A 111035-nucleotide genomic window follows, 5' to 3' on the forward strand; every position below is an offset into this window, starting at 1 on the left:
TTTCACTTTTTCCCTTCAAACTAAATTTTTGAACAGGATGATTTATTGATAAACCGCAGGACTGTGGCGTACAGGGCAGCAGTGATCAGACATGCGGTAAGAGGCAAGGGGAGGTTGTGGCCCTGGCCCTCTTGCACCCCTCTCAAGTTGCGTCTGTCTCCAAAAGACGCTGCGAACTCCAGCCCGGCTGCGAGCTGAAGAAACGTCTCCTTTCTTTTCCCTCGGCTGAGCAGCGACCTTTCGGATGCTAAAATAAGGTCAGGGCTCTGTTAGGCAGTTAAAAGCCCGGGCTGAGCAGCAGGCCGGCAGTGCGAGCTGCCCCTGCAGCATCCTCGCTGCCCGGAGCGGAGGGAGCAGCGAGCACTTCGTCCAAACAGTTCTAGCTCCGCACTTAACGTGCCCGGCGGAGTCGTGTACCGGGGGGGGAGCGAAGGGAGGGAGGTGGGAGAGGAAGAAAAGCCGTGACACTGTGTTTCCTCCTCCTGTCTCTGAAGAGGAGGAGTGGGAGGGGAAGCTCCAAAGCCACTTCGGGCGCTGCGCCTCTACGTGCGGGAGGCTCTACCGAGCATCCTCCTCTCAGCTGGAAAGCCGGGTGCGCTGCCCGCTCTCCGGCGGCTGGTTCCCCCTTTCCCGACACTCCGGCTCCTGCCTCGGTAGCTCTTCAGGGCAGCATCTCCTCGGAGCAGAGGGCGGCCAGGTAAGCGGTACCCGGGGAGCAGAGCTGGGGCCGGGCTCCCCTCCGGCTGCCCGGGCTGCTGCCCAGCGCTGCGCGTCCCGGGCGGGCTGGACGGGCGATCCGCGCCGGGCCGGGAGGAGGCAGCTACGCTGGGGGAAGCGTCGCTGCATTTGCGATGGAACTTGTATTTAGGAGTGCAGTCATCAGGAGACCGGTGGATAATAGTGACTGATCTGTGCCGATGTGGCCATCAGGACCTGGCAGGCTGCCCCGGCTCCTCTCTGCTCAGCCCGGCACCAGGCAGGTCCCCGCTCACCGGCAAGTGCCTGGGATATTTGTGCTTTTAACTATGTCTTTATCGAACCCTGAGGGCTGGGCAAGCTCTGGCACTGGGAGTGTGGCTGAGGAGTAATACTCTGTAATAATAATAAAAATACTCTGTAAGTCTGTAGTACTTCAAGTATTTGTGTTATACTTAAATATATCTATGTACTAGTGTGTGTGTATGTAACTCATTTACTGCCATAGCTACTTGAGGGATAAGGGTGCCACTAGAAACTGGACAAGCTTGCTTTGTAGATATCACACTTATAATTTTTTTTTTTCCTTTAAAAAATATTTTTAATTTCAGCTACCTATTTCATAGCTCCTGAAATACTTCTATTTCCCAGATCAGTTGGTTTCTCTCCAGTGGCACTTTTACCTTTTTGAGTGGGATATCTTGAACATTTACTTTCTTTAAAAAAGCACTGTAACAATACCCAGTCTTTTCAGTGAGGCATGTGTTATTCCTTGACCCCATCAACTTCACTTTGACAAAAAAAAGCTGGAAATAATCACTTAAGAGATGCGACTTTCCCTGTTTCAACAAGTTGCTTTATTCTCTGCTCCAGTAATTTCCTCTAAGATCCGCCTTCATTGTCGTTATGTAGATGATGTGGTGATATGCGTGATGTTAAACCTGCAATCACTGGGGATTAATGCATGGGCATGACATCATCGACAGCCAATGAGGTGATGGTTTTGGACATGTACTGACCCAAACTGTCTTCCAAACTGATGTGGTGATCCTGCTGTGCTCCTAAAGAATATCCCAAGTTTGGACAAATGGGGTGGTTTCCTCGCAAGGTTTCATTGTTTCTCACTCTTGTGCCCTGCTCTGAGCTAGCCATGGTTTGTTACACAGCCACATGTGTGTGGTTAGTCTGGTTGATCAAAGGTTTCACTTCTTGGGAGGAGATTATTGAAAATGGACATATTAGTTCTCTGGTACAGAGAGAGATGATGTAACTGAGCTGGTTGCTGGCAGAATATAAACAGCCAAAGATTTCTCAGTGTGGCAGGAAAACTGCATCAACAAAGCATTTGAGCACACAGTGGATTTACCTGTAGCACATTGCCTCATCTGCCTTATCGCTTGGGGTAGAGCTGTTCCCGTGGAGGTGGGCACAGACTGTGTGCCAGGGGAGCGGGGAGGGAAACTGTGCAGGCAGGTGGCTGCTGCCGGAGCTGGCGAGGCAGGAAGCACGATATCCCCGCTGTGCTAACGGCTCCTGCTGCGCTCTCGCCTTCGCCCCAGCACCTCCGTGCCTCCGCGCTGCCAAGGTCTAGCAGGTTTGAAGCCCTTGGCCTCGGTCCATGTTACATTGCTGTAGGGTTACTCAAAAAACTCAGCTGTCTTGAGTAGCTTTTGCAGAATCACAGCAGATGTTGCCAAGCACGCTTTGGCTCCTGAAATGTGCATTTCTGAGTTCAGGCTGCCTCTTCTGTCTAATGTTTCCTTAACCTTCATCATTTTGCAGCAGGCTCAGTCAAGTCCCCTGCAGGTCAGTCCGGGGCTTCCCCATGGGCTGTGCAAGACCCTTTGTGTCACTATCACAAATATTTACACACAAATCACTTACATTACCTTAAATATTTTCTGTTTGCTAGAGTTCTTAGTGTTAAACATAAATATTGGGATTCAGAGTTAATCCCTGAAGTCTTTTAATGTATTTGTTTGTAATCTATATGTGCATATATACACACATTCCCTTAGCAGTGTGGGTGCACTGATAGCCATTTACATTGAGAGAACCACATAGAATATTAGCAGTACAACAGACGTGCCTCAGAGGTGTGTACGACTCTTCTGCCTTCAATGCCAATAAGACGTGACAGGATACATCTAATGAATTACCTTTAAATTAGAAAGCAGTAAACAAGCCATTATTGGATTAAAGGAATATTAAAATTAGAAGAACCTTACTGTCTTTTGATATCCAGTGGCAGATTTTTACTAGCTAGGAAATGACATGGGTTACTGCAGAGAGAGAGAGAGGGTCTCTAGAGAACTGTAATGATTTTCATCTGTGTGAAATAGATTTTTTAATGCTATTACTTAGTATCTTATGTTTAGATGATGCTGTAGCAGATTTCTTTTTTTTTTTTTTTCCCTTCTATTTTCACATTGATGTTTGCTATCATTTTTCTGAGTGATTTCAGTGCTTGTGGAAGGTACAGGTTTGATGTACTCAGCTAAAAGCTCCTAATTATTGAAGAAAAACACAGGAAAAATTGTACAAGAGGCTCAGTGATAGGTTTCAGCCCAATACTGAAGAGCTTTCTGTCTTGCCAGGATACAGAGACAGTCTGGGTCCATGCCACCTCTTCCATGGCCCCTTTCCTCTGCTGCCTAGAAGGCTGCTCCAGCTCTGGTAGTTCTGGAATATGATTTAAATTGCATAAAAAGATTGTCATTGACTTCACTGAGATTTATATAAATTCCTAAGAACTAGATTAAATCCACCAGCCGTACATCTCACCGTGCAGGCGTTACTTCGTGTTGCCTTCCAGATGTGAGACTCTGGATTAGATCTGAATTGGCAACTGATTGATGGTGCTTGTGTGGAGCAGCTCCTGATCTCCCCACACCAATCTTTAATTAATCTAAGACCAACACCTGCTGTCCTCTCTCAGGCAAGCTGCCCAGTTTAGGGCTGGGCTTTGAATTAAAAGGGCAGAATTTGGCCAGTATTCCTCAAGCGTTAGAAACAAAAAGTACATTTAAGAAGTGAACACTAAAATATTTGATGGAAAGCAGTTAATTCTTGGGTTCATCTACAGTAAAGTTTCTTATGAAATCTTGAAATTACTATGTTCTTGCCATGCCACTTATCTCTGTCGGCCAACGAAAAACTACACCCTTAATCTAGAACTAGTCTTGAATTTGCTAGTGCAAGAAGTTGTTTTGTTTGGAATATCAATTTTTAACAACATTCTAAGACAAATCTTTTATTCTTTTTAACTCACTATCAATATGAACAAGGAGCAACAACATACCTTGGAGTGCTAAGCCACATTCCAGCCTCATAAGGAAAGTTTTGAGGATAATCTTGTGTCCTGGATTTTGGAAGTATACTTGGAATAAAGAGCTCTCCTATAAATATACTTTTCATTCAAAGTATTGCATTTTCCTTGTCTCTCTCAGTTTATGGCCCTGATACTCCTTGCCCCCTCTCAAGGTCTAGTAGGAGAACTCCCTCAGCATCTCTTTTTCCCTTTGAAAAATTTGAAAACCATCATGCAAGCAGCTGTTTTGAAGCCAGTGCCAACCCTGCAGATCAGTAGATCACAGCACACTTTCACCTGAGGTTAGGCAGTGTGATGTGAGCTGCTTTGCACTGGCAAAGCATCCTGAATACTTGCAGGCTATGGGGATTTCTATTGGTCTGTGTAACTGAAGCCTCTTTGCTATTCTAAAAGAGGCTTATAGGGGGGAACAAAGGGCTGCGGATTTCACCAATTTTGCTATATTTTCTTTTTTTTTCCAGCAGTGGTTTTGGAAAGGCTGTGAGCTGAAAGGCTGATTTTCTTAGACTTGGTACAACTCTGCCAGAGTAAAGTTCAAATAAAAGAAAGTAGTATCAGGTATTTCAGTGACTCAAAAGGTGACCTGCTGTTTTTATTGCCCCTTCTGTTGTGTTTCAATTTCAGTTACACTTTACAGGGAACATCTGTGGAATAAAAACTGTGGAGGGGTCAGGCCTTTCTCCTCAGAGCATGTTTCCCACTGCACAGCATCAGCACAAGTTTTTCCCTCTGTCCTTTCAAATAATACTCGTTACTAGTCAGGCAAGATATAATAAGCAAAGATAAATACATTGAGTGGCAGCACTCCCAGGCTCAGTGTTACATGGTGCTGGAAGTCTGGTTAAAGAGCTCAGTCCCCAGCCCTCGATGCAGAGCTCTTGCCCTTTCTGCTCTCCAATAAGCCACTTGCAAGGCTCAGCCACGCGTTACATCCTTCTGAACCGGAGGACCTAGTGTAACTGCAGTCAGCCTGGCCTTCTTGGTTCTGGAAGCATCTAACCTCTTAACAGGAGAGAGCAGGACTCTGATGCTTTAGCTCTTAAAGCATTTGTAGGCTTTTTTTTCTAGCCTGTAAGAAACTGCTAACTGAAGCTGAAGCATTTGAGCAATGCCTTGGCATGGATAAACTGGTTAACATGAGTTCTTTTAGCTTTTTAAAACAAATTGCAAATCCGCGGTTCATATTTGCATATTCAGGTTATTAATTCTTGTGTTTGCATTTCCTAAACTGTGTGCCAAATTCCCATTTGATATAAGTTTCAGAGCATCTGTCTGAGTGTAAAGGGGAAAAGGAGAACTTTTTGTTGTAGGCAGCACTGAATAGTTGGTGATTTTTCTTTTCAATAAAATCAAGCAAGCTTCTTTTCTTCTGAGGCATTTTGTGCCACCTCAGATATTCAGTGAGAAACCTGGAGATTCTTAACTGATAGGGTTTCCAGTCTTCCTATGTGCATCTCTGGGACGTATATCTAAATTGCAAGTTCACAAAGCTTCCAGCATACATTCTATGCATGTGTAATTAAGGAGTGGCTAAACTTTGATGTCATTTGCTGTGTTATCTAGATTCCCTTTATGGAGACGATGGTATTTTATGTTGTCATCTGTGAGCAGGAACATCCCCAGATGAGTGAATCTGTTTGAAGGACGAGGCTGTGTCTTTTTTAGTCTAGAGAACATAGTTACCCACAGATTTCTTTGCCGCTTCTGTTGTTCAATGAGAATTATGTGTGTTTATGATAGTCTGATCAGCAAATAGAAGTGCATTGCAGATGTTGATATATTGTGAAGTACAGCAGTTTACATTAATAGGAAGGATTTATCTTGTCGCGGTATTGAATTTATGTTGCTAAACTGTGATATTTTCCTGTTTCAAAAATATTATATTGTACTGAGCTGATATCAGGGTGATAAAATAAATGCCTCTTTTTTAATTCAACCCACTGTAACGTGCTAATAATGTTGGAGACAGGAAGAGAAATGCCTCATTTCAGAAATGAATATAATGCATCCGTATTATTTCCTAGCAAAATTAATTTAACTTAGACTCCTACATGAAACTTCTTGTTTTGTTTGGGCTAGAAAACAGACGTGATTGAGGTCTTTAATGGAAGTATGCTTTTGGACACAAACTGTGGGGTTAATACACCTTGCTTAAATTAGACTTTTTGATCCCTATGATTCTGAAAAGGCAATAGAGAAGCTATAGTTGCTGGTGATGGTCCCTTTGCTGGACATTCAGATAGCCCACACTCCTCACTGGTTTTCTTCCAATGTCCTGGCAAATGCTCGGTAGATGGGGTTTCTAGGAAGGAAGGAAGAGGGGTGATCTCTTCCTCTTTGCTGTTACCTCCTCTTCTGGCCTCTGCCAGGGACTATGGCAATTCCACAAGTGTATCCAGGATATCCCGTTGCCTTGTTCCTAGAAAATGCACTACAGTGCAAAGGAAAGCGTTGTGATGCCGCACAATTCTGTTCCACTGCCACATGTGCGCTATGTACATCAGCTCCAGAGGGGAACCGGATGATTCTTCCCCCGCACTGCTCAGATCCCTGGATCATGCCTGGTTGAGCACACAGGGCAGGGGATTCTCATCATCCCCACTGGGACGGCTGAGCAGACAGAAGGTTGTTGTGGCTGCTCTGCTCTGAAACCCAGCGCTGGGGCTGCAGCGCTGCTCCCTCCAAAACAGGGATGCAGAAAGCAGGGATGTTAATGTCAGTCAGCTGGCATTGTTATTATGAGGCTAAACCTTTTCCTCTTGTATACATGCACTTGTTCCTCACTCCACGAATGTTTTACTGATTTTTACTGGAGCTGGCCCAGCATGGATACAGGTAGCTGTGAAAGACCGGTCCTGGTTGTTTGGTGGGCTCGTGTTGACTGTGTTGCTATTTGCACTGAGTGCTGTCAGTTTAATGACTGTGAAGCACCATGTTTAGGAGTCAAGTGCTATAAAATTTCCCCCCAAAAAAAGTCTACAGCAATCAGTGGACTTGCACATGAAACAGGCTATTGAATCTGAAAAAAGGATCAGTAACTTTGGAATATGGAAAGATTGTCACGTGTGCGTATTCCTGTTATATTACTCAGTTAAACAGTGTCTCTGAACCTTTGATACATTATTTGCAAGAATATAAGAGTATTTGTCATTAGCTTTTTTAGCTGAAAGATACTACTGGAGTAACGGTTTAACCATGGAAATATTTACCAGTTGCAGGGTTTATAGGCTTAACTGGGCCTGAAGGGAGAATAAAGCAAAATAATTATTTTAGTATTAAATTGTCCTCATATATCTGGTGTGCCGCTAAAATAGTTAATTCTGATTTTGTTTAATTATAGATCTGTTTCTGTTAAGGCACAATTAAAAGAACAAAATTTTGTTAGAAGTTTCTTTTAACAACCTGCAGTGATTCTCTTATTTTAAGGGAGTACTGGGTAAAAAGGATTCTCCCTCCTTTTCCGCATCAGATTGACACAGAGGGATGGATCTGAGGTGAAGAGAAGCAGCTTCTGGCAGAATTAGTGTAACCTTCCACCTGAGAAATGAACAGGTTCATTGGGTTCATTAAATGTTAGAAATTAATTGGTCTTGAGCTTATTCACATAATAGTATTTCCCCCTGGAACATTTCCTTCCTGTAGATGTTTCTAATGTATTTTTTGGTATATATTTAGTTTTAACAATAGAATAGACAGAGAAGCCCTAAACCTTTAAAAATACTTACTGTTTATAACTCCGAAAAAAGTGCAGCAACTGTAAATACAGTTATGTACTTTGCCAGTGTGCATCATTCACCTACGCCATGCTTCAGGTTACGCTTACTCTCTAGTTGCACTGCGTAGCAAGATGAGTTGTGTTGGTGAGTGAATGAATGAGTAGCTGCGTTTACCGAGCATCTTTGCAAATTGCTGTGAGAATGAGAAGGAAATCAGATATTTTCAACTTTCTTTATTTTTTTTTTTTTAATGTGTTACACATTGTTCTTCTTGAACAGAATTTTCAGCAATGAATAAACTATTGCGTTAAATCTTGTTTGGAAATGTAGTGGAAAGTGGCAGCTATTTGTAATTAGCATTATGGCTGAAAACTTGATATATCTTCTGCGTTTTCCTTGCTTAAGAGGAAAAATAAAAACTGAATAAAGACAAACTGGCCCTGTTTTAAATGTCTTTTTCTACAGAAGTAACGTCTTCTGTTATAGTTAATGAGCATTGTTCTCTTTTGTTTAAATTCTTTGTTGCAGAGGCTTAGAGCAAGAGGGCTTTAATAATAACAGGACCTTCTTCTCTGCAATGTCTGTCTGATAATAGTCTGTAAGATTTAAGGATAATACTGTAAAATAATTGGTTTTCAAGTGAATAATGGTGTATAACTAATTGGAGGGCAAATGGAAAATCTGCATCCTCCAAACAAATGCAGTGTGTCTCTTTAAATATCTTTCTGTTTTTCCACCCTCAAGACAAAAATAATATCAAATCTCATTCAGGTTGTACTTCAATATGACCAAATTGATAATTACATTATTATAGAGAAGGGCAGGATAGCTGGAGGATGTGTACAAGGTGCATTAGTCCCACAAATAGAAGCTGATTTACTTATTGATAGTAGAGACACGTTTTAGTCACTTTATGGAATTAACAATTGATCAGCTTGTTAGGTGCTAGTTCTTCATAAGCACAGCATGTTTATTCATTATTGTCATTACATGGTGCAAGCAGCTGAGGTCATGTTTAACAAGGCAAAATCTAAAAATGTTTAAACTTGCTTAAATATAACTTTTGCAACAGGCAGGTTTTGAGCAACGCACTTCTTCTCCGTTTTCAGAAATAAATATAACTTATACCTGCCTGATTAATTTTCATTCCATTTATGTTTTTTAGAACCATCAGATCTATTTGTTTTCCAAATGACAGCGGTTCAGCCTTGTAAAATTGTAATAGGATGGGCAACATAGAAGCATTACTTTCAAATTGCCTTGGTCACTGTGAATATACACCGATATGTAATAATGCAACGGATAAAATAAACACGCTGCTGGACGAGAATGGAAAGATGTTATTCCAATAAATATATTCATGATTGTTTGCTACTAAGCGTAAGTTATATTTTCTAAATCAGCATTGACTTAAGCTTGAGCAAACTCGATAGCAAAAATTCCCATAGAGGCTTCTCCTGCTACATATGACTAATATATTAAAGAAGATAAATAGTCATTTTTAAAATTTATTACACAGTAGGATTGAACACAAGAGGAAACCATTTTACAAATCTGAAAGTTAAGGTCACCCTGAGAAGAAAAGGACACTTAAGATGACTAGAAAAACTCTGCTTCCTCAGGAAACTGAGATTCAAAGTTTACTCTTTTCACAATGTCTTTTATAAAGCTTTAGAATCCCAAGTGTAAACCCAGACTCTGTTTTGATGTGCAAATATTTCAAAACTGCATAGTGGAAAGGCGTTTAGACACATATCTAACCAGTGTTACAGATTAGCTTCAGCCTCTTAATTCATTATGGACTACGAGGTTTTTTTGATAGTGGTTTTTATAATATAATTCAGTATTAGGGATGAACTTTCTAAAACATTTCATTGGAGTCTTTTAATAGTTTTCTCCCTTTTCCTTTTCTATTTATAAGCATTTTTTTTAAATCCAATTCTGTATATTTCAGTCATACTGAACACCATTAAGCTTTCTGTTCATAATTGAGACTTCTAGGAGTTTGAAAATCTGCTCAATAGCATTTTCTTGTGGCTTGTTAATAAAGTTAATGAATTATTTTTCTAGTAGGCTGTCTTATCTTAGCTAATACTGCTTACTTGTTTGAGCTGTAGCAAATCAGGACAACATTGATTTTCTTTAAGAGATGAATAATGAAAGATCTACATTCTTAAATATGTAGATAAAGATAAGTGACTTAATTAAAAAATTATCAGTGGAAGGTAGTAAGATGAATTAGCTGTTTTAATTTGTTGTATATGTCAATATACTGTAACATATCCTGGAGCATTACATAAAATACTTTTATTATATCCTCTTCTTTAGTTTTCAATGTGATTTCATAGTGTCTTCAGTTCCTTATTCTTTTGAAAATTGCTGACGTATTGGGAATTTTAAATTGCTGGAAATATCTGCCTCAACTTCAGCTTACACAGGACTTGACTCTGCAGATGTTTAATGGCCAGTGCAATGCAGCCCAATGAAAATAGTTCCACTCTGCTCAACAGTAATGTTTAGGGGCTTTGTGTTTGGTGGTGGAAGTCAGGTTACAAGCCTGATTGTTCTCCAGTGAGTAGCAAATTCTGCTCTCTGATCACATGTGCTATGAATATCAGAGCTGGCAAAATTCCGGGCTAGATTGCTGGCCATTTTTTGATCAGCTTTACAAATTATGCATGATGAAAAAGGGGCATCTCAAGGCCTCCATCTTCCAGCCAGTGTTGCTTTTGATACCATGTAGATCTTGTCAGGGTACACAGTATAGAGGAGGAGCTGCTCTATTAAAACATTGGTAGTTGATCTTATTAAAGGAGGAGACAAACAGCCTTCTGCTGAAGGACTGCTCTCTGTCACAAACTCTTTTGGGTTTTTGCGGTCTCACATAATGTAGCAAGCACCCACAGGAGTTGTACTGGTGTATTCCCTAGTGGGAATAATTATATGTAGAGTAATGTGCCTTGAATAAACTTCCACAATTCTCATGCTTAAATTCTAAGTGACTCTTAAGTCATTCTGGTTTTCAAGCTTCAAGATCCTATTTTTCAGAATATATTTTCTCAAAACTCAGTGCAGCCACAAATACATTATTTGACAAGCATGGCTGAGCTTCTCCTTCAGGTCCTTGGGTCACTGCCTTTCTGTTGCAAATGCATTGTCCAACATTTTTTTGAAGGTTAGTTATTCTTATATTTTCTAGACATCTCCATTAACTTTCTAGGGTAAGGTGACAGCTGATTCACAAAGATTTTCAGATTTTGCTTTCTCCTAATGCTGGATTCATGGCTGTCCTGTTTGAAGTAATTCAGTTGGATGATGAGGAAGAGGGGTATGTTGTAGGTCAGCTCTACTTACAACAGGAAGGGATTGGAGAAAAACTTTGTAAAATCTCTGGGTAAGGTATTGGTTGACAGATACGACATAAACTGAGAAGTCCATTAGGATGTGTCTGTAGAGCTTCCATGGGACAGTTTGACAATACAGCGTGTCATTTGGGCAGACAAATTTTGCTCTTTGAGATTCTACCCAGTAACACTCTGCTAAACTGCAAAGCATTGAGGATAGACTAGTGCTTCAGGCTTTACTTTGTTTTACCTTGTTTTATTCGTTTTGTCTTGCTTCAGCCTTTGATTAAACATAATAGTTGTGTCAATGCACTGAGTAGCAAATGCCTGCCATATTATGGGTTTTGCTGTGTTAGGAGTAATGGATAGGAGCCAGTGTTTCTCTTTCAGAGGGGAAGACTGCCAGAATCAAAGATGTAAATAAGAGCCAAGGAAAATTCATTGCAAACCTGGCAAGTCTGGTCTGTCTTTATTTTTACTACACGGCACTCAGCAGATCTTTCTTAGAGATGCTAAAAAAAACAAAAACAAAACCCCAAATCCTGTTCCTTATGCTGAACCTTACTCATTCACAGCAGAGGTATTGTTCCTGGTCTTCTGTGCCAGGGGAGCAACCTCTGGAAACATTTTTGCTCAACACTGTACAACAGAAAGACAGGATATGGCTGCAGTTCTGTGTTTTAGGACGTGCATCTCAGGGAACAGGTGGGCCAGTGGTCTGGGGTGAAGAAAAGCTTCAGAAGGTCCCAGATAACCTACAGCTCTGTCTAGACTACTGCACTGGAGCTTAAGACAGGCTTGAGAACCCTATTCAGAGAATTCTGCTAATTTAGTATTGACCCAAGCACTGATAAACAACGACAATGCTAAAATCCAGCCTGCTGCCCCCTCCATGCAACACTCATGCTTCTATCCCAGATGTTGACAAGTAGCACGTGGGTCTTGGCTCTTCATACAACAGCAGCCTGCTCTCCATCTACTTCTGCACTTCTGTGTCTCTGTTGGAAGAGGATCCAATGTCATGGACTGATCTGTTTAAACTTAAATCTTCCTGAGCGGAGAACAGTAAGTTCCAGAAAGTCATACTTTCTGGTTAGGATGACTCTCATAGGAACATTCCATTGTTAAATGAGAAATTTTTCATATTGTTGAAGATCAAGTTGAAAAAGCAATAGATGATTTTTGAAATACTGCTGTTCTTAGTTACTAAGTTGGATGGTGCTCTGGCAAGCAGAGAAATAATAAGTAACTCTTGTACAAATGAGTACTTAAATTAAAAAGGACAAAATCATGATTTAAGAAACCACAAATCCGTCAGCTTAGGAAAAGAGAAAGGACCAAGAGGGTAAAACAATGGCGATTGCATGTTCTCAGAAATGTTCTTTGAGTGCTTACCAAACAGTATCTGTGAGCAGAGAATGGAACTTTCTGACTATTGTCTATGAATTTAAGGGTGTGGAAAGATTTCATGCCTGCCTTAAAAAGAAGTCTTAGACTAAACTGGCAGCAAATAGCTATGTGAAAGCAAGTGGGGTTTGCCTGAAGTAGTGCAAGGCATAGCTCTGAATAAAAGTCTGTATCTTTCTTTTTGGATGCAATAGTACCATCTGGTCAGTGAAGCTTCAATTACCTGCAGCCTCTTTTGCTAATCTTGGTCAAAACTCTTGTTATTTGCAAGGAAGAGGTTTAACTTGGAGAGGGGAAAATTTAAATTCAAAGTGATTTGTGATTTTTCCACTATTTTTTAAAAAATTAGTGTTGCTGCTTTGCATTTAATTAGTGGCCAATATTAAACTAAAACACCTAACAAATTCCTGCTATGGTCCCTGAAATGCAGCAGATTTTTAATAACAGCAGTTTAGATTAAAAATTTAAAACAGTCCTGTGACTGTTCTTGCTAATGGCCTTCTTTCAGTTTGTGTGTCTGTCTTGCCTATTGCCTGGCTATGGAAATGCTTTGTGCAATAACCCCAGAATTTGAATCAATGATGTAAACACTCCATAGGCCTCTTAAGAAATGTACCTCACACTGCAGGAAAATCAGATGGGAACAGTTAAAGTGAGAGAATTTCACTTTTGTGTTCCAGTTCATCAATCTCTAAAGAGACACTAGTAGGTCAAATGGGTCTAACACTGATCAATTTACAAGAAGAATCCGTTTTGAAAGTGAATCACAATTCATCTCCAATGGGCAATTGAAAAGAATAAAATAAAAAGATAGAGCCACTGGGGTCCTGGTTGGGGAGTACTTTGTTAGCTCAGCCCCTCACACATTTTTCATTTAGTCGTCCCTTAGAATCCATAATCCAGTTTGATCTGTTTTTTTACAGTCTTTTTATATTGTAGTTCAGTTACCTCTTACTGGATCTGAGAACTTTTATTCGATTAATGCCTACCATGAAGAAGGACATCTCTACTTGGCTTTGAGGACAGGTTCCCTGCGGTGTAATAGCAACAAAGCGTGTCTGTCCGCCAGTCATCTTACCAAAGGCTGCTTTCCACCCACCTGCACCACAGGAGTGCACATGGGACATTGTTTGGTCACCACCCTGAAAGGTAAATATCTGTTGAACAGCGGTTCAACAGCAGCACAAGAGAACAACCGCACTTGTCTCAGGATCTAGCAAAGTGCTCGTGGTTTTGTTTCCCTGTAAAGCTAACAGCATTTGTGCTATGACCAGCATACCAGTAAAGGTGTATGTGGCAATAGAGTGGAAGTAAATGAGTCATGTTGAGGCTATATTTTCATGGGATTATTGGTGGGGAAAGCTACTGGTAAGTTGTATGTGAGCTGAAGAGACTGTTTAGTTACCTTGCCTATCTGAAAGGTAGTATCTGCTGAGACATTTCATACCTGTTGCTAATTCTAATTAATTAATACAGCCTGTAAAAGAGCTCATCATGGTCTACAGCTTCCTTACAAGGGGAGGAGGAGGGGTAGGTGCTGAACTCTTTAGCAAGCAATGACAGAACCCAAGGGAATGGCAGGAAGATGTGCAAGGGGAGGTTCAGGTTGGACATTAGGAAAAGGGATGGGAGGTGGACTCAATGATCCTTGTAGGTCCCTTCCAACTCAGGACATTCTATGATTCTATAATTGAAATGTGGAGCTTGTTCTCTTTATGGTGGTTAAGTCTGTGCACTATTTCCCTCAAGACAGTATCCACAGTTAATCTACTCAAAAATGGAAAAAATACATATTGTGGGGATCTGAGAGACAAGTGAATGTCAAGTATGTGAAAGTGAAATATGTGAACAGTCAGAGATCAGAGAAATGGAAACTTCCTGCAATCTGTTTCCATTAAAAAAAAAAAAAAAGTCCAACAGAAATAATCGAGTATTCACCCAAAGTGGTTGAAAATATTGGTTCTTACTCAGATGCTAATGTCCATAACATCATCCAAGCTCAAGAAGCACAACGCACAGAAAAAGAAATGGCAGGTATTTTCTTTAGCTCTGCCATCGTGAGCATGAGTGCAGATAAACTGTATTTTGGGGAGGTGAGGGGAAACAACTGCTTATGTGGGACTAAACCTGGAGGCTGGTGAAAGGTGGAGAAAATCTTCAGAGAGAGATTTGAAAAGGGGGGAGCAGGGCAGTGCTGGCTGTGACAAGGTGCGCTCAGGGAAGGCTTTGGGTGACTCTGCAGTAGGCTTTGTGGAAAACTATCAAGTATGGTTCTGTTTTTTATGTTTTGTTTCCCCACCTCTCTGTCAAAGACTATCTTATTGTTAAACTAAATGTGTCACAAAGTTAACTTTTTTCTACGAATCTTCAGGGTTTTTTCCACGAAGTCCCAGTTTCCTGGATAAAAATAATTGGAGAAGATTTCTCTTGTCTGTTTTCTAATTATTTTTAAGAGAGTTAATAGCTCTCCAGTGGTGATGAAAAGCTGATTAAACCTGATTGTTGTCTACCCTGAAAATAAACAAACAATAAACGATTACTTCAAACAGTTCTCACATCTTTAAGGCAATCATAATTGCCCTCAAGTGAGGCAGGGAATGTGGGGGCATCTTATACTTCATTTCCAACCTGGAGCATTTTAAAGCATAATCAAAATTATGCCACTTACCCTCCCCCTAGCTCCTCCCGTCAATCATGTACATGGTTACATTATCATGAAGTGTCTTGTGCACGAATGAAGAAGCAATATAAAACCAAAAATCCATCCTAGGCAGGTTGAGAACCACAAACCTAAAGTTCAGCCTTCTCTGAGTTTTGTGGAAAAGAAAAAAACCAAACCCAAACAAACTTAACACCCCCCCAAAAAACCCTAAACAAACAAGCAAACAAAAACACCCTCAACCAAATAAAGAAGAGGATTTCTAGCTTTAGCCATGAAGAGAACATGCTGTTACTTATTCAAAGTCTGGCTGTGTTCTCACTTCAGTCAGAGTAACCGACTGAGCCTCCTGTATGGAAATACGTTGTTACTTCAGCTGTGACAGGTACTGGAAGGAGCATCCTCTGACAGTTCAGGTGCTTGATGGGGACATACCATGCTAACAGCTTCTCTTACTGCTTCTGAAAAGCAGTCTCAGTTTGCTGTGGACGCTGCTGTCCTGTCTTGGTAATGCAGGACTATTCTCCTCAACACCTTTTCAGGTTTGCTCCTTTTCCATTACAACAGAAACCAGAGCTCTATCCAGCTTCCTCATGCCTGTGAAAGGATGAAAACAGCAGCCAGCAGCTCATTAACCTGCTCTAATTGATCACTACATAACTCAAGTGGGGTCTCTTTCCCTGCCCACCAGCCTTTCTCTTGATGCTCACACATGTGCTGCTGCCAAGCAGGTGAACTTCCCAGAGGAGGTAGGGAGAGATGCTGTGCAAATGAGAAACTGAGAAGGGATGAGGAAGGAGGCCTGAAGGATTGGGCTGGAAGACAAAAGGATGAAGGAAAGCCCTTCTGGAGGTGAGGAGCCGAAATGTAATTTATTTGACCTCTGAAATTTTCTTGTACCAGGGAATGCAGTAACTGGTACTGCTGGAAATGAAAATACCTGAGAGAGTGTGTTACCTTATGTATTCATATTGGAATTCAGAATTTTTCTGGTTACTATGAGAAAGACAAGGGCTTGCAGGAGAGAGGTAGAATCACTCTATGTATGTGTCTGTCAGGGTAAATAAACCAGATAGAGCATGTGCTTACACATCACAAATGATACATCTTTTTGAGATCAGTCCACATTTTAAATTTGCTTTTTCTTCTGGCAGTGTAATATTGATTCCAGGGGCGCAAGACCAGTGGCTCAGGAGATAATTAACAGATATATCTATCTCCTCATTTTTCTTCTTGACTCAGTAGTAGGCTGCTGTCAGGAATAAGAAAACCTTATACGACTCCTGGTACCTGAAGAGCACGATACAAGCAGCTACAGCCTCACGCAGGTCTCTCAAATGCTCTCAGTGAGAGCTAAACCTGTCTGTTCCATGCCCGTGCTGTGGTTGTGGTGACTCAGTGAGCTCCAAACAAGCAGATGCTTCTCCATGGTGCAATGTTGAGCAGAGATCAGGGTTCAGGACTCAAGACTAGTGTGGTCAGTGCTGGTATCAGAATGAAGTAATCCCCAGCCCAGGGATAACTGTGTGCTGTGTGCACTCTGTGTGATGGTCAGTCGTTCCACCCGGCATGATGTTGCCAATCTGTTAAAAAAAGAAAGGTAATACAACTGTGAGGCTGAATCTGTGTGTGCTTCTGTTGATCAAGATTGGGTCCTCCTTTAAAATGCAATCATTTACTGACCCAACTCCAAGTCTTCATGCCATGCAAATGTCTTGCTAGCTTATTAGCAGTATTTTGCTTCTGCCATTCAATTACAGAAAAAGAGGAATATTACACTTTTTTTTTTTTAATTTATTTTTTAGTAACGGTTCCTGAACTGATGAGTCAGGAACCTGGTTCTGGAATTTTTCTATTCAGTAGAGTAATAATTATTTTTTAAAATAACTTGAGGAGCAGGCTCTGATATACAACATTTTCTAACACTGAGTAAAAAGCTTGTCCCATAGAATGAAAGTTGAGTGCCAAAACAAGACCAAGAAGCTGAGTAATAGCTCCTTGGTCTGTGCCTCTCCCCTCCTGTGCAAGTTTTGTTCTTCAGTATTGCCACAAGAGATTCTGCATGCTAGGGGCAGAATTTTCAACCAATCCCAAGCTGACTGTGTTATCTTTGTACAGCAATGGGAATATCAAAAATGTTACCTTTCAATTTGCTCATAGTTATCCTTTTTTCTATCCCAACACCGACAGAGAGAACAGGGGTAGCATACAACAGTGTATTTTGTTACTGGCTTATGTAGTTGATAATACAGGTGCTAAAAATGTGAATTCAGCCCATAATTACACTTCCGGAAATTTAGTGCTGTAGTTATGAAATGCTTTTCCTTAGAATGTTTTAACAATTAGCTAATGAGTCCCAAGTGAAACAATTATGCCATATACCCGGACAGTTGGGATTCTTCATCAGGCAGTGTGCATCCACTGCTCATAAAGCATGTTTGTGTTCTAAAAGCACAACTAGCTGCTCTGTGCTTTCCTCTTGGAGCATTTCATGAATTGAAACAAAAGCAGAGACCAGATTACATTGCTGACACAGAAAAGTACAGACCCTGTTGCAGTCAGGGCTTGGTACAGCTTAGGGAAGCAGGAGTGGACATGCTGTAACTATTCACTGAGAATTAGACTTTTGGGGAATAATAAGGAAATAAAGTATTCTAGTGCAGCAGAATCAGAAAGAACTGTATTTGATTGCATAAGGATGCTCAGAACCACCAGAAAGATATCTAATTATAACACAAGCTGACCCTGTCTGCATGGAAAAAAAATCAATATGTGTAGGAGGTATTTTCAGTTTCTTTCTACCACAATTTTACTCCACTAATCTGATTTGATGACTGTCTGTGGTTGGGGTACTGAGGATGACACCGTGAACAGTGTCTATTTACCTTGCATTTATATTCCAGTGCTCTTTTTTTTATTTTTTTTTTTCCCCAAGGCATAAAGGAGGTGTAGTCTTGTGGTCTTGTTACAGACCCTGAGCAAACATGTAATCCAACCCTATGGATGGTGAAGGGAGCCTTGACCATCCCATAGGTGTTCAGCCTCCACCAAAGCAAACTCCATGAGTTTTTTAAACAGCTTGTATCACGAGTTTCCCACACTTACCTACAGAACGTTTCTCCTCATGCACTCACCAAATTATCTTTGCAGGACACTTAATTTATTTTTATGCTACTTGCAGTAGCTGCATGGAACTTCTTTAAATCATGCCCTTCCTTAAAGCAAACCTCTTCAAGGAGGCAGTTAGCGCATCTCCAATAAACTCTCTTTTCTCAACTAAACAAACACAGCTACTTCAACCTTTCTTTACTACTCACACTTGCTGAATCTCTTAATTTTCATGCTATTTTCTTGGAATTGTTTCTTGTTCTTAATTCAAACGGTCATCCATAGTCAGTGCTCATCTGCTTCTTGCATGTGAGCCATGGGCTGGCCACAAGGCAGCCGGAACAGCTCTGGGACCTCCCCATGCATTATCACAGTATGTTTGGGATTGGAAGGGACCTCAAAAGATCATCTAGTCCAATCCCCCTGCTGAGAGGTACAAACTGACACAAAGCCACATCCTCCATCCCTTCTCTCCCTCTCTTTCCCAGGCAATGTCTGCAAAATAACCTACCAGCTCACCTGGGTCTCTGGTGAGTGGGAAGAAAGGTGAGTGACTTGCTCTATATCTGTTGGGTCAGTTACATTTTCCTTTTATGGGAGAAATGAAATTCTTCCATCAATTCAGGGTATAGAAAACTGTGTCTTGTTGCTCGAGATAATCTGTGCAACAGCTCCATTGCTTTGCTACCTGGCAGGCAAATTTTGCAATAAAGGAAAAGGCATATTTGCCTTGCCTGAAACATCCAGTTGAAGAGATTTCCTTCAAAGACGTTTCTCTCCATGTTTTTTGGCGTGCTGCCTGCTTTACGTGAGTACTGCTCTGTGTCTGGGAGGTCAGTTGGGAGTGGAGTGGGGCACCGACTCTGCTCTGCCTCCCCTTTGAACAGGGTTGAAGCAATTCCTGCACTTCCTTGAACACAGCACCTGCAAGTCTGCCCATCTCGTCAGTAGGCCATACACCAGGGGGTGGGGAAGGTTTTGAGCTGTAGTGAGGGACTGAAAGAACCTGGATAATCACAATGAAAAATTCTCTCTGATAAATGTAGTTGAAAGAGTTGGAATGCTGGGCTATAATGAGGAGATATGCTGTGTCGGCTATCCAAGTTGGGAAGTCTGTGCAACCTTAAAAGGAAACCTTGATAGCAATACTTACCTCTTCAGGAGTTTACTTTGGCAGAAGAGCTCTTTGTAGGATAGTGATGGGGCTATTCTGACTCTACAGCTAGAGCAGTTCTAAGTGGTTCTGTTGGTAAGATGTTGACTCGGTTTGAGCTGAGAGAACAGGTTCTAACACGTTTTCCTAAAAGTTATTTTTCTGAATGAGATTCTGTTTAATTTAGATGTTCTTCTCATACACAGAGATTATACTTTTGAACCGCAAGTGATCAATTATTTGTGCCAGCATGACTCATATGCTTCATTTGCAAGACTACTTATTCTTGTCATATAAATACACTTAAAAACTGTGAGTTCTAGTGACCACAGGTCCCAGAATATATGCTGGACTTAGTGCATATGAAGTAGCTACTACTCCCTTGCCTGGAGGGGATCTGAACTAGCCCCTGTAGTTTGCATTGTAGCAGGTTCTGAGTGGATGCCCAACTTGTTCTGCTTCAGCAGAGAACGCAACAGCTTTGGTTTCAAACTCCTCCTTACTCTGTGTCAGCTTGAGATCTTCTGGCAGTCCTTTAGTTCTCACCTTCAGTCCCTTGCCTGCATCTGTTTTCTGATTCCATGTATTGCTGTTACTGCTTCTGTATGACCCAAGCTCCACTGGATTAAACTCAGAGGCCACAAACACGTAAAATGAGTCCAACTGAAAAAGGCTTTCCTACAGAGCGTCAACCGAACTCACTATTCTGACTCTGTCTGAAGAGTCTTTTCACTTCAGTTTGCCAGGTGGAGCTTGATGTGATTGGACCTTCAGTGATACCTGCAGGGAAGTAGACACAGCAGAAAAGTTGATGTTGGCTTTTGGAGTAAAGGTTAGAGGAACTGGGCCCAAGAAAAGCTTTTCTTCCTTGCGCTGTGAGATTAATCTTATGACAGTACATGAATAACTTAGAGTCCTTTCACAGTTTGCATAGTGCCTTCCAACCTGGTATAACTTACTCAGTGAGAGTAACAGCTGGCAGAACTGAGGCCTTTAAGTACCTGACGTGTCTCTGGGTGATGTACCAGCTGGAAAACCAAGCAGAGTATATCAGGAGAGAACGTGAGGTACAAGCCGGAAGGTTTGCTACCTCTGTTTGTGGTATTGTTAAAGGTCATCTCCGGTTACTATATGTTCTTAGTTTCACTTAAAAATATCTGATGCTGAGAACTTGGCAATGAGGCAGAGAAGAGCTGTGTGATGGGCTTAATAGTGCAAAGCCCTCCAAGGAGAGGTTTCCTCCGTATCACTCGTGCGAAAGTCAGGGACTTGATGACAGAGAGCAGAGGTCATTTTCATCTGCCAGCAAGAGACTTAACAAGATCAGATGTCCAGCAGCAGAAGCTGGACAAATTCGGCTTAGAAATCAGGTGCGGTGTTTAAAATGATGTTAATTAACTGCTGAAATAACTTAATTGTGCTGAATTTACTGCCATTTGAAGTCTTCAGATCAAGCTAAAGTTACCTGACCTGACGCAGAGATTTCTGGGTGAGTGCCAGGGGACTAAATTCGGAATCTAAACCGTGTTATTTCTCTCTGGCCAGGCCACTTCTGTGGGCATAGAGGGACCCTGAGGAGACGGGCCATGGCCCGTGAGGTGGTGGGGGAGCTGGTGAGGGTGAATGGAGGGATCCTGTGACAGCAACGTGTTAATATGATTAATGACAAAACTTAATTTGCACGGACAGTTCATTCTCGCACAAAGGAGCGCTTGCAAATTAGAGGCTTTGCGACAGGAGGGGGAGCGGGTGTCTCTGAGGACCAGGATGGCTCTGGTGGGGAACGATGAGCCGGGGCTCGACGGAGCAACCGGCGCACATTGTACGGATGAGATTTAATGAGATTTCCGCCGAATAACAAAAGTTGGAAGTGTTTAATAGCTGCCCGCTAAATTATGCATGCGGGCAGGGCCGGGGGCGGCTCCGCGGGGCGGGGGGGCGGCGGGCGCCGGCGGGCGCCGGCCGAGCCGCCGAAGCGGCTCACGGCCGCCAGGGGGCAGCAGCGCCACGCCGCACGGCCGGCGGGTCCCGTCGCTTTCAGGGAGGCGAGAGCGTCCCCGCCGCCCCCCGTCGCAGCCCCGGTGCGGTTCAGCACCGAAAAAACAGTTATTCCGCACCGACAAAACCATTTCCCCACTCGCGGCCCTAAATCTGCTGTGGGCTGCCAGGCCGGGCAGAGGAGTGTCACTTTTCAGGGGTCGGCCCTTCCTTATGGGCTGGGGGCAAACTGCTGCTGTGGGATAAATGTGCCTTCAAAATATGGCTAAATATATGTCTCATTTGGAGTCGTTTAGCCCTGAAATGGGTGGTTTGTGTTACTTAGCTGGTATGTGTAACAGGCAGAACTGCCCGAGCAGGTGTTTGCTTTTGCTCTTTTCCCTATTTTGTCTGTTTCCCCTCAAACTCGAATAGCAGGGCTTTTCAAATATACGTAGTGACCACACTAGATAGATTTTGTTTGCTGTTTGGGGATTTTGTTCGTTTGTCTGCTTTTGTTTGGGTTTTTAAATTTGTTTTGTAGTTGCTTGGTTTGGGGTTTTTTGTTGTTTTGTGTTTTTTGTTTGTTTTCTGAGGAAATTGTAGATGTTGCTCTGTTTTTTCTCAGTTCTTTATTCAGTGGGACATGAGAGTTTAACAGGGCTGAGGGTGAGGTTAAACTCTCAGGCTGGCAAATCGCCCTGTGAAGGATGTGGCATCTGTACGTGCTCCCTTCTAAACAATTGCACTGCAGAAGAGGAGTCTTTTGAGGGATGTGCTATCTTCATTTTAAGTGAGGAATTATTGAGAATGGAGAAATTAAGGTCTTTTAAATATTTAATGGACAGAGGTTTTCTAAATTATTTAATAGCTTATTATAAAAGATGTTATAAAATGGCTTAGTAATTTATTCTTTACAGAAAGTAGCCATAAGAAGTATTTTACAACATGTAAATATTGGTAGGAAAAGTACCTAATTAAAAATGCTATCTTATTCTGTCTGTCAAAGGAATTATATAGTGCTCATATAATTGTCAAATAACTTCAGACCTTTATTGTTTCTGTTCTTGAAATACTTCTCTGGCATAGGCAAATGCTATTTATACTAATTTTACTCAAGTCTACCAGCACAGAAACAGACTGTGCTGGGACTGAGGTGCAATTCCCTTCAGATACTAGAACACAGAGTCTTAGTTCAGGCTCATGGATGCCCTAGATACCGGCACAGGAGAATTTTGTGGCCTGGAGTGTGGTCTGGGGTGACTGACATGCAAAGCAGGTGTTCACGGTCAGCCCAGGTATAAATGCTGAGAGGGGGGCCTTTCCTTCCCTCTCCCTCCTTCCTTCTTTTCTTTACTGTAGCTTTTCTAGAGATGGAGGTGGGGGTTCAGTAGCCTCCTGCCTAGTGCTCATTGTATAAAAAAGACCCTTTCTTAATGAAATTGCTTTCCTTGGGTAACTTCCATTCAAATCCCTCTTGTGTAAATTAACCCTGCTGTGTTGAAGTCAAGGACTTCATCCACAAAATTCCGGTTGTTGCCAGATGTACTGGCACCCCTTGGGAGGTGATGCTGGATTGTATTTTGTTTGAAGCAGTGCACGGTTTGCTGTCAGGGAGGGCTGGTGCCCATTCCTGGGAGCAGCTGCCTTGGCAGGACATGCTGCCCCAGCAGAGCTCCTGGCCAGGGACTCAGGAGTGATTTGCTGCTTTGCAAACGAGCAGCTCTGCTTTGCAAAGTAACGTTGTACCCTGAGACGAGGCAGGGAGCGGCATTGAAACCACTGACTGCAAAATACACACAAAACGTGGTTTTGCCGTGAGAAGCCTAGAATTCCTTTTATTATACTGTTATTAACTAGGTGAGCCTCTTGTTTTTGTTCTGATCTGCCTCCTTTATTGACATAAAACCGCTGAATCTCAGATTTAAGATTGCACCATCGGAGTTAGCCTTATGCTCATCTCAAAAAACTCTATTTTCTTAAGAAATATTGCTGCCTGGAAGGCACCAGAAAGCCCCAAGATATGCTGTTGGCTGTACCATCTGCCCCCTTTCTTTATATCAATTTAATTAGGATGACTTAGAATAATGAATGCTTCCTTGTCTTTTACCTGTGTTTAACATATGTTTACAGAACAGGTTACACTGAAGTTAGTATTTATCTGTAGATGCATCTACACAGATTTTTTTTTTCCCTCTGTAATAAAAATTATGGAACAGATAAACACTAAAGCTCGAGTTAGTATATTGCAATATTGATTTCTGCAAGAACACTGTAAGAATATATTTATTGTCCTGTTATGAAATGGGTAAAAATGTATCACACAACCATTTCAGTCATTCAATACTACATTGAAAAGTCTGTTTGTTTGCTTTTTCTTAACAGGCCTTTAAAGGCACACTTTTTTTTTTTTTAATTTAATTTTATGTGTATTTGTGGAAGAAAGGATTAATACAGGACTGAGTGCTTTGTCTTAAGACATCTCTTTGCTCACATTTTGTTTTGATTAGAACTGCTGCGTTGTGATTTTGGCTCACTCTGAACCTCTTCAAGTTGAAAAGTGAATATTGAGTAAAATGTGATTAACTATAGATTGCTGGCCTGGTATATCTTTAATTCCAGCAATGACTCTGTTTTCTCATGGCATTCTGAACAGAAAGGAGCTGAGTGCATTGAGCCAGGGGCTTTCCTGTCCTAACCTTCTGAAAGGTGTCTGCCTATGTGCTTTTATGACCCCAGAGGTGCTTTGCCTCTAAATGTGACAGTGTAATTTCATGCTTATTAAAAGCAAATTTTTAATTGATCAAGGGAAGAGTGAAATGAAAAGAGTAGCGGGAGAAGATGAGAAAAGTTTATTGTGATCACTCCGTAGGTGAAGACCACATTATTATTGCTCTCACAAATTGCACTGTGTTGTGTTTTCAATAGGAGAAGGTCAAGCTAAGCCCAGGGATAGAAGTGAGAAAACAAATAAAAACGATAAAAACAAAGAGACTCAAATGCCTATGAAATGGGGGGTTTGAGGTCATTATTCTGCAGAACATGTGTCAGTATGGCTGCAAAAGTGTCTCCATACAGTGATTTCAAAGAGTAGCTTGTGGGTATAGGTGAGCTGGGTGTGAGATGTGATGTTGGAAGGAAGTAGAGACAAAAGTGCCAGAGGATGCTATAATGCATAGATCACACAGCGATGATCCTACGGATGTGACCCTTCAGAGCCTCCACTCCTGAGGCAGCCAGACTCCAAGGGCCTTGGCCAAATCTTTCTGAAGACAATGAAAGATTTTCCCCCTCTCCTTAATAATCTCTGGTTCAAAATGTTGGAGGTTTCAAGTACGCATCTGGAAATCTGTTTACATGGGTGTGGTGTCTTAGACCTTACAGCTTTCACAGCAGCTGGGTGACGAGAGGGCACGTGGTTATAAGGACACAGCAAACTGTGCATATTATGTTTGTAATTTCTAGTATAGTGAACTCTGCCTTTAGTTAATATAGTGATATTTCAGTGCTGCTTTATCAGTTTCTCTGTGTTCTTGGAAACAGGTGAAAAAAGCAATACAACTGCTGCCTTTTGCCTTTGACTGCACTGTAGATGGCACTGTGAAACAATGATTTTGGTAACAAAGGCCTGTTTTACAGCATCATTCCAGACGTTAATTGCAGTGTAATATGGCTTTCTTTCTAGGTCCCCAAAGTGAAGGAAAAATTCTGAAATGCAGAAAGGCTTATTTGCTGCCGCAAATGGGAATCTGGAATAACTATGAAAAACACACTGAAATAATTGTGTTTGACTGGAACAAAATTCTTGCAAAGTCCCCAAGGTAAGAGCACTTTTTATCTTTCGGATGACACTGAAGATTTGCTGTTCTGGTTAGCAACAATAGCCACTTGAATCCAAGAGAGAATGAAGGCTTGACATTTCTGAAAGCAGCAGCCCATGGACGCTGAGGGGCTCAGTATGCCTTGCTGCATCTGGCTGCTAAAATTCATTTTTTCCCTGCCTTTTTAAAGATCCCCTTGTATTTCTTTACATTAGTGGGCTTAAGACTTGTGTCCTGTCTTCCTGCAAGGCAGACTAAAGTCTGCAAATGTATCATTTGAATGGCACTGGGTGCTTTTAGCAGCCTTTCAGTGTTAATGTAATAAAGTTGATGTTTTGTAGTAATACACCTATTCCTGAATTTGAATATACTTACAAAAGGATGGGATTACCCTGTTAACCTGTTGAAACCTGGTTTCCCATTCCCTAGCATCAGGCCATGTCTTCGAAACAGTCAAACACATAATCTGGGAAAGGTTTTGAAATGGGGTCAGCACACAACCATTTCCACTGAGACCCAGCACTGCTTCTGCACTGCGAATGGTGGGAGCACCTGTGTTCTCGTACACGCTGAAACAGCAGCTGTTGAGCATGTGGTGCCTGATTTGGCACTAAATACCTGCCCCTGCCATCAGCTCACACCAGAAAAGTCATGCTCAAAATGTCTGATCTGTGGTAATTTCAAGGGTTCAATCCTGCTTTCAGTCACACCACAGGAAACCCGTAGGAAGGTCCCTGTCTTCATTATGATACTACAGAGTGACACCAGAGCTGGTGTCTTCACTGATACTTGGATCAGATTCCTGTGTTTGCATTTAGTGTGACAGAGTGATGGTATTGCAGGATGAGCGGATAATTACTTCCTATTCAGTGGTAACCTGTGCATGAGGTGTAAACGGTGTGTTTCTCATGGAGAGAGCAGAAAAACTAAGGTAAAATTCAGCTCTCTCCTCAAGAAAATGAGGTTCAGTTACTTGGGGAAGATTAGGGTCACTAAAATCTGAAATGGTAGGTTGATTTCAGAGCTCACAGGACAGTTTCTTTAGATTAATATTGGATCAAGAGCAATAATAACGTTTGTGCTGGTTTCACAGTGACTCAATCCCATTAGCCGCAGTTGCATTATGTGGTTCAGGTGGGTGCAAAAGGTGAATTAGGTCCATGCTTATTAGCTGAAGTGTAACTGCACTGAATTAGCCTGGAAGTGCTCCATAAGAGGATGCTTGTATGGTAGGCAAGGACCAGTGACATCTTTATCTTCTGTGCTTGATCCATGCTTGTGGAACAGTCCTGTATATGGCTGCAAAAGAGTCTCAGTGTGTTTCTTCCTGTACTGGTTCATTCGTATTCAGGGTGGTAACACGGTGGGCTCAAAACAGAGCGTCTTAATGCAAGGAAAGGTACCTTTTTGCAATATCAGTCCTTAAAATGTGGTTTCTTTACATGTATATCTTTTCTTGTATCTGTAGACATGGTAAGTTATTTTTAGCAATATTTTAGTAGATTTTTAGAGAAGTTTGTAGGCTGGAGTAAAGTCTACAAGGACAGCAGAGGGTGCTGGGCTTTTCACCAATTCTTTTTTTTCAAGTGTGTAGTGTTTGCTAAAGTACATACAACAGTCTTTTGGTCTCTTAAATTTTGATATTAATAAGTGCATTTGTGATATGTTTGGGCCTTATCAAGATGCCCATTCTTACACAATTGGATAACAAAATGGTGTTGTGACATGTGAAAGGGAAAATTATGCAAACACTTTTCAATGAGAAAACATGAGATAGCTTTTGGTTTCACTTTTAGATCATTACCCAATTTGAAACAAAAGTGCTTCATCTAGTTTTGACAGTAGAGCTAAGGCATGAGTTAGGTTGGTTTCTTGTTTTAAACTATCAGTATTTTCATCACTTGAATGTTGGATTAGCTGAATATTTTCAGGTATTTTTAAGACATACAGACAAACAAATTGTTTAGAAAATACTTGGAAGAATTGGAACTGGAATCTGCAGGGGAAAGAAGTTCCCAAAGGACTTCTTGCTGCATGTTTGTGATAGACTTGCCCAAATCCCAGCATGCTGATTAACTGCAGACTAACATCCCTGCTATGAAAGCGTTGTTTAGTTCAATTTATGCAAATCTATAAATTGCCTTTAATTATTTTATGTATTCCTGCTTACAACATTTGCTGAAAGTATGGAACATTGTATCTAAGGGTTCAACTGCATAATGGCCATTTATGTATTGCACGAGTAATAAATCATCGTAACCGAGTTTAAGAGAATGATTAGATTACCTTTCTATATGATGAATGGCATAACATAAGCTATTGAGGGATTTAATTGTAGATATTTGCAGCAAAATGACTGAGGATTTGTGGTCTTAGTTCTAACACTATCATGAATAAGACTAACAACATCCGCCTTCTTTACAACAACTGTTTTCCGAAATGCAGTTTCTAACACCCTGGCAGAGCAGCAAGTTCTTGCTTATTTGGCTGAGGTGCTGGTTTCATGAATGTCTAACCCTCAGCAAATTTACCAGTCTCTAGGAAATTTGGCAGGGGTTGTGTGCTTGGGATATCGAGACAATTCATCTGCATGACTACAGGGGAGTCGGCAGCTTTAACAAATATGTCCTTAGAAATATTAAGTAAAAATTATATTTTTCTGTCATGTTTCTATAATTTTGAGGCAGGTGCAGTTTAAAAATAGTAGCACAACTTATAAATATGTATATTTAAACTTGAGTGTGGATGGATGTGAAAAAAAAAAAAAAAACAAAACATAACCCCTCATGTCAGACTTATAGAAATGTATTGCACTCATGTGTTGTTATAAATATGTATTTGTAGGTAATAAGATGTGTGATAGCCTTTGCATTGCTTCTAATTATAAAACATGCTTCACAAAATATTGATCTCAACCAAACCACGAGTATGCTATTGTCAGTGTTGCCTTGTAATAAGCCGTATTAGTTATTCTTCAGCATCTTTTCAGCTTTTGATTCCCCGCATTATTTTTATGTTATTCCCTACTCGCATTGTTCTTTCACTCAACTGCTTCCTTTTCTGCCTCCAGGATGAGATTCTGTGCCAAATCAATGCTTCTGTCTGACTGGCTCTTTCTGGTCTATGTGTTAATGGTCTGCTGTAAATTGTTGTCCGCCTCTAGCCACCATCCCCGGGGGCACACAGGTAGGAGCTTTTAAACTCATTATGTGCTACTGAGACCAATTAATACTGCTTGCAGAATGATAGAGCCCACTTTTTAGCAATGGATAATTGATGAGGCTGTTGACAGCACGTTATAATCAGTTCAATGGGTTAAAAATACAACAACAAGAAGCAAAATGAGTTATTGTAAACTTTCACGGTTTTTCATTAGTAATTTATGTACTGAAGCTTACCAGATGGTTTTTGGAGTGACTTCATGACTGCTAGGGCTTTGGGATTTGTTTGTGTCCTTTTGTTTTATCCTTACTATGGAAGTTACATGCACCCCAATAAGGTCCAGAGCTTTTAATGGAGCAGCTGATGGCTTTTAGGCATATTTTGTGCTCCAGTGTCCCTGTCCTCACAATGCACCTTGGACAGTCAGGTCCCCCACCCCGGTGACTCCTCACATTTACCTTCCCTGGCTGGGGAGCAAAGGAGCAGGACCCTTGGTCAATTGGCAGGGTTCCCCAGCCGAGGAGGTGCCCAGACCTAGAGAAGCTTCTGGGCCAGCTTCTAATGGCCACAGACAGATCCAACCAGGCTGTAAGATAGGGCCCATGCTGAAGCCCCACTTGGAGTGTTCTGGGAGCAGCGAGACTGTGAACAGAGTCCTGCCTTTGCTGCTTAAAGAAGCTTACTGGGATTGAGAACCCTCACCTTCTGCTTAGTGAGTGATTATTTCTCCTGGATATATCCTTGAGTGAGCCCTTGCTCCTCCTGGGCAAGTGATTATTTCTGCTGGGTACCCCTGCAGTCAGAGAGACCTCTTTAGAATGAGTGTGTGCACGCTGTGCACCATCCTTCTTGTGTGGTTGTATGGTAATAATATCCCCAACTGGTACATGCAACCTGCAGTTTATTAAATGTTGCCAGAGTGCTGATTGATTTTTGGATCACACCACTGCTTGCATTGGCTTCTGTCATTTGTTTTTGGTCTGTTGGTTGTTTTCAATTCTGAATTACAGTTGATTTAAGCTTGTTATTTGCTTGGAGTTGTTTTGAGGTGCCTCCGTGACACTTAACCAAAGATATTCTGAAGAGTATCTTTATCTTCTGCTTAATTCAGTTGTTATCAAGAGACTTCACAATGGTATCATTAGCTTTGGTGGGCAATAGATCAAAGCCCTCAGATTTAGAGTAGTCAGTTCTTTCACTAAGTACCACAAATACTGAACTGTGGTTTAGTTCAGCTTGTGGTATGCTCCTTTTCCTAACCTGCATAGTGAGGCAAGCAAAAAGACAATTCATTTATGAGAATGTGCTGTTGTAGCAGAGTATATCTACCAGGCACAATGTAGTATCTTATTATAAATGAGAGAAATAGCTCAGAACAAGCTGGGTTGGCTTCATGAAGAGATTCTAGACTGGAACTTCAAAGCAACATGTCTGTACTAGGATCTTGCAGACACATCAGCTTGAATGTGGAAAAAATACAGATGTAGTAGTGTTCATGCAAAGATATCAGTGCGAGTCCTGAAACAGGATAGCTGTGTTAGCCCTGTGTCACCTTGTATCCCAGGAGAGAGAGAAGATAACAAAATACCACCTGCAACCTCTGCTTTTTAGCAAAGGTCAAAAGCCTGGCTGCAGGTCCATAGTGAGATGACTGTGTTCTCAATACCATAGTCAGCTTCATGCTGGCTTGGAGATTTCTGCAAGTGTTGCTGTTTGTGAGGTAGTCTCATTCTTAAATTAGGTGTAATGCCTTGAATCTGTATGTAATATTCTCAGCTCTGAGCCAGACTGTTGTGGGTCCAGGTCTAATGTTAGCATTCACTTCAGCTCAGTGCTAGGAAGTCAGGATGCATTTGTTAGAGGCTCCATCCTCCAGATGAGACAACCTATTGATCTCTTTTCTGGCTGCTTCTGGTGATTGTCTAGGTAGGAGCTGAAGGCTCCTCATGTGCTTGCCAAAATCTCTTCAGTTCTGGCAAGCAGGACTGACTGTGACCTGCATGTAGCTGCTGTGTCTGTGTACATGCTCACAGCACATCAGCAGTGTCTGTGTCTAAGAGCACACAAAACACCTCCTTGCCTTACCCCATCACCACCTCTGCATTCCCTGGTGCTATGCAACACTCACATGTGTTTACCATTAAATGCAGTCACAGGTTATAGAGAATAACTGACATGTCACAGTAAAAGCCCATAAAGTGATTCCAGTGAATAAAGAGAGTGTTAGAGGATGATCTGTATCACTGTTTTGCGGGTAGCTGTTATGGAAAGGAGTTGAATCACTTCACTGAGGAGGGGGGGTCTATGTACAATGACAAGTTAATTAGGACCTCTTGACCTTTCCTGTAAACAACTGCTGCTTAGAAGAGCTTTTCAGAGCTGGCTACACAGCAAAAGCTGGAGAACAACCTTCTGCAGCTTTTGTCATTCAGGGAAAAGTCTTGTAAAAAGAAATGTTATTTTTGTCTTTTAAAGATGCACTTTGCATGTGTACCTAAGGGAAATACCTGTAATAAGGCAGTAGTGATCCTGTGTTGTGGGCTTGTATGATGAACATTCATTATGTGTTATGTAAATGATGACAACATTTTAGAATGCTTGACTGCATACCTTTAATTGACACCAAGAGTTCTTTCCCCCATATCAAAGAGGTACTGTAAACTAAAATCAAGCTGCTTGACTGTTAAACAAATTTGTATACAGTGCTTTCTCTGGTAGGCTAAAGGTTCTGCTCTTCATGAATAGTTGGTCAGATTGTGGAGCTCTTTTTCAAACAGACACCCCTGAAGCTAGAGCCTTCATACACCTTTTTAGACTATGGTGCTATATTCTTTCCCAGAGATGAGTTTTTCTTGTGTGTATGCTGAAGTGAACTCCGTCCTACTTCATGATTCCATGTAGCGGATGAAACAGTCACCTCATGTTTGATTCTCCAGCTCCCTGTGTCCGACAAATGGCACCACAGAGCATTTTGAGGGCTTTGGGGCACTCCTCAAGGGGGCTACAATTCTCAGCCTCATTTTATCTTTGTTGTTTGATACATCATCTAGATTGACCTTCTAATGTACGATCAGATCTGTGATGAAATCTGATACACGAGCAAGACAATGCCTTGTTCATCAGGAAAGCAAATAATTTAGGGTTTTTAGTGTAGCCTGTTTTGTCGAAAGCAAATAATTAGCCTCATTTGTTTAATACAAATTAGCATGTTCTTGGATGGCACTTGAGATAAAATTTTTGCTGTCAATGGACAACTTAAGTATTTTTCAAAGTAAAAAGTCCTGAAGCACACTAGAGGGATGAATTCAAGCTTTGGGTTTGGCAAAAGTTTTGTCCTGTGTCCCTGAAGTCAGGCAGCTTTAACCTGACAAATAAGTACCGAGGTGGGAAATACATGCTCGATGTGCCTAGCCTGGGATGCTTCAGGAGAAGCTGTTTTTTAAGAACATGCTGCGTCTGCTTCTGAAAATCAGTGTGTTTCAACCTATGTACTTGATATTGCTAGTCACTTTTGAAAAAATACTTAGTTGTTAAAGCTAAGAAAGTTTATTAACAAAGAACAGACAATAGAATATAAGATGAAAAGTGGGGTTTGACTTTTTGTTGTTGTTGTTCCCAAAATACTGCTGTTTTTAAGGAGCCTAATCCAGGAAAAGACTATTATTGACTTTGGTCATGTTAGATAGTGCCTGAAAGAATGTCATTTGGCAGCTGTGTCTGCAGTATTCAGACAGGAACAGAGACTAGATCTTTAAGGACCCAATAACCATCCTGTTTCTGAAAAATGGGAGAGAATGCCATTGAGCATCCCCTTTGATAGAAAGGGCCTCTTCACTGTAATAATGTGTAAGACAGACTTCGTTCTTTCTTTTTGTTCTGCAAAACATTCACCACCCTCAAATAACTGTTAGTGAAGAAAGAGTCTGTTCAATCTGGCAAGCCAATCCTGCCATCGCTGTGAAGCAGTGTGGATCTTGAGCCCAGCTTTGGAGGCCACAGCCTGTTTTTCATTTGAATGCTGCAATTGCTTTGACTGGCAGTTAACCAGGCTAAAGGTAGAGGAGAAATGTTTCCTCTCGTTATCATTAGATCACTAAAGATGCTGCTCATACAGATTATTTCAGCAGGCTCACTGTACATCTGTATAGAGAAGACGCTTCAGAATACTCAAGTAACTTTGCTGCTCTGAATTACCTTTCTGAAGAGTTTCTTTTGCACTGACAATAGCTGAAGGAAGCGTAAGCACGAGTCTTACTACAGCTATTTAAAATTCGGCAGTATTTCAGGCTCCCAGAGTACCTAACTGATACTGATAAAATGATCAATTCCATGCTGTGCTGAATGAAGCAACATACATTTAGCACCAGAAAAGGTGTGTTTTCACCTCACTGCTATAAGTCAGGATCCACAAATGAAATGAAACATTGAAGAGATACTCCCTCAGGTCACCTCATGCGGGGGCTGGACTTTGTGGACAGAATCCTGTCCCCATTGGAGTCAGAGGAAAAACTCCTCCATTACACAGGCTCAAGGACTTCATCTACTGACGTGAAGGCTGTGTGTCTGAAAAATGCAGTTTTATATTAGAAATATGACTGATTTTGAGGAAAAAGGGAAAAACAAGGGGAGAAGCCCCTTTCTTTTTGGGTTGGAGCATCATTCTTCCCATCCGTTTTATGGGGTTGCCAGGGGCTCAGTTCCCTGTTCCACCAGAGGGCCCTGCAAGGCAACCAAAGGGGCTCCAGCACAAAGCCGCTTGCTTTTTAAATCATCACTGTGCATTTTACTAATTAGAATTGTGAGTCCTTTTGTATTTCGATGGGTCAGACATGGTTAGAGCACAATAAGCTTTAGCCCTTTGTTCTATTTAACTCCTTTTATGTCTTAATGTTTTATTCATTGTGTTATTTATGTGTTTTATTATCCAGCTTCTAAATATAGGGTAGCTACAATATACAGCCCTGGCTGTAATCTCTTCAAGTAATAAGGTAGGGAAAGTAATTGTGTTGAGCAATAAGCTTCCTTTAAGACAAAAAAGGAGCAGAGTTCACTGCATGAAGCTTGCTGGTATATTTATTTTTGAGAAGAAAAAAGAGGAAGAAGTACTTCTTATTCTTTCCCCACCGCCCTCCCTTTTTTTTTTCCCTTAAATAACAGTGGGAACCTTTGATGTATTATGACTGATTTTGAAAACTTCAGTTTGGCTGCAGAGCTATGTTACCAGTAAGGAGCAATTCAGCGTCAAGTTAACCTTTTTTAGGGTAAAGCATAGCTTCTGGTATCATTTTCCATGAGTGTGCACTTTAACTGCGTGGATTGTGAAAAGATTTGTGTATTCCAGAGTGTGTGTGTTGGGGCGGCAGGATTACAGACAAACAGATGAATGTGCAGGTTTTGCTTTTCATGTTACATTGTGCTTCAAGATTAGGGGGGGTGATCTTCTATAACAAAAAGGAGATGGAGTCATATTTGTGGAGTCTCAGGCAAATGTCCAAGTCCAGTAAATCAACCTGTATGGCAGGGCGCTGAAACCAAGTTTTTCCCCACAATGTCAAAGTGACTTTATTTTAAAGCCATTGGGGAAAGCCTGTGAAAATACTGTCTTTATTTTCTTCATTTTACATTAGCAGAATAATTTTTTATATAGCTGCCATCTGCAATAAATGATAATCTTTATAGTCCCTTGACTCAAATTTTAACCAGGAAAGCTTTCTTGGCTCTCTGTCTTTTTTTTAAATCTACTTCTCCAAAATTTAGAACTTCTATTACTAAAAAATTCTTACATTTCAAATGGGTAGGCTTGTGTTAATGTGAGGAGAAAGAAATGGTTGGATAAGTGAAAATCCACAAATAGGATGGAAAGCATCTTGTCCTCAGTGTTAGTTTGGGTGAAGTGATGCAACAAGAAGTGGAACATGCTCTACTCAGGAGGTCTGCTCTGGGTTTACATGGAGGTCAACATGCTGAGTTTTTGAGAGGATGGGTATTTGAGTGATGAAGGCAATAGATTGGAATGTAAAGGATCTGCATTGAATTCCTTGCTCCGAAATGATTAAAAGACTTGCCTAAGATGAAGTCCTGACCTGCTGAAGTGGGAGTTTGTGATTCTTCTGTGATTTAGTCTCCAGCCTGCTCCGGATATGTCATATGGTTTTTGGTCCCAGCAGAAAAGTTAGTCTTCATAGCTATGATTTTAGTAACGGTTGAGCCAGTCACTCTTACAGTATTCATCATTCAGTGTTTTGCAAATAGCTGCCATTTTGAGAGACGGAAATTGCTTTAGGGCCAGTTCTGCTATTGATCGACATGTCTGTACTTACTGCCTGGGCTGCATTGCCGCAGCCTTACGGTTACATTCATTGTAATAGCTGCACAGAGCCTCTCCCAAACTTAAAGTCCAACTTTTATGTAATTGTAAGGCCTTGTGCTGCTGGAGAGTTTCATCCCAAATGAGTGACTGCACAGATAGCCCATGTAAATAGATACCAGTTTCTGTTGATTTGGTGATTTAGACTTAGTGGCTGTGTTTGTCTGCTCTACCAGGTGAGGGTGATTCAGAAGCAGCCTAGGACATGCTGAGCCTCTGTGCTGGCTCTGTTTGCCCATGTATTTGGCTGTGGGTGGGTAAAAAATATTCACCCTGTATTTAAGAGCAGGAAACTCGTTGTCGCACTTGGCTGTAGCATTACAGATGTCCCACATGTGCTTAGTCCACTGCATGAAGAAATGTTCAGCTCTGCTTTCATACCAAGTGCAGTATTTCCCACTGCCAGAGCTGTCCCTCGATGTTAGTCTGAAAGTTTACAGTGTTGCTGTGCCTGGTCTCAAGGACGTGTTTGAGCAAGCATTTCTTCTTGGAAACCAGAAGTTGTTTAATTAATAATAGAAGAACCTGGAGATGGATTTTTTTCTTTTAACTGACATTTAAGTGTTTTGTTGGCTGAGCACCTCCAGATTGCTGCCGATAGGCCTTTGCTGCAGCTGTCTGTTTTCCTGTGTTTGGCAGCATTCTTATATTCCTTCAGTAGAGTGGACAATGGATTCTAAATCAGGAGATTAAAGATGTCTTGTAGAGTTCAGCAGGGTAATCTCTCCTCATCAGACTGGCGATGCTATCCATCAGCACAGGAGTAGAGACTATACCTGACATTCATTATTTTCCAGGGTGGCAATCTTTGACAATACCCTGCAAATGACAGAAGTTATGAGTGGAAAATTGTAGGATCAACGTTTCTATTGCTTAGCGGTTGGCCTTCTGTTTATTTATTTATTTTTCTTTCTACTTTGGTTTCCTTGTTGGGCAGCATCCATATGATTTGCAGTCCAGTGATGGCCACTATTCTTTTGATTTTATGTTGTTTAAAGAAATAACAACCAGATAAGCATGAGGCAGGATTTCTCTTGGCGTAATTTCTGCTTGTATCTTCCTGATAGCCGTTCATCTACTAGTTTTACACCTGTGTTTCATTCCTTAAAATAGCATCCTAAGATGCAGTGGCTATTTTGGAATAAACATTTCTGTTACTGTCTGTTTTGCACAAATTGTTGCAAATTAGCTTGGCGTGTTACACTTCTGGGGTGGAATGGCAGGATCTGCATGTAACAGGTCATGATTGTGTTAACAGCTGTTTGTGGGGTGCTGCATGTAGCTGATTTCAGTTTCATGTTGGCTGATGATGCCTGATAGCAAGTGAAATTGTAAGCGAATGTAAAGCAAAAAATGAAGTGTATTGAGGTAGTCTTTCTGATCCATCTTATTTTCAGATTGGGTGAAAAAGCTTGGAGTATCTCTTGTGCTCTGCATATCCTTTTTTCTATAGCTTCCTCCTTCCTTGGGAGATTTCCATCTACATGGCAGGAAATACAAGTTGATGGAAAGCAGGCTGACCTTCCTCCTTCATGCTGCCTTTGGATTGTCACTGGACAGGCTACAAAGATGAGAGGGTTCAAGGGCTATGTGGTGGCATTAACCTCCTTGGTTAGAGCACAAGGGTCCTTCAGCAACAAACAGTGCAAAAGGGGCAAGAAGAACAGCATCCAAGTCCCTCATTCATAGATGTGACCTTGGTAAGGTACCAGGTTGGATCTAGTGCTCTTCCTAATCCAATGCGCAGTACAATTGTGCAATAAAAGACAAAATTTCTTGAAAAAGAGTATGGGAATATCTGCTTTCCCTATAAATATATATCTATAGCTCTTTCATGTTATGCTACATGCCATACAATTTGAAAGTATCAAGGCTTTCTGACACATTTCCTCCTCCTTGTCCCAACGATGTCATTTGCAAAGTCTGGTGATAAAATAAAAAGTGTGCTGAGGCACTGGAAGTTATGGAAACAGATTCCTGCGTTTCATGAATAAGCAATAATTGTGCAAACACTGTGCACCCCTCCCCCCCATTTATTTTTTAAATGAGGCACAATAAATAACTGATCATCCAAAGGAGTGGTGCGTGTCCTTGTGATTCACCATTTTGAGCAGATGCCCTCTTCAGAGGAGATCAAAGAGGAAGATCTTAGGCAGTATATCATCACTGTTTGTTTCTATCCTAAGTACTCTTAGATTGTCTTTATAAAACATAATTTACTGAAAGTATGAAAATCAAGTCAGAGTATCATTTGAAGAGTGCAAATTATGTTAGTTGACATACTAGTGTCTGTCCCATATTGTAGATATGCTGATGATTGCTGTCTACTGCGTCCTTCCAGCAGGTGCTGTTACTCCTCTAACTGAAGACAAACAAACAAACAACAAAACCCAAACCAAAAACAAGCCAGACAAAACCAAAGCAACAAAAAACTCACCAAAAAACTAAATCAACTAAAATTCCTCATCTAAAAGAGTTTGAATGTAGAAAGAGGTCCCCACTGTTCTGTAGTTGCACCCTAATAATGCTATTGGGTCACTGAGCAATTAAAATGTAACTGATATTTTTATTTTCAGTGTTTCTAAATGCATCTTGCTTAAAAAGAGAAAAAAAGAAGCCAAGTTGCACTGGAAGTTGCCTTTTAGGATTGACACTTGTTTAACTGTGTGTCCAAACGAGTTGTCTTTGTTAGTATCCACTCATAATAGAGGTTAATAATTTACTTTAATTGAGTTATTTTTTCAGATTTTGTTCTACTTCTAAGGTTTCAAAATGAGGAAGGAACAACATAGCAGATTTTACTATCAGACCAATGTTCTTTTGTTGTTGTTTGAACTACATAGGAAAAAGCACTAATTTGACATTTCATTTGGAAACATTGTGGCAGGAATGCTATTTCCCCCCTGCCTCCACACAGTATTTTTACTGGAAATTTAAAAACTCCACAACTTTGTGTCGACATTCTTCAGAAATCGAGTAAAATTGCTGCCCTCAGCAAAATGCAGTTTACTGCAAGAGATGCCACAGTCCCCAAAAAAGGAGCCAAGATAATTAGTGTACAACTGACAAATAAGTCTGCTATGCTAATGTAAAGAAACATCCTTTTATCAGACCAGATCACATGGTAGTTTGTGCCAAGCTAGAGAGAAGAGAGTTTACTCTGAAAACATGTCCTCTTCCGGGGGAAAAAAAACCCTAGTTCAACAGTGACTGTGGAGAGCATTTTTCTGACCCTCTCCACTATCAAGGGATTTGGATTAACCTAATTCTGGATCACAACCAAGGGCTGAGTAGGTTTTCTTGATGGTGGGGTGTTTTTGTTTCTTTGTTTCTTTTTTTTGGATAAAATAATTTCCATTTTTCTTTCAGTTGTAGCAAGAACTGTGTCAGAACACCACTAAATAGAACTATGGCTGCAGAATGACCAGTTTACTGGGGGATAAAGGTGATCCAGCATTCTCTCTGTATTACCCTTCAAAGAGAAGGGTCTTTGCCTCAGGTGCTTCAGTCTAAAAAAACAACGAGGCTGGAGTAACTCTGCTCTGGCAGCCAGGGCCACTGAAATCAGAGCAATACAAGGTGTTTTTCAGTAGAACACAAAGTGCTTTACAAATGAAGTGTGATTATTCTCATTTAACAGATGGGGGGCTGAAATGCACATGTGTGCATGATGAATGCTTCCAGGTCTTGGGAACAAATTGACTCAGTTGCAGAACAGTGCCAGAAGTTATACATAGGTTTCCGTGCTTGGGACTTGGCGGCTGGGCTACTATTTATGCAAACAACACAGAGCAGTACTTAAATACCATCATTGCACTGTGCTGGCTGGCTGTAGTGAAGGTATACACCTATCAAAGCTCACAAGTGACCAGTAAGCTCCTTCCCAAACTTATTTCCAATATTTCCTAGTCCAGAGTCAATTAGCTGAGTTGGTTGAAGGCCATGCAAAGAATTTGCTTTTCTAAGTTATTATTAACATTTTGCATTGAATGCTAAATACTTTAATTTTACAGTTATTAAGTCTTGCTCACTATATATATGTATTTTTAATGGAGTACGACATGGGATTTCAGTCTCAGATCTGTTAGATAATAAACAGTATTAGCAAGGTCATCCCTTGACCAATGAAAAACTGCATGTTGTGAAATGATGAATTCGGTCAGGGGACAAGCAATGGGAAGATGTCTGTTTTGTGGCTGCCTCAGCAGATGGTTGTAATGACACAATAGATGCTGCTAATTGCCACTGCTCTCATATTAGCAGGTTCACTAAGAACTGGTTGGCCACTTGCCTGTGGAGATAGGGCAGAGAGGAAGTAGGGTCCTTCTGTCTCTGATGAGGTGACAATACAGTCATTGCATACTAACAGGATGATAGAAACCTTACAAATGTGATCATGTCCTAAGACAGAACCAAGCTGTGTAACATTCTGGTTCCCACAAAACAATCAAACATTTTTGGCGAGACACCATTCTTTCCCTGTAAAGTTGGAGCAACAGTTTAGTTGAAGAATGAGATTACAGGCTTCAATGAAAGCAAAGGTACTTTTGATCTATACTGGCGATAACATGCAGGGCAAGAAACATGAAAGAAAAATACTGATCACGGGAGTTATCTGGGTGCTGTGGTGTGTTTAGAAGCCTGTGTTTTAACAGACAAGTTAGAATAGCATATGAGTATGTATATCAGATCCTAATTCCATTTGGTGTTAATGGATTTCTTAAATACCCGTCTTACTATTTACTCTTTAGCTTTTTTTCTGTATCTGTTTGAAAATCAATAAGTAGTATTTTTTTAAAAGAAACCATTGATGTTATATAACATGCTGTAAATAATGCACTAAGCGAAGAATTGGTGAATATAAAAAGAAGACGGTGTGAAATGCACAAGGATAAACACTGTTTAACAGTGTGTATACAGAACAACATCCAATTGCCAAGTGCTTTCTGGGGCAGCGAGAGCTACTTGTTATTTTTTGCATAAATCTCATGACTTAAATTATCTGCTCTGTGAAAGAAAGATGTCAGGCTGATTGATAGAGTGACCAGGACATGACAGTTTTCAAGGAAGAAGAAAGGCAGAAATCACTTTCAGTGGAGACAGGATCTTGTGATGTCGTTGAGCACTTGATAAGCCAATTGAAATTTAAAAAATCACATTTAAATTATCAGATGATGAAATGAGAGGGAGATAAATAGGTCTGCACTAATGATTACATACTCTCTTGACTAGAATCAGAGATTAGATAATATATTGTACATTTTCAGTTAATTTGCTGTCCTGTATCCAAACAAGAGTTAAACTTTAAAACATTGTTAAGCAGTAACCTGTTAGCAATATGCTGAGGCTGAGATTATTCTTCATGTTATGTGCTATGCAAGTCTTGTCTATGTAATGTTTGCATGGGTGTGTGAATTACTAGGGTTTTAATGCTGCAATTAGTTTTTTTTAAAAAACTAAACAGGTTTCTTATGTTTTGGTATAGAGGCAAATCAAGGACATCTGTTTACTGAAAAAACATAACTATCTTATTGGGCCACAGTTCACCTACTTGCTCCCATACACCAAAAAGAAAGTGTCATCCCCTTGGTTGTCGACTGCTACATCACTACTGCTGTTCGGGAGAGCTCTGTGTAGTGTGATTTGACGTTGTGGATTAAATGATAATTTTATGTTTCTTGCAGTAATTTTACGGGAAGATATGAAATACATGCACATGAAAAAAGAGTTTGTGTCATGCTGAGGAAAGCTTGGTCTTTTCCTCTGTCCTAGTCCCAAGTCAGTCCACTTCCCTCTGCTTCCCTCCTGTTCTCCTTGATTTGCTGGAGGAGTTCTTGCCTATTGATGTCTTGTTGTAGAGTCCTATTAGCATCACAAATTTATCTTCTTCACAAATTGTCCTGTAGACTGTACCCTGACAATTTAAGTTGTCTTTAAATTGTTGTCACTGCCTCTGCTTTATCATCCACAAGTAATGATGTTGATAATGAAAATGTTATGCTATCATTTACCAATTCTGAGGCCTTCTGTTATCTATGAGGGGATGCTAAGTAGATAGCAGAGTATCGGAGTCTCATTTTGCCCTACACATCTATATTCTGAGCTCACAAGTACTGACATAAGGCAGACATGGGCTTTTAAAGTCAGATTTAACATGATATTTAGGTACCTGTTGCTGCAGATTAGCAACCAGTAGGATTTTTCAGATGTGTGTGTGTGCAAGGTAGTTGCTGAACTTCCATTTTAACTGCAATGAAACTTGTGAATTTAAAGACCTGAAATTTGTGATGGCACAAGCTGAGATCCTTCATGTTACAGAGCTCTGTGTAACCATCTCTCTGTCAGCTCCAGCATCTTATAACAGCTAAACAGCTGCAGGATCGAAGTGGATCAAATCCATAGAGTGATTTTTATAGGCAGCATCAGGAATGAGCTGGAGCAGCAGAAGTGCCTCTGTTGTCCTTGCACAGAAGGTGCAGTGTTACAATGGCTTCTCATTCAGTGCCTGTTTTATTTTACTTTCTCTGATTTTTTTTTTTTTTTGTCTTGGAAGACATTGACAGCAAGGTGCAGAATAAGCATCAGTGTGACAGTGACTCAGCCCTTGTTAGCCATAGATCTGTACTCCAGTGCTTTCTACTCAACCTCCCCACTGGATGGCAGCAGCAGAACACATCCTTGTATTTCTTTTTTATCGGAGTAAGTAGTGGGACGAAGTTAGAACGTACCCTCCCAGCTCCCATGTTACTTTCTCCCTACTTAATCTGTTATTTGGCTCTGTGTACCCAGGAGAGGCACAGCTTGGTCTTCAGTTTCCACTTCCCAGCGTCCAAGAATGTGTATTGCTGTATGTGATCTTCAAAGAGCTAGCAGCTGTGTACCTGGTGTGGGGCAGACTGCAGCAAAGACCAGGCAGAACTTTACCTGAACAGGGAACTGATACTGAGCATGAGCATTTTCCTTCCAATTTTTATTAGGCTATATCAACAGCAATTAAAACAGGCAGGTATTTACTGCCAGATAGCGTGGACAAATAATTTAATTTCCCACTGCTTAAAAAATGATCCTCATCTTAGCAGGCTTTGTAATTAGATTTGACCTTGAGCAATCCCACATTCCTCATGTTGCGTGAAGTAGTATCTGAATTTTTGAGTCTATTTAAAATGTAAATGATGTTACTTAAAATTTGTAACAACATCTTGTGTGCCTTTGTAACATAACCTAACACGTCTCCTAACTAAATGACATGATTTTATGCTGAGTGCTGGGACCTAGAATACTTTATATGTGTGCCAGCATTTAAATGGGATCCAGCGCACCTCCGAGGTGAACAGTCCCTTAGGATGAAAGTGTGGGTAGTTCACCTCAGTGTCAGTGACATATTTTTCAGCTATTTATGTGCTGAGTCTGTACAGTAGGGGAAGGGAGATTTGTACAGTTAATGTGTTTTCTGAACTATGAGAAAATCTCACAAAAATTAAAATTCTAATGATGGTGATGGTTTTGGGTATTTGGGTAGAGACTGAACTGCAGTCTGCAGAACCAGAGCTTTTTTATTTTTTTGACTTTGGTCTCTTGAAACTAAATACTGAGACTTTATATAGATATAATTTTAAACTCTTCTTGACTACTTAGTAGATACTGTAGCTGAAATGACAGTAAGATATATTTCTGAAAATATTATACCCACTTTCTTTGGAGGTGGTTCTAAGTTTAAGAGGAAATACTTGTATTTACCAGGGGGTAAATATGGTATCAAGTGGGTAAAATTAAGATAGTGCTGTTTGCAAGCAGGAATAAGAGATCAAAACATGGACCATTTCCCCAGAGCAACAGAGTCTATAAATGCTGTAGCAGTGACACTTGGTGCATGGGTTGTTAACAGTAATTCCACAGTCATTCCTTTTGAATATGTAGAAGAGACTTAATCCCAGCCATGGGTCCTAGTTATGGTGCTAGGCAAAAATGTGGCGATAATAAAGGAAGAAAAATTATTATGTGGTGTTAAATGCAAGCTTGGAGCTGGTACAGGCTTGACCCCTGCTATGGCTCTTAATCTTGGAATGAAACAAGATCTTGGCAATTTATTCACCTCCTTCTGAACTTGCAGATACAGTGAGACAGACCTGTTTGAAACTTACCAACACAAGCCATGTGCACTGCCTGAATGTATCATCTGATGCTGCACTGTGGAAATTGGGGCTGTTTGTCTTATGGGACTGTCCCAGATGTTGAATTTATCTGGTTGGCTTAAAAGCCTGAAAGAAAAAATGCTTTGAAGGAGGATTTTTTAGAAATAAAGAGATCTCTTTATTTGGGTTAATACCTTAGCAAAGGTGTTATTAGTCAAACTCTGCGACTGACCCTTTGGGAGTGGTGTTATGTATGACCCAGGTGACAGAGGATGGAAGATCCACAGCAAGGGCAGAGCATCTCTAACTGGCAGACATGAAATAATCCATACAAAATTAGAGAGTTTAAGGGGACTTAGGGAGTTTTAAGGGCACAGCATAGATGTGTACAGGGATTCCCCCCTGTACATTCATTAGGAAATTATACAGTGTAATCAAAGGGTGGTTTATGTAGTTGTAATAGTTGTGTAAAAAGGCTGCTCTTAAGTAGATCCCTGTGTTGGTGTCTTGTTTAAAGTATTGAGATTACCTACGGGTGTCAGGAACAACAATTTGCTTTTTGTCCTGAGCAAGTTGTTTCCTCCTTCTCTTTAGTCTGTTCCACTTCAGCTTGCTCTTGTGTATTGTGATACTTGTCAATCCAATAGTCCAGCATGTTCTGAATTAATTATAAAATGGAACTGGGACTGTTACAGAGAACAAGAGATGACTGAGTCTTTGTTTAGTGAGACTGTCTAATTCACAATTCCTTCAAAAATGAGAATCGTGTGTACATCTTACGTTTCAAATACCTTGTAACTCTGAAGGACTGAAAGTTCCTAAAGGAGCAAGGTATACATAATTTTACTGTCTCTCTAACTGTCAATGACTCCCCAATAATTCTTTGAAACTGCTGGGCCAAATCCGAGGATATGAAGATCTTAAATGTAGTAGGGTTTCTAAGAATCTAAAGAAAACCAACAATGAGGTACAATATTGTCTCCACTAAGAAAAAGCTACAGTGTGATTGTGAGGGTTATCTGTCCTGTGTGTCCTGGCAGCTTGCTGATTAATGCAGCCTGCACTGGAACCAGCACCTGCCTTGTAGTTAAGGGGCACAGAAGATGCCTGGGCACTGCGAAGTGGATGAGAATGGAAGCCATGGCAGCGGTGTGGGATGGGGACAGGAAACGGACATGTTGTCATGAATACAGCTCAGTGGAACATCACAATCAGTGAGGGGTTATTTCTTACAGTCACCTTTTAAATGGGATTTGTCCCATTTAATGTCAGAAAACTTTTCATTTGAGAAGACGGTGATGATTTGAATGCCGGTTTTCGTGGCATTGCCACTGTGAAATGAACCAGATGTAGGATTGTCTGTGGGGCCATTCTATGTGGCGTGGGCTGACAGAGGAGCAGGCATTGCACTAGCTTGAAAAATCTGGTAAATATGTGCATATGTGACAGCTGCTTATGACTGTGAGCTGCAGCTGCTGTGTCAGTGTGGACTGTGATCCCGACACTGGAGTCCATTCCTCCCAGCACAACCATTGCCGTTCATGTGAGTGTGCAACTCACTCTCGATTTCTGTTGCATTAGGTTTTGATTATTAGATTTTATCCATTTGAGTACTAGCAACAAATTCTGAGCAGGGAAGGTCATTGTTTGCCCCTGGGTCACTTTTTAGACACCTCCAAAAATCCCATTTGCAAAGGCTGACTCTTATTGTATGAGCAATGTTGCTCCTTGTTCTGAAATGACAAGGAATACCAGTAGTGGCTTGCCTGTTGCATCTCTTCAATCTTGTTTCTTGTTAATTGCCAAAGTTGTAAAATGTATTTAGCAGCATCCCATAAATAATTGCAATTTGAGAACGGAATAATGATGGAAACTGTTAAGTTAGCCAGATTGTATAACTGCAATACTATGTGTTACCTGGAAGGGCTTACTCCAAGTTGCTTGCAGGGTCACTGTTTTGAACCTCCTTGAAACCTGGAGGAAGCCTAATTTGTGAAATGTTATGGATTTCTTTATGTAATAGTTCTAAGAAGCCTTGCCCCCAGTGACCTAATTATGTCACCTGCATGCTGCACAACTTTGTACTCAAGCAAGACTGCCACAAGGCATGTGAGCTTTGTAGTGAAATATTTTTGTAAAATGGATTTCATCTTTTCTTCCTTCCCCCCCACCCAAGCAGAAGCTGCTGACTTCAACATTTTACCTGAGGTTGGAAGCTCCACTGACTTTTGGTTTGTGTTTTTGCTTTTGTTTTTTCCTTTCCAAAAGACCAAAGATGCAATGATAAAACTCATTTGTCTTTTTAATCTTTACCTTGTAATTAGAGCTAAGAGAGGCTGGAAAGAGATGCCAGGCAAGTAAGCTCTTTTTCTTTAAAATCTCTCCAGGCACATAACTGAGTCTTGGGAGAGCTTTAAAGAAAAGAAGTAATGAAAATCCTGCAGGAAAGGAAAGATAAGCCAACAAAACTCAGACTTAAGTGTGCTATTTTTGTTCAGGACTAGGGGTAAAAAAGACTCTGGTACCTCCCGGGTTCATTCTCGGATAAAACGTTTGAATCACTAATTATTTTTAAACAGATGAGCTTCACTCTTTGTTTCTGCCCCACTGATTTCCCCAGTACTGAGATTTTTAGGTAATTGAAGATGATGTTGATGTTATTTGGAGGTTTTGAAATCCTTTTACTTCAACTTTGTTTGAAAATCAGGTTGTTTTAACTCTGAGATCAGTAATTTTCACAAAGTTTTGTTTTTTTTCTGGAAGGCAAAGCACCAAAACGCAACTCCTAACTTATTTAAATGTTAGAAATCAATTAGCTGTAGAATTTAGGCATCTAGATCTCAGGAGATGTTTGAAAAAGCCACCGCTTTCAGTCAGGCAGAGCACCCAGAAACAAAGGACAGTTATCCTTGTTTATAACCATAAAGGAAGTGATGGTGGTGGTGAGAGAGACTGAATGGCAAAGGGCTGAGGCCCCAGTGATGGCCTCTTGAGAAGCTGAAATAACAATGTTTATATCATACCTTTGGGCAGGATTCTGCAGTTTTATGTCAGTAGATTTATAGTGATAGAGCAATGTAGAGCTGTGTTTGTGCATGGATCTGCTGATAGGATTGCTCTAGCACAGCAGGTTCTTTGTTTCTAGGAAACACATATGCAAAATCTCCATTCTTTGTTCCCGTCTGAATGCATCTAATGCCATCAACGCAGTGAACACCAACGTTCCTGTTGCCAGATGATCCTCAGAGAGTCCCATGGCTTCTGCTCTCAGTGGTTCTTTCCTTAGTCTTTAACAACATTTGTTGTATAAACACTAGTTTGTAGAATCAAAATGACTCTAAACATTGCTCTGAAATAGTCAGGTCTTGCAGAACTAAACCACATTTTTTGTTGGCACATTATGCTGCGCATAAGACTTCAGGTTTTGCATTCCATGTATGACAAGGAATGTAAGCCTTTTCTTGTGCTTGCATTCCTGAGGACCAATAAAAACAAACGGTTTTAAACAAGATTTCTCTTGATAAAACAGACACTCAGTTAAAAATGAAGCTCAAGCCCTTTTTTACTTATGCTTCTAGTCTTTTTGAGGAAGAGATAACCGGATGAATAGACTGGGCCTTAGCTAGTATTGCTTAAAACTGGATTATTTCCCACTCCTGTGGTGGGACCACGAATGGTTATCTTTCCCTCATTTCTCTCTTTTTGATTGGACGTGTGAGATTGCAAAAGTGGTTTTCTCCTCCTTTTGTTTAGAAACTATCCTTTTTAAAGTGGTCTGACTTTTTTTCCTTGTTTTCAGTGGTTTAGTGAAGGCTGTTTTCTCCACTTTCTTAGCTGGAGGAAAAGGCTGAAGATCAGTGCCACATGTCATCCATGGTCTGAAGAGTGAGAAGGACAAATAGCACCTAAGATTTGTGACCTTTACCATTTGTAAATGGCAAATGATGGGGATTTTTATATTTCTAAAACTAAATATTGGAAACCAGCAAAATAGCCCATCATCAAGGGTGTTGTCAAGTATGCACCTGACTTACATGGATCCGTTTTGCCATTGATGGCAACAAAGTCAGTGGGTCTGACTTTTTTATTACCTGTGCCTTTATGCAGTCACTGCCCTGGTATAAGCACTGTCATTTGGATGCTAGCAAGCAGCTGTAAACCTCTGTTCCTTATTGCTCCCCTGTAACTTTGTGCTATGATGCAGCTCAGCATGCAGATTTTTGAGTAAGGAGAGGCAATAGTTTTCAACATAAACAAGTCTGCTGGGTCACATTAACCTCCTTCAGTCTCTGTGTTAAATAATTAAAATAAACTAGGTAGTGTTTAACTATACTTATTTAGAGACTTACTGGAGGAGCTTATTAGTTCAATATCCTAACTCAGTGTCTTAAACCTTTCTGAGCTCCAGGATCCCTTATTAAATATTTAGTGCACAGTGCTGAAAAAGTCAAGATTTGCTTTGTTTTTTAGAGGTAATTGCTATTCTCAAAATTCTTTTAGCATTTAAAATACTGGCCATTTATGAATAGTACTTTTCTCAAGTTGTCATTCCTTACCACCAAGGGGTATTTTTCATTTGCACTGGTTTAATAGTACCCCAGGAATTAATACTTGCAGAAGGCTCTGCTGTGCATCCTTGCTGTATTATATAGAACCACCTCAAATACCTTTTTAAGTAATTTGTTTGACAGCAGCTCCTTCGGATAGAAAGAAGATGTATGTCAGCTGCTGACTGTAGCTTGGAGACGTCAATATTTCTACCCCTCTGTTTCCAAAACTGTCAAAATGAAATTAGTTAATTGGCAAGTATTTTTGTGTAGTTGCTGTGGGATAGTAATTATTGGTGACAAGGGCTGCTGGATGTGCACTAACACAGTACAGCAAAACTTAACATTTGAAAATATAAGGCATTATCCTGCACTCCTATTATGACTAATCATTTTGCCATAGTCTGACTTGTTATAAATTCAAACCTTCAAGTTCAAAGTCTTCTTGCCAGGAGAGAGAAGATTTTGCTTTGTATGCAGTGGAGTTTTATAAGACTTGCCATATAGCTGAGCAAAGGCAGCTTAGTGGATTACAATAGCATCAGTGGTATCTCTTGTCTCTAGGGCAATGAGTCATGAGCAAAGCAAAGACCTGCAGGAAGGGATTTTGTTTCTGTGGAGTCTCTATCAGATGATACTGTATAGTAAACAAATAACAAATTGTTTCACTGTGTCCCCTCTCATTTTGCCTAATTGCCTGTCTTGGTTCAGTACTGATGAAGATAAGGCATAAGCCACATCGTATTTACTTTTACACCCAAGGACTGATTGCTTGCTAAAAGAAGCTAGACTGAAGTTGGAAACTGGTCAGTCCTTGCTACAGGTTCTATAAAGATTTTAATTCAGGACTTTGTGTTGTTCCACATTCTGAGGTGGCAGGTGCAAGAAGGAGTCCGTGTTCAGCTTCGCTAAAAGCATCAGCTTTGTAGTGTGAAGGGCAAGCCATTTACAGAATCCTGCAAAGAAAGATGTTTTCCATTTCCACCAGGAAGCCTCCATAAATTGTCTACATGCCTTTAAACATAAACTATCTAATAATCCACCTCTATCCAAATGCTTAAAATTACTTCAATAAACCAACAAAGGATAATGTGGAGACATCTCAAATTTCTCATACAGGCTCTATTCATCCCAGCAATTGCAATAATGTCTCATCTGAAACGTACCTGCTCTTAAGCAGTGAATCCTGATCAGTCCTAACACTGTTCCCGCTATAGCAGGAAGAACCTGTGAGAAATAATTTTTAGAAAGGTATTTCCAATTTTGACAAGATGCTTCATGCACAAATAAGTTTGTTGTTCTTTTCATTGTAGTATTTTCATGCCTCCTGGGGTCCAGATTAACAGACTTTTCCTCCTCTCTGCTGGATTTTTTTACTGACATTTGATTGACATGTAAAAAGTTCTTTAAAAAAAAAATCCCTTTGCTTTAAACTGAAAGGAACATTAAAAGAAATAGAAGTCTATTCTCTCTTACCAGTTTTCCATTTTGTGTGATTTTTTTTTTTTTTAATAACAAAGTATTACCCAAGTTCCTGATAATATGTCAATGATTTTAAATAAATAAAAAGAGGAGAAATGAGTTTTCAAGAGGCTGCAACTTTAAATTTCAGAGTGCAAAACATATTCCTGCAGGAGATAAAGGATGCTGCTTTTTTCTAGTCCGTTGAAAGTAGCTGTCAAGTTTGTTGCCAAATAACATGTCTGACTTCATGTCTAATAGTTAGCAAAATTTAATGAGTACAAACCAAAAAATGCAATAGTTCACAGTAGGAGGGTAGCTGAGTTCTTTTTTGACACACCCCATTGTTCATTTTATTGTGAAAGATAGCTATAGGTGGCCACTCAGTGCTCAATGCCTCGCCTGTGTTGCAGAATGAATGTGAGGCCAGGGCACCTTGGAAATGCATCCACTCCAGCTCACAGTCTGAATAATTTCAAGAGGTGGGAAAAGGGCATCTTTTGTAGCTGACAAGAGGGCGTTGGTGGTATGAGATTTTTACTATTGATAATTAAGGTACTCGATATTTAAGATACTTATACCTAAAGCCAAGGAAGAGAGTGAAATTTATACTAAATACAGCAATTCAGTCCTTCAGGTGCCTAACTGTTGCAATCAGTTAGGAAGCTGTGCTTGAAAACCTCTCCAAGCTTTTCTGCTGGGAATCAGCTGCCAGCTGGGATCACCAAAACCCTGTGCTGTGGCCTGAGTGGGCTCTGTGGAGAGGTAACAGAGAAGTCCTTGTGACAGCTATCACACTTTTTCCACCCCTGGCCAGCGCAGAATGTGTGGCTCAGGGACTCTCTTTGTGGATGTGAACTTCCTTGGAGTTGCCATAGTACTTGAGGGAATCACCTTTGCCCACATCATTGTGATTGTTTGGTTGTTCAAGTCTTGTCCTCAGAACGTGTTAAGAGTTAAGAGAGTCCCCAAGGAAGAGGTGATGCTGAAGTGCGTTATTTAGCCACCCCATGTAAGTAGTGGGAACGGATGTATGTTCTGGTGCTTCCCTGCTTTTTTAGTGAACTTGCATGGCAAATTTCCTTCAGTAAAAATAGGATATTTTAAGTGAAATGTCAAGTGTTCTTGAAGGCCGTGTCCAAAGGTCCAAGTTTCTCTTGTGCTGTGCCTTGTAAACCAATACTTTGTGTAGCTTGGAGTTAAGGATACCGTATACATCACAAGATGAACTTTTAAATATGTTGACTATCAAGCTTGCTATGTAGTTTCAAGTTGTTGTGATTAGAGATAGATCATTAGTTTTCAGCTTCTCAGAGCACAGAATGCTTGGAACTTGGTAGTAGAAAACCTGCTTTCCTGTTCATAAGTGAACTCTTGGGGTTATGTCAGTGAAGACAGATATCTTCTCAGCTAAGGCCACTTCTAAAGTGTACATATTTATGATAACCTTAGGCCATCTGCCACCAATTTCAGAATGAATAAAAATATTAATCCTAGATGCAGCCTTCCTTATCACAGCTAGTGACTTACGGCAGAATGGATGTTTTACCCTATTTTATTGTTTTAAACCCAATAACAATTTTGTACTATAGTCTTTTACATCCTCCTCTTTTGACTCTCCATTAACCTTTGCCCAAAAATAAAAGGAAATTTTTCCTTAACTACTGGACAGCTGTTTTTACATTCTCAGGAGCAACTTCTTGGAGACTTCAGTCAAAATTTCCTCTTATTTTATATGTAATACATAAGTAAAATGTAAATGACTTGATTAGAAGTATTTAAACAGGAAGCTTGCAGGTACTAAATAATATATAAAGTGACAAAGAGACTATTGAAAAGCTGTTTCTTTGTCATCATGTTTATGCTGAATAGTGTCATGCCTGTTGACTAAATGTTTGTAATATTTTTAAAAGCAAAACTCAGATTTTTATTAATGCAAAAATGTAGTTTTTCTTATATTGTAAAATTCAGACTATTTCACTAAAAAAGTTACAGTGTGGCACTTTAGCGTGTGAATTATTTTCCTTAAATGTTTTGTTTGCCAAGGAAGAATTAAACTGGACCAGCTAGAACTGTCAGTTTGCTGACAATTGAGTTCTCTTTATGGAAGTGATAGTGAAGAAAAAAAAATGTGTTAATTGCATTGCTTAATCTCAAATAGTTGGGTCTGCATGTTCCAAAGGTGTATCGTCACTATAAAGATAGTCTTGTAATTTCTTGTTCTCAGAAGAGGCACTTGTAAATAATTACAAGATGCAATCACATGAGAACAGGAAGCCTCAATGGATTAGTAATGAGATACAGAGCCTTTCACCTCAAGGTCATGGTTTCTAATCCAGATCTGCTTGGTAGTCTGTGGAAGTGCCATCAGACAGGTGGTTAATGTGAAATTAGTTGGAGATCTCAGGGTTGTTAGAAAGTTCATGGCCACCTAAGAAAAATTGCTGTGGCTGTGGGTTTTTTTTTTTCTGACTGTGTCCTTCTCTCTGTCTTGCAAGAGACAGTTTTTGCTGTTTTCTTGTATCAAGTCAACTGGGTAAGAGAATCGTGATTCTGGCCAGTTTTGCTGCTGCTGAGAAGTACCTGCTGGGCAGTGAGGCAGCAGAGTGGTCCATGTTCAAGGGGGAGGCTGTTTGAACAGTGTGAGGGAGGTATTCCAACCACACACAGTCTCCCAGGAAGCTCTGAAAATAAGAGGAGTTGAGCAGATGTGAATGGAGAAGTCTTTCTCCATGGCAAATCCAGCCAGTGGGCAAGTGTGTTGTGTAGACTATGAAGGACTTCGCTCCTCATTACTGACAGCAACACTGAGGCAGTTGTCTCTGATTCCTACTGTTGTGATTCACTACAGGATTAAACTGACCTTTTCTTGGCTTCTCAGGACCTTCAAGCAAAGGGTCTTGCAGAGGAATCTGCTCTGTAGAACAGCTATCGGGGGCAATGCCTGTTGGCCCTTCCCACCTTGTTTCTGGTGGGAGACTGAGTTAAAGGAAGTACCAGAAGGACTGTGGGTTTGTAAAGTTAGTTATCATTCTGACAATTTATCTTGCAAGACAGTCAGGGCATGTTCTGATACCAAGAAATACCAACCACATGAGCAGAAACTGTTTTCTAATGAGGTGAAGTCAACACAGATTTTAAAGGTAAAAAAAGCAGTATAACTGTTGATTTGTTGGAGAATAAGATCAGAAGAAACATTTTAAAAGTTTCTCAGTACACAGTGTAAGAGGAAAAATCTAACTGTTTTAATTAAAGGACCATCTTTGTGGAAGGATAGTGGAACTAATGACAACTCTACCAGGTCACCTTTAATCTTATTCAGATGGGGGGACCGTGGAGTGTTGCTGTTAAAGTCGATGGCTCTTGGGGGAGTCTCACCAGCATTGTGTAAGTTAATGGCATGCCCTCTCCTGCCACCTATGGCTGCTCCATTATCCTTGAAAGCAGCCACTGAATTTGCACCGTTTTAACAGGAACATCTGCTTCTCTCCCCTGGTTGTTTCTTTCACATCTGCAGTGGTTGTGACAGGGCACATGCTCTTCTTCATTTACTCTCATTGCTCTGACCTTTCCTGTGGCTCAGTTTTATGCTCTGCCTCCTTAATGACTGTTCTAATTCATCTCTGTGTTTGCTGATAGTCTCATTAGGGCCAAGGGAAAATTCAACAGGTGAGGAAGCCTGTTTTTTTCTGATAAGAATAAAAGTTTGTCAAATCTGACGAGCTAGTTGGGATACTTTAAAAAGACCATTTCACTACATTGTTTGTGTAACTTGCCCAATTGTTCCTGCTAAAAAGGGCAGCCCCTCTCTTCTGTAGTGAATGCACTATGCCCCCTTTTCTGGCTGACCATTTTTTTGGCCAAGATCTAGAAAGATATCCAGGTATCTTCCTGCTATTTCAACATCTCATTTCCATTGATTTCAAATAGATTCCATTGCCATCATAAGAACTGGACAGTACAAGCCATTGGAAATCTGAGACTTCTCCTTCAATTCTACCTCCTTTGAGCCTCCGATCTAAATATGCTTGGTCAAGTGTCCTGTGACTAAGCCAGTGACTATCTTGCTACCTATAGATGTAGGAAAGTGCTGCTATTGCAGTTGCTGCATCACAAAATAAATGGGTTCAGTTATCAAGGAGCAAATTTCCATCTCATGGTAGAAAAAAACCCTTCCAAAGCCAATAATCTTCAAGATTCAAGAACCTTCTTAGTCCTTTGAGAGATGACAGTGAGACTTGAATATGACTTGAGGATTAAACTGTCAGACTTTCTCCCAGAGATGTAGTTTCTTTCTGTCAAAGCTAAGACATGGTGTGGAGGGAGACTTTTGATGTCACTCTCCAGTCTATTCCTGTTGTACAGGTTACAGGATACAGTGGCTTCTATGCCATTTTAAAGTTATATTTTAAGCTGGATGGCTTAATTAAAATTGAAAATCTACCCAATCATTATAAAGGACTGTCCATTTTAATAAGTTTGCGAGAAGGACTGAGTTCTTGGATGCTTGGAAGGGAATCTGTGGAACAGGGAAAAAATTTCTTAACATCTAGTTCCTCCGTTTTGGAGAAGGATCTGTTAACAGTGTATTTTTACTGATTCTTGTGATACCCTTTGCACAGCAACTCACATTATTAGCCTGGTGAAATATCATCATTGTTGCTAGTAGCCAAATGACAAAAGTCAAATTTGGATAGAACAATCAGTATACTGACTGCAAAAAGGCATTTGCTGCAGATGATTATAGGGTTAATAATATAAATAACATGTGGGAAATACGGTGGAAGATCAGTATAGGGTATGTGTTGTGGCAGCACCCATGTGCGCATGCACCTAGTGATTGAGCAGAGTCTCCAGATTTGTCTCTCCAAGCGGCACTTCTCTGGGATTTTCTTGGGTTACATCCTGTAACTGAGATGTCAAAACTTTAGATTTGCACCTTTATTCTTAGGTAAAGAAAATGAAAAGTCAAAGTTGAGAGGCCCAAGAGATCTGCAGAACCTTGAAAAGAAAAGAAGTATTAATGGTGAAGCTTTGAAAAATAGCCATCAGCATGAGATAGGAAATGTGCAGACCCTCAAAACTACTGAATTCTGATCCTTTAAATTATTATTTTATTGTAAGCAGTGTAAGTCAGAGTCATGAATTATAATGTGGCTCTATGGGAAAATTGTTATCAGAATCTGATTCTTATTTTATTAGATTGTAACTATAATTTATATTGTTGTCTCTTTCACTGTTACGGTGTAGTATAAGATGGTGGGCACTCTGCAGGGATATTTTTTTCTATATAAGAAAAAAATAGTTCAATAATACTGACAAAAGAAGTCTGTTGGCATTCTGGAAAAGAGACTTATGCTTTGCGCTTACAGCTATAATAGTTAAAATACCTTAAGTTCAATTAGCTATTCAGCCAGGTTGGATACAGTCTGCACATGCTGAAACCATTTAGAAGTCCTAATGCCACTCAGAATTAAAAATGCATTTGTGCAATTTAGTTTTATGACCTGTTATTGCTTAACTGGCAGCTGGATCTTACACTTGGACTGCTGTGATGCTTTCTTTGTCCATTTCACCGGAATAAACCCAAGATAACTATTACAGCTACATAAAACCTGATATAAAATGAGGCAAACTGAAAATAATTAATCGGCGGTGATCAAGACATAGGGGCCTTTCCAGAGATTAAAGACCAGCTGAGGAGCTGATGGCCTGGTGCCCAGTGCATTAACTGATCTGATTGCTTGTAGCGTTCCTTAAAATTCCATTTGCCTGATTTGCCAATCGCATGAAAATTTCATCTCAATTCAGCAATGAAATGTATTGTTCAAATTCAGTTTTATCCACTGTTTGTTGTTTTTTTTTTTTTTTTTTTTCCCCAAAAGACAGTTCTTCTAGTAGCAACAAATATTGCTGCGTGATCTTAATAAACACAGAGCAATTAATGGAGATTCACTACCAAAGTCAGACTGTCAGACAGGGACAACTAGAAAAGCTGTTGTAAACTATGCTGGTTAATAACAACAGTTATGTCTGGACATTTTTTGAGCAGATTCTCAAATGAGGGTTCACTAATGAATAATTACCCATTTGCCTACCGTTAGCTGCTACATTCAGGCACAGTCCTATTACTTCAGAGTCCCATAAAAGTAATTTCATTAAAGGAGGGAAACACATCTTTGCATTTTAAAAATAACCAGAGAAACAGAAGTTCTTTGTACCTTGTAAATTTGAGCTTTTTTGAATATTGAAATGGAGCAGACTACAAGTTCCCTTAGTTGCCCTCCTCAGTTATACCCGTTATACTTGGACATGAGAATAAAGATTCAGTTTTCACTTGAAATTAAGAAAATGCTTATTTTACAGACTTCTACTTTGTTTTTTGGCAACTGCTATTTGCTTAAGCTGTAGAGTCTGATGACTAAGCTGACAATTGCTTTTCCATATCCCCTAAATAAATTTCATACTTGTCTGACGAATGACCTTGAACTGGGTTAAAAATACCTAGATTTTAAACATTTGTTTTACACAGCTAAGCCCCAAATGGTCATTTGATATTTTGGGTGATGAAGGAATGCTTGGAAGGACGCAAGTTTTTCTTTCCTAAAGTTTAGGATAACTATTAAAGGCACTTCTGGCATGCCAGGAATGAGAAGTAATAAATTGTACGAGTACAGTACTGAATTTGGGAATGGTGAGCAGCTGCAAACAGCAGTGGGATGCTGGGGACAGTGAGTTTACCTGGGCTTACCTGGGCTCCGGTGATTGCCAGGGCTGCACTGGTGATGTTTTGGTGCTGCCATCGATGAAGAGCTAGTTATGAATGTGGATGGGATGGTCCTTCCCAGTTTGCAGTCCCAGATGTGATACTTTTACTTCCCTATGGCAAGAGTGACCTTGTTTTTAGAGGTCATCGGCCCTCATGATTGGGGCATAAAATTTAATTTTTCTTACAAACTGTTGAATAACCCGAAGCCTGACCTATACAGATGTATGTGTACCTGCTTTCTCCAGGCAAGCAGAAATCTCTCTAGGGAACCAGTTTCATTCTTTTTCCCTTTCTGTTATGATAAATTTGTGAAGGAAAGAACAAATGAGAGGAAAAGAGTGGCCTGCATGTAATAGTGAGAGTGAATGTTAATGGGGCATGTGGGAAATACTTCTATATTACAGAGCACAATGCTGCTCATTTGCTACACGATATGATGGAAAACCGAATCTCTCCGTTGTATTTTCTTCTCTACCTCACCTGAAATAGCCACACAGTAGAACGTTTCCCCCAGGAAATGATTAGCATTACTTTACTCCAAGGTACTTTATGAAGTTTTATGCTTTTAGATTTCATCCGTACAACTGATGTGTGTGCTTGAACCAGGATGAATATTACTGCTTGGCAGAAAGGCAGTCCTTATTGATTAACTTCAGCGTAGCACCTCAGCAGGTCGGGAGGCTCAGGTTTTAATTTGTTTTTGCTTCCAGGTCACTCTTCATCCACCTTTTCATTTGCAGCAACTTTTCCATCCTACCTCCCCCATTTACAGCACTTACTATTGTCTTGGCTGTTTTGATTTATCGACCACTCAAATTTAATGCTTCCTTCCTTGGAGAAGTCTCGGTGCTTGTATCTGATCTAAGGTCACCTATGCTACTTATTTCTGGGAACTTTAATCTCCATATGGATGTGACCTATGACACTGGCCAAAGAATTCACTGTATTACATGATTCACTCCAGCTGTGTCAGCATGTTCTTCTACCTGCACTGAAAGGTTATGCTTTTGATTTCATTAACTTTTTGGGTCTCATTTTCAGGATTTGAGGTCACTCACCTTTTTTTTTCAAACACACATCTAGATTTACTGTACCCCTAAGTTTCCTCTCAAATTACTTGCTTGTTTTGAGAGCTGTTGTTTTCTTCAAGTGTCACTTCATACCCAAAACAAGTTAAAGTGGTTCGGTGCTGGTTCCTTGGTTATCCAGTTAAAATGTTGATTGTGATTTTTGCACATGCCATACTACTGCCTTCCCCAACTGATGAAGCTCAGATGTCGTGACTGAAACCAAGGCTGTAATTCTATGGGTCGTGACAAACTCTTTGGTTGGAAACCTGCACATTTTGTGAGAAGCAACATCAGTTCCTTCATCTGAGTGATCACTATGTTTTTGTGTTCTAGCTTTGTTACTGATGTTAGCTCTAGTAATCACAAAACCACTATGTATTTGAGGAATGTGAGATTAATGGACAGAAAACTGGATTCCTTGCTCCCTTTATTGTGTACGTGCTCCATCTTACTTTGCCTGTTATCATGGGCAGGTGACTATGGGAAGCTGTATTTTGTCTATTTTGAAGTTGCCTTTTGTGGCAGTTCTATGTCTGAACAGTCCCCTACTGCCAACAAATGAAAAGGTGAAACTGGACAGATTTGTGTATGCAGAGACAATTTATGAGAGTATATATATATATAAATATTGTAGATCCTTCAGGAAGGAGAGCACCTAAGTCAAGACCTTTTGACATGAATCTGAAATTATTATGAAAAAATCCATTGGGTGATGGAATGGTAGTAGAGAAAAGCTCTGGTGAAATTTTCAGCCTAGAAACTAGTGTGCTAATTTTACATTCCAAGTGACTTTTAGCTGCTTCTCCTGAAAAAAGCTGTCATCTTTAGAAATCACCTTTCTTCCCTTTCCCCCCAAAAAACACCCCGTGAGCTGGAGATGTTCTCATAAATATGTTTGATAAAAAAAGTGAAAAATAACAAATGTTATTTCCTTTAATATATGTATTTTTCTATGAATATTTGCCTCTTGGTGTGTGCTTCTGTGTGTTCATATATTTGTAAGCAAAAGCCAACGTGAGGTGAAGGTGGAACAGATGATGAAGTGGCACCAAGCTTTTCATAATGCTTTCCTCTTCCAAACAGCATCCGTGCTGACTTCTAAACTTGTTTCTCTTGTCTGCAATATTAGGTTCCATAACTATTCATCTCTCTGCTGACAGGCATCCTCTTACCTTTTGAATAAATGATTCAGTTGATTTAGTTCAGGCCAAGCTTGCTGGTTTTGAGGCTTACTAAAGACTGTGCTGAGCTGGGGTCACATTGTCCTACTGTCTAGTTGTGCTGTTTTTTGCAGTACTAGTTGCTTTCTTCATCAAAGAAGGCAGCTTATGAATCAGAGATAGAAACTCCTCTTAAATGTGTCTTTTCCATATGTTTCTTAGCTAAGACATTAGAAAAAGAGGAGGTTATTCAGGATTTCTGATAAAGGCGTGCTGCCTGCATGTATATTGCATTGAAAGAGTACTCCTTGGAAGTGATTAGAATTAGTCACAGAGATGAAATGGATGTGAACAGAATTGTTTAACAACTTTCTGAGCGCTGACTTCTTTCTTTGATATTTTCCTTGTAGTTTTGAAGCACATCACTATGATGTTTGATATTTTATTAACAATAATTGTATTTCTCTCTTTTCATTTGAGAATTTCAAAGAGTTTTAGAAGCATTAATTGCATATCTGCCCCCTGACTTCTATGAAGAAAGTGAAAATAAGGTCTTGTCAAATATGTTAGTTGAAAAAAAGTCTTAAATTGAGAACAAACAGTTCAGTCAACTCTACTCACAACACTTGTGCTGGCTTGTAATGTGCAAACCTAATAACTTTCTAGTTTGTACTTCTTCTTCAGAAATGATGACTGCCTTCTCTGAAAACTGTAAGGGCTGCCTAACAGCTCCACACACTCTACCATCTTCTGGGCTGGAAAGCCCACAAGTAACAAAGGAATGGTCACAGACCCTTCATGTAACCAGTCCATGAGGCCATTAGGAGACATTCTGGCGGTGGGCACCTGAAGGTTGTTATTACCTGTACGTGTCTCATTACGAAAGGCAGAAAAATTTGTAGCAGGGTAGGTCCTGGAGGTTGTTTCCATTAGCGAGCCCTATCCTCGTAGGTCTGTACCCTGTACGGAGAGACAGGGAAAGTATCCTTAGTGAACTTGAATAGCACTAGTATTTCTAGGGAAGATAAGCTGTAAAGAAATTGGGATCTGGAGAGCAACACAAATGCCAAACTCCTGATCAGAGGTAGCACAGAGCCCCGTCTTTTCAACATTCATCCTCTGTCCCCCACAGTGCTGGGCTGGCAGACGTCCCTTCTTCAGCATGCAGGAGGTGTTCTGCCACGGGAGCGTTTCCCTGGTACTGTTGCTGATAAAATGTATCTGTCCTTGGAGAGTTTTCTTATTTAAATGTGAAGATGTAACTGAATTTTAACTGCAAATGTTGACAGCCCTTAGGTTGAAGATCTGAATAGGCTCACAGGTGAAGAGATATGAATTTATGGGCTTTTTAGAAGTGAGCCCAAAGGGGCTTTGCTCTCCAGAGCCTGGCTTTCTCCCTCTCTCTCATTGCATTTCTCCCTGAAATGGATCTCCTGATGTGTCTGACATAGAATTCACTTACTGTGATCCTTACGCCTTAGAAATTCTTCAGTCCCTGCTCTTCTAATGGCTTGGCTTCCTGAGAATCTCTTGATTATAAAATATTTTAAGGCTGTTAGTGAGGTTTTTCTATCATTATGCTCTCAGCTGTACCTTAAATGTACTTTAAACCTGAGATGAAGGTTTATCTAGTGCAAGATGGAGATTAAAATGTGCAGGAAAGTATTGTTATATTCTTTATTTTTGCTGCTTTTGAGCCCCTGAATGTAGATACAACGGGTTTCAGTAGATCTAGGAAGAGACTGAGTTGATGGTTAGTTTTTGAGATGTTCTTTGAGTTTCCTTAAATCTGAAAGCCACTCTGCAAACTGAGTGCTTGTCCTCTAGATTGCTGAACACTGACAAAGATGGGATAGAAAGCGAGCGTGTTAACACTTAACATTTATTCAGCACCTGTTCACAGATGTATCTGAATATTAAGAAGAAATGCGTATGGTGTTCAACAGAATAAAAAGTGTTAAGATGTGCGTGAACAAGCAGGAGGAAATATAGATGTGACTACATAGGAGGAGAAAGACTATTACAAGGGCAATCCAATTAATGCAAATGATGCATGCAGATGGCTCTGGCTTTTTAGTACCTCTCACTGTTCAACTCGGTAAGAGCTGCGCATGAGGGACGGGAGGAGAGCGCTATCTGCCTTCACATGGCAGCAACACTTTCCAGCCTTAGTGTCCTACCCCTATCAGCAGACAAAGAGGGGGCATCTCCTTTTACTTGCCTGTGTAGCTGTGGAGCATGCATAAGTGTACAGTAAAACAGCTACTAAATCAGAGGATGCATTCAAGAGGTGACTTAATTTTGCCTTCTGCAAACATCTGTGTGCCTGTTGACTCCTGGCACTTCAGGCGAGCAGTGTCACTGCTTTAGAATTCAAACAAGATAATTGAAAGTCGCCCCAGGTTTTTTGGGCTGCATGCTCAGGGCCAACCTGTTTGATTTATTTTGGTATTGACTTAACAGGACTGTTCACCTAAAGGAAACAGGATCTGAGCTGGAAAATAGACATTCTTTCAGCTACATATTGATTGTTGGAGCTGGATCTAGTCCATCCTTATGATGCACCTTCTGAAAAAATGGCTTCTACTCTTATGTTGGTATCTGATGTCTGGTGAATAATGACTTTAATTAAAAAGATGACCTTGCTGCTTGGTCTTTCATATAAGATACACACCAAACTCAAGTATGTGGCCTGAGCGGATCCAAATTTTTGGGTTTTTGTCCCTCCCTTATAAAATCTCCTTCTCAGGAGACAGTGCAGACTGTGACCTGGTTCTCCTGAATGTTGTTGACTCCAGTGAATGCAGGACCACCACTGTAAGCACTGTAGGAAACCAATGGAAAATTTCCCTGTTTACTCAGAGGGTTTTGACTTGGGCTGTAGACCTAATAAATCAATGTACTCTCTTAATTTAACAACCTCATTTCGCAAAATCTTTTCTGTCAGAACCCCTGGCCATCCTCTTATTATCCCCAAACATTGTCATGAGAGGTATAGAAAAATACTTTCGAATGAAGTGGCATGGCCAATTTCATTTATCTATTTATGTATTTATTTTCCATATTGATTAACAGAGAAACTACTGGCATACAAGTTGGTAGCTGTTTTCATTTTTTCACGTTTGTTATGATATGGGTGTTAGGTACTCGCATGAAAATTCACAATCTGTCAATAAACTTATTACAGTAGCTATGTAAGATACTTTTATGCTGTCCTGAACATTTTTCCAACTTTCTGTAAAATACATTATGCATTTTTATGCTGTAGCATATTTTGCTTAAAAGTACAGTGTAGCCTTTTCATCAGAATAAAAAACCCCAAACCATCTCTCTGTATTTAATTTCTCTTTACATGTTGAGTGTACAAATAGAAGACTAAATTTCCTTTCCAAGATTGCATATACATAATTTTTTGTCCATTGAGGCTGCTGTGAGTAAAAATTTGGCAACAAAAGTCAGGCAGCCCTTTAGCTGTGCTTGAAATACTCATGAAACCAAATCACACAGAGGAAAAGAACATTGCCAATCCAACCTTTTGAAAAGTTATATATGTATATACACATATACTTGAATACTCTCATTTTTTTGAATCCACTTAGAAGCTTAGGTTGCATTGTTAACTCTTTTGAAGGTTAAGATTTCCCACTTAATTAACTCATGAATATTTCTGCCAAAAAGTACAGTGATCTTAATCACTCAGTATGTTTGAATCTATAAGGATGTAAGCCTGGCTATATTGCATCAGAGCAAGATGCTCTCTTTCAAAATCCCATGTCTGGTATTAGTAATAGATACTGGGAGAAAACAAGCAAACACACAGAAAACAGACACAAAACACCCCCACCACCCCCTCAACGACAACAACAAAACCAAACAACCCCCAAAAGATCCCAGACAAAACAGGGCAAGCATCAAGTGAGCATGAAACAGGAGAATCTTGGGGGATCGTCTGATGAGTGATCTCCCTTTTGCTTTCCCTTCTTTAGTCAGCTGTACCTTTTGATATTACCCACATATAGGCCAATATCTGTACTGTGTTCTACTGTCATAGAAGGAGCTGTTCTGCTTTGATGGTGAATATTTTTATTATTCTCAGTGTTGTTTCTTTGTCTAGCTCACTTATTAAAAACACCCACCCTGTTCTGTAGTGCTGTTAATTTACAAGGTGCTTTACAAACATAGATAAGAGCCATCCAAGGCTCTACTCTAAATAAGATGAGACAAATGCAAGATGAAACACTTGAAGGCTATTCAGGCAAGTGAGGATGCAGAAATGATTTATGCAAACAGGAGAGGGGTTTTGTGAAGCGAGGTTGCTGAGAAAGGGTTTTAGGCAGCACAGAGAATAAGTTTGGCAATGGAAGAAAATGATCAGGTGCAAGGAGCAGTGGAAGTAAGGTGTGAAGGCAGGAGTGAGGGAAGGAGAGGAAGGGCAAAATAAACTCAGATAAATGGGACAGTGAATTGTGAGGAAAGGAACTTGAGAAGAAAGCAATAGGATGTAATTTTTAACACAGGTTTCTTCAAAATGGACTGGTAAGGAACTCAAGAAATCCAGGTGGCTTGATTTGATTTTGGGGTTCTTTTGACAAAACTTCACTAAGACAGCTTTTCAGCCTATTTTTTCTTAGCATACCTGCAGTGATAGGTATAGCAAGCAGTGCTTACATGTTTTCATGTTAGAAAGTTTCCCTACTATTTAAAATAAGTTTCTCTTGCATTAAATATTATCCTGTCCATTTATGAAGGAAAAGAATGAAATGTAAAATCTAATGCAAGACAGGAAGCCAAAGGAAGGAGGAGTGTGCTCTGTCTCTGCATGTCTTCTTAATCCATCTAATTAACTACTCCAATCTCCCTTTCTCCCTATATAAAAGCCAGGAAAGACAAATTGAAAAATTGACTTGTTGAACTAATCTTTATTAGTAAGAATAGGATAAACTTGGTGAATAAGTCAGATCCTACAAGATCATTTGCCCCTTCATCTTCCTGGGATTTAAACTAACATTTGAGATATTCAGTATCTTGTAGGACTGTATGAACTGGCTTTTTCTTTATGCACTGACATTTTGTTTTGCTCTCCGCTGCTTATTTCTGCAATTATTAGGCCAGCACCAAGTCAAACAAGGGACATGTGAAGTTGTGGCAGTGCATCGTTGCTGCAATAAGAACCGGATTGAAGAACGATCACAAACAGTCAAGTGCTCCTGTTTCCCAGGGCAGGTGGCTGGTACGACAAGGGCTCAGCCCTCATGCGTGGAAGGTAAGCAATCTCCTGCTCACTCATGGTTCATTAAGATTGTTTGAGAAGTTTAGTCTCCTTGATTGTTTGACTTCCCACTGCCTCAAAAGCGTAATCCTTCCTTTTGTTAATTTTGGAAACATCTCTGTGCACTGATGATAATGAGTCTGTGCATAAATCTAGGTGTAATTAATCCTCTTAATATATGTACTCGTCCATTTCGTGTCTGTGCCAACAAAACTTCTTAATTTTTTCACACAAGAATTCTCCTTTAAAATTATTCTGAAAACAGCATAAGCCAAGAAATTAAAATTTGTGGTATTAACCCTTCTAGTTGTCTTTAAACTTGAGTAAGAAGTCACTAGATAATAAATGCAGCCCTAGAACTTAGCATGGAGATAGTGCTGGGATATCTGATTTTGAGAGTTGTTCTCTAGATTAATGTTTCACTGGTTTATGTGCCTAGTGGTCTCTTATGCTGAACATCAGTGCTATAATGGTGCCCTGTGTCTATTCAGTTTTGTGTTTTGTAACCCCAAGTACATCAGAGTTGGGAGAGCAGAACAAGCTGCACAGGACACAGGGTCTGAGCTACATCACCTATCTGATGAAGGAAAAACATGGTACAATTGCCTTAGTCCATCATCCTGGGTAGATGTTGAAATCCTCACAGAGCTCAACATTGCCATCATTATGCTTTTAGCAGCATAATTCATTTGAAATTAAAGTAAATAAATTGACCAGACATTCTGAGGCTGTATAAAGCTTGCTTCCCTGAGGTTCACTCTGCACCTCACCCCCACCATTTTTCTCTCTGTCTTACCAGCAGTTAAGAAACTCTGGCTTTCCTCTCTTCCTTTGACACCAGCAACCTCTTCCCTGAGCAGTCTATTCCCTGGAGAGGCTGCTGCTCTTCTTGTTAATTTAAACAAGTTGGGTTTTTTGGTTTGCTTGCTTGTTTTAAGAAAAAGTCTAGAAGTTACCAGATCCCTCATTACATTAATTCATAAGCAAGAGCCTTCTGTTTTCATTCTTTTACTCACAAAATTGCAACCATTACAAGTTTAATAAGAAACAAGAGCTTCAAAATCAAATTTTGAATTTACCATTCAGAGATATTTGATTTTAAACATAAAACTCATGTCTGATTTTTTTTAAACTTGTTATCTGTTCTGAGAACATCTTATTTAACAATGATTTTGTTCCTGAATTACGAGGAATAAAAATAATAAGCATGAAAAAAACCCCAAACTATGTTGTGCAATTCGTTAAGTAGTTTTCTTGTCGAATCAGAAGTGCCTTGTGTGTCTTTAGGTGACACGTCAAACAACAGAAATACTTTTGCATAGAACAGGTAATAAAAGTTAGGCGTTATTTTAAACTTGCTTAAAGACTGCAAAGGTGACACTTATTCCGTGAGAGAAAGATATAAACGTATGATACCGTAGAAGCTTAGTTCAGTCAATGCAAATAGTTGCTGAAAGAATTTAGTAGCTGTTTTTTCTTCAAGTATAGTTGACATTAAATGCAACAAAATACTATGAATGTAAGATTTAGGTTTCTAAAGTGGAAGCCTTTGATATTCCCCCTCACCCCTTAGGGTAATGCTTTAGCTTGCTTTGCTTATTTTTGCAAGCATCTGGGACTACAGTCAGAGTCATTCAGTTGCTGTAGCACAGAAACTGTAACTATCTGTCCTTAGCCTCAGGATTAGATGTGTTTTCTCCTACTCTATACATATCCTCCAGCAGGCTTCTACACTGTGGAAGCCAGAAACAGTTTGCATTTTGAATTTGCTTGCTTCAGTCTGAGACAGATATTTCATTTTCTTTTCCAGTACCTATTTACTGAATGCAGGGCTGTTTAATTTGCCTATGTTTTGCCCTGAGCTTAAAGGGAAGGACTTGCCCAAAGCACAGAGTTACCTTTCTAACACAATGAAAAAAAATTATAGAAAAATTGGCTTGTAGTAATCTTTTTAAGTATTTTCTTTGAACTTCAGACCTTATCCAGCAGTAGTTATCATTTACACTAGGGCATCAATTGTCTCTGTGCTGTTGATCATGCATGACATGTAGGTTGGTACCTGCAGTTCCTACCTCAAATCATAGAATAATCAAATCCAAATCCCTGCTCCTTGCAGGACTACGTAAACTAAATTATATGGCTAAGAGCGTTGCCCAGATGCCCCTTGAATGTTGACAGGCTTGGTGCTACAACCACTTCCCTGGGGATCCTGTTCCAGAGACAGATCACCCTCAAATTACTTACGTGACAAACTGTCTTTGGACTAAGTAAGAAAACAAAGCAGTTCACATTCATGAGCATGTGTCCATAAAGTACCACTCACCTGTTGTGTCAGACTACGTAATCTTTTGTCTTACACAGGGAGATGCTTTTTCCTATTGGAATTCTTGGTAAAATTAGCTTAGTGTTTAGTATTTTGATAGCAAATATGTTTAAGTATGTTCTATTCGGATTTAGAAAATATGTTCTGTCAGGATTTTAGCCCTCTACACACACTTAGAAGGAAAACAATTCTGTGCAAGTCATGATGGAAAACAATAGTAAATGAGATGAAGTCAATCTCTCTTATGTTGACATTGTCTGTGACTATTTTAGGGTTTGCATCCTTCACCTGTTCTTGAGCAGCACCAAAATGACTATTGGAGCAGAGTACATGGGATTGTTTTTCATGTTCTATGCAGAGTAGCAGCCTTTATAAAACTATTGGAATGTAATTATGTTTTCCTTTCGTGACCAAAAAAACGGATGGTTATATAATTAAGTAATTACATTTAATTTTGTTGAGATCTGCATGATGATTTTACAGAAATCTTCTGCTTGCTATTTTTAAATGAAGGTCTGATTTCTTTTTAGTGTTAACAAACCAGGAAGAAATGAGTTGATTTGAGGTTTCTTTAGGCCAGGCAAGCATATCACTGGTCATAGACTTTAGATGCTCCATGAGATATGAAGACTGCTGCAAGAAATAGATTCTCACAGAATATGGAAGACTGTAAAGGTCTGGGGCTTTAGCAAAGTCCAGACAAACTGTACTTCCCATTCTGTTCTGGACTCGGACTTGTCATTTGAGCAGCTTTCTGCTATAACTTATTTGGATTTTTTTTCAAGTAAGTTGTAATAAAATTAAAATAAGCTTTTCTCATTTGAAATTTATACATTTGGTTTTAGTATTTTACAGGTTTTTAATTTAGTTGGGTATTTTTCTGTAGTTTTAACAGTCTTGCAGCATATGGGTTGTCTGACCTAGATCCCACGGGGTTTCGGTGACAGCTTGTTTGTTAATTTGAGTGGGGGTAGAACCTAGTTCATCAGAGCTCCTTGTTGATGACTGCTGGGTATTGTGCCCTTTTGTATATATAGGCCATGAAATAGGCTTATAAAGCCCATCATAATGTTTTTTAGAATACATAGACCAGCTGGATATTTACATTTTGAAATAGGTTGACAGATGTTAAAGAATTTTACACAAGGTCAGGTTTAAAGCAGCAGTTTATTGAAGTAGCACTATATGCTAAGGCTAAGCCCTGCTCAAATAAGTAGTGAATACATGTACCAATATTCACAGCTACCAATATTTCAGGAGGGACTCTATTAGAGCCAAGTCAGAATGGAGGTTTGCATAATTACATGCAGACATACACTCATACATAGAAATGACATCTTTTCTCATGTGCTAAGGAGAAAACCAGGTACTTGGGTGTTACAGAAGAAACTATAGATATCCAGGTGAGTTCCACAGAAAAGACGTTGAAGTGGTGCAGAAAGGGAAGTAAAAGCTAGCTGAACTTTGCAAATACAAAAGTGAAAGTCTTAAGTGCCTTGATTGCTGCAAATTGGTCGTTTTTCATGTTGTGCAGCAATACTTCACGTGTTGTGGGGCCTCACCGACAGAGATAGAGTACTTTGCTTTTCCACAGTGTCTTTCATCTTGAAAGCTCTGAATAGTGGTGGTAGAAGTCAAAGTATAATACTTCATCTAAAAAGAAGAATATGAACTGAAAATCAATGTTTGCTGTAGACAGAGATGTTCCTAACACTTTTACAAACATAGTAAAATCACTTGTCATAGCCTAGATGAGAGCGCAGGCATGAACTCTTTGGGTCAGGATATTTTTTATCCTTTGCCCATGATAACACATACTTAATTACATTTTGGATGCATCCAACAATAAACTCTGTCATTTGTGTGTTTGAACTTAGTTGTGAAAGCTATTGACAAGCATTTGCAAACAAGAAAAGCAAGACTAGCTCTTCTGTACACACACACAACTGATTTTCCTGGGAGTTGTTTGAGCCTCCAAGCACAGGCCCATCTGATACTTTGAGAAATGTTGCTGTAGACAAATTGAGCCACTGAAGTCAGAAAAAAGCAGAGTATATGAAAGAAAATATTTAAATATGCAGAGAAGACATCCCACACACCCTGCACACTCTAGACAGAGTTGTAGCTATACTGTTTGATTGCAGCTATAGAAAATTTTGCCTAGCAAAGGTCAACTTGTTCTTCTGTCAATGACTAAATTACATTTAAAGTAGTCATGAGATTTTGTTTATACCCATTTTCTTTATGGAAATAAACATCCTTGAGTAATTACCTCCAGATTGTCTAACAGCTACTGCCAAGAAGATAAAACATTAATAATGTGTTTTGTTTTGTTTTTTTCTGTATAGTAGCTATCTTAGCGAAGTGCATTAAATGCCTCTAAGTAAAGCATCACTAGCCAAATCATCTTCTATCCAGGCAGTTCTATTAGTCCTAGAATTTGTGAGGAGGAAACACTCAGATTAGAAAAAAACATGAATGGGACAAAAGAATTGTTGAGAATTTTCTGTAGGGCCAAAGAGCCACAGTGAAGAAAAAAGACAATTTTGGCTGAAAGCCCGTCTGGGTTACAGACTGAAGGGAAGAGAGCATATAGAAACAAGAAAACAAAAAATCAATATATGAGAAATAGATAAAAGAAGAAATAGCTGAGAAGATTTCCCTCCCACTGTTTTTGAATGGATTTCGGAATACTTGAGAATTCAAAAGGATGCTAATGCTGTGTCAGTATTCAAAGGATAAAAGGAAATATACAGTAGAATGAATAGTGTACTGGAAATTTATATGGAAGAAAGCTTAATCCAGCCGAGTGGTAAAGATGTTTGTATTTGTCCAGACTAAAGGCGGTATGAATGTGCTTGTTCAAGTAGAATACACAGAAATACATTTAAAAAAAAAAAAAAAAAGGTATTGGTCAATAATGTGTGAAATACTGACATTGTTACTGCTGAGGCAGAGCTGCATCACAGTTCTCCTTTTGGTGCACAACAGGGTGGGAAGGTCCTATATAACTAATTGTTACCTAAAGAAGGTGTTAACCAACATCAACTGAGATTAAACTTTGTTTTGTTTTGTTTTGTTTTGTTTAATTGTGACCCTGGGTAGTTTAGAGTCCTGTCCAGCTGTTTAATAGATCTCTGCTCAGTTGTAATTCAAAATGTATTGCAGAATACTTGGGCTATTCTAGAAGATCACTAGTATTGTGCCAATTTTGAGTGTGTAGGCAGCATGACAGATACTTAGGGACAAGTGATGCTGATCTCAATCCTGTGTAACTGAGAAGCTGATATGGTATCCAATTAACAGGGAATTCCTGAAGTGCAGATCACAAGAGTTTATGTGGCTTTCTGAAAAGAGATTTGCCAGACACTACTGTTCTCACTTGCTGAGGAGTTTTTTGGGACTAATACAGATAGTTTCTGGGTTTAATATGGGTAAGCTTAGGTATTCCAGGTTACCTTGGAAGATAATGTATAATTCATTCAGCTAAATATTTGGTTACTAAATACATTTGAGGATTTAAGTCTTATTTTTTGCAAGCTATTTAATTTTGAACATATGCCTTTGTGGGCACTGCTCAGTGTCAGTTACCCAGCCTACTGCAAAACCACATCTCTCCCCAGAGTTACCAGTAAGAAGTGGTAGTCAATGGCACATTCCTACTGGGATTTGAGACTGCTTAGCTCTGCACCTGACACTGCAACATTTTTAGCGGTGACCCAAAAGCAAATATAGATTCTCTCCTGACAAAAACACGTATGGTGTCATCTGGTGGGGTAAAGGATAATTAATGACAAGCCCAAGGCAGTCACGTGGCACACTCCTACTCACACGAAGTTGAACCTGTTTGAAATAACTGCATTAATAAAGACAAATGTATTCTGGTGCAAAACTGAAGAAGTTCAATCAGCTCATCTTATCAGGCAGAAGATTGAAAAGTTACTGGATTGCAGCACGTTTAATACGTTCACAGGGAGAAAATGATGATTGCTAACAGCTGCTGTAATATAGGAGAAGGAAGCATGACAGAAGAGGTGGGAAGAAGAAGAAAACTAAGGCTGTGTGTTTCATAGAGACATTGTTCAGCTGTCAGAAAAAAAAAAAAAAGACAATGGGAGAAGTTTCTTTCTTCACCTGTTCCAGACTGGTTTGGAAGACGATGCGTAGCCAAACACAACTGGAGGCACAACAAGGTGAATTGTGTGAGGCAACATGAGGTGAAGTACTGACACCTTTTGGCTTTATGCTCTGAACCTACTGTTTCCATGGAGTCATATTATCTAGGGAGCGATGTCAGCAGAAGATTTGTTTCTGGCAGGGTTTCTGGTTGATTTCCAGCAAATCAGCTGGCTAATGTCAAACCAAAGCAGTCTCCCTCTATGAGGGTGGTTGTGTATGAAAGTGACACAGTTACCCTTGCTCCTTAGAAACTCATCTGTTGAAACTTCTCCAAGAGTGCCTCAATCTGAAAAAAGGAGGAAACTCCTGCAGTGAGTCACACAATTGCAGGGACAATGATAGTTAAAGAACACCAGCTATGAAGGTGAGGCTAAGGCTCTGGTGGAGAATTTTGATGGAATAATCTCAGGGATGTGTTTGACACACAGCTACAGCTAGTTAGAACATACAAATCAACAGAGTGGACATTACAACTACAAATAAATTTGACTTAGAATGGATGTAAGAATTAGTGGATTGCTACAGCAAAGAATTGGGGATTTGCTGGAAGTTAATGGAAAGAGATCTGTATTAAGTATTTTGAAGTGTTGCCGTTACTCTGAGGAGAGTTATCTGCACAGAATAGAAATCAGTCAGCAGAAGGGTAGGAGTCACTTTTTATGAATGTGTCTAAACAAGAGATGAATAGAAGGTGAAATATGCAGTCTGACAAAGAGCTTGTGGATCTTCTTCAAGTTACAGATTGACTCAGCAATGTTTCCTGTTCACATCTGTGCATGTTTTAATGGAAGATGTTACTGCTGGAGATGATGGGACAGTTTCACCATCTTCAGTTCCACGTGGTCACAGTGACCGGCAGGTTGCATGGGCACAAGTGGTCAGGAACGAAGCACTGAGTGAACCACTCCTGTTCCAAGCAGTCCTGCTCCTGAAGTATATCTGTTGTTAACAGTAGTATTCTAAAGTCATGACTACATTTGTAGAAATAACAAGCATGGTCTTATTAATGGAAACTGGCTTAAAGGTAGAAAATTAATACATTTACGCAGTTAAGGTGTGCTACATTAGTCTTCCAAAACAAACTGAAAAACTGGCAATGAAACTGCAAGTAGATTTTTAGTCAATAATCTAATGCTTTCCAGTGGCTTCCACATTCTTATGTGCAGTGTTTGCTGACAGAACTCACATGCTTACATCTCTGTGCAATTCTATTTTCTCACCCACTGAAGGGAGAAACTGGCATTTCTTCTTCCAGTCTTGCATACGCATAGCTGGGTTAAACAAGAAGCCTTAGTTTCATTCCACCTTACAGCAGGTACTTGACTGACGCATGTAAATGAAGGAGACAAGTCATCTTTGTAGTCAGTGGAGATGGAAGGGCACTTCCAGAGGTCAGTTCAAATGCTGGAGTCAGTCTCTGGCCATGCTTGCCCATCTTCATCATTTGCACGTGACGTTTACCCTTCTGTGTGCTAGTGCAGTTTTTTAGTCACAATTTTAGCTCAAACACAATCAGTGTGATCAGCTATTAAAAGAGGAACTGTTGGTTCTACCTTTTGAAATCAAACAGCTGAACATTGTACAGACAACCTGCCTACTAAAACCAACAGTAATTTAAAAAAAATATATATATATTCTGTTTCTCTTTCCTTTTTTTTTTTCTAGCTTCCATTGTCCTGCAGAAGTGGTGGTGTCATATGAACCCCTGTTTGGATGGAGAGGACTGTAAAGTGCTGCCAGACTATTCAGGTTGGTCTTGCAGCAGTGGAAATAAAGTCAAAACCACAAAGGCAAGTACAGAGATGGCCTATATTTGAAGGTGGCAGTCTGCTGACAGCACTTGCTTATTGCATTGCATCTGTGGGTGTGAGCACCAGTACTGGACTCCTCAGTGGTTTTGAAAGTGATGATTAATGCAATTGCTCTCAGAGAGGGAAATGCTGGGTCAGAACTGCCCCTTCACTGACAGCCTAGTTAAGTTATTGGGAGTTGGGGTCAAACTGCAGAAGGCCCTGCTTCAGTCTTTAGTGAGCAAAGGAACTACTCAGTTGTGACCAGTGCTAGAGGGATAATCATGTTCCAGGATCAGTTTGTCAGTTTGCAGAATGACTGCATGGATCCAAGGTCTTTACCACGGTCAGTTCAAGTCAGATTCCTGTGCTGCTAAAAAGCTCTTTTGGCTTTTGAAAGAAGTAGCCTGTCTTGGGAGTCGTTGAAAATCTGCACTGATGTCAGTGAGAACTGTGGGACACTGAGAACCTCTGGAAATGAAGCTGCTTCAGATCGTTTCTAATTACAGGCCATCCTCTGAACTGCCTGTTTTGTTTAAAAAAAACTTTGCTATGCCGTCCTGTTTCTTAATTAATGGTCAGCAGAGAGAAAATACCATGTCCTCTGTCTGCTTAGCAATCTAAAATCAGTTCAGTTCATTGAAGTTCAACAAATCACAGTGTACTGCATATCTAAATATAACACAGGAGTCTTTAGCAGGCAATAGCAAGGAAAAACGAATGCTTAGCTTTTCCCTTTACGGCCTCTTCTAGTTGAGAATGGATGTTGTTGATTAGGTTACAGTCTGAGTTAATAAGCAAAGATGGATACTACACCAAAGCATTTGCCTGCACACTCCAGAGTCAGTATGGGTAACTGGCAGTCAGTTATTGAATGGTATAGATTACCCTCAGCCTTGAGATTTTTTCACAGGCACTGACTTTTAACTACTCATATGTAGATAAAGGGTAGTGTTGTAGCATCACACTGCATGGTGAGACGGACGAAAGAAGGAGCTTTAGATATTGAATAAGACAACTTCATCTCTGGACATGCCAGAAGAGAGCTGGCAATTTATAACAAAAGGACCTTATGGGAATATCCTTGATGCCTTCAGTAGATGTTAAAGGGATGAAGGGCAGAAGAAAGAACTTTATATAGACGTTGATGACTGAAGGCCTAAGGGCCAAGTTGTACTCCTGTAGCTGGCTTTTAGTATTGTACCTTTTGAGAATCAGTCTGAAATCACGAAGTTCGTTATTGCTTCAAGTAAGAAAGGACATGGTATGTCCAAGGTTTTGTCGGAGGCATTCATTGCCTCCTGCTGCAGGCACATTTCCATCCAAGCTGAGTTGTTTAGGATTGTCCAAAGTCATGTAGAGAGGAATGGGTGGTCTCAGACCATGACTGTGCCCCTCTGCAGGAGCGGACATCCCACAAGGGCTTCTTTCTCTCTCCCATACCTTAAGGAAGCCCTGGCTGCCAAGTTCACATGCTGGACAGCAAAAGCTGTGCTACAGAATCTGTCCTGGCATCTGTATTTCCTCTGTAGGTGTTTTGCCTGTCTTGTAGGTGGTTTTCTCTCTCTACCAAGATGTAGTTGCTGTTCAAATACAATGAGTAATGGTAACTCCAGATTCTGAGAAAAAAATAGTGACACAGGCAATATTGAACTGGAAAGAAAATAGAATGGAAGGAAAAACCCTGTTACAGGGAAAACGAAAGTATGATATAACTTTTTTAAAAAGTTATTTTAAAAATAGACCAAAGATTTGTCTAAACTCAGCTCAATCAACAAAATATGTATGAAGTGCACTACTAAAACTTTACACAAAGAGGACTGTGTAAACTGTCAGACCAGTAGTCCATATCATGCAGCAGCCCGTGTGTCTCAGTGCTGGGATACTTAAATCAGAAAGACACAGCAAAACCCTTAGGGACAATTATAGAAAATGTACACATACATGAAATTCTTCAAATTTAATAGATGGCTTATATTTAAAATGTGAGAGTTGAGATCCATTCCATATTGAATTTTTTTTATATGTTATGTAGCAAAGATGATCTCATTACTGTTTAAATTTCTAATCAATTTTTAAAGCTTTCTAAGACCTGGGATCAGTGACAGTTGGGACAATGTCTTCCACAAGTTAATTATAGACTGAAAGAGAAAATGCAATCTAATCAATTTTAAGTCCTTTATCTTTTCATTTTATGAAAATATTAGAGTAATTTGAAGTATACAGAGCACAGGAGACTCCTGATGCTACTCAGTGTTTAGATGAATAGTTAGTAGCTGAGTGGGACAGTTAGAATGCGAAAAGCTGAAGAGCTTGTATGATCAGTTACTTCAGGGAAGGAAATAAAAACTTCTCTATGCTGAGTGTCTGTTCAGTTTTGTAACACAGCTGGACACTACAGTGCAGAGCTGACAAAGCTTTCCTCCTTGCAGGCTGCCTCTTCTCACCCATTTCCAGGGTGGCACATCTGACATGACCTCTCCTGATGGCATAGCCAGACCCACTGGGGTTGTGCACCGTGTGTACATTAAGGGTTACACATACATCCCTGGAGCACCTGGCTGAGGGTGCATATGGATGCAAGGGGAGAAGACTGCGGGTCCCGTGGGAGAAGTGCTATCTAGAAGCAGCTTCTCCTGCAAGAGCAATTAATTCCCTTTGCAGACCATGTTCTGTCTGATCCCTGGTTCCCTCCCATAAGACAGACCGCTGGGAATGGGTAGCAGTTTGCATGAATGGTCCTTTGGGATGTAAGTTGTATACTTGTGCTGTAGGCATTGGTGTTGAAAATGATGCTGAGCAAAATGAAGCAGAAGGAGATTTCCAAGAGATGTTGGTGTCAAATTTGATAGTGAATGGCCATTTTTAAAATCTGCAAATCTCCCTTATACTATTGAAAAACAGTGTGCTTAACATTTGCATATAAATTTTGTTTCTGTTCAAGGTATTTAAGTATGGCTGCTGCAAGTTCATTCATGATGTTACTCATGTGTACAATTCCTTTGTAGCAACAAAGCATGTTCTATCATTCTTATTTTATCACTTCTGTGTAGTTAACTCTTTTCCCTTCTTTTATAGGTAACACGGTAGCAAAGGATAAACCTGTGGGTCACTACCAGAATGATGGCATGTGCAACTCTTGCTTGGCTTTTACACAGAGACCCTTTCTTGTGGTGATGCTGTCCACTTAATTCTTTGAACTTGCAAAACTAGTCAGCAAAAAGGACAACACTTCTCCTTTCAACTGTGGCTGCAGTTCCTGGACCTGCATTTTGCTACACAGAATGGTACATTTTCATTTCATAAGAAAACGCAAGGAGAATTGGTTCTGCCTGAAGTGAAACTTGGATTCCCAAGGACCTGACACCTGGCAGAAATTCCTGGAAGAACACACCTGAACTTCTGCAGTGCATCAAGGATAAGACTTTCTTAATGACTCTAAGATATATAAAATTGTTTTACATGAGTTGAGAACATGAATGTAACCTAAGGAGTCATAGAAAGAAAATGCTTGCGTTAGGACTGATATGGATGATCTCAAAGGTCTTTTCCAATCTAAACGATTCCATGATTCTATGGATTGTTCTGGGGTACTTCTCACATACAATGCAACATAAAAATACAAAGCTGATCCCAATGGTAAGTGAATTAGCAGGACAGTGTTAGCAAATTATGTCTCGGTGTGTTTTCAGCTGTGATTCTGTAACTATCAAGGTTGTATGAAGGTGAAAAGATGGAACTTAGTAGCAATTATTGTAGGACATACTTTGGTTATATCTGTGTAATTAAATTTGTTTCCTTAGATAGTTCTAGATAGCTGAACTTTTACATTCATAAGTTATGGCAGGAAAGCATGAGGAAGAGAGAAATTTTGGAAGTAGACGTAGTTTTTCTTGTCCTAAAATAAATCCATTCTCCAGGGGAATAGCAAAGTATACATATTTCTTGCCTCTTTGAATCCAGATGTGGAAAAGAATTTAGCCATTAGCTAGAAATATTCATTCAGATGCCTCAAAAAAAAGAAAATAAAAAGAGAGCATGCTTGTACTGCATAAGTAAGGCTTACTGGAAGGAGGATAATTTGTTTGGGTTTTCATAGCTTTGGTTATATCCTAATAGGTAATGTACTTAAAATTCATAAGCAAAATTCTAGATAAAAATGAATCTTCATTTTCAATTAGTTCTTGTTTAGAATGATTACAATAATTAAATGTCCAGTTCCTTGACAGACTGAATTTCCAAGTGGTTACATTTTGTGACAGATAATTGTTCCATATTATTGTAGATGCATTTCATACTTATTTTCTTATTTGCCTGTTACAGTTTCTTGTCATCAGTCTTCATATATTGAACAGTAAGTGGAGGTGAATTCTGTTCCCCATTACATCATTTTATGACTTAAGATGCATTGGAACAGAGTAAAATGCAACGATGCAGATGCTATCATGCAGATGAACAGCTGCTGACTCAGCTACTGAATTCATTGTTGTGCTTTATGTAAATATGAGGGTAATATATATATAATTTTTACATAGACAGAAAAGCAAAAAGAAAAAGAATGTTCTACTAATTTACGTCATTGTGCATAAGCTTTCTAGTTTATGGGAACAATACCATCAGCAGCGTGAAGCTGTTCAGAGTAATTATTATTAGCTTTTGATTTGCTGGAGTGAGTGGAAGTATCCAGCCAGGTAATTCCATTGAAGTCAGTGGTGGAAAGATCTGGCCTTGTGTTTTTTGTTTTCTCTGGTTTAGTTCACTTTCAGTTATGTATTTGATTACAGCTGGGATCATAGTGGTCATTGTACTCAGTGATAGCTAAACGAGAGATTTTCTGCTCTATGCTTGGACAGCTGAACAGTCAATAGACTCTGCTTGCTCTGATGAGCTCTACCTTCGTAATATTTTTCCATTGTTTTGATTTTCTGATTAAATTTTAAAATTACCTTTACTATTTCTATTGTTTCTGTGCCTATGTATTCAACAATATCGTCACTTAAGATCATTTTAATTTACTATTCGGACAAAGTGGGTCCATAACTGGCATTTATTTATTTATTTTGGTAAGTGCTTTGCAAAGACATAGCAAAGCCCATTGCTGAGATGTTTTAAGTGGACAAACAAGAGTTCTAAAGAAAAGCTTGATTATTTTTCTCTTCTTTTGCAGATAAATACAAAGAAAACAAGTCAGTTGCCAGTGGTCATACACTAGATTTGTTCTGGAATTGTGAACAGACCGAAAACTACTTATGTCTAATTAAGTCTCACCTGTTCAAGACACGTAATCTACTTGCCCAGAAAGGTTACAGTGTATGACACACCTTGCATTAGCCATTTGGAAGGTGCTTTCTCTAGCAGTGAGGAAGAGGGAAACTACAACATAAGTTTGATAGCATGAGATTATGAAATACAACTCAAACGGATGACTTGCCTTCCTAGATCCTCAGCCCATGACAGATTTTATATTCCTAAAGCAGCTTCATTTCAGAGGATCTTTGGTTGATTTACAGCTTTTTCTGACTCATTGCACAAATGCTGTAATATATGCCTGTCTCTTTTTGGAGAACTGCTGCTTCTTCTAATGCTGTTGTCTGGCATCTGACACCAGCATTGCCCTTCTGCTGAGCGATAGCAAAATTAAAGTCTTTGCCAGCAGCTCTGTTAGTAGAAGAGATCAGCGTCCCAGATTCTTGGTGTGTTCTCTATATAAATGGCTTAGTTCATGTTTATCTACTTGTTCTAGAAGAGCTGTTTTTATAAGCAGCATACTTGCAATCTCTTAGAAACCTCAGTTTGCATCCCACAGTTAGGCTTCTGTGGGACTAAAACCTGTGTGTCATCATGTCCAGGATTTTGTTTGGGCAGGCACTGTCTCCTACAGTCTGGTTCAGAAAGTAATCCTCTTTGTCCTAAAGTGGCAATGTTTTGCCATACAATTTCTAAAAAAGATTGTTGCAGACACTCCTCTGTTGAGATATTATTCTAATATCCATGCTGAACTGATTTATGTCCTGATTATACCTATATCTTCTTAACTGTATTCTTTTCTCCCCTCATTAGCTTGAGCCTGATGTATTTTCCTTCGCCCAGGTGACATTTCAGTAGGCATAAAATAACCATGGCCTCTTCATCTCCTTTTTTTCTCTGCCTATCTTTGTAGCCCTCTTTGCATCACTTGAAATTTAGGTGATTTTTTTCTTCTTTTTTAGCAAGGATTGCCAGAATTATGCACTTTATTTGACATCTGCCATCACCGGTTTTCTAGAGTGTCATTAGTACTTCCCCATCTCTGCTGGAAATACTCCAGTTTCCACAGCCTATATTGCTTTTACCTTTTTCCTAACTGCATCATGCCAGCAATTCACAGTCAGTAAGAGTTTCACTGATGTTCTAGGCTTGTTTTTTTCAGCTCGTGCCTCCTTGCTTATAGAGTATGTTCTTACTGATTCTACCTCAGAGAGTGGCCTTGAAGTTTGTGCTACTGAATGTCACCCACTGTGACTCTCCTGGGCTGAGGTCCTGAGATGCAGCCTGTTCCCTGTGCTGAGCTTTTCCTTGTGTCTCTTTGCAAGGCCATGGTTGAACACTGCCAGGTCTGACTGGTGAGGAACTCCATCCTATCTTGTTTTGAACAGAAAGTGTCATTGTTCAATTTTTAGCAAGTTCCTCACCATCATCCTTATCTTCTCCAATTAGGTTAGGAAATATCTGTGGTATCAAAATAAATGCTTTGATATACATTAAACTAGATTAATGGAATTTTCTTTATCTAGAAAATAAATTATCTTAATAGAAAACCCTGCAAGGTTTCTCTTGCATCCTACAATTCTGTTAAATCCACTTCCCCTTTACCTCTGTTGTCTTCAAGGATTTGTGTTAGAATTTGCACCTAAAGAGAGTGCATAAGGTTTTTACATTTGCTGTAAATTTTCTGAAGGGTTAATTCACAACAAACCCACAGCAATAGAAAATGTCTTGGAAGACGAACAATTTGCCTGAAGACTGAGAAGACCCCGAGGTAAGAGAACAGTTAAGACTTCTGTCATAATGATAGACACTTCTACAGCTATCGAAATACAGACGATCCTGTAACAAACTTTTAACTATTTAGGATAAATAAATACCTCTAAACTGTAGAAAAGTCACTTAAAGGACTGCTTTTTGCTGCAGCGTCCTAAAGCACTGCATTGTGGTAATAATCTTAGGCAGACTCAGAACGGATCTGTTCACCTTGGAATTTGGAATGTGCTGATTACGTTGAGTTCGTGAGGATGCTTATTTGAAGGTTATGGCTGCAGGGATTTTCACTGTATGGGAATGAGACTTCTACACCTGAAAACATGGAGTACGTACTATTTTCCACTTCAGTTACCTTGGTATTTAGTTGAACAACCAGATCCTCTTTGCAAAGGCAGGGTAACCTAGACAGTGATAAAGGTGGAAGCTTTTTCCAAATGATCATTTTGCCTTGATGAATAAGAAGCACATCTCCCATTGATTTTCTTTGTGTCTTTTTTCTTGTCAGTTACTCTTAAAAAAAGAAAAAAGCATAGGCAGTGTTTTCAGCTGTTACTTTAAAGTCTAGAGCCTTGTACAGGTATGCCTCAGTTACCAATTTTTTCTCATTTAGATTAAAGTTCATGAAGTTTATCAGTTAGCATAAGAGCCTGTACCAATCTTCAAGAGACCTTTGCATTTTATAAAGTACTGTAGCTTGGTTATTGTTATGAGGACAAAGTCACCCACCAGGAGAAATTAATATTGCTGTTAGAACACTTCAGGTGCCATTCTACCCTCCTCTGTGTGTGTTTGTGTGACATTGCCATTAATACTATTAGAATTACATGCATTTGAAAGAAGAGCAGTCTTGGTAGCATAGATAAAAGGTTTGTTGATTAAAATAATTTATACAAAATGATAGTCAGTGAAACTTTGCCAGAAAGATCACTATAGGCTACACATGGCGGCTCAAGCCTGTGAGTGCGACTTGCATTTTACCAGCCCAAGATGGGTCCTGGAAAAGCATATGGCTTTCTGGTCCCTTGAGATGTGATGTAAAAGGTGCAGCCATGAGGGAGACTGAGTGGAAAGTCACCTCTGGCTTCACTCTTCTTGCCCACACCATACAATGAAGAAAGAAGATCGTGTATTCAGTCTTTGTATGCCTTTATGGGACTGTAATTCAGAGACTTATAAACCTCTTCTAGCCACTATGAGTTTTTCATTTTGGAAGCAAAAGGAACAGTCAGATCACAAGGGATTAAGCAGCACGTCTAAAGAAGATACTGGTTTCTAGCTGAAATGCAGGTACCATACATACATGTGCTCTCTGAAGATATGAAGTGAGGTAGCTTAAAACACTATGAAGGTTGTAGCTGGGGGGCAGTAACTTTTAAACGTATATTAACTGTCTCATATATAGTTGTCTGCTTCAGCCATAACTTGCATTTTATCTGCTAGCTATTGGTTATTTAGGGACATTGGATAATCCAGCACTAACAGTGACTTCTTCGTGTAGGGTACAAAATGCTTTTATTTTTGTAAATGAAATTTTGCAGAACTGACTACTTCCATTTAGATCTTGGTATTTAGTCATTGAAGACTCCTCAGTAGAGACATAGGGACACAAATGTTTTGTCTGCTCACTGAAGTTCTGCTTCACTATGTGACAACAAATACTGTCATGAAGTTGCACAGATTGGTAAGGGCATTTACAAAAAAATGTATAAATTGTACGAACCCAGTATCCCTTCTGCTGTTTAATGTATGCACTGGGTGAAGGTTTGGTAATCCCACTCATGGCTCTTGGCTATAGAGTCCTTATTTGTGTTCTCTGCAATTCAAAGTTGTGGGTGGATGTGCCTTCTTCACTTTTTTAATTTGAATCATCAGGGAGGTTTTTCAAAGAGATGCCTTCCAGTCAGGAAAATTCTTGCTGAGTCTTCTGAGTACAGGGAAAGTTTGGTTCAGACATGAAAAGAAAGCTAAGAGGGACACCATTCATCCAATCCCACAAATGATCTCTGCAGGGAGCCTAAAGAGTAACAAGGTTATATTGATAAGATAACTCTACATCAAGATACTCCATATTATTTATATAAAGGATTATTCAATAGACATTTCAAGGACAGTTGACCTGTAGCCTTCATATGCCTGAGACCTTAGAGTGCCATGATAAATGGAAAAAATAATTTTCACGCGCCTTAAAGGAGCATCTACAATGCCATCCATCAGCCACCACGAGCAAAAGATGAGGAACATCACAGAAGTAGAAAAGTAGCCTAAAAAAACCAACAAGAAATTAGATATGGAACCTGTCTGCCTGCTGTACAGTAACATACAGATCCACCCAAGCTCATGCATTGTATGATTTTTCCAATTTACAGAAACACAGTATTTTTTTCTTCCCCAAGTTTTTTGACAAATATGCCTATTGCTTGAAATTCACTAGAACAAGTGATTTGCAAGCAAACTGTCAGCTGTTTGCTTACCCTTTAAATTAAGTGGCCCACAAAGTAATCTACTACAGTGGTAAAATCAATATAAAATGCATTACTCTAAGTTCCAACAAAATAAAATAAGTGTTTTGTAAACCAGCACTGGTGTTCACAGGACTAAACTCTGGATTCATCTGAAGCTCCTCGAGTTGATGAGTTCACACAGGTCCTGATGAATGCACAATGATGTTCTCTAGTCTCTCTTTTGAAGATGTGCCTGCAGACAGCAGGAGGTATTAGCAAACCCAGGAGAAATATTGCAGGGAGAGTACAGAAAGTGGTACTGCTCCTTTGAAAAACTTTCACACAGTCTTTGGAAAGTAACATGAAAACTACTTTGTTGTACTTTAGACCATGGCTTTCACAGCCTATGGATTAGGCAATACCCCTATAGAGTGTATAAAGGTCTAACAGTGATTAGCAGGGAGCTGACGGCTTGCTGGCAGTGATTAATGCACATTTATTCTACAGAGACTGTGCAAGTTGTAATGCGACTGTGCTGAGTGTCTAAATATGTATTTCAGGTCCTGTGAAGAAGAGGCCATGGGGGCACCCTTGGCAGCCCAGATAGATGGGGGGAGTGTGAAGGAGTTGAGATTTCTCTCCACATGGTGCTGTGTCCCTAGACATTTTTTCTGTGTATGTGCTACAAATTCATTCCAGTCTTCTGACAGTAGGAAAATACAAACTGTTGAGAAGGGGATGTGAATTCTTGCAGCAAGGGCTAAAAAGAACATTTTTTTGTCACTTAAAGTAAAGTAGACAAGGTAATATGTCCCACAGGACACTAATGAGCCACCTGATAACACCAAGCGCACACCTGACCTCTTGACATATGAAGCAAAGATGACAGATGTACTGTCAAAATACAAATCTATCAACTTCATCATGTAAATCTACCCACAGATGCTTTACAGTAGAGATCTGAGGGGAAACAAACATTTTAACTTACAGAGTAACCTTGTAAACAGGAACTTTTTACAAAAGTCTCCGGTTAATAATTTATGAATTGTAACAGTGTCATGAGAAAAGAATACTAAGCATTGATTTTTGGCATTGAATGACAACAAAGACAATCCCACAGTTTCCACAATAATGATGCAGTCACTGTTCTAGTGTTGGGGTGTATTGATATTCATAATGCATTTGCATAAAATCCCTTCTCTCATCTTTTCTATTATTCACTTTGTGCTCTCCATCTCTTTCCCAAATACAGTGAGTTGCTCCCTTAGGCACACAGACTTATATTCTACAAGCGGGAAGCATCTCAGAGTCACTTCAGGACAATGATTTTTGCTCTTTAATTAGGTTTGTAAAGAGTTTGATACTTAGAGCAGGAATTTTTATTTTCTTGTTTATAAGTAATTTATTGTGACCTCTCCAAATGATAGCACTTGCCCTGTGTGAAGACAGTTAATTTTCCAAGATGTGACAAGCATATTTTTAATTAGATTGGGGTAATCATGTCAAAAAAGGAAGTTTATTTTATGAAGCATGTGGATATTTGCATTCTTTTAGCAAAAGCTTTTTTTTTTGCTCCCCCTTGAATGAGAATTAAGCCTAGCAACAAAACAGATCTGGAGAAAAATTTTTTAGCTATTTATAATATCTTTCAGGCCTCTGTTCACAGAGCTGCATTTGTGGTACAATATGTTTGTCTACAATGAATGTATCAATATTTTAGCTTTAATTTCAGAAAAGTTCTATCCAAATATCTCAAAATATTTTTGCAGAAAAACCCTCAAAACATGGGCAGGGTGTAGCTCTGATTGTCATTATTGTGTCTCTGCCCCCTTGTGCCCTTGCCCTTTTTCCATTTACTCACCCACCAGGTTATCTCCCTCACCACAACAGGTTGTCTTCTATAAAGGTCATAAAGACCTTCACAAAGGTGCTTCGTAAAGATCTTCATAAGATTCTCCATCCTGGGTTCCTGGTGAGGAATGGAGATCTGTGGGTCAGCAGTGGGTGACTGACTGCTGAGGCAGAAGTGTCTTTAGTGCAACTGCTGTGGCCCCAGCACACCAAGGTAAGTTCAGCACATTGACTGCCCATGGGTTTGGTCACTCCTCATTTCCCAAGGTTTAGCCTCCCAAATTTTGCCCCTCTGCTCCACCACTGAGAATGTTGCACACTGGCAAGTGCAGACAGGAGAAGAGCAAAAGTGTTTGGAACAACAGGGGGAACAGGAAAAGCTACAGACATTGATGGGCTTGAACTGAGTGAAAATGGAAGGCTGTAGCTGTTGGTCTTTGCTCTTGGCTCAGCATAGAGGCTTAGCCACATCAAAACCAGCTGTCTACCACATCAAAGCAAAGCTCTGCCATTGAGCAGTGATGTGACGAGTTCAGTTGCTTTTGAACATCCTCCCTTTGGGAAAATACCCTGATGGTGATGAATCGGGAAGGCTAGTTGGGCTGTGTGGGGATGTTGAGCTGTGTTGTGTTGACCTGATTTCATGAATAAAATGCTTCCCCATGAGGGTGGTGAGGCACTGGAACAGGCTGCCCAGAGAAGCTGTGGATGTCCCGTGCCCAGAAGTGTTCAAGGTCAGGTTAGGATGGAGCTTTGAGCAACCTGGTCTAGTGGAAGGTGTCCCTCCCCCTGGAAAGGTGGATGGAACTAGATGATTTTTAAGGTCATTTCCAACCCTGACTTTTCTATGATTAAATGAAATCTTGGTTTATCCATTCAAGCATCCCACCGGAGTTTTAGAGTCATGGCAGGTAAAAGGAGTGGGTTTTTCAAGATGTTCTAAAACCTCCATAAAGACTTCTGAAGATATTTTAGTTAATAGTTCTGATGAGGCTATTTCAGTCCATCAAATCAAATCAGATTTTGCTCCTCCTTTACAGATGTACTTTGTAAACCTACGTTTTTATGGGCTGATGGCAATTTTAGAGACGCTATAGTCTGCTGAATTGTTACAGGTGCACTGATGGGTTAGACCCTGTAGGCCTATTCCAAACCATTAACATCAACTATGTGAAGAATATTTCAACGGAGTTATGTTCCTGGGTCATTGATCTTGTGATCCATAGGTATGCAGAATTACATTCTATCGGACAAATTCTGAAACTGAGGTAGGAACATGTTCTGTACTCTCCAAAAGTATTTTTTTGCCTTGAGAGAATCTCAATTCAAGGATAGCTTTGAAGATTCCACAGTGTTTTTTAATCAAGGAATGACATTATTGAGCCTACAAAAGGTGTCCTCCCTGCTTGATATGTAGCTATATAAATGAATAAGTATCCCCTGAAATTATAAACAAAATTATTTCCTTTCTTAACACTTTCTACCATGGCACAGTAACCTCGGGAGTACAATTCATTATAGCATCAAATCTCAGAAAAATCAATATTTGATGAAGTTATTCCTTTGTATTTTTTTTTCTCATTAACTCCATAAATGTCCTGATCTACACCATCGGGATCAGGTTGATTTCAGGAATGCACAAACAGGAGAATGGGAGAGAGGGCCAGTCACCTGCTTGAGAGAAATGCTGGATTTGGTTCTCTGTTAGTCAGAGTCCTGCAATGGAGGTTGTATTTGAGATCCAGTTGCAGGCCATTACATATGAAGAATGACAAGATGGTTGAATAAAGGCAGATAATATTTTAAATGCAGTAGGTATCCTAGTGTGCATGTTTATCAATAGAAATTCTGTGTGACTGATGGAGCCCAAAGGTTTTCAATCAATGTCTGAAAGCAATTGCATCTGTCTGTGTTTTATTGCTTATGACAGCGAGGGCCAAGAACCCCAGGCTGTTCCCATCCAGCCCCCAAGGCACAGGTCCAAGGGACAAACCAGACCGTAGTGTTTGCCTGATGTGCATTTCTGTAGCCCACCTGCCTACAACTTTTGGTTTGCTGTGTAGTAAGCAGGTAATGTAAGATGTAAGCTTTGCCAATTTGTCTGTCAAATATTGAATGTGTGCAGCTACCGTGAGGCATTACAGGATATGCAGTGGAAAACTTGGCTGAGTGGTAAAAGCTACATCTATACTCATTCCACCCACAGTGTAGATCCAAATTTTCCTCACTTCTGTTCTCATTTCCCTTTCATTTTTTATATCCAAACTGTGTATAAACACACATTCAAAAGACAGTGAAGAGGTACTTGTTAAAGCTTCCTGCACTGCTGTTGCATGTACTGAAATTGACGAGAGCTGTTTTTCCTTTCAAAATAGCATATTTTCTTCTTCAAGAACATTTGCAGTATTGTGCAGCAAGGGAAGCTCTTCAGAACAGCATTTGGTTCTTACAGACAGGTGCTGCAGCATGGTTTCCCATTAAGGATAGGCTTAAGGTTTGCCAACTGCTCCGCAGCTGCAAGCAGATGCCACTGACACAGCAAAACCATCCTGAGAGCATCTGGGAAGTTGTGAGCTTGTGATGCTGCTCTCATTTACCTGTGACCGTAAAGATCACATTAAGTCACTGTGGAAATCCATAAAAGGATTTCCTTTTTATGAAGCTGGAAAGAATTTTACATTCTAATGTTGCAGCATGTGTGGCACAGAATAAGTTATATTATTAGTTTTGCTGTTTGTTTATAGTTCTTGTTGGGACTGACTCAGACCAGTGGTAAATGCATGCTGAAGGCAGGCAGACTGGCATGTAATGTTGAGTCTGTGTCAAAAGGGAGGCAGAGGTGGAGAATTTCCAATGGCAGAGTGATCAGCCACTGGCTTTAATCGATCTCCAGCACTGGCTGAGCCAGTTGGATGATGCAAAGGAACAAGGAATACCCCATATCTACCAGTACTTTGCTCATTTCCATGGCAGGAAAGTACTGAATGCACAACATTGTGCTGCCATCAGGTTACAGCAAGGAAGAAACAGACAATGCCAGCTGAGAAGCAGTGAATCTAAATACTCTTTATTTCTTTTATCCTCTTCCCCCATGTTTCTACATCAGCTTGATCTTCAGTGGTGTTTGAAGTTGTGCTAAATGAAGGCAAAATGTAATATTTTATTAGATGTGAGCAGCAACAACCCTTTTGTTTTCACTTCTTTGCTAAAAAATGTTAGATTTGCAGAGGTTTTACTTGAAGACATATTACTGAAAATCTGAAATTCATTTCTTTAACCTGATAGACTAACACAAACTTTTACTTTTTTGTTTATTTGTTTCTTCAGCCCAAGGAGACTGTCTTCTGTGGCCCTGCAGATGTCTCTGCAAATCCTCAAACTTCAGTTAATGTCTTATGTATATTAGTCACATGCGAATTTAATCACCATTATGAGAACCTACCATGGGTCATGGACACAAAACCCATTTCCCTTGGAAATAATTACCCTCAGCTGCAGTATAATGTGTTAATAGAATTGCTTTAAAGCAGGATAGCAGCCCTATTAACACTTGTCAGTGCTCTGTGTATTTTCAGTATGTCTTCCTCTTCTATTGTGTATCATTAGAATGGAAATGGCTTGGATGCAGTAAATAGTCTGGTATACACTGGCAGCTGTGAGCAATGAACTGACAAGTGATTTATTCAAAAGGAGACATCTAACACTCCAAAGGCAGTTGTTTCCTAGACATCCTTGGTCCAGCTCTGCAGCCCTGCTGCTGGGAATGCTTGGGTGAAGTGGGCTGTTTAACTGTTCCTTTGCTGGCTGCTGCTTGGTGTTTGTGAGAGCTGCTGAACCACAATGTACAGCTGCATGTGACAGTGATGGTCTGCGGTGAGCTTTTCTTAGTTAAAATGACCTTAGAACTGGAAAATGAACAGAAGTGTGAGCAGGAGACTTCTTAAACCCATAGGAGAGTGTGCAAGTGTCTCCATCTGTCCCAGGAATCCTGGATCTGCCTGTGCAATGTGGAGCTGCTTCAGCTGGTTGGAGTGACCATGTCCTCCCATACCTACACTGAGAGGTAAGTGTGCTGGTGAGCCTTGGGGTGAAATCCTTCAGATGGAGAAAGCGACTGACCCTTGTGTCCCATGTCCTGCAAAAGAAGTAAGCAATGAGTGATAAGGGCAGTGCAAGCAAATGGGAGAATTTGCAAATCATTTGACTGGGTGATGGTTGCACTCAGAAACAGCATTTGTTTTCCATAGCGTCAGCAATCCTCCTTCAGAAAACACTGGGTTCATTACATTATACTTGAAGCAGTTGTAGAAAATACATGACTATTGTTCAGTATGTGTTTGCATTGTTTTGCTTTTGCAATTAACTTGTTGGCATAAAAGTCATTATCTGGTGACATCTGGGAACCAAAAAAAAATGTTGTCTGGGGTAAAGGAATTCACCCATCTTTGAAACAGCCATTAAGACAAACATTTATCTGGGTTTGTGCAAACAACCTGATCACTTTTTTGGCAATTTAAATCAGCTGGCATCATCACTGTGCTTCAGACTCCCTCCCAATGCTAAAGGTTGATAAGTAATAAATGTTCAAGTCAAACCTGACCTAGTACAGGCCTCCCAGAGCTTAGAAAAAGCTCACAATATTTCAGCCACAGCAGGTGCATTCTGTAATCCTTTATTAAAAACTCCTGCCACACACACCCCCAACATGTGATGTGGTCTTATGAAGATTAAATCTGACATGGCATGAAGTCACTACAACCTTTTCCTTACTCCTAATTAAAGGAAAGAAAGCCAAAAAAAGGATGAAATACTTCTAAACAGAAATGTGAGGCAGGTGGGCAGAAATGATTGTGTCGTCTTTGGCAGTCACTAGGCCTGAAGTTCACAAGATGGGGAAGGCGCCTGACCTCCTGTTCTTCCTGTGTGTGCGTTTAAATTAAATCATAGGCTTTCTGTGAAAGGTTACTGACATTGTTTAATTAAAAGCCTCTCTTCTATTCTATCTGGACTTCTAATTCCAGTGCAATATGTGGGCACACGGTGCTTTGTCTTCTTAGGGTATAATTAGACTCAGCAATGCAACTGTCCTGTTTACAGTGTAAATCCCCCTAATGATAAATGGAATAGACTTATAGAGAAACCCTGACGATACTTTGGACAGGGAGAGCGGATGATCTTTGCAAATAGCTGGTGGGTAGAAAGTAAATCATTATCTGCTAATAAGCCCCTGATTGCTGGGTGTTTTATACTATGGAAGATTTAAAAACTGGACTTTGCTTTATGTTAGTCCTGGCTGCAGAGCTGGAGCACAAACATGGAGTAACTGGTTTGTTTACGGGCAAGATTCTGACCTTGCTTCTTGAAAATCTCTTTGAGAGTTCATGCTATGCTAGAAGCTTTTTGGTGGTGCTGGTGACCAAAAGGCTTTAGAAAGGGCTAGTCACAAGTGACAGGGGGGAGCACGTTCAGCTATCTGTGTTACGAAAGCACGCAGTGACCTCAGTCAGATGTGAGGCCCTGCTTAAATGCTCCATGGTCAAACAGCAGAAGACCTCTGTATCCTAGAAAGCCCACAGTATCAGGAGATAGAGTCGATCAAGGCTGAGAATGAGAGATGCGCTTTTACCTGTGTTCGCAGTTGTAAAGCTGTTTCCTGAGGAGTACAGAGACACCAGCTGTGGGCAATGACTTCTGCAGGGACAGAAGAGGAGGTCATTTCAGCTGTCAGGTTCCAGAGACCAGAGACTGCTCAGTGGGGAAGAGATGAGGAACATATGGTGTGGTGGGAGGGGGTGACAGTGGTACTGAAGAGCAAGAAATATAATGAGAAGTAAACTTTTGGTTGGGTGTCAACTTTAGGAAGTGCTGTGGCAGAGGGCAGAATGGGTGAGAGCACAGATATGTGGGCAAAGGAGAATCAAAGCATGTAAGGATGAGAACTGTGAGAACGGATGAGTCTTGGGAGAGAAATCACCTTCTATCGTGTGTACTTTTCATGGCATATGTCAGCCTGGAGGCTGCTGGAATTGTGATGTGAATTAGAGGAGCATTTTGAGAGATGGAAGATCTGTATCCATATGTTGCTCTCCAGCAGAATAAAACTGGGAGCCTCTGCTGATCACTCTCTAGCTCTGATTTTGTTTCGGGAGGGGATGGAAGATATTTTTTTGGGCACACAATTTTGAATATACAGACCTGGAAGGAGGGACAGGCTGCTGGACGAGACGTGCCACCAGCCTTCATGCTGTGGGGGGCTCACTGGGGCCATAGGAGTGAGACAGGAGCAGCTTCAGGAGACACGAATGGGGAGGAAGCAACTGGTGAGGAGTTCTTTCAACAGAACTGAATCCCATTTCTCCTTACTCAGTGCTGCTTCGCTACGTGTGGTCTGTTGGGTTGTATTACCTTTATTATGTAGTTACACTGTGTTGGCGTTTTCACTGGTGCGGCCGTTGCACAAAAGTATTTTTTCAGTGGTGTGTGATGCTCACCAAGGAGACAGCCTGAGACACTGTTTATCAGCACATTACCTGACCATAGTCAAGAACTTCTGGATGGCGATAGATCTGCTAAAGGAACGGTTGCAAGTGTTTTACAGTTTCTCATAGAGTTTGTGTGTCTGTTACAGCTCAATGAGGATGGTTTTTCTAATATATGAGAAATTTGAAGATTTGAAAAATATTTTTGTCTCAAATTAAGGCAGAAACCCAAAATCTCAACAATTTTCGTTCATCAGTTAGAGGATTTTCAGAGCTGGTTCAATTGATTAAAATGTATTTCATTAAATTGCAATTACTGCAATTTGTGTTCAGACTCTTAGATTTAAAAGAAGTATTTGATGATCATTATAAATATCAAAGAAAAAAAAGTGGTTCCATATGAAATGCAGTCTGTTTCAAGTAAAAAAATATATTAAAAAAGTAGTTTAGATTTTTTTTTTCCCCCTAAGTTACGAATTTTTGAACCGTCCTTTATCTACAAAATGTTTTGATTTAGGTTAAATGCCATTTTCTGATATGTTCACTCAAAAAATTCCCAGCCTGTTGTCCTCATGATCCGACTAACAGCACTCTTCAGTGGCTTTTTACCAATATACTGTTTTACGTATAATTAGACTGGAATTAATTTTAAAAGAGAAGTTTTTTCATATGAAAATAACCTCAAGAGGAATAAAAATGGATATAGAATTGTAAATGAAACGCTCTGCAAAAAGTGTAAGTTGCACTGCAAGTAAATCCATGCTTCCCTTTCAGGTCTGAGATGGTAATAAATTGAACACAGCATCACACAGACAGTGTCAGATATAAAATATATTAATCTTGTCAGAGAGTGTACTAACTCTCCCAGATTTATGATCAGGTGCACTTAAGTGCTGTTCGTCTCATTAATCTTGATTTACAAACAGTAGCCTTCAGAACAAGGGGTCAGGAGAGACAAGAGAATCATAGATGTGTCACTTGGATAACTCACCTTCCCCAGCTACCCTGTGCCTTTCAATGACATACTTCCATCTTTAATTACTGAAAGGTCTTTAATCTTGTCTGTGTAGGGGCAGACTATGATGAATGTGAGGGGTTGCCTGTGCTACTCTGAGTGTGTTTTTAACAACTGATGCCATGGATGTTAGTGGGAACAGCAAGATAATTGCATCTACCGCTAGCAGGACTCGATGCTGAGGAAGTTCAGTGGGAAAGGAATATTCTGGGAAGGGGAACAGACTAGGAGGAGAATGGTTGAGAGTAGTGAAAGGAGCCTTGAGAAAAAATGCAGCTTCTGAATAAACTACATTTTGAAGTTGCCTTTACACACAGATCATGTATAAGATCATGTCCATTCAAAACCCACCTGGACATATTCCTGTGCGACCTCACTTAGGGATTCCTGCTCCAGCAGGGGGATTGGACTAGATGATCTTTTGAGGTCCCTTCCAATCCCAAACATACTGTGATACTGTGATCTGCAAAAGACTGCCACTTTGTCATTCTTAAAAATACGGGGAGTCAGAAATCCAAACTTTCAATGCAAATAAAGCTGGTATTTCCACTAGTGGCTACCAGAGACAAATCAGCCTTCCTGCATGCTGGTATACTAGGTAGGATAACATCGCTCTGGACACTCGTCAAGGTGGCTGAGCTGGAGAAGGAGTAAATAAGCTTCCAAAATCTAGTAATTCATAAGAGGAATGAACAAAAGAATACACACGAGGAAGCTGCAAAATCTCCAGATGTGAGAAGGTGGGTGTATATCAAATTGGTTTTAGCTTCCTTTCTGATATGATATGTCATCAAAAAAATTGTCAAGGATGGATTGAAGCACAGGCTAAATTGTGTTCTGCACATTCTTCCTGTACTTGCTTTTTCATACTTTCTCTAAAGGTATGAAACTGCTGGAGTATCTGTATGTGTGGGCAAGTTCAGTGTTAAGTGCTTAATGGACTTTTTCAAGCCTCTTCCAGTTCATCACAAAGGGAAGAGAAAGTCATGACAATTGATATGATGAGGAATTTGGGAAGAGTTTTGGAGTGAAACAGTTATTTGAGCTGTGCATTTGAGTTAAGAAGTAAATCCACCTTAAGGAAATAATGCCTGAAGTGTACCAGAACCTGGATTTGCCTGATCTCCACTAGAAAAATATTCCATAGCTGTTGATAAAAAGGGGCCTGTTTTCTTCACAGATCTCAGAGATGCTTTGTTCTGAGCTTTAAGACCTCTCAAAGGAACGCTATTGCCATGGGGGTCCAGGGATGGAAATTCAGACTTTGATGTGGTTGGGTCTTCAGACACTAATTGCTTTGAAAAATAGGACCAGAGCCGTAAGTTGGCATCAGATGTTGACTGGGAGCTATGGGAAAGATGAGCACAAACCAGATATGCCCTTGGCAACATAAGCCATAGGAAAAGCAATTGTTCTCCATTCCCAACCAGCTGGAGCTGGTGTACAGCTCCCACATTGAGCTTCAGAACATGTTGAGTTATTATAATCCAGCCCAGAGGTGACAAATTCATGGATTACTGATGCCACCTAAACAGCCAGACTTTGCAAGGTGTCAGACCCAAGGCACAGCTTTGACAAATGTCGACAACGTGCTCTTCACAGAGGGGGAGATGATGTTTCCATGAGCTGTTAAGGAAATCTTTCTTCTCATCCTGCATTTTGGCTGTGCTTGGATTCATTCACTTCAGCCTTGCTTGGATTCAGTTCAAGCCATCTGCTCCTCTCCAAGAGCTGTTTTCCTGGAGGTGTTCTGCCATGCTGTCAGTGTCAATGGTTGTATCCATAGAGAATGAGGACACTGACTGTCATCTGCAGACTGTTGGTAACCAAGCCTGCAGCACCTCTCCATTTCTCCCAGTCATTTTGCATAATTAGTGGAGAAAAGGAAGAATTATGTGAATGCCTATGGGCTGTTCAAGGAAGGGTGAACAGAACTTGTCTCCAGTCTTAGGTTTGCTGGATATCAGTAACAACAACTATATTGAGGATGAAGTGTGTACTTGTGGTACATATTGTTACTAATAGTTTCTTCAAGCTTTGTATCAAAGGCTGCAGACTGATTCATCAGGGCAATGATGCTGGTGCCCATGAAGGTACCTTTGGGTGTCAGCAGAGCTGCCTGTGTTGTTTCATGGGTTATATCCCCCTGTGTGATATACAGGATGTTGGCCAACATGATACTGTTGGCAGGTAGCAGGGAGGTGGTAAGAGAAGAATGCATGTAAGAACCGTCAAGGATCAGCTTTTGAAAAGCTTGAAGAAGCTATTTATTGTTGAAAGAAGTGTTTTGAAGTCTTGCTTTTTTGAATATTTATTTTGAATTCTGGCTTTTTTGGAAAAAAAGGTGTTCGCTTTGGTTTATAATAGGGTATTTTTATTCTTCACTGACTTCTATCAGGCAGGAAAGTCATCAATCTCTTTCACATATGAGTTTTTTGCTTTTTTTTTTTTTTTTTTTTTAATTTGCTATGATCTGGCATGTGTGATGGGCTGAACCTAGCTGGAACAGAGAAACATAAACAGCAGTTTGCTTGTAGGTGGAAGTTTATTTTCCAGGAAGAGCCATAGTTACATGTTTACTAAACTGACACTTCCCCACAACTATCTGTTTTGCTGACTTACAGATTCATAGAGTGACCTTCTTGGAAGATACAAAGGGAATAGATGGCATAAGGCTACTTAAACATATCTAATGAATTTCTTGCTGGCTGGTTTGCTTGTCTAGGACTAGTTGAGGCTTCTTTACAAGGCAAACCAGCTTCAATTGTTTCAACCAACACAACCTCTCGGTTGTTGTCTTTAAAAAGGGAAAAAAGGAAAACCCAGGGAACTACAGGACAGACTGCCTCACCTCTGTGTCTGTCAAGATCATGGAGCAGGTCCTCCTGGAAGCTATGCTAAGGCACATGGAAAATGAGGTGATTAGTGACAGCCAACATGGCTTCACTAAGGGCAAGTCATACCTGACAAGTTTGGTGGCCTTTATGATGGGATTACATACTGGAACAGGTTGCCCTGAGGACCTGTGGATGCCCCATCCCTGGACGTGTTCAAGGGCAGGTTGAATGGGTCTTTGAGCAACCTGGTCTAGTGAAAGTTGTTCCTGCCCATGTCAGGGAGATGGAACTAGATGATCTATAAGGTCAGTTTAACCTCTGATCTCTGTTCACATTAGTTGGTAATTATTACAATGGTGTGTTACACTTGTGCTTCCAGGAAAAAAAAAATCTGATTTTGTATTGAAAATATGATGCAAAAGATGTCTGCTTTGTAAGTAAATCCAGATAACAACACCATTTTCAAAATAGAAATGAGTTTATGCATTTTCCTATAGCTGAATGTCTCTATATGAAGTTTTCACAGAGTGATAGGCAATTGATCTGTAATTTTTTTAGAGAGTCAGAAGCCTTTCCATTAGGAAGACAATATGCTGATTATTGTCTTCTTTCCCAGCTTGTTGTCTGGGGTTTTAAAAATTATTATTATTATTATTTTTTTTTTAAATTTTTAGTACTGCTTATTCAATCAGGAATGCTTTCTGGATCTGAAACCTAAAACCAGCTAACTTTTAATCTTCATTTGTCTGGTACATACTAAAATATGTTCTGAAGTCTGAATTAAGACTTTTTGATGAGAAAGAGCAAAGGTGAAAGAGCTATCTTTTCAAGAGTCAAAAGCATCATTGAATCATGTCTCAATGATGCAAGCATGACTAAATACAACAACAAAACTGAAATCTTCTCTAGTCTGAGTGGTTTTACTGGCATCTGATTTTGCAGTCAGCTGCTAGAGCATTACGCTTCCCCCTCTTGTCTTTTGTGTAATGGTGTTGCAGAATGAGCAACTGGCTTGAGAACTGATTCAACATATGGCACAGTTGGAAGAAATATTTTTGCAGATTGAGAAGGCTTAGGGTAATGGTATTCCAGAAACTTCAAACTGCGGGTTTCCAGTTCCTGAGCCCTGGAGGGGATGGATTGTCTCTGCTCTAATGGACTCTATATAAGGAGATTTGCATTTGTTCCTTAGCTGGGTGCAACTGGTTTAACTAACTAGAGTGTACTTCAAAGAGCTGGAGGTTCTTCAAATGCCCTAAGACCTTCTTCCCACTGATGTCACCAAGGCCAGAAGTGTGGCTGGGAAGGAGCAACGGCTGTCCACGGTTAGGAAAAAATTATTCAGCAAAGCGTCATCCCCCATGAAACTAGTAAGCATTGGTAGCAACTGCAGAGGCACCGTCCTTGCTGCTTAGATCTACCAGTGCTTCTCTGCGTATTGAATAAATTACACTTGTGGTGAGATGTAATAGCAGGTTTTCAAGTCACAAACTTACTGTTTTTTAAAATACGTAAAGCATGAATTAACACATATAATGAGAAGCTGAATGATTTTTGTCCCTGAGAATCACTGCTCAAATTGTTTCTTTGTTTTGTCAGATTGGAAAGGCATCAAATTGTTTTATTCATGATTTTTTCCCACAGGATACTTTCCAACTTCATATGTGTTTTGCATTGTATAGTTTGGAATCTTTTCAAACTGGAAAGTGCAGACAAAGAGACTCCTAATTTGTTTTGACATTGCCTTGTGTATTTTACACACTGCTTAATGCAAACTCCACCCGCCAACACCCCACAAAAATAATGATCTTTAATTTGATTCACTCCATGGAGCTATGATTTATATAAAAACTTGTGCAAGGACAAAACCATGTAAATAATTTTAAAAATCATGTCTATATAAAAGTGCAGCACGATTCATGCCTGAAAATTCTCAGAATAGCTTAAACAAGATCTTTCATGAATAGTTTAAGTAGACATGGTCCTCTGTTGGGATTGGGAAAATTGGCTGGATATCCTTTTTCAGTTCTCATGTGGCTCTATCTTCTGTAATTCTGTAATTCACTGCTTTATTTTTTTTCCAAATAAGGAAGGATTGTTTTTATAAGAAAAGCTTAGTAACACTACAGCTTACTTGGTCAGAAAAGCATGAAGACAGACAAAAACAAATATGTCTAGGGCCAGATGTTTCCCACAAGTGTCAGCAGGACTTGGGTCAGGCTCAATATAAAGAAGGGTCACAGAGACACGAAGACTGAGCTGGATCTATGGGTATAGTTATCTAACGTTAGCTTTTGCTTCTTAAGGTCAGTCCACATGAATCCTATGTTTATATTGACATTATTGAGGAATAAGTCATAAAACCATAAAATGGCCAGCAGACTGAGGATTTGTCAGGTGGATTATTTAACAGACTCATGAGACCAAAGCACAGGTGCAGCCTAATGGCAGCTGATAAAGTGCTGACTGCTAACAAGGGTTCCCAAAGTGAACTGTTAATACTCCAAGGAGACCACTCCTTAGGTAAGAGCTGTTCCTTCTTGCTACCTTCCAACGCTAAGACACGCGTAAATGTTTGATAAAACTCTGCTAATCCAAAGCTGTGTGCTTTCTCTATCCTGGTGAAGCTGTGCTTTTTCCACCAGAGGTACTCAATCCCCAGTGTGAGTGAGCATATGTTATGAAATGTTGGAAAGGATGAAGATAACACCCTGTACAACAGCAGGCTTGTTGAGCGGGAACCATCAGTACTGGGAAACCCCACACTCCCACTAGCAAAAAGTGGAGTGGGGAAAAGACAAGTTGCAGTGGGTTTTTGGGTTGTTTTTTGCTATCAGTAGGGAAAAAGGAGCAGGGATGTGGAATGCTCACCACCATTCTTTGCACCTTTGAAGGTAGATGGGAGGAAGCAAAGTGGTTTGTGTGCTGCATGAGGATGGTGTATGCTGAGCGTTTTCCTGCATGTTTTGTTCCTCCCCTCTTGGAGAAACTGGTTGAGTTTGTCAAATAGAAAATATTGCACAGAAATATGGATTTATTGTCTTCAGTAGTTTATAGGTATAGGTTTTACTAGCAGTGAAAGTGCTGTGTACCCCCCTAATGTGACAGAATGAGCTTTGAAAAAAACAGATTAAACTGTTTTGTGTTCACTTAAGGAAGGGATAATTAGCTGGAAACAGAACAGACAGGAACAAGTCTCAAACACTGCACTATCAGACGCTGCCTTTGATCGTGTTACTCCGAGGTCTGCAGTCACAAATTAGAATGTTCTATTTGTAGTGGATGGGGCTTCACACACATTATGCTTGGAGTTGCATGTTTCCTTTATTTCTTCTTCAAATACCTTTTCTGGTGCAGAGTTTCCAGGCTACTCTGGACTCAGAGAAACTGTGCTATCTACAAAAGGAGTTAACAGAGGAAAGGGCAACTTTCCCGGTCTCCAGGAACACAAGATTTGCTTTCAATGAGCTTGAAGTTAAAAGCAGGCTCTCCTTTGTGCCTCATGGAACTGCTTACTCAGAACCAAAATTAAAGTTTTAATCCTCTCTTTGTTGAGGATTGTTTGTGTTCTATGTTTTAAATGTCCCTATGACAGGCTGCGTGGTTACTGAATGTCTAATAAAAATAGAAAATGTAATCACACTTAGCAAATACAGTTACCATAGCTGCGAGTGGCAGGATACAGCCAGGAGTCCTGATGGACCTCTGATTCAGACAAACTTACCCATCTCTTGTGTGTTTTGGTCCATCTTTCCTCCCAGTGTTCAGTCAGTGGGGTCAGGAAAAGCTCCATCTCTGTTCTTTTCCCTTGTCCTGCTCTGTCTGGGATAGTTTCTGCTCTTCATGGAGGGGCTGATCTCCAAAACCTATTACAGAAGTTGGTTTTGTGTTTGTGCCCAGAGGGGTTAGATGTTTCTCCCCTTCTGTTACTCAGTAAATACCAGCCTTTGCTCTTCAGATTTGCTGTGGGTGGTGATGTGGAACTGTTTTCAGAAAAAGAGTATGTCTATAGGTATGTCCTCAGGGAAAGATCCTGGTGACAAGCACAATGAGTCCAAAACAGGAGTGAAAAATCACCAAATTCCTTTTATATTATAAGAGATAGAAAGGAGGAAAGTGAAGGAGAGACTCTGGGGCTGTTTTATGCTATTGCTTTAGAAACTGTGAAGGAAACCTCTCTACATGCCAGGATGAAGACTGCCAGGTCTGGGAGACAGCTTCGTTGTTGTCAGGTCTCTTGCAACTGAATCTGACGTCTCAGTGCCCTGGAGGGAATTGAAGCTGCTGGAAGGCTCTTTGCAAAATCTTGAGGAAAATGCAGGGAGGCTGCCACAGGGCGGAAGTCCCCACAGCCTTTGTAAGAATGCTCAAATAAATGATTCAAAAGGAAATTTCAAAGACAATAAAAGGCAGGGGGCCTTCAAGTATCAGCAGAATATGGAGGAGAATGCTTGTAATGCTTTATCAGTCTAGTGTAGGAAAAATTTCCCTTTGGGACCTGTGTGGAAGCGACTTGGGTTTGAAGTACACCCATCTATAGGGTTCAGCTCAAGCTGGGGGCATGACTCCTTCGGTGCTGGACGACCTCTGTTGGTGGCAGGTAGGTCAGCCTGGAGGGTCACCATCACATTTCTTCCAGAAAAATACTGAACCCTCCAGAATGAGTGTGTCCCAGGAACAGGTCAATTCTACAGCCAGATCACACCTTCGGTGTGAAGACTTCCCAAAATGTTAACTTGCTTTGAAATAGAAAATACTTTCTATGAAAATAATGGGAATCTGCTTTAATAAAAATTCAATCCAGGCATTTAGGTGTTAGCAACCTAAAAACTATCCCCTCTGGGTAGAGGTGTGATAGAGTTCTTCATGGAATTTGTCATTTCACATTATTGATGGAAAACAAAGAGGCAGATTGCATCTAATCCATGGGGAGATGCTGATGAAAGTGATTTTTAGTGCTGAAAAGTGGGCTACATCTGATGGAAATAAGAGAAATGTAGGCTGGAGCTGTGGGTATGAGTTTTACAGCAGCTGCAGGTTTTTTCTTGATTAGTTGTACCCATGAGCTGCCACAAGGAGCACTGGGGAAGCTGCTATTTCGTGCTGTCTTCTGTGTGTGATCCCCAGCCCTCAGTGTCTCAGCTCTCTGGATAACACAGAAAGCTTCAGGTGCCCTCTGTATACAGGGTTTTTGACAGGTACCTGCACGCACCCGTGCTCTGCATTGCCTATCTTTAAGATAGTTCTTTTTTGGGTGGCTGGACCCCTGAAGAGGGATAGGGACTACGGCAATATGTTGACTTTTTGTCATTTTCCATTCTTTTTGTCTCATTACAATCACAAAGATTGTGTTAGAAGCTGAGCAGCTCATAAATGCTGAGAGTTATAGCTGTAGGCAGTTCATGAAGGGGAAATTGGGACTGGGTAGTGTTTGAAATTTGCATATACACCACACCCACTGCTATTTAATTTGCATTTGATTTGCATAAATCATGGTTAAATAATACCCATGCAGTACTTTTAAGGAGTGAGGATTGTATCAGTTTGTCTATGATTTATGTAATTTTTGCTTTAAGTGTAATTTTATAATGTAGAACAGTCTGAAGAGCATGCAGTATGAACTTAAATTTAATTTTGTGAAAAACATCAGATAACACTTATCAGCCATAAATACCCAGTTCTCTTTCAAAATAAATGTTGTTTTCATAAAGATGCTAGATTAACAGCACTGTGAGCTGAAGTCTGCTGTTTATCAACTGAAAAATCATGACACAATACAATTACAAACCTTCCCACACATTGCAATTGTAATGGCACGTGTCCTGAACTGAGTGGGTATTCTGGACACATATCTGTACAATGGTATGTGACACCTCCTCCTTCAGGGACTGAGAGTTTGAATAGTGGCTTAAAGTAGGTTCCTTTCTTGTTTGCTTCACACTAATGATCCTTCCAGGCTGATGTAGGAGCGGAGTGTTGGTGTCTGTCCATTCCAGGATGGTAAATGACTATAATATAATAATTAGATCATTGGGGCTACTGTCCCATATGGGAAGAGAGATGCTAAAGTTGTGTTGAGATGCTTTTCACATTGTGTTTTTGTTTGTTTGTTTTTGAATGTCTTGTCATGAATTCAAAAGTAGAAAGTAAAATCACCTGCTCCTGTTTATTTTGTGCCTGTCCCAGTAGCTCAGAAATTGCAACATCCTATTTGATTTTTTTATTCCCCTTTTAGATTTGTAACTGTTCTTTACCAGAAAGACCAGTTCTGCAAAGGTATTTCTGCATCTTTAAGATGCAGAGAGCACCAAAGCTCAGAGGTGCTGTTGTCCTGTCGTTGCATTTCTCTTGATTGGGAAGGCTTGGAAATCCCACTAAGCCCTACCCAGGAGAAGCTTTTTTCCTCAAGAATCTGGGCCCATGTGCTTCTCTGTATTTTTTAGGCAGCTAAACATCTTTTAGCTCTGAGTACATCCTTGGTCATGCGTTAAAACCCTTGGACTACCATTTAAACCCATCCCCTCCTTCTTGGCAATTACTCAGAAATTATAACCACACTCTGTCTAATGAGAAGGAGCAGAGGCAGTTCTTCCCTGACAGCCCAGCAATAAATCTGCTCTGAGACAGAGAATATTTCCATAAGGCAAAACAGAGATCTTTCTGTGTCCCTTTAGTGACAGTGGCCTACAACTGTGCAGTGCTCTCAGCTCCCGCTGTTTGCAAATATGAGCCCCTGCCCATCGCTGCCTGCTGTGCTACCCATCGGCTGCCTGCAAGGTTGAAGTTTGCTTTGAATGATCTCTCAGCTAACAAATAGCAACCTGTCACTCTGGAAACCGGAGTGTAAATTGGTTTGAGTCCGTAAGAAATGCTCTTGGTTTCTTTCTAACCTCCCTGCACCAACAGTAACTTGGTTCTGAGCATGCAGCCTGTTATTACAGTGAACCTTTGACACATGGATGTGAAACCTCCTCTTAACCTGGCTGAGCCTTTGCCAGCGTGATGGACATGGAGAAGATTTCCTCTGCTTTGATCAGTATCAGTTTACTTAAGAGCACATCCATAATCGGTTGCTTTTGTCAGTCTTGAGTGCTTCAACAAGGCTTCAGGAGCCAGTGGAGGATACCTCGCCTGACCCAATTTTGTCTGTAATCCCAAACACTTGTAGAAATGTTCTCTCAAGGGGAGGCTGGAGATGCGCTGTTACACAGGTTGCAGATAATGTAATTAGCTAAAAAGGGCCAAATTCAGTTTTGTGTACTTGTGATCCAAGAAAATGTCTTAGAACTTTATATACTTTTTGTTGCATTATGGGCTTCAAAAGGAACTTTTTCCAAAGTCCAAAGTATTACTTTATCGTGGTGGTGTATTACCTTCTGATCCTTATGAGAGGCTCCCAGCTTTGCTGCTTTGTTTCTGTACTCATGTCTAGCATCAAAACCACTGTACTTGCTGCTTTTCTTTGTCCAAGTTGCTCAGATCTCCTCTTTACAAATTATACAAATAAGCACCAGTCTTCTCTCAGCTTGTATTTTATTGATGAGGAAATAGGTGTGTTTATGTAAGCTCAGAAAAAACCCTTTAAGTCTATCTCCTTAATGATCTCAGTTTGCACTTGAATGGCTTTTATTAAATTCAAGACATGAATGATCAAAGACAGGGAAGAATACAAGTGTGGGTTTGCCTGGCAGACTGCTGAGCAGGATTTCTGAATAAAACCTTAGTGACTTAGGAGCCCAAGAGCACCTTTGAAGATCTGAGCCCTCAGAAACAGCTGTGTAGAATGGACTGAAAACAGTGGCACAGCACCGAATGTATGGCTCTGTGCCTTCTTACCCTTCTACTAACTCATGCTGAGATGTTATGCTATGAGAGGACTGAAACAGGAGGATGGGCTGGTTTGTCCTTTCCCATACTCCTGGTCTGGCAGTTCTTGAAGGTATAAAGTGTCACTTGCTGGCTGTGGCACTTTCTGAGCTTACTCAGGTTGTACAACTTAAAATCCCTTTGTTTACCTGCAAGTGCCCTTGGTGTCGGCAACTGCTGTCTAGTGCTCTGATGTGCTTGTAAGCCCACAGCAATGGAGTTAAATTCCTTTCTGCCCCCATCTGTCTTTTCACATGGTTGAGGCTGCAGCTGCACACGCATGGGAGCCTGTGTGAGGCTTAGAAAGCAATCTGAAAGAAAGCCAGTCACTTAGTGTTTGCAAGGCAACAGGAACGTGCCAGAAACATGTACACTTCCAAAGTCTGAATAAGAGAGAGGAAGACACCAGGTCAAGCAGGAGACATGTGCGGCAGAAGGGGAAGTGAGAAAGAAATCTATAAATATTCAATGAAGGAAGTGGGAAAACACATTCTGATTACAACTCTGGCTCTAATGTATGCAAATGTAATAGTTTCCTCCCCTACTAAGGAGTCATGTATTACATACATTACATGATGTACTACTGTGTAGCAACATAGTTTATGGCTCCTAGGAGAAGAAAATCATAATTCACAGCCATTAACAAAAATAATAGTGCTTTCACCCAGAGGAGCTTTCCTTAGAAAGCCTGTACAGATTCTATCTAACCTAATTTAAGCAATGTCATGAGTTGGAACAGATCGCTATCAAGTCTGTCATGCTTGTCATAACATGGCACTTGAATAGAAGACATCCTTTCCCAGGAGAAATTCCTGTGGAGGAACTGTATTATTTAATGGAGTTTAAGATTCCTTCTAAATTTCAGAGCTTGTTTATTTGAAAATTGTTCCAGTAAAAGGCAACCGTTAGGTAGGTTTCATTTAAAGAGAAATGAGTTTCCACGTACACGATTACAGGCTGCTAGTCCTCAAAGTTATAATTAACTGGGGGCTCCAAAGGGGAAGCCACTGCAGAGGAGTAGAGCACATATAATGTGCTTTGCATCTGGCTTGTATTTTTTCGGGGACAAGGTTTTCTGGAGCTGGTGGATGGATACCAGCGTTTACACAGAGATGTTCCCCCATGGCAGCAGCCTGGCTCTGTCACACCTTGCATCAGCCCTCCTCCATTTTGTGCAAGCAGTTAATTAACTTCCAGCTTTTAGAGTGTAACAAGGCAGAAAGCCTAAGAAGGAAATGACAGACCATGGTCTCACTCCTCAAAAAATACATGGTGTCAAATGGCATCTTAATGAGTATGTTTTGTTTAAACCCCTGGAGGGTCATAGGCTCAGGCCTGCACCTGCTCATTTAATTTCTGATTTAAGACAGGAAATACGACTGTTACGATATGTAGAAGTTGACATTAGTTCCCGTTGCAGGAGCCTGTGTGCTGCTCCCATTGCCAGGCATTTCCATACGTCATTTGTTCCTTTATTTCTGGCGTGACTTGCTCGGGTGGCAAGGGAGGCAGATTGCGGGTGCTTTGCGTGTCACCGTGCTCGCTTCATTAGGAGCACGTGTGGGCTGTCCTCGTTTATTGTGGCTTCTCAGGAACCTTCTGTTTGCAGAAACTTTGGCAGCTTGTCACAGTATGTCAAGATCTGCTCGTCTCCCTGGATAGCAGAGTTTATGGATAATGCAGTAAATAGAGACGGGGAGAACTGCATTACTTACATTTAACTGATTTCAGACAATGAGAGAGAGGAGTTAAACTAGTGCCTTTCTGTCAGCATCACAAAACATTTAATCATCTTTTTTGTGTCTACTTTCTTCACTTCCCTCATTTTTATTTACTTGTTGTATGAGACCTTCTAGTTTTACATCTCTATGTTAAAAATGAGTTGATAACTTTTTCTTTTCCGATCCTTTAGGAGGTGCTTGGGAATACTTGAAAAAGAAATGTAATGAGAGAAACAATGAGGAAGATGTTTAGGAAGTAGAAGTGGAGGGGCGGTGGGGAAAGATCCTCCATTCTTTTCCCTTGTCCGCCTGCCTGTTTGCAGACTTCTGTGACCAGAACACATGGTGACCTGTGAAAACTCTGTCTAACTCTGAAGACATGTTCAAAGCAAAGCCTGTCCTGTTCTGTGGCTCTGCTTTGGGATACCTTGGTGAAGAATCTTCCCTAACAGCAAAGCGCTGATCAAACCCCACTGAAGTCAATGGAAAGGCTTTCAGTAAAGGCAGTGGGCTTTGGCTCAGATGCTAAAAGCATTATCATCTCTCTCTGCCTGATCCTCTTGATACCAGTTCTCTCATCAAACCCTCTGACAGAAAAAGAGAGAAAATCCAGTCCCTGCAGGTTAAAGCAGCAGCTAAACACAGAGTTTTGACAGATCTAAACCACTGCTGTGGAGAAATCTCAGTTTTCTAACACAGAAGTACATAAACACAACCACTCAAAACTCCCCCAATCTTCAAAGCATCCTGTGCACCCCAAATTTCCCAATGTGCAGCTTATTCATGACCAGAAAAGGTGGTAAAGCTGAAGGGAGTTACCTTGCATCTCGCTCAGTCTGTGGCAGGGTGCCAGGGAGCACCACCATGGGCACGAGGCTCTTCCTTGGGGAGCATGGGGGCAGCGTGGGGCAATGCCCTGGCTGGGAACAAGGCTCTGATGGGGGGAGGCTGAAAGATGAAACAGTGGAGAGAGGTACGGGGGTATCAGCTTGGGTCTTACGATGGGAGAAGGGAAGACTGAGAGCTGGCAAGCCATAACCAGGGGATGAGCAGGGAAGCTGGGTTCATAGACTGAAAGGAAGAGTTAGGTAATGAATATTCAAGACAAAAAAGTGAATAGTCAGAGCTGGTCTTATCTCTAGTCCTGGCATCTTGATACTAAAGGAAAACATAGCAGAGAGAACGTGAATCCTGACTTTCCTATTTTTACTATAAAGTCTCAGTTCACAGGCTCAGTCTCAGTAATGAAGAAGCAACAGTTGGGTGGTGAACACAGAGGCACAAACCCCAGATACAAATTTTAAGCAGCTTCTAACTTAAACAAGGAGAGCTCAACAAATCCCTCTTGATTCAATCAAATACCTCCTTCCAGCCAGCAAGAGTAACAGGCTTTGGGTGTTACATAGCTGTCCTGAGTGGATTAATAACTTGCTTTATATTATCAGCCAAGTTTCATCTAGAAATAAATCCCGTCTGATCTCTGTGAACATGACATGAGATTATTCCAGCAAGTGCAGATCCTGAGATTTTTGCATTGCAACTGAATGGTGAGCAGGGCTGTGGAGGAAGGATGGGAGAGGGCTGTGGCAGGGGGGCTCTGTGCTGACTAAGGGCATAGGGGACAGGGAGGAGGCAGCAGAAGTGCTCTCCGCTCCAGACCTGAGCTGCAGAAGCAAAGCTGCAGAGGCCAAGCACACAATACACCCCTGGGACAAATTGCTCTGTGGTTTGTAGGCACTTGATTGTAGCCCAGCCTGAACCCTGGGGCATCCAAGATAAATTTACCATGGAGGGGGATAAATCACACACAGTTTTCCCATCGTATGTCCGCAGACTACCTTAGCCTGAATTAAGTGACTTCACGTGCTCACAGTCCTGCTTGGTGAAGCCTGGGGGTGCATGGACAGTTCTCTGCTGGGCTGGGGGCGCAGGGACAGTCCTCTGCTCTGCTTGTTTCATTTTCAGCTCCAGGATAGGCAGCGGTGTGTTGCGGGGCTGCAGTGATGTTGGGGTGAGATGGGACAGTGGAAAGAATTGTGGGAGAAAATTTCATCTCAGGGAAGGAGTTGCGTCCCCCTCCTCTCTCAAGCTGATGCTGTGAGGCTCAATTTCCATGATTCCTCCCATGGGAAGATCTGCACAGTGTTTTAATTAGCAATAGAAAGACATTTAAAGAAGCCTGAGGCTTTTTACTCCTTACCCACGCTCTACTCATCCACTACGTGCACTTCACTACGCCTTTTGTTCTTAGTCTACATTTGCAGTTTCTGGTGTGCATTTTGTTTGTTTGTTTGGGGTTTTTTTGTGTGTGTATTTTTTCTTTCCTCCTGCTTTGAAACAAAGAAATGTAGAGCAAAATTTTAAATTATTTGGTTGAAAAAATGCATTTGGGATTTCAGCTAATTTTTTAAATTAACTTTTCTCTATGTATGGCACCAGTGCCTAGTTCTAGGTGTTAAGTCCTGTGTGATCTGTAGGTGGAGCTCATTTCGAGCCTGCAGTGATGGCAGACTGAGTCCATGCCGGTGGTGTGGCTTTCCCTGGGATTTTGGAGGGCAGGTTTGGCCATCGCTGAGCATTGGCAGCAGGACTCGGTGTGCGGAGTCCATACCGGACTTGTATGAAAAGGTTTCTTTCCAGGTACTGACAGGACCACTGAGGTAAGTGACAGCCCTTAGCCTGCAAAACAGGCATTTTATTTTATTTTTAACCTCCATGTCCAAATCAATATGAGACAAAAATAAATAAAAACACGTTATTTTTTCCTGAATACAAAAAAAATATGGATTTTTCCTCACTGAAGCACTTTCCCCTTCCAGCAGCAAGTTGCTCTCTGATTTGGAAGCACTTTCTCAACCATCAGTTAACTTAAAATGTCAGAGGCTTTTGATCTGATTTGTGCCCTCTGAAGGGTACTTGTGCTTATTTTGAACCTGTCGCTTGCCTTGTTCCCTTTGTCTTCTTGTGGAGCTGCTCTGTCAAGCCCTCCAGTGGAAACTGGTCAAAAACTCTGTCTTCTGGTCTCTTATCTGATCTTGCTGGATGGTGTTTTTGACTGTTGAGACTTTTGCTGTTGTTACCTCCCTGTTCAAAGCTCTCTGACTGAGCTGGTGTCATCCCTTCTCTGCCTGCAGCAGGAGCTGAGAAAAGGCAGGAGGAGGAACATGCCTTAAGGTGGAGGAGTAGGTGGCTGTGGTCATGGGAGACTGTGAGAAAGGAGATGGAAAGGGATCAAGACGGGCAAGGTAAAAATGGGAATGAAAAATAAATGGGTGACTCAGACCAGTTTCAGTGGCACTGGCGGCAGTGAGGATGCTGGTGAACCTGTGCAGGTCACTATAGGCATTCAACTGGACGTGGTCAGGGTGTGCTTCTGCACCAAGGGAAAAAAGGGAGTTTTGGGGAAATTAATGCAATGACACAAGCAAGTAAAACTTAGTACGTTTTTCCCATAATTATGATCCTCAGGCTGGCAAAACCTCAAGCTTTCCTTGATTTGTCCAATCAAATATGATCAGGACTATACATCAGGATTTTCTTTTCTCCTTTTCTCCTTCTTTTTTTTATATTTTTTTATTCCCCTTTCCAGCTGGAAAAATATCATTTTCTCTCTGTCGAAATACAATGGGTGATTTTCTTGTCAGTCTTTAAATTGGCCTCTTTGGGAATGTGCTCTGAGACGATGATGTCTACATTACAGAACAGACACAACTCTTGCCTTGCCAAAAAAAAAAAGCCACGAAGAAAAGAAAAATGGTGGTTAACAGAATCCAAACTCTGTTCAAAAGACGTAATATAACAACAACCTACAGACAGAGAGCTTTCAGACTCTGCCTTTCCTTAGCATCTCAGTTATGGAACTCTCAAGCCAGATTAAACCCCTGGAGAGATTTATATACAAATTCATATATGTGTGTGTATATATTTCTATATAAAACACACGAGCCTTTAAAAAAAATAATAAGAATCTCTCTATTTACTTCTAAGGCATTTAAATGCATGATAGTAATGCAACTATATATTTGTAGCTGATTGGAGGATTTAGGGTCTCTCTCTCTCTGAACAACTCATGAAGGCTGTTTGAGATTACAGCATTACTCCAGGTAGCTCTATTAAATTACAAACCCTGCTCTGATTGCAGTTCTAGTCTGCCTGTGCTGCAGTCTTTTTATTTCTGCCTTGGACTGGAAGTCCCAGACATAGTGATGCAGGATTAAAAATGGATCACACTGCTCCTGGAGCAAGACTTGTTTACTGCCCAGAGGAACCAGGGGGTTGGGAAGTGACAGGTCATTTTGAGGGGAGGGAGTTAAAAAGTCATGTAGTGTGGACTTGTCGCTTGCTCAAGGGGCCTGGAAGGTAAGCCGGAGTCTTGAGGACCATTTCTGACAGTCGAGAAGTGATGAGTCAGTATTGGGGGGGTGGGGAAGAGCCAGGAGATTCAATAGTGATATATTTTTAATGGTTCAACACAGGGGAAGTATTTTCAATGCTTCCTGCTAACATGTAGGTTTTGAAGCATTAATAGGTAAATTAACACCTGCAATGCTAGTTAGGCAAAGGGCGAGGATGGTTTCGGGGAAAAAAATGTGTTTTTCGTTAGTAAACAGTCTACTAAAAAGGACAGGCAGAAATAGTAGCTGTTCTTGTTTGAAAGATCTTTGTGACTTTGATCAAGTCAGATGACAAAAGACTCTCCCACAGTCATAGTTTTTTGTTACAAATACACCTGAGATTAAAGTATTATAAGAAAACAGGTGAGTGAACAGTAGATGCATTTTCAGTATTTTCAGTTCAATGAATATACATGTAGGAACATTTACAAATAATAAGAAACATGACACTATTTGGGCTCTTATCTTTTATTATTCAGGCCAATGTGATGTTTTGTCACTGTTGTCACTGGGCAGAGGCAGCTGCATTCTATTCAAGACATCTAAGACCTGTGCCTTATTTGAAATGAAATACAGCCTATGAAGCTGAAGCATCCCATATGCATCTGACTCTCATAAAACCAGCTGGAATACATAATAAATTTTCAAGCTGTGGAGAAGGTGCTGAAAAAGGTGCAGCAACTCATATTTTGAATTTGCTCTAAATTGTACTGTACAAGGGAGAAAGAATAAAGGAGATTAGTGGAATTACTGTGCTTGGTGGTACATGTGGGCAGATTTGTGGATGAAGTGTCTGCTTCTGAGACATTAAGATTTAATAATCACTTTTCTGAGTACAAGATGGACATTTTTAATGGGTAGGAAAGTGTAGGATGTTGCACTGGAAGAGGAGAAAGGATGAATTGCGTGTAGTGCCTTATGAGACTGTTGAACTGGCTGTATGACAGTGGTTGTATGAGTAGCAGTGAGGCCTTTCCTAGAGAAGCAGAAAGGCTCCAAGTCTCACAGGCAGCATCTTTGGAGCAGCTGGTGTTGGTCATTGACACAGCTCTGAGGATCAGAGCCAGAGTAACAGAAGCAAAGAATGACTCCAGTCAAAAACAAGCTTGAAGGCAAAGTATACATTTGTGATATTATGCTAACTTTGTGTTATAACATTGGTGCAATGCTTTGACATTCAGGGAACATTGAAGTGTGATGATGCAGAAACCAGGAATTTGAATGGAATAGTCACAGCTAGTCAGTATCTTAAAAAGTATATATATATTCTTCCCCACTTATTTTCCCCAAGTTCAGTTAAAGCTTAGAGCTACTTAGCTGTGTAGCAGCGTGGTGGAGATAACAGGTAACAGGTTCTGTGCTCGCACAAGTCCGTGGAAGGCAGTGACACCTCACACGGACGATTCCATCACTGGGACAGATCGCTGGTGCTGCGGAAGCAGCACAGAAACAAACCCTCACTGCTTTTGTGCAAGACTGAAGTTGTGTGTGTGTTCCTCCTGCAAACATAATTTTTACAGTGCTGAACATATTCATAAGAGCTCTCCAATATTAGCAGTTTTGCCTGAGCATCTGTAAAATGAGCTCCACAAGATGAAAACCTTGTAAGTCAACACAAGGCTCGCAGGGCTGCAGGGTACAGTCTGTGTCATCATTGCCCTGGTACACTGTTTGTCAGGAAAAAGGTTTCCTTGTCTGTCTTTCTGAGCTTAGTTTCAAATAGATTTTATGAAAAAGAGCAAGCTCCTGAGCCTTTTTTAATCTCACCATATTAGATATTGAAGTATTGCTGAATCCTGTTATGCAAGGGCAGGCAAAATAAAACAAAGCAAAACAAAACCTCTAAAACCAAAAGAAAAACAAATATCTTATTGGATTTCACCTTCTTCTTATGCTGACAGCGAATGGTGCTGTGAGACAGGACTGTTTTTCTGGGGGAGAGTCTAGTCCCTGAATGGCTGACCTATATGCTAATCCTGGCCATATAGCTTATATATTGCACCCTAATCACTAGATCTGGTCTTGTTTTCTGCAGAGGATTTTTCCATTTTATTGAGCTCTTAAATATTTTTTCTATTAGCTGATTTATGTCTTTCAACCTGAGCTATATCAAAGCCAGAACTTAGCACTGTATATTTACTTTGGTTTGCATGCAATTTGCGAATGATGTACTATACTTTTATATAGTTAATTTGTTCATTTCTGTGTATAATGCATTCATGAACTTTCTGAATTTTGAGCTGAAAAATATGATAAGTGGGTTATATTATGCAGTGAAGGAGTTGTTATATGAAAACACTTCCATATCATCTATTATGTGCTAGCTTAATACAAAATGATATTAATACATGAATCAATGAGGTTGTATAATAGGATTCTCATGGGAACATGAAGCTGATGTTTATTAAAGATGGAAGTTCCACATTAAGAAGGAATACTTTGTTTTGTTCATTTATTTGATAAGCAGCTCAGCTGCCTTGGATAGAAAAATTTCTTTGTATATTCACAAGGCACTCTCACATGTGTTTTTCATACTTCTCACAAAGTTCAGAAATTTGATAAGCAATAGAGATATCATAAAACCCAACTACTGGCTTCCAGTGTCGCTTCCTTTGAGCAAAGAGAAACTCGGCAGCTTTGGAAATGACTCCTCAGACCATGTGCACTTGAGCCGGGCTGCCCCAGGGGTGACAACTGGTACAGCTGGGTGGGATTCCACCCTGGTAGACCTGAGTGGGATGCTGGGTGGGGTCCCACTCAGTGGGATCCTACCCCCCACCTCTTAATTTGAGCATCTTATGCTTCAGTGTGGTCCAAGCAGCCTCATTGTTATTTTTGCCAGGTCGCTCTTTGACTTATTTCACCTGGATCCCAAATTGTAAGTGTTCCACCACCCCACCACCTCTAAAATGTATTTCAGAACAGGCTGCAGACCCAAAGCTGCTAGGGATCAAACCAGTAAGGGGAATATCTGGAGGTGAGAATGTCCTCGAAGATTCGTGATGTGTCTGGGTTGAATGTTTGTGGTCAGCTGCCATGTTTTGTGTCTCCTTATCTACTGAATAAAACAGCTCTGTTGTTTAAAAACAAACAAACCAACCACCAAAAAAACCCCAAAGAAAAGCCACAAAACAAACAAACAAAAGCCTAAAACCAACCAAACACCACCACCTCCATCACAAACCAAAATCAAACAAAAAACCCCACAAACAAACCAAAAACAGCCCTGGGAAAACTATCTGACTGATAATGACGTCTTCACTGCCACGTAAGTATCCTGATAAAGCTCCCCTATAAAATCACTCGATGAGCAGCCATTAGAGTCTGAGTTTCTCTAAGAATGATGACTAGTCAAGAGTTTTTTTGAGTAATAAAAAAAAAAAAAGAAAAGGAGAAACATTTAGATGCTTTAGTGATCTACAGTCTGGCAAAACCACCTTGTACTGGTTATCTGTCTAAATTGACAGCCATTTTTGTTTCCTTTTTCATTGCAAGAGGCTACAGGCACCTGAATTCCTAGAAGAACCATGGTTATTCTTGAAGCAAACCCCGAACTGCTGGAAGAGCTAAGAAAAGAAATCCTGCAAGAGAACAGCCTGAAATGCTGTACAGACAGCCAGAGAAGGAAAGCAAAGCATTGGAAAGTATAGCACTGGAAGAATTAGATGGAGCTTCAGGTAAGCAGCACATGCAAAGATTTTATAGCACAGATTCAATCAAGAAGAGTAATTTATTGAACAGCAGTGGGATAATGCAAAGAAAAGTTTGTATGAGGCCTAAAACAGGGTAAGAGAAAAGACTGATGGCTGTATGATGACAGAAAGAAGGAGAGAAGTGTGTCTGTATGTGAGAGAAGTACGACAATCAATATTAAGAACTGCACCCAGTTTGTTGAGGAAAATAATAGGATATACAGGAAAACATACACAGGTTGATGGAAACATCGAGGAGCTGATGAAAGAGCCCATGG

General features: G+C 40.3%; 1 protein-coding gene across 5 annotated transcripts; it reads left to right on the forward strand.

Moving 5' to 3' along the window:
• Positions 1 to 323: 323 nt before the first annotated feature.
• TAFA4 (TAFA chemokine like family member 4) lies at positions 324 to 76395 on the forward strand. 5 transcript variants are annotated; one of them, XM_005505621.4, is made up of 6 exons: positions 324 to 697; positions 25077 to 25212; positions 28283 to 28398; positions 62988 to 63143; positions 71317 to 71400; positions 74520 to 76395. In XM_005505621.4, the coding sequence occupies exons 2-6, from the start codon at positions 25133 to 25135 to the stop codon at positions 74630 to 74632; spliced, it is 549 nt and encodes a 182-aa protein (XP_005505678.2). In that variant the 5' UTR covers positions 324 to 697; positions 25077 to 25132; the 3' UTR covers positions 74633 to 76395. The 5 variants fall into 5 exon arrangements, with proteins under 5 accessions (XP_005505678.2, XP_064931530.1, XP_064931529.1 ...); XM_065075458.1 differs by having other exon boundaries at positions 483 to 697; positions 71317 to 71441; XM_065075457.1 differs by lacking the exon at positions 324 to 697 and adding an exon at positions 15847 to 16005 and having other exon boundaries at positions 71317 to 71441.
• Positions 76396 to 111035: the final 34640 nt, after the last annotated feature.

Source organism: Columba livia, chromosome 10 (assembly GCF_036013475.1).
Source record: "Columba livia isolate bColLiv1 breed racing homer chromosome 10, bColLiv1.pat.W.v2, whole genome shotgun sequence".
NCBI lineage: Eukaryota > Metazoa > Chordata > Aves > Columbiformes > Columbidae > Columba > Columba livia.

What these genes read in the sequence shown, in the direction of transcription:
- TAFA4 (XM_021291784.2), top strand. Translation starts at nt 15,984, where the DNA reads ATGAAGGAAAGCCCTTCTGGAG. An exon ending in ATTCTTGCAAAGTCCCCAAG is followed by an intron (nt 25,213 to 28,282) that starts GTAAGAGCACTT and finishes TTCTGCCTCCAG; the next exon opens with GATGAGATTCTGTGCCAAAT. An exon ending in CCATCCCCGGGGGCACACAG is followed by an intron (nt 28,399 to 62,987) that starts GTAGGAGCTTTT and finishes TGCAATTATTAG; the next exon opens with GCCAGCACCAAGTCAAACAA.